We start from the raw sequence: 144,179 nt of genomic DNA, 5'->3' as shown, positions 1-144,179 counted from the left end.
CCGTATTAGAAATTTTAACCTGGGCTGGCGACTTCTATACAGTATATATATTCAAAAATATTGCTCAACAACTAAATCAATTGCAGTTCCCCCCCCAAAAAATATACCCTTGCGACGCCCATGGACCAGGTGTGTGTGTGGGTCTCATCTAAGCGCACCTGCGAGGCCTCACGGCGTCGAACCGGGGGCGGAGCGTGTTCCCCGGGGGCCGGCGTCCCGCGCAGCCCAGGCACCGCCCCCAGCGGCAGCCGCGCGGCGTCGGGGGCGGTCTCCGGGGGAGGCGGCGTCTGCGCGGGGGCAGAGGCGTCGCATCCACCGCCGACCGCTGCATGGCCTCCTCAGAGAGCTCTTGGACACAGTCTCTTCGGCGAGCCCCGCAGAGTCCCTGGGACACCCGGCGGTCTAACGGCAACCCTGGGGTCGACCGTCGACCCGCGCAGAACTCGGCACTCGAGCACGCAGTGTTGAACTTGCGACCTTGACGATTGCTGCCCTCTTCAAACGGTATTCCCCAGCCGAACAGGTTGTTAACATTGTTTTTATTCCCCTTCAAGAAATAAATTTTATTGGAAATCACATTGCTTATCTGAAATTGATAATTTTTTTAACACTCCATCATGTCACATGTTTATTTTCTTTATGATTCTACCTTTGTTTCGTAGTTAAGATTGAAACTTCCTTATAAACATTAAAAATATTTATTCTTTAAATTAAAAATTTATTAATACCCTTAAAATATAAAGTGAAATGATTTTACAAGTTTTTTTTCCTATCAAAATGGCGTCGTTTTCCTAACGCAAAGCACGCGAGGAGTACACAAGTTCATTTACGTGCATACTTCACTTTCAGTTCTGACAGCCCTTGTGATGGCACTTCCAGGGACAAGCGGGCACAAGTCCATATTTCAGGCGTATTCGGACATGGCGTTAGTTGGGTTACGAAGACAGTAATGAAGCTCCACAAGTTAAAATTATAATTTTTTTTTAACGCCATAGCTGCTATATATATTTTTTTTGTATGGTTTAGATCTTTACAAAATGGCTCCGGGATTTAGCGTAATGGACCTTAAAAATATAAAATGGCGCACCCGACGGGGAGTTGAGATGATCGACGAATTGATGCGTTCAGAAGAAGAGATTCCGCAGAATCTACCTCGCTCCGAGTCCAAACTAGTTCTCTCATCCAGTTTCTTCTGGCCGACGAATCAGCACACTTCACTAAGAATCGATTCCTGATATCGAATGATTTAAACGAATCAGAAGTTACACACGTAGTTTAGATATCACAAAAAGATGACATAATGAATATGCAAGACCATCTGGGTAGCAAAAAAAAATCGTTTTAACGACGAGAAACAACGAAGACAAAAACAAATCGCATGAAAACAATCAAAGAGGTATTACAGCATAAAGCTCATTATCCACGTTAAATAAAAGTGAGATTCGCAATAGACTGTACACTTCACACATGATAGAATACCGGTCGAAGTACGCACGCCAAAACACTTGGAATTTCCCCCCCTCACCCACCAGTGAGCTACGAAAGTCCGTAAAAGATTTTGGAAATCACTTTGAATCACACTCAGTAGAGCTAACATTAAACACTACACTTTCCCTCTCGTCAAACTTCCATCCACTGTCGCGAAGTCCTCTCCACTCACAACACAGTCGTCACTACAGCAAAGCGACACAGACGCTACAGGTGTGGGCTTTGGACCGCGCATCTCCGCCGCTGATAACACAGCCTCCGCCGAAAGAAATGGGCGCACGGAGGAGATAACGGCTCCCCGTGGAACAAATACCCGTCGAAGTCGCCCACATCCAGATCAAACAACGGAGAGAGAAAAAAACCGCGTCGAGTTGTGAAGTCCGAACCGACACAAGAAAATTCTCGTCAAGGTAGACCTCGCGGGGTATGATCAAAGGCCGTTGTGCTTCTTTTGAATTACTCTCTTCCCCTATGGGCGTGATCGTTCACCTTCGCGGATTCTTCTGGCGCTTGTGTCGACATCTCCCTACTCTCGAGGCATCATCGATTGACCAATTATTGTTTCCGAGGTGAGGCAACAGTCGGGAAACATTCGGACGTTAAGCGACTTGCAGGACAGAGTTCCTTTTTGGAACGAGAAATGACGTGTCTATCCACTGGATGTTATCTTAGTCTCGACTTGTCCGCCACCACGCAGATTGTCACCGGGCTCGGGAATGAGGTCCACGCTTGCTTCAGGGGGGGGGGGGGGGGGGGGGGGGAGTGTCCGGTGATGTTTCAAGCCAGTCGGGAAGAGTGGAAGCTTCTGGAATTGTTCCCGCCTCCCGGGGTGGCCGAAAACAGGGTCTCGGACGGGAAGGCGCGCGCGATGGAAGGACACTGACTGACGCGACGACGGACGCACGACCTGCGCCTCTGAGTGGCGCATCCGGGACTGCGCTCTCGGCGTCTTCCTCGACGAAGCCATGTGTCGGCCCCCCCGCGCGCGAGGGACCTGCCGGGTGCAAGAGCGGCCCATGTCGAGCAACTACCGAGGATCCGCCTAGTCAGAGGGGCGTATCTGTGCTGGCGAGGCGGGATGATAAGCGCGACGCTCGCTGGTGCTTCTAGCGCGGTTGTCTCCTCTGGACTGGCGCGCAGTCTTCTCGTCGTGCATCGAGCGGCGACCGTGACATCACACGGCGGAGAAATGAAGATAAAGGTGTAACGCAAGTCCCTTGAGTGCTTTCAAGTGTTTGTACCGGTTGTTTTACGCCTAAAAATTACTCTGAAAACATGTGTTTTAGCCCATTTTAACTCTTTTAAAAACAGTTTATAAACTTAATCCGAAATCAAAAGTACCTTTCGACCCTCAGCGAATTCTTAAATGCCTTTCGTAAACAGATTCCGCTCGGAATCTTGTGTCCCGGGCATCACATCTAGAGGGTGCTAAACTGGCAGAGTAATTTTTACTATATATATTTACTTGAATATCGAAGTGTTAGAACACAAAAAAAAATCGTTGGAGGGCAGATGAACTGAATTATTTGTATTGGAAGATATGTTTAGTGTTGTCCCAGTACGTCCAATAGTTAAAACTTATTCGTAAACCGTTTCCTGAATTGCTTTCCAGTATTAACAGCGCACATTAATAAGTATTATAAAACAACTATTTGAACATTCCATTTATCTTTTCCGTGATTTGAACAAATTCGCTTAAGTAGAACATCAATTCAAAAAAATTAAATTTTGCACCAATTTTCGTAATCTATAAATTTTCGCAATCTACAAAAAACGTATTTCGTACTCGCAAAAATAACCATAGCCACGTCGTTGTACAAAGTTACAATATATTTCTTGTGGCATTACAAACTATTTCTTGGCAACTGGTTTCCAAAAGAATCTTTTGTTTAAGTAGAGGAGATTTTTCTCTGTGGAGCCTACGTATGAGAGGCGATCATGTATTTTTTTTTTCAGCGAAAAAAAAACTTCCGCACAATGACTTCGGTTTTGCACGGCTAGAAAGTTAGACTAAAATGGGTTGAGGGGGGGGGGGGGGGAAGAGAGAGAGATAGCGTCCTTGGTTCGAATCAGGGAATGAATGAGTCACAGACGTGTAAGCTGCGCCGACCTCATAGCCTAAGGGCACAGAGAGCCAGTGTGGCGGAGGGAAGGGTGGGGGGGGGGATAAGTTAATAACCAGGCAACTAAATTCAAAATTTCTCCGCTTCGCTGGTCTCGCAGGGGCAATTTTCCGCGCTAGACAACGACCAGAGGGTGAGCTATGTGGCCATCCCCCCCTTCCCCCCCTAAAGGAGGGGGGGGGGGTCATCACCCCTTCTACATCGGTCAATCGGTTGCGACTCGTCAACTATAGGATGTCTCACTCTTTTAGTTTGCCGCACAGAGTTGCCAGACTGATAACTGCACAGCTTGATCACAAGGATTATTATTTTGTATACTACTTTTGATATTTACAATAAGTTTAAGTATTTTTTGACGTGACAACGTCTAATAAATCGATGAACGCCGGCTGCACACACGAAAAAGTGTCCCATAACGCACATTGTCCCGTTACTCTGTGTCCCTTCACGCTCATCGTACGCGCCGCATCTATCTCTCTTCCACTCGATTGGAACAACCATCTATTTGACTTTTTCGAGGCACATTAAACTTGAAACACATCCCTTCGTTTCCTACTTTTCCTATCATCGTGCTATCCTTAACAGAATAACACAGATTGGAAGAAGTTAAATAGCTAACATGTATAAAAGTTATAGTTAAAATAATCTCTTCGTTAAAGTAATAAACATATTTGAATTAATGAGTGCAAATAAAAGTAAATTTATCAATTAAATTGTACATTTAAATTCACTCCTTTGTATCCATACAAAATAGTGATAATTCATTAAAAATTATTCAATTTTATTCATAAAAGTTTGCAATCATTTCATCAATGTTTTGTTATGACGTCACGCTAAACTATAGTCCGAAAACCAATTTTTTTTATTTTACTATTTGCTGATCTTTCCAAGACCACAAAACAAAAAGTATATTTTTGACTGTATGAATTCTGAAGGTTAAAAAAATATATAAATTATAAACGACAAAAATTATTTCACAATTAATAACAAGCCGTTCCATTAATTATGTCCCATTTTCAAAACGAGAAAAAAAATGTTAATATTGTACTACTACCAACTCAATAACTCACTCATCGCATATTCTCAAAATCTGCAAGACCTATAGACTTGGAATTTGTCACGTATATTTATTTTGCTACGCAGACATCCGCTGAGAAAATATTTTACGCAAATCAGTTCTCAATAAGTGTTGCGAGGGTTTTAAAGATTTAAAAAAAAATCTCTTTTATTTTTAAGTATAGTATGTCCTAAGGACGTGAAATTCAGCAATGATTACCTACAAAGCCATCCAATGAGAACGACGTTTTCCAAAAATCAGCTCCCAGGGGTGATTTAGCTCGGGCAACTATGAATTGTTTTACTGCACACCACACAGTTTGAAAAATTGAACTAATGTGATAGTTTGATCAAACTTTCAAACAATACCTACGTTATGGATAGAGACTGGAAGAATTCGCGGGTTCAATGACCTCCAGGATAGACTCCAATATCCTCTACACACTCGGGCAAATGCCAACTGTTCATTGGCTGCTGACTTGTGAGTCGTCTCGACTGTGTGGCCTGTGATTCGACACTTCTATGAGTGAGGGTCGGTAATTGGCCCTCAGGCCTCCAGATTAACAGTGAACTAATGACAGAAGCAGCACAAAGGTAAAATTTTTGAATTTTAGCATAACACGAAATGAACCCGCGAATTTTTTAGGTCTCTAAGTTATGGTTGTGGTTAGGTTGACTGAAATAAAAATCAAATTAATTTTCTCGTTAAAATTATATCAAGCTAACGTGAAATAAACGAAAAAACGAATGTTGCTAGTGAAGATTAAAAAAAAAACTATTATATGTGGCAAAGAAAGCGATTGTAAGGATGATTACGACAAAATTCGAATAACGGTCTAAAGTGCATCCTAAGGCTGGTATACGTCTTCGAAGGTTTTTTATTGTAAATAAATAGACCACGTCGCGAATTTCGTCGTTGTAGCAAAATTATTTCACTGAAATAACTTGTAGTTAAAACATTTATTGTTCACATTTATTCCGATTAATCATGTCATTTTAAAAGTCAATACTCGTGCTAAGAAGAGGCTAAATTATTTTATTTATTTATTTATTGTGAACAGAGTAGTTAGACATTATTTACATTATTTACTTATTTATCTATTTATCTATTTATGTGTTGGTCATAGTTTACCGGAAATAAACCTGAAACGATGTGGGATGAATAAAACTTTTTTTTTTCAGTCAACACCCTACACCCCCTGTCCAAAGGAGATTAGACATCCTTGTACCAGTTATACTGCTAACCACCCCCCCCCCCCCTTTTCCAATGTTTTTGAAATCTTAAGATGTTATTTTATTATTTTTATTTTGAGTGACATTTGGCAGATCTTGACGGAGACCGAGGGCCTCCGTCACAAATGGTGGTTCTTGTAGAACTACACTCAATCAAACATACTCGACACTCTGTGTTCTAAGTATTTGCTCGGTGATTACAATAAACACTTGAAAGCCTCGGGAAGAGTAGTGTAGAGGTTTACAACTTATTTTGCCACAATTAACATGCAGTCGAAATATTTAGGTCAAATCCAAACTCACCCTATAGAGTGTAGTGTCTCATGAGTTGTGTCAGGCTTTTGGACATACGCCAATGCTAAGCACATGTATGTCTGTAGAAGAAAACTACAAAAAACCAAAAGACAAAAAACACAAATTAAGCAAAAATTGCTGTTGTCAACAGGATATATACACCACATAATATTCCATAACAGGAATGTGTTTTTTGTTTTGGCTTTTGGTTTTTTGTAGTTTTCTTCTACAGACATGCATGTGCTTAGCAATGGCGTATGTCCAAACGCTTACAAGTCATGCACTCCCATTGTACAAATCTTTTAAAGATAACAGACTCACCCTGTTAGAGTGTAGTGTCTCCTGAGTCTTGTAGGTCGAATACAGACTCACCCTTGTAGAGTTTAGTGTCTCCTGATTCTTGTAGGTCGAATACAGACTTACCCTTGTAGAGTGTAGTGTCTCCTGAGTCTTGTAGGTCGAATACAGACTCACCCTGTTAGAGACCGGAAAAAATTCGCGATTTCAATGACCTGTAGGATATACTGCATGATCCTCTATGCACGCGGGAAAATTACATCTGCTCATTGGCTACTGACTCGTGACACCTGTTAACTGGAACGCTAGTGATTCGATACTTCTTTTGTTAAAGGTTTTTTTTTTTTTTTCATTGGCCGAGTATCATTCAGATAAACAGTGGCCCAATCACGGATGCAGAAAAAGGGCAAACGTTTTTTTTTGGATTCTAGACTATCACGAAATGAATCCGCCAAATTTTTCCGGTCTCCACTGTTAGAGAGTGTAGTGTCTGTCGGCAGAGTTTTTCCGGGTCGGTTGGCAAGTTGTGTGTGTGGCGAGTTGGGATGTTGTTGCGCCGAGGCTGTAGGGATATTAAGAAGCCACCCCCTCCCCCCTCCAGACAAGCACACGCACTACTACTGCTACTACTACCACTACTCCCGCGCTCCCGTGTGAGTGCGAGTGTGTATGGCGAACTGCAGCGCGGTTCCCACGGTGCGACAGCAGCGCGCCATGTGGTCGTCGCGCGCAACACACCTGCTACGGCAAGCCTCGTCCCTGTATTCCAGCGCCCGCTTGAATGGCTCCGTGATTACATTTTTTTTTTGACGTGACAACATCTAATAAATAGATGAACGCCGGCTGCACGCACGAAAGTGTCCCGTTACGCACATTGTACGCTTGCGCCGCATCTATCTCTCTTCCACTCGATTGGAACAACCATCGATTTGACTTTTTCCGAGGCACATTGAACTTGAAACACTCCCATTCGTTTCCTACTTTTCCCATCATCGTCCTATCCTTAACAGAATAACACAGATTGGAAGAAGTTAAATAGCAAACATGTATAAAAGTTGTAGTTAAAATAATATCTTCGTTAAAGTAATAAACATATTTGAATTAATGAGTGCAAATAAAAGTAAATTTATCAATTAAATTGTAGATTTCATTTCACTCCTTTGTATCCATACAAAATAATGATAATTCAATAAAAATGATTCAATTTTATTCATAAAAGTATGAAATCATTTCATCAATGTTTTGTTATGACGTTGTCACGTTAAACTATCGTCCGTAAACCGACTTTACAAGACAACCGATTTTTTTTGTAAATGGAACGTAAACATTTATGTAAAATTACAGACATATTTGTACATTTTTTAAAATTTTCGTCGGAAACAACTGTATCACTACAAAATAATGTTCGCAGTAACACTTTGTGTTGTCCCAGTATCTCCAATAGTTAAAAGTTATTCGTAAACCATTCCCTGAATGGCTATACAGAATTAACTGCATACATAATAAGCTTAATAAAAACAAAACAATTTCCCAATTATTGAATAAATGATTAAACTTTCCATGGTTTAAAAAAAATTAATGAAACATCCATTAAAAAATAAATTTAAGGGCCAGTTTTCGTAAGACAGGGTAGAGTTATCCTGATGACGGCGAATGCAATGTCGACCGAAACGATTGGCGAACTTTTTCACTTTTGACGAAGCAAAAAAAATTTTTTTTAAATCAAGAAACCTCTTTTGGCATAAAAGTTTTCGCAAAAATACAGGTGGTCTCTTGGGAGAAAAAAAATATAGTACAGTAAGAAATGGTGGAGGTATCTCCTTAATATCACCACAGCCTCGGTGCGACAACCGTCTAACTCGCCTAATACATACTGAAAAAAAATCTCGTAAATATACAAAACTACGACAATTTTAATTTTTTTTTTTTCAGAACTGTAATTTACTGGCTTATCAACTGTTCTCGGCTCGGCGCTGAGTTATGGGTAGAGACCGGAAAAATTCGCGGATTATTTTCTCGACAGCCTAAAATTCAAATAGTTACACCTCAGTGCTGCCTCTGCTATTGGCTCACAACTCGCCTGGATGACTCTGAGCCAATGAGAAACAACCAACCAAAGCTGTATCGAATCACAGGCTGCTACGTTGGGACACCTCCGCAAGACAGCAGCCAATGAGAGGGTGACATTTGACCGAGTGTACGTAGAACTATAAAGTTCATCCTGGAGGTCATTGAACCCGCGAATTTTTCCGGCCCCTAGTTATGGGACATCCTGTGCCCACCCGTCCCGCAATGCGCGCTCGAGAGAGAGAGAGAGAGAGAGAGAGAGAGAGAGAGAGAGAGAGAGAGAGAGAGAGAGAGAGAGATCTGCGCCGCGCATGCGCGTGTCCCAGCTGACAGCTGACACAGCGCGGGCCGTGCTGACGTCACAGTCAGCTGTGTGATTCGGAGTGTGAGGAGGGGGAACCACACACAACTTAGAAACACACAGCTTTGAACAGTCATAACTTAGAAACCTCGAAAAATCCACGTAACTTAGAACGGTCGGAAGTTCGAACGAACATAACTTAGAAACACACAACGCAGAATCACACAACTTAGAAAAGTAGTAACTTAGAAAGTTATAACTTAGAACTATCACAACTTAGAAACACGTAACGCAGAACAACACAACTTAGAAACGTCGTAACGTAGAAAGTCATAACTTATAACTAGAGACCTGCAAAATTCGCGGATTCATTCGGTGATAGGCTAGAATTCAAACACATATACCTCTTAGATAATTTTGCTATTGGCTTACTGTTCATCGGGACGAATCTCAACCAGTTATAAACCCTCAACCAAAGAAGGATCGAATCACAGACAAACCAGCTGAGACGACTTACAAGTCGGCAGCCAATGAACTTGCGTTATTTGCCCGAGTGCACAGGGGTATGTGCAGTCTAGCCTGAAGGCCATCGTAACCGCGAATTTTTCAGGTCTCTGCTTATAACTCTCATAATTTAGAAGATTATATATTGTGTGTTTCTAAGGTGTGACAGCACCCCTGTGAGGAGAGCGGAGGGGGGCAGTCGCACTGGCCAGTGGAACAAGCCTGTTTCAAACGCGCGCAACGGGTCGACAAGAACGGACTGCGCCAATCAGCGGCAGTCCAAGACACTGCGTGGTCCTGGGGTCATTCGCTTTTGGACAAGGGCTTGGATGATTTTGGCCAAGCCTCCCAGCCTAATGTGCATGGAACAACAAACCCCCCCCCTCCCTCCCCAACACCAACCCCTTCCCAACGGTAAAATGAGAGTTCTAGGCTCTGAAACAAAAACTTAAATTTTGACAGTGAATTTCTTAACTCATTCTAATAAGAAATTTTAATATCCAAATTCAAATTTGAATAAATTACAATCACGTATTGTAATGATTGCTAGTACATAATTTAACGACAAATATGCCATAATTATTTCTAAGGGTGTGGTTTTCTGGATTATTTTTCTTTTGATACTTAGTGCCTTTGCACATGATTTTAAATAAATTCTTAAGCTAAGCCATATTTCATTGTTTATAAACGGCTTCATCTACTAAACAAGTCCTTTCGTATTTTTTTTTTTTTTTACGAACTTGATTTCATAGTTTTTATGTTAGTCCTAGCCTGTACTGAGAGCTTAAAATAATGTGGTATACAGTTTTCAATTTACCGTTCGTAAGCAGCTTTCGTCTTCAAACACTTTATTTTTATTATAACTCATTAAATCACAAAAAAAATTGTCCCCCTCCCAAAAAAACTCTGAAAAACTAAGGGTTCTAATATTTTAGGAAAAACTAATTTTTTATTGATTTCATGAATGATATAATAAAAAAATACATACAAACGTTTAATTCAAAACTGTATACCACACGATTTTCTGCATTATGTTAGTGCTAGGCTTTGCATATAAAATTGGCATTTAAGTTTTTCTAAACAATTAAATAAACAATTATTAGATTGATACAATTATCTACATACAACTACCCATATTTATATATATTTTCTATTTATTTTAAATAATGAGGAAAAAACAGAATTATACCATTTATACAATTATAACGACTTAGGATATCGCCACATAAATTCTACTTAGGATATCGCCACATAAATTCTTGGTCACTTTAACCGCGTTGGTGATTTTATTTCAATGGAATTATTTTGTTTTAACGTGGTGCAAACCCTGCTACAACTATTTGGACAGCCCTAGGAAGTAAGGCTGGGTTTAAAAACCACGCAAGAACGCATGAAATTGAATAAATGGTATTTTCACACATCCGTTTATAAAGTACGCAAGACGCAAAACTCAACGCAAGCTTCGGCCAACTCACAATTTCTTGCGTTTGGGATTGCGTTTTCGCCCTCCATGTTTGACGTGAAGTGTTACGAAAACGTTTCAAGAAACATTCGATTTTATTTTTACCGAACGCATCACTTTTTTTTTTTTTGCTAATTTGAATGTTGCACGGAAAACGCACATTACGCTTTTAAATCAAACTATTAATTCTAAGGTTTATTAAAAGATAGTATTTATGTAAACATGCCTGATGGAAAAAAAAATTTTCTACAGTTGAAAATTTCAAGTTGCAGGTTTGACGATGTCTTGCGATTTGCGTGCTGCGTCCTTGCGCCCTTGCGTTGTTTACAAACCAATCCTTAAGAGACTATGCGAGGAACACAACCAATTCAATAGACTTGAACGTTTACAAAACACGCAAGTTGCAACACGTCACCAACGCTACAACTTGTAACTGTAAACCAGCAGAATGCGATTTTTTTCCCAGCGCTTCTCCTGATAAATACATGTTTATCATGAAAACAAAAGAAACTGTCAATAAACTGATTTAAAAGTGTTATTTTATTTCACCGAGTCAAGTTAAAGTGGTAACATGATATATATAATAACAAGAAAACATCGTAGGTTTATATGCACATACAAAACGTCTTGTCTTTAAAATTATTCGGAACATTTTTTTCTTAAAATACGTCAGAAACGCAAGCCAAAACGCAAAGAAGATGAAAGTTGGACAATACTTGGCGTTGCGTTATTGCTAGAGACTGGACAAAATCGCGGTTTCAAAAACATCTTAGGATAGACTCCACGATCCTATATGTACTCGGGAAAATAACACCTGCTCATTGGCTATTCACTCGTGAGACCTATAAATTGGGATGCTCGTGATTCGATACTTCTTTCGTTAAGGGTTATTCACAGAGACCTGCAAAATTCGCGGATTCATTTCGTGATATGCTACAATTCAAATAATTATACCTTACCGCTGCTTCTACCACTGGTTCACTGTTAATCTGGATTAATGAGGGCCAATTAGAGACCCACGCTCAAAGAAGTGTCGAATCACAGACACTCAGTCGAGACGACTCACAAGTCAGCAGCCAATGAACAGTTGGCATTTGCCCGAGCGTGTAGAGTGTAGTAGAGTCTGTCCTGGAGGTCATTGAACCCGCGAATTTTGCAGGTCTCTAGTTATTCATTGGCTCCAGAGTCATTCAGGTAAACTACGGTCCAATACGGAAGCAGCAAAAAGTTAAAACGCATTTGGATTCTAGCCTGTAGCGTAATTCAACCCCGAATTTTTCCTGTCTCTAGTTATTGCGCCTCTTGCGTTGTTTACAAAAACCTGTTTTTCATAACGTGGTTGCAGAACATTTTGCGTCTTGCGTTCTTACGTGGTTTATAAAACCCGGCCTTAAGGGCGACATCGGCACTCGAATCACTAAATCACTAGTCCAGTCGTATTTACGCGAGATATGTGCCACTAGGAGACTTCAAGGTACAATGCAGTAATATGATATGACCATGGACGTACACAAAAAAAAGGGGGGGGGGGGGGTGTTTAGATGGACGGTATAAATCCTCCCCCAAAATCTTAAGAAAGCCTGAGTAATCTATCATTCCCACCATCAAAAGTAATGACTTTGAAAACAACCAGCAAGCACGAATGTTTTATCTCGAATCCCCCCCCCCCTTTTTTTTCCCACAAAATTAAATTCTGCGTAAGCTCCAGTACATGGCATTCCTCAACGGTATAGCTAGAGGCAGGAATACCTTACTCCTATAGTACGTCTCATGCTTAGATTGAAACACAGAGTAAATGCGTTCGCTGTTGCCAGACTGATACTACCGGGCATGTTAACATTACAAATATTATTTGTAGAGACCTGAAAAATTCGCGGGTTCATTTCGTGTTATGCTAAAATTCAAATAATTATACCTTAGTGCTGCTTCTGTCATTGGTTCACTGTTAATCTGGAGGACTGAGGGCCAATTAGAGACCCTCACTCATAGAAGTGTCGAATCACGGGCCACCCAGTCGAGACGACTCACAAGTCAGCAGCCAACGAACAGTTGGCATTTGCCCGAGTGTGTAGAGGATATTGGAGTCTATCCTGGAGGTCATTGTACCCGCGAATTTTTCCGGTATCTAATTATTTGTTATGCCCTCGTTTTTTTTTTTTTTTTTTTTTTTTAGGTTTTACTATTTCTTGATGACACGAATTTTCATTTTCACAGTAAAAACCATTAGTAGGGACACCTGTATTTCGCGAATACATTTCGTGTCTAGGTACATCGCAAAACACCGTAGTTTTTTTCTTGTAGTTATTGGCTGTGGTCGGCGAGAGGTGTTTACCCGCACTTGACGGGGCCAATGGGAATGTGGATACCGTACTGCTGCACGCACACGATTCGCCATCACTCTAAGAAAAAGCTACAGTGTTTTGTGACATACTTTGACACGAAATGTATTCGCGAAATACAGGTGTCCCTAACCATTAGTTGAAGTCGGTCACTATTATAATAAGTAGAGCCACGGAATTTTCGCGCATTCATTTAGTCGCAAGCTAGAATGCAAACCTCCACACTATCGCACTGTGTTCATGATTGGACCGCAGTTATCTGGACACGTCCCTCTACGACCGTGAGCCAACGATGCCCAGCTAGGAGAGAAGTAAGCGAATCAGGTAGTGCCAAATAACAAGGATAAAAATGTTCTCGCTAAGAAATCAACCAATGGGAAAGTAAACATGGGTCGAGCACACCTATAACTTTGAATTCTATCCTGAAGTCAGAGGAATCCACGAAATTTCCGGGACTCTAATAATAAGGCATTCCATTGAATTAAGTGAAATTCTCAAACGGTAAAAATTTATAATATTAACATTTATAAAAAAATTGTTGACAAAAATGTTTAAAATCAAGATGGTTTTTTTTTTCAGTAACGTCTCATTTATAATTAAAAATTTTAATGATTTCCGATTATGGTCTTGAGTAAATACAGCAACACTATCTATTTCAAAATTTTTTATTCCAATTTTTCTTTACAAAATACATACATATCTATTTTTTAATTAATTCCCGTATAAAGTTGTGTCTGAGACGTTACAGAGCACACCTAAACATGGATTGTTTAATTTTTAATTTTCCTTGTTTGTCTAATTTTCTGCGAAAAATGTGGACGTCAATTGGGGAAAGGGGGGAGGAAATATCAAACTGTTACTAGTATATAACTTAAAATTATGATCAATAACTATGGATTTCAATTGCGTTTTCATGATTTCGTATTTTAAAATCTTTCACAGATTTCATTTCCTCATATATAGGGGCCTGCAGATTTCGCGAAAAGATTTAGAGACTAGATGAAAGTTAAAACACTATAGCATCGTCTGTATTTCGTGATTGGGTGAGTTTCTCCCAGGTACATATCGATTGTAACAACACCAATCACAGTGATTCAGTGCGGTAGCAAACGCGTCCTTTGTGGCTCGGTCAAATAAGGCAACGACTTCTCTCGCAGACGGCCGCCAATCACAAGGAAGAAACCACAGGTGCGGGTATATCTTGTTGCAGTCTAATTAATGTTCAGATCTTTCCGCGAATAATGCCTGCCCCTACTCATATACTTAATGACGCGATTTTATGGGAATTCGTTCGTTGGCATTTATGAAACTAACCCAAGTAATAATAATCAGGAAGGAAAAATCAGAACTTATTTAAGAAAAAAAGAGCAAACCATAATCTATATGTAAGTTTATGGCCTCCTCCCTACACCGATAGGTTAAGACCCCACTTTAAAAAAAATTACGGCCCCTGAAAAGTAAATGGTACAGGACCCTGCCAAGTCTTTACCGCCACTGTTGTAGAGCCCTAGTCATGGAATAAACTCAGTTAAGTTTGTACGCCACCCCCAGAGTTCCACTTCCAGACATAAAATTTTAAGACACAAAATCTTCAAAATAAAACATTTATAATGATTTTGTTTTCGCGAAGAATAACAAAGGTAAAAAAAAATACCTATGTGCTACATAAGTAGGGACCGGAAAAATTCGCGAATTCAATGACCTACAGGATAGACTCCAAATTCCTCTATGCAATCCGACAAATTACATCCGCTCATTGGCTACTGACTCGTGACAACTATTTACTAGAATGGCCTTTTGATTCGATACTTCTTTCGTTGAGGATTATTCATTGGCTCTGATTCCTTCAGACAACCTGTGGTCCAATCACTGAAGCAGCAAAAGGTTAAACACATTTGGATTATAACATATCGCGAAATGAAACCACGATTTCTTACGGTCTCTATACATAAGACGTACATTCACTTTCCTGCTGTTCTATAACCTGAATTTCCTTACCTAAAAACCGAGATACAACTCGTTGAGAGCTTCCGCGAAAGGCTCAAAAGTTAAAACACGGACGGCTCTGGGCCAATGAGGAGCGCTGAACCACGTTTAAGCGCCGAATCACGAGTCAACCCAGTTGAGAACAGCCCGTGAACATGCGACGTTCGCCCCAGTTACGGAAGAGGATCGTAGTCTCTTTATCCTGCAGGTCATTGAACCGGCGGATGGTACCTAAAGCGCGCACGTCATTTCACACAGATAGGGCAGAAACATTTACTGTATTGCATGTACGCTTCAGATAAGTTGGCACCGCTGTTAAGGGGGCCCGCCTCGTCAGGGGCGTATCTGTGTCAGCGAGGCGGGATGATAAGCGCTTGGCTCGCTGGTGCTTCTAGCGCGGTGTCTCCTCTGGACTGGCGCGCAGTCTTCTCGTCGTCACACGATAACTGTGAAATTTTTAAGCGGTGACCGTAAAATGATATTGCGGAGAAATTAAGATAACAGGTGTAATGCAAGTCCCTTTAAGTGCTTTCAAGAGAATCTATACCAGTTGTTTTAAGCCTTAAAATTACTCTGAAAACATGCGTTTTAGCCATTTTAACTCTCTTACAAATACAGTTTAAAAACTTAATCCGAAATCAAAAGTACTTTTCGGCCCTCAGCGAACTCTTAAATGCCTTTTGTAAGCAGACCCCCCCCCCCCCCTCGGAAATCTTTAGTTGTTTTGAAATTGCGTTGTTTTTCCTGAAGCTCTGCACACCGTATGTGTGCCTGGGTAGGCGGAGGCCTTAACCCCTTGTTCAATTTCCTGTGTTACAGTTTCTAAAGATCTCGTTGGCGACGAAAATAATATTTTTTTTTCCCCTCACCCTGAAATGAGTTCTAAACACGCCACTGGCAATGCTAGCATAGGCATTCGCCAGAAAGTAGTGTTACGAACGTGAGCAAGGCCGCGACACGTGCAGGTGCAGAGCTGGCTGGTGGTTGCCGCAACATGATATGCGCCCCGCGCGCCTGGAAGACTACAAGCATTGTCGCTTTACCCCCTCCTTCCCCCCCACTCCCCGCGCGGCGCCCTGCCTTTGACACGTAACTGACACCTGACAGCTGCGGAGTTACGCGAGCCGCCGACACGTGTTTCGAGAGATTTCTGCAGTCGGGACGGCGCGGAATGACGCGACTGGCTTCAGCCGCGCTCGGGAGTTCTGGAAGGTGTCTGGGCCTATATATATATATATATATGTGTGCCCGGGACACCGGCCTGGGGGCAGTGGGGAGTTCAGCGGAGAGCTGAGTAGGAGTTCTGGCGGGAGCTTTCCCGCGGCGGAGTTTCCGGGGCGAAAGTGCCGCGGGTGCAGTAGAGTGGCGAAGTCCTTGGACGAAGGTTCCAGGGCAGGGAGTGAGTGAGTTCAGTGAAGTCGGGAGTTTTCCCGCGGCGGAGCCTCCGGGCGATAGGGCGGCGAAGTCCCTGGACGAAGGTTCCAGGGCGAAGAGTTCAGTTCCGGGCGATAGCGTCGCGGGAGCGGTGAAGTTCCGAGCGAAGTTCCGAGCGAAGTTCCGAGCGAGGCGTCGAGTGGGATCTCGGCGAAGGGGAAGTGCGACGACGGCGGCGGCGGAGTGCGGCGACGGAGACCCACGAGGGGTGCTGCGGCGAGAGTTGCGCCAGAGGTGCGGCCCAGTGAGGCGTGTGGATTGTGAGAAACGAGTGACTGGGGAAGCAACATTTTTAAAAGTATAATTGATTAATTGGCATTTTTAGATTATTTGCTAGTAATGTAAATAGTGGCAATAAATAAAACTGTGTGTGATAAAAACCTATAAAAAGGACTATCCTTTACGAACCACGGTAAATCGCAACAGTATATAAACATGCCGCTGTCATTAAAAAAAAAAGTCTTAATTCGCGCCACGGCGGTTCGCTAACCATTTAGTAAAATGTACCTCTCTTTCAGCGGCACAAGCAAGGGTTGAATGGGCCGTTGTGTCATCTGTGACAGGCGATCTGGCAATATTTCAGTTCGAACCAATACGCCCGTGCTCACAATATTAAACATCCGAATACGATGGTATGGATACAGACATCCGATATTTTAAATTCATGCGTGATTTCGTACATCCGAAGTGCCGATATTTGGGATGGGCATAAAGGCGATATTACCGAGTGGCTAGCGGATAGTATAAACTAATAAATCGATCTAAAATTATCAACAATGTGTCATAAACAAAAATCTATAACAATATATCATTCATTACTAACGTAAATACTCCACCACCTTTTATTCTTAATGCAAATAAATATATATCAAAATGACAATCCCAGTAATTTCGCGTTCAAATACTGCACGTAAATTTTGATCAAACACTAATTTATTTAGTCAATTATCGAATTATAACACTTTATTAATTTACTAGTACACGTCCTTAAAAAACATGCATACATTAAAAGGGTGTGTTTGGTTTTACGATAATAGTACATAACGTATCGTTCATTCCTGATAGTCATTCTAGTATTTTCATTAAAAAAAATAAAGAAAAAAATAAAATCAACATCCAGTGACTACAATATTACGTAAAAGAGAAAGCCTCCACGTGTCAAAGGAAACACGAAGAAACCAGTAAACGGTGAAAACTAATGCTAAGGCATCTGAATGTAAGAAAATCTAAAATTACCTGTCAGGTGGTGTGACGGCGGACTTATTCGGAACTTGTTCCTCCACAGTTTGTTTACCAAACAAAAACTTCACGTTGTGGACTCAACTTAGACGCACAAAAGAAAAAAATAACTGGTCACTGCTTTACAACCGCAAAGAAAAAAAAACAATTCACGGTACGTTACAAAACAATCGCGAGACAAGAAAGGGGGAAACAAGAAACAGTTACGCGCGCGAAGTGGTTGAGAACTGTTTTTTATCGCGTAAACAACTGGCGGTCACGTGAGCGTGTATGTGTGTGTGTTGTGTTGCGAAACCCCAACCGCGCGCACACAACGCTCTGCCGCCCAACAACTTGGCGTAACTAACTCTCTCCGCAGGTCGCCGCTGGCAGGTGCGTGGGTTGGCCAACCTGCTTGCGCGCGCAGGTAGCTGGCAGCAGCCAGCGCATTCTACACCGGTCGGCTGGAACTAGATGTGTCTTCGCTGTCAGCCCCGGTGGAGCGCGCAAGCTACGCTTCAGTAAAATAAAGCGTGTTAAAAAATCGGGTTCAATATAATTAAAAAAAAAAAAAATAACGCGTGTATGGGTGTGTGTGGAGTTCACGCGTGGCAAAAGTGAATCTTTTGTTTATTAGGTGTGTGAATATATTATAAATTATTAGTATTAGGTAGATTTCAAATAAATACTACCTACGTACCAGTACGTATTGAAGCCGTTACCGTTGATTGTTGATTGTTTGTTTGTTTGTTTGTTTGTTTGTTTATCGTCTTTATTGGTGGCGAAGTTAAGGCGTTACGCCTTCTCTTACACTTAACCACTTTTCTGCAATTACATCAAAGATTTGAATATTAAAAACTAAGCATGATATAGACTAAATATTAAGAGAACAAATTAAAATTTTAACTTAATGTTCAAATATTAACTATTACAAAATATTCAACCATAACTAATTATAAAGTAATTAAATACTAAGCATAGACATACATAAAAAGGAAAATAATTAAACATACAGCAAAAAGTATCAAAACCGAAAAAAAAAAAGAAAAAAAACATTAGGTGCTACTACATTAAAACCAGTCACTCGCACATTCACACACAGAATCAAGCAGTAGGGTAGCAGTGAAGTGGTCATGGTAAGCAGTTGTTACAAAGATGTTTTTTCAGCCTGTACTTAAAGGATGCTAGATTTTTTGTTTGCCTTGTCGCTTGGTCTAATTTATTCCAGAGCCTGCTACTCACGGTTGCAAAAGATCCCGACAGACATTTGGATGAGTGCACTGGGATAGATAGCATTGGGTTGCGTGTGGATCGCGTGTCATGGCTATGGTAACTATGTAGGTAATTAATACCGGCTGACATATAATGAGGTGATACCTGCTGCAGCACCTTATAAGCAAGGATAAGTATGTGCATTTTGCGTCTTTGTGCGAGAGTGAGCCATTTTAACTGCTGGTAGTATTGGGTTAGATGATCACGTAATTTAAGGTTAAAAATGTATCTTACGCAGCAGTTTTGGAGCTTCTGTAGTCGCTTAGCTAGTTTATCAGTTAGATCAGGAAAGAGGACATCGCAGTAATCAAAGTGGGGCATAATTAATGTTTGAACAAGCATGGTTTTAATACTAAGTGGAAGCAAATTTTTTAACCGTCGTAAGCAGTGAAGGGAAAAATGTACCTTCTTACAAAATTTGCATTATCTGCTCCCTCCAGGTTAAGGTTGTGTTTATCAGGACTCCCAGATTTCTTACGACGTTAGAGAACTGAATATCAACTCCTTGGAGCGTTAAGTTACAGTATTTGTTAGGAATTAATTCAGTGAGCTTTTGAGGAGAACCAATTAATATTGCTTGGGTTTTATTTGCATTCAGCCTGAGTTTATTAACTTTTGCCCACTTAGAGACAGAATCGAGATCATCATTGACAGAACAAATTGACTGATTGATATTGGTTGCTTTTGCGTGAATATATATTTGCACATCATCGGCATACATGTGGTATTGGCAATGTTTTAAGCATTTAGGTAGATCATTTATGAATATAGTAAATAAAAGTGGCCCAAGAATTGAACCCTGAGGGACACCTGCTACTATTGGGAGCCACGTGGATACTTCGGTATTGAGAACGACACGTTGGTAACGACCACCTAGGTAGGAATTGAACCATGTACAAACACTATGAGAAAAATTATATTGAATTGACATTTTTCGTACAATAAGATTGTGATCTACTGAATCAAATGCTTTACTAAAGTCAAGCAACGTTAGGATCGTTATTTCACGCCTATCAATAGCATGACGTATGCTATCAGTAACATTAATGAGGGCAGTAGTGGTACTGTGGCCGGGTCTAAATCCTGATTGGAAGGTATCTAAAAAATTTCTCTGTAACAGGTAAGCATAGGTTTGTTTGTGCACCAGATGTTCAAAGGCTTTGGAGACAGTTGGCAAGATGCTTATAGGGCGAAAATCTTTAGCTGTCTCAGGAGACTTAATTTTTGGTATGGGCTTTATGTGTGAATACTTCCACTCTGTCGGGTATTTACCTATTGTAAGGGATACGTTAAAAATATGTTCTAATGCAGGGACTACAAAAGGTAAAATAATTTCCAGCATTTTAATTGATATTTGGTCGTTACCAATTGCATTACTTTTGATGCGACGCAAGGCTTTCGCGACATCTAGACATGACACAGGAGAGAAGAAAAACTTATCTTCAGAATACTCAGAGTTGTTAGGTACGAATGTGTCAGACGATTTGGTTGTGGACGGGATTGACGTATCTGTATGCTGGCTAACGAAAAATGAATTTAACTGGTTTGCTGTTAAATTATGATTTTTAAGATCAGAATCTTTCTGTGATGAGTTAATACCCGCTGTTCTAAGACTAGCCCACAATTTCTTAGGCTCAGAACGAAACTCGTAGAGACCGTACAAATGTTTTCGTTTGGCTGTTCTGACAGCTTGAGTACACTGGTTCCTGAGTTTTCTGTAAATTTCAAACATTTCACCTTTAAGAGACGAGTTGTGTTTTCTTTCTGTTTTGAAAATTCGAAACGCATGGTCTCGTTTTGCCATTAATTTACGGATGACAGGTGTCATCCACGGAGAGGGGGGGCGCGTTATACGCTTACGAACGATAGGAGCATGTTGGTCAAAAATATAGGTAACTATCTCATTAAAAGTGTTAACTTTTCCGTCAATAGTACTGCATAACAGAATGTTATGCCACGGAGCGTTTGCAGCCTCATCTATAACTTTGTCAGTATTGATGTTTCTTAAGCTCCTGTAAGTTACGATCCTGGGGGAGAACTTGGGGACTTTTAAGGAATATGTTACAAAAATGAGGTCATGGTGGGAGAGACCAGGCGCTGCAAGTTGTCCATGGTTCAGAACTCTTTCCAAGTTAGATGCTATGATTAAATCAATCCACGTGCTAGTTTTTTCAGTATGATGAGTAGGCAAAAGTTGGCAGATGCTAAGGTTAGAAGAAGCGAGCATATTTCTCAGATAGCGCGTATGACTCGTTTCATTAAGAATATTAGTGTTAAAATCACCCAATATTATGACATGTTCATACATCGAGACAGCTGACATAATAGCTGTTTCAAGTTCATCACCATAGTTAATTTTAGGGGGCTTGTAAACTACTCCTAACAACACTCTCTGGCTGTTGACAATAGCCTCCAGGAACAGGTACTCGGGCCCAGGCAGACTCTCGGGTAGGGAGGTTGAGACAATTTTAGTTTTAATGTCATTACGTACAAATATGGCCACTCCTCCACCACGTTTGTAAGTTCTGTCATTTCTAATTAGCTCATATCCATGGAGAGAGACAAGGCTATCTGCAAGGGATGGGACTAGCCATGTCTCAGACACTAGAATAGCGTGGAATGACAAAGAGGAGAAAATATCTCGGAACTCGTCGATGTGTCCAAGGAGGGACTGTGCGTTAACGTGACTAACGTGTAAAGCGCGCGGGAAACGGTTCGCTTGGAGCCTGAGTTGACCATGGGTCGACTTCGGGAAAAATTTTATTTTATATAGTTATTTCGTTTCATGGTCCGTAGATCCAAAAACCATCATCAACTCATAAGTTTATATATATATATATATATATATATATATATATATATATATATATATAAATTTTGTGGACACGATAACTGTCGAAATTTTTCTCAAATAACTTCCAAACTGATATATAACATCTAGTAGTGGAAAATCTCGGGGAGTAGAAATGGCGAAGGTTTTTTTTTAAAGACAGAAAACTCGTTTTAACTCCCGTAATATGGAAACATATCACATCCGTTTGAACGTTTTATAACTCGTAGGAGATGTGCCAAAATCTTTTGTCTGATTAAGTTTTTGATACGACCAACCATAACTGGAAGGGGTTGAAAAAACAAGGGTGGGCGGACAAAAAAATTATAACTCTGTTCGTAGGCACTACATCGATTTCGCACAAATTGTGTATTAATATTATAATTACTATCTAAAACTTTTGTCTTGAACAATTTTTAATAAGATGAATAATTGCAGCGGGTTGAAAAAATAAGGGATAAAATTTTTAAAAAATCATAACTCTCTTTGTAGCTACACTATCAAATCCGGTCAAATTGTTTGTAAATCTTATAATTTTATCTAAAACTTTTGTCTAAAACAATTTAAAATAAGATGAACCATTTTTGCAGCGGGTTGAAAAAATGAAGGGGTAGAATTTAAAAAAAAAAAATTCTTAATTTACTTGCAATGTGTACTGTTAAATCCGTTCTGTTTTACTGTAAATTAAATTATCATATACAAATTTCGTCTACAATAGTTTTTTTTTACAACCAACCATTACTGCAAGGGGTGGAAATAAAGGTCGAAAAACAAAATGTCATTACTTTATAAAAATACATTTTCTTTCATTTTCATTAAAATTTATTGAAAAACGCTTAAACTGTATCTAAAATCTTTAGCTGGGACAACTTTTTAATAAACCAACTATTACCGTAAAAAGAGGGGTTAAAATAAAAAATTAAACTTTTTTAGTATCAAATTCTTTGGTATTTATTAATAACTATCTTAATATTACCTTAAACCTTTGTCCAAAAATATTTATACCACCGCCTATTAGTGCAAGGGATAAAAAATAGTGTTTTAAAATCAAAAATAATTCCATGACTAACAGACTTGGCCAATTTTGAAATTCGTTAATACATTCAATGCTGGTAGCATTAAGTTAAAAAACATTCAAAAAATTTTCGCTGAGAGAATGTATAATCTATCTTTTTTGAATATTGACGAACATACAGGATGTTATGTCAGCTACATTAAGTTCTAGAAATGTTCCAGGTGTTTATAGAAGTTTCAAAAATATTTCCAAAGAAATGGGTACTTAGAAATCTACCGCCTGTAGGCTGTGCCAAAACTGATTTTTTTTTTAAATTGAACAAGAGATAATAATTTATAATTGTAGATATGCGGATATAATCTTAAATAAAAAAAAAGGCATTTTTTTCGCGCCCTGTATTCTCGCATCAGTTCACTGGCATTTTTGGCGCCTCTTTTGGGGGTTTATTCCCACATTACCTTACATAATACCTCTTATTTGCTTCTGCATTTTTATTGTTTTAAGGCATGATGTTAAATCACTATCTCCAACTAAATAAAATAAAAAACAAACAACAAAAACACCCCAACCGAACATAAATTACACTTAAAAAAATTATCTCACAAGTCTATAAGTCCTTATGGCATTAAAAATCACAGTGTTCACATATCAAAAATAAACTACACTTAAACAGCTAAGCTTTTAAGTCCATGCGTCTTTTTTTTATTTTCAAAAAAAAAAAAACAATTCACATAAAAATTAATGCTACTTTAAATAAAATAAAATAAATAAGGTAACGTCAAACTTTAACCGTTACGAAAACTGAGGAGCAGACCAACACAAGCAGCGTTACGATAATTCCGTAGCATCACAGCTGCGTCATTTCTACCTCTCCCCTGCCGTCTCCTCTTCCGGCCGCTACAACTAGCATACAGCATGCTCCGCTACGTACCTGTCTTCCCATTCGACCGCTAGCGCATGCGTTGGAGTGGCGTCGCCGCTGACGCACTCTCCTCCTCTACCGGTTCCCCCACCACGCACCTGACTATTCCCCTCGTGCGATCGGCATTATCGTATTGCTCGAAAATTGTAGCCCCTCAGCAAAGAAGTTTCACAAAAAAAAAAAAAATAAAAAAAAAATAAAAAAAAAAAATCCACAGAGGTCGTGAAAGCAATTTTAAAAAATCAGACTTAATATTATATATACATTTTTGAAGTTATACTTCTATGCGACTTCCAACAAGGTTGCGTTAAACGTTTATAACGCTACCATTGAGAATAACGCTACCGTAGAGAATTATTTGCATGCAATTAAAAACTATTTTTTAATGATGCCAAATAAGTATAACTTCTCACCTAAGTACACGCACCCATTTTTTTTTAATTAGGAAATGTTATTTATAATTTTGGATGATAATTTAAGATTTGCAGTATTGTAGCCAGTGTGACTTCGGTGGCTTACTTTTTGACTTAGGAGGAATTTAGAATTCTTACATTTTTGGTGGTAGATGCAATTGAAATTTTCCCTCGAAAACTGAATGTACCCCATTGAAAATGATGAAAAGAAATATAATATGTTCTGTTGTTTTTAGATTTCTGTTATTACCACAGATTTTTTGGCCCGTGCGCTTGTAGTATAGCTTTACAGCAATAGCACATGAGTGTCAGGTTTATGTCTTCGCTGTAGATGGCTAGAGACCTGCAAAATTCGCGGATTCGTTCGGTTTTAGGCTAGAATTCAAACACATATCGTATACCTCTTAGATAATTTTGCTATTGGCTTACTGTTCATCTGGACGAATGTCAACCAGTTATAAACCCTCAACCAAAGAAGGATCGAATCACAGACAAACCAGCTGAGACGCTTTACAAGTCGGCAGCCAATGAACTTGCGTTATTTTCCCGAGTGTACAGGGGTATGTGCAGTCTATCCTAAAGGCCATCTAAAGCGCGAATTTTGCATGTCTCTATAGATGGCTTTTCGGAGACACTCGTCCTTCATGCTCGTTATTGCGTAAAGACTGGAAAAATTCGCGCTTTGGATGACCTCTAGGATAGACTCCACAATCCCCTACATACTCAGGCCAATGCCACCTGCTCATTGGCTATTGACTCGTGACACGTGTCAACTGGGATGCTTGCGATTCGATACTTTTTTGGTTAAAGGTTTTTCATTGGCTCAAAGTCCTTCAGATAAACTGTGAGCCAATCAGAGAAGCAACATAAAGGTACAGTAGTTTGGATTCTATCATATCGTGAAATGAATTTTTCCTGTCCCTAGTTATTGGTCATGGCTTGGTTGTAAGCCACGCCGGGTATCTGGGAAGAAGGTAACCTCACAGTCGGAGACTCTGGGCTCCTATGCTTATAACTCGGTCGTTACTTCAGGGTCGTAGCCCGGGAAGCAGGTCGCAGAGTCCAGGAATTAAAAAAAACTAACACGCGAACACACAATAAGAATATTACAGCAACTTAGCTTCATAAGGTTACAGAGAAATTATTTTAGAAGGATTATTGTAATCCATAGCAAGCTACTATAATGTATTTTCTCCCCATTATTTCTATTCAGACTGTACTTAAGGCCAGTTTGCACACGTGATACTGTGAACATAACATTCGCACAAACTTGACATGTGTAATTCATATATTTAATAACATTAATATATACACACATAAGTATGACCTGTCTTGACGAAATCAAACAATTGACTTAATTTTTAAAAAAAAATCATAAACCAAAATATAATATGTTCAGTTTTCTTTCTTTAAACAAAACCATTACTTAAATTTCTGTGTGTAAGCGTTAGAGATCTAAAAGTATACTATTCCCTGAGATTTTATTGTGTAAATATTTTAGGATTCAATTATAAAAAAATATGTATCTTTACATTATAAAATGACATTATTAAGATATTATAAAATTAAATTATCAACATATCATGGTTATACTGGACAAAATCCTAGCTATGGTCTTGCTTACTTGAGACAGCATGTCCCATAATTCTATGTCAAGCCCAGAACATTTGATAGGCTAGTAAATTACGGTTGTGAATAAAAATAAATAAAAAAAAGTGTCGTACTTTGAATTATAGGAACTTTTTTTTAAGTTTTTTAAGCCCCCACCCTGCATCATATAGGATGACTAAAAATATTTGCTACTCAATCATAAATAATCCTACTATTGATAACAATACAAAATAAAATTAACTTTTTACAATTTTAGGGTAAAACAAATTTGGAAGATTTATGCTACAAAAATAAACAACCGGGTATATTTGACTGGTCACACAGCAAAAAAAAAAAAAAAAAAAAAAGCCTTTTCTAACTTAGCAATTATTTCAATAGTTAGCTAATTAAAGCCAATAACTTGCCGAGTTAACAAAGTAATTTTTACAATGTGAATATTAAAATTTACCCTATTCAAAATTGTTGCCGCATAAGTCCCGCAAGAATATCTCACAAACCCCCCCCCCCCCCCCCCCTCAAAAAGTATAGCATGTTTGTTTCCATTTTTAATTATCATCATTAGTAGGGTTATTTATTATTGCGCCGCAAACATTATCTAATAATTTAGTGCAGGGTGGGGATTTAAAAAGTTTGAAAAATGCCAAAACTCAAAAACTGTGATACTTTTTAAATTTTTTGTTTTAAATTCAGAATAGTGATTTACTGGGCTATCAATTTTTCTCGGCTTGACATCCTGTATACTAGCATGGCCACTGAAGTATGTGTAGATTGTAGTCTTTTAGTCTATAAGGTTGTTTTGGGCTTGTCAGGTAATTACTTACAGTATGCCTCTGTGGTTCTAAGTACAATTTTGTATATGCATATTGCATACATTTGTCGTACTGCCCTAAAGCTTGGATCTGTATGCTTGTGACGTCGCAGTTTCTATTATGAAATCCGTAATTATTGCTGTATAGTGTGCCCAAAATATATTTAGTACATCGAGTGTTATAATTTAATAAATTCGTTAGATCTTTGTATAATCTATTAAGTAAGTTAGATTTACTGACAAGGATACATCTTAACTTTAACGATAAGAATGTGCTGTCTTTTCATATTGTTTATCTCGTCTGGACTTGAAATCTGGATTTTTTAAGAATTTCCTTTGGCTATTTTTATTCGTTTTAAAATATTAATAACATGTAGGCTACATTTCACGCACTCACGGAAATCACACCATGGAAATTATTCGATCTTGAATGGCTTTTGTACCGTTACCTTTCCCTTAAAAGGAGGAGGGACTCAAGAAAACTTAAGCTAAAGAGCTAGAGTGAACGCATACGTGCGATAACACACAATTTATTGTACGATTTCCAATCCAGTAAAACATGTAGGTAGTTGACGGTATTATGTTGGAGCTCTAAAGAAAATTACGTTAGGTATTAAAAAAGGTTCCTCAAATGAAAGTTTTTTAAAAAATGAAAAAGATAATCTTGCATCGCTATATGGTTACAGTCTTCTGTCGCACAGTGACTGCAGGCGAGTCGCGTTGTCCGGGCATCTACGGACGAACACCACGGCTCGCTGACTCTCGTCTGCCGCTGCCCACCTCTGCGTATCACTGCTCAGCCAGCTATGTCCCCCTGGAGAGTCCACGGGACGACTCGTCGGTGGGTCCTTGCAGCTTGTTATTCGCCGAGGGATCCCAACCCCCAGCAACCTTCTGCGGTCGTGGCGATCCTCCGAGTAGTCGAGCCGGTGTAGTTGGACCGTGTTGCCACTACTTGCCTAGCGAGTAGTCACTCGTTCAAGGTGGACACAAGCCTGGGTATCTGGTCGTCGTGTTGCTTGTCGCTTTGAGGTAATGTTTCACTCCACTCGCTTTGTAACTCAACTCGCCCAGTGAGTGGCGGGTCATGGCTGGATGGAATCGAATTTCCTTCCTCGTTCCATCCTTCTTGGAAGCAAGCACTACACAGATTTTCTACGCTCTTTCAGAGCGTTCGGTCACCTTGTCCTGCCACATTTCCGTCGCTTCTTCGCATGTTACGCACTGTTCGCGAAAACCGTACACTCTTGAAGTCTCGCGAATGGGCTGGCCACTAGTAGTGGGGATGTGGCGTTCGGCTACTTCGAGCACTTTAAGGGGTTTGCTACTGCGAACATGTTATTTCTCTCCTGCAGCACTTTGTAACACTGCGGGGACATCTTGATGGACGTCGTCCATATATTAAACTATTCGCCAGATGGAGTGAGTGGTTGTTCCATGGTGTACACAGTGAATAGCTCTGTCTGTCCAACGTGAATGCGGGTGGATCCCATTTCTACCACATAGTCTAGCTCCACCAACCACTGGTATCCTAACAATAGCTCTTTGTGCAAGTCGGTCACTACCATGATCATTAAGTTAGTAATTATATCACTCAGGCTTACCTAACATGGCCAGCATGGGTCTAGGTAGCCTGGCACAGGTGGCCGCAATTCAGAGAGTGCTCTCCAGGTACGAGGGCCGATGGCTGAGGGGATGGACAAGTTGCTCGCACCTGTATCGACCAAGGCAGTGGCTGGTTGGCCATCCACCTCCACTAGGATTATGAGCAGGTGGTCTTGAGCCTGAAACAGCTGTCCCAGGGTTGGTAGCAGGACATTTTCCACCTGCATAGGGTTATAAGCAGGTGCAAGGTGACAGGGCACCTAGCATTGCACCCCCTGCAGTCCATTTCCCAATGGTGGTGGCTGTTGTGTTGTTAAGTTGGCAACTGGTGTCCATCGGAAATCGCTGTGCCAATGATAAATGAATGGCATGTGAGCATCTTTGTCGACACAGTGATCCTGCTTGTTGCTGCTCGGGTGTGTGATCGGCAATGCACTGGTGTGGCATGTCTTCGATCGTCCGGGTTCATACTTGCTGTGGTTGCTGTTGTGTCTTCAGGACTGGCTGTTGTCGATGGGTGGGTGAGCTGTTGCTACCTTGGTCCACTGCTGTCTGGTGTCACCAGTCAAAACTTTCTGTATGTTACCTTCAGTAGCTACAGCTTGCAGCATTTAGTCCTCGACAGACATAGCACGACAGAAGCACAAGCATGGCTATAGCTCGACCCTCAGCTGCATCGTGATGGTAGGCAGCGCACTGGGGAGCTCGGCACTGGGTGAGATTCGCCTAAACAGGTGTACTTTATGGTCAACGAAGTGTTCGACTGGTTCGCCATATCGCTGCATGTTTCAACAGAACTGAGTTGTTCACTGCACCAGGGTGAGTCCTGTGTTGAAGCAGTGCGTGAACAGTTCTGTGAACCCGAGTCAGATCATACGGAACCACTTCCGGAGGATTCAACAGTTATGATCTGTGTCTTGAACTTGTTCACATGTCCACTCCACCCATTTGTCAGTCAGTATTCTAAGCCACGTCATACACATTTCACACTGCTGCCAAGTACGTGCCTTAGGTTTTCATGTGGTGTTCCATTAAACTCTGACAATGCTAGGCGACTCGACACGACTTGTGGGTGACAGCTGTTGCTAGATCGAACAACGTGGAAGCTCCCGTGTATGTGATTACTTCGTGGTGGGGATGCCCATGCAGCCTGGACACATGATCGGCTTCCTGTCGGTAATTGCACTGACTTACTCCTGTACAGTGTTCGGCACTGTGCACTTCCCTACATCAATTGAACTAGCATCGCTGAGGCTTCGATGTGGCATAACAGCCTATGCACTGGCGGTCAGAGTAAAATTCTTTAAAATTTGTTATTTTTGTTTGATTCGGTAACATTAGGTATTGTAAGAAAGGTAAAGTTCGTTTTAGTGACAGTTCTAACCTAAAAATAAAATTTTAAAGTTTATATTTCAGTGCTTAGTTGACATCATAAAATAGAATTGCTGGATCACAAAAGGCAAATTTTAAAGAATTAACTTAGCTTGAAGAACACGAATATTATGGATTAAATTAGCACTTGACACATAATTATATAAATATATTCACTAACAAAAATGTCGGAGGTTGTGCTCTAGGGCCTAAGCATCCGCAGCTGAGATATCGCTCTCAGCCATAGAACATATAGCTGTTGAAATTTGTTAACAGTGCTGCTAACTATTGTACAAAGAATATAGCGGTCTATGTAGTAAACATGGCTGCTGCTATTAGGGTTAGGTTACAGGATTATGTTCGATTATACGCAAGGACCTCTCTTTTACAAACTTTTAATTTTAAATTTAAACAGAGGGTATGCGTCCACAATTCACCGATACTCTGTGGTGAGTCAATATTGTTTTGAGCTACTTACAAACAAATATAATTAAAATAATATCGAAGAATGTTCACATGAAATTTAAAACCCTTTGGGTTGGAAATTCCTGGCCCCATTTGTAAGGTACAGACATTAAAACTATCCCTGCCTTTTTGTAATTGGCCACAGCTATGTCTTGTTTCCGAGGATTTCTGTAGAACCTCAGGAACAAGTTGTAGCTTATATCAAGCAAACCCCATTACACGGAAACATAAAAACAGATATAGACCAGCAAAATAATAACGTTTCATTATCCGCATGTCACTTACACAATAAACGGAATCTTAAATGGCAACCAAGGAGATTAAATTTTCAAGGTTATGAAAAACTGATTTAATTGAAATTTTTTTTTCAGACTTAAGAACAAAACTCTGCCTGGACTTACATAATAAAAAATAAACCCTAAAGTAATGATAGAACACTATATATATTTTACTTGAAACTATTTAACTAATTAAAAATTAAACATGACTACACCATGGCCAAATACTCAGCTTATATTTGTCGTACGGAGTAATGTAATGGGAAGAGCTCATCATTGCCAAGCTAATTGTTATGGATCCTCATCCGCTTGCGTGCCATTGTAGATACTCCGTTCTGTGTGATCTGTCTCCGTTTACGTGATACGTCTGTTTCCGTGTCTTTGTAGAATGGGCCCAAACAATAGGGCGTAACAACAGGATCAGGTATCTTGTTCGTGAAAAACTGTCTCGACTATTAAATCACAACACAAATTTACATCACTATATTTACATGTTCATTTAATATTTACAATAATTTTATACCAACCGTAAACCGATAAGCGCAAAGAATTGTTGTACACAACCTAACCATTAAAATGATCATTTCTGCTAAACCACCTAGAGTATTGCAATGCCATTTTACTTGGTGATCACATTATAATTAGTTTTCTTTGTTACTAAGTGCCCTTGTCTTTGATATTTAGTGTACCAAAGAAAGAAATATACAAAATAATATATGGAAACTAAAGAAACACACAAAAACTCTTATTATACTGAGCATGTTAAATATGTGTAAATTGTGTTCTCAATTACAGTTATTGAGGCAAAACCCACATAGTTTCTGCACCCACTGTTACAATTCGTTGCCAGACCAGTTATGTTGACCATTGAATCCCTTTTGCAGAGCGAAATGTTAAACTATATAATGCAACGGCTCCGATAAAAATGAAAAAGTCTTGAACAAATGCTGAACAGCGGCTCTGGACCTGATTTTAGACAAGGAATTTTACTTAAATACTGCCGATCTTGATAAAATTTACTAAGCAGTTAATACCATAAAGTTTTCCTTTGGTTCGTGTCAACCACCACAGATTGCAGCACTGTGGTTACACATTCCTGTTCCATGCAACTTCTGTCGCGATCACGAAAGAACGCCTATCAAATGCAGTATACAGAGAGATAAGATGTTACACTTATAAGAAAAAATCAACATGGCATTTGGGAACCTTAAAGGGTTCCTTAAAATTTCATTAATATTTGTGTAGGTATGTATAAATGTACATAGCATGATACTTGAACGCAGAAAATACTAATTTCAGGATTATAATTTTGACGTGACAACGTCTAATAAATCAATGAATGCCGGCTGGACGCACAAAAAAGTGTCCGGTTGCGCACATTGTCCTGTTAGGCTGTGTCCCGTTAGGCTGTGTCCCGTTACACTGTGTCACGTTACGCTCATCGTACGCTTGCGCCACATATATCTCTCTTCCACTCGATTGGAACCACCAACGATTTGACCTTTCCGAGTAACATTAAACTTGAAACACTCCCATTCTTTTCCTACTTTTCCTACCATCGTCCTATCCTTAACAGAATAACACAGATTGAGAAGACGATAAATAGCAAACATGTATAAAAGTTATGGTTAAAATAATCTCTTCGTTAAAGTAATAAACATATTTGAATTAATGAGTGGAAATTTCATTTCACTCCTTTGTATCCATACAAAATAGTGATAATTCAATAAAAATTATTTAATTTTATTCATAAAAGTATGAAAACATTTCATCAGTGTTTTGTTATGACGTCACGTTAAACTATCGTCCGTAAACCGTTTTTACAGACAACAAATATTTTTTTTAAATTTACATTTGAAAACGTTAAGTAACGCCGGTGTTGTGAGTGTCACGGACGCGAGACGGGCGATGGTGTCCCCCCCCCCCCCCCCCCCCCAGCCATGGGCGTCGCAACCGGGGGGGGGGGGGGGGGGGGGACACGTCCCTCCATATAATAAAAGTCTTCAATTTCGTCCCCTCCAATAATATATTTAGTTTCGTAGTTTCTCCTGATGTTTAAATTAATGATTTTGTGTGGATATAGCACCAGCAGATATGTTAACTGTGTTTTTTAAAAATGTTGTTCTCTGAAAATATTTTTAGTAAAAAATAAATTGAATATTGCAATCAAATATAATTAGAAAATTTTAGGAAAGAAAAAAATGCCCAAAAAACCACCTTTTTTGATCCTTAAAAACCCCAAATTTTTCCCGGGGGGGAGGACCCCCCGGATTCCCCGGGTTTTTTTTTTTTCTCTCCAGGGGATGGATATTCCTCAACAACTAAAACAATTGAAGTCCCCCCCAAAAAATATATCCTTGTGACGCCCATGCCCCCAGTGGCCGGCCAGGAGCTGCGAATGCCCTCCCTGTCGCCCACCATGTCGGAAGGGACCATCGTCAAGTGGCTGAAGAAGGAGGGCGACGCGGTGTCCGCCGGCGACGTGCTGTGCGACATACAGACTGACAAAGCAGTCATCGCCCTCGAGACGGATGAGGAAGGCATCCTCGCCAAGATCCTGGTACGCGGCTGGGGCCCGGTCGCGCGCGGGAGTCGCCGACTCGCGCAGGCAGGGGCGCAACAACAGGGGGGGAGAGGGGGGCAAAGGGTATTTTGCCCCCCCCCCCCCCTTCCCACCCTCTGAAACCTTCAAGTGGGAGGCAAACGAGGGGCAAAGAAAGTGCTTGTGTAATCCAATTTTTAGATGATAAAACTGCTTGAATAGCAACATTTTTCCACCTTGAAATACAAATTTTCCCGGGCGGACCCCCCCCCCCCTTCAATAGGGGGGATCGATGATTCTTTATAAAAAAGGTATATTGACCCCCCCCCCCCCTCCTTGGAAATTTAGTTGTTGCGCCCCTGTGTGCAGGGTTCCGTTCAGACCATCTCTGCATCTCGACATCTCCCTCTATCTCATTCTCTCTCTCTCCATATCTCCTCTTATATATATATATATCTCTATCCCTCTATATCTATGCATACATCTATATCCATTAATTTATTTATATACCCCTCTTAACACATATATATGTTTGTTTTTTTAACTTAAATAATACTAATGCTATTGCTTTGGTTCTTTGTAGGTTAGGAAAAGTTTGTAAAATTTTAATTCTTCCAATAACTGATGGTAATGTCTTTTGGAAGGTAATTTATAAACCTTTGCTTTATCCATCCGTCCTAAGCCTTACATAGTAGTACAGTAAAAAAAAAAAAAAAAATATATATATATATATATATATATATATATATATATATATATATATATATATATATATACACTAGAACCTCGATAATCCGAGCTGGATGGGACCGGGGCCAACTCGGATTATCAGAACCTCGGATTATTGGAAATACGAATAAAAACACGCAAAATCAATTTCTAATACATATGTCGATGTTTTAATAAAAATAAAATACAAACATATTGAAAGGCAGATTAGAAATATATACATAATTATTATTTTTTAAAATAATATATTATTGTTTTTTGTTTTTTTAATGCTCCTCGCTTCTCAGCTGCTCGTGTGCTCCACTTCTTAAAAAACATTACGTCATTTGGCGTGACGTCATCTTGCTGCTCCACGTATTCGAGTGCCTTTTCTAAACGTAGAAACCCATCTGCATGGCTAATTTTTTTGTTGGTTTCTTCTTCCCCTTGTTCGTCTTTTTCGGTGTCCTCATCCCGGTTGTTGACCATTTCAATAATTTTCTCATCTGTCAATTCTTCAATTTCATCACTGTCTAACCACTTCTTAACCTCTTCAGCACTGGATTCCATTTCGCAGCCAGGGATTGCCACCATTAAATTCAATAGAGTCATATTATCACAGTCATCTTCAACTGTTTCTTCTTCTTCACTTTGTGAAACTCTCGGTTTTATAAGTTTTGACCAGGATTTCTGTATAGTTTCCTGTTTAATTTCTGACCACGCATCAACTAACCAATAGATAACGTCTTTTATATTAACTGTTTTTAGCATATCTACTAATGAAATTTCTTCTTCTTGCAAAATATATGTCAGAAGCATGCGTCTGTACTTTTTCTTTATTGTCGCAATGACGCCTTGGTCCATAGGTTGAATGAGGCTAGTCACATTTGGGGGCAGGAAAACAGTTTTAATTTCATCACTTGAAAGCTCTTCTACGTTTGGATGGGATGGAGCGTTGTCAATAACCAACAGTGCTTTTCTCGGTAATTGTCGTTCTTTTAAAAAAGTTTCTACTGAAGGAACAATTTCCTCGAAGAACCAATTTTTAAAAATGGTCGTATTCATCCACGAGTTCTTTTGATTTTTGTATGCGACGGGTAGTGCGTTCATATTTACATTTTTAAAAGCTCTAGGTTTTTTTGATTTTCCTATCACCAAGGGACGAAGCTTATGTGTCCCAGAGGCATTGGAACATGGCATAACAGTAATTCGTTCCTTGCTCTTTTTATGCCCAGGAGCGGAAATCTCGTCTTTGGATGCTAGACTCTTGTCAGGTAGCATTTTAAAATTTAACCCAGTCTCGTCACAGTTATATAATTGATCATGTGTGTAGCCCCCTTCTTCGATCATGCTTTGAAATTTTTGAACATAGTTTTCAGCACCAGCAGCATCAGCTGAAAGCTTTTCTCCTGTGATATGCAATTGCCGCACACCGTATCTTTTTTTCCATTTATCCAGCCATCCTTTACTGGCATTAAAATTGCTTTCACCTTCTTGTAATTTATTACGAAAATACTGCGCTTTTTCTTGTAATATAGGCCCAGAAAGAGGGACACCTTTTTGCCGCTGTGCTAAAAACCATGAAAACAAAGCTTCACTTGTTTTTTCGTACTCACTTGTTTTCATACGAGATCTGGATGTTGTAGCCTGATAAAGATTTTTTTGAGTTTGCCATAACTCCAATTTCTGTCTGTTGCGCCTCCAGTCACCCACAGTAACAGCACTCACTCCTAAATCACGCGCAATTGTTTTTAGTGGCTCACCTTTATCAACCCGCGTCAGCGCTTCTAATTTATCACTTAATGATATTTCAGTATGTTTTCTTTTACTCATACTGGTTCGTAATAGAACTGGGACGTAACTACATAGATGTGCTCACGGCGAAGAACTTATGGGAACTAAAAATTGCCCTCTGGAGGGAACGCGGGGAAGTGACGAGGGGGCGGAGGATCTAGGCCGACGGAGAAAAGGGGTTTCCCCCAATGTTCTAAAAATAGATGCTTGCGACTTCTGCAGGGGTGGGCGGCTACCTGCTATGTACAGTCACTTACCCAACTCACCCCATCAGGCCTTCCTCCTCAACGTAGCCCTGGCCGTCCCTACGTGTATGTGTGTTTGCAAAATTCATATTTTTTTCTTTCTCATAACCCCCGAAACTGACTCGGATTATTGGGAACTCGGATTATCGGAGCTCGGATTATCGAGACCCTAGTGTATATATATATATATATATATATATATTAAAGCCAAATATGTAGTCATTCTAAATTTGTAGTTTACAATTCTTGGAAAAGAAATATTCAATATTGCCATATAAAATTACTTGCAAGTTTTCTTTCAGCAATTATTTTTTTTATTAGGTTGTGTTATGCATCTCTTAACAAGAAAATAATTAATTGTATTTGTGTTTTATTAATAAACTATATAAAAATTGTAATTAAATTTTGTAACAATATGGTTTAATACGAACCTCGTTATTTGCAGAGTGACAAAACCATGGTCCCTTCAGGTGTGTGTTACCTTTGAATATATATACTGTATAGAAGTCGCCAGCCCAGGTTAAAATTTCTAACACGGTTTTGAGGTAGTTGGTTAATTCACCGCCGCAATCGCCACCATCTCTAGGGCATCCACTTGTGGTGGTCCCTAGCGGACAAGAGTGTCGAACTCTTCAAACACCCCTTCCCCCTCATGTTGAACGACCTTGAGCTGCAGTGAATGATAAGGGGGGGGGGGGGGGGAATGACAGCGGGCGACAGTGCTGCGCTCTAACATGTAAATAACAAACTAAGACTATAACAGGGCGTTACGGCAGCGCACTGCAGCGGTGAAGTTCCCGAGCTGCTCATCATACGCTTCTGAAAAAGTAGAGTAAATCCTATCCACTCGCGACTTCTATACAGTATATACATTCAAAGGTGTTACTGAGGTTTGACTGTAATGCTGTGGAAATGAGAACTGTGATGGAGGATGAGGCCAGCTTGGAGCGATAGCTGGAGCGTGGAGCGTGCTGTGTGGCGGCAGGTGCCAGAGAACACCAAGGACGTGCCCGTCGGCCAGGTGATCGCGCTCCTGGTGGGGGAGGGGGAGGACTGGAGGTCGGTGGAGATGCCCTCAGGGTCGCCCGGTCCCCAGGAGCCTGCCGCGGCTGCCCCTTCCCCGGCGGGAAGCCCCACAGTCGAGAAAACAGGTGAGGAGGAGTCCAGCACTGCCTACAACCAGACAGGATTCAAATTATTTCCACTTTATTCTTCATGTAAAGTTGTGCATCTTCAAAATGTGTCTTCTGTGACTATTAGCACCGACTGTGTTCCATGGACACAAACATTGCAAAACTGCAATGGCGTCATGGATAGAGACCGGAAAAATTCGCGGATTCATTTCACGACAGCCTAAAAATTCAAATAGTTACATCCCAGTGCTGCCTCTGATATTGGCTCACAACTCACCCGGATGACTCTGGGCCAGTGAGAAACACTCAACCGAAGCACAGGCCGCTACATTGGGACACCTTCACAAGACAGCAGCCAATGAGAGGGTGACATTTGACCGAGTGTACGTGAGAACTATAGAGTTCATCCGAGAGGTCATTGAACCCGCAAATTTTTCCTGTCCCTGGTCATGGGGGTGGAAAAAATCATTAAATGCAAAATAAGAAATAAAAATGGAGACATAATCCCACATCAGCTGAGGTCAAACAGACGAACCTAAATAGGTTATTGTGGACAACACCATGATGATGACAGCAGTGTTGGGGGGGACTGAATTTTTTTTTGGGCTTTCCCATTTGGCTCGGGGGGTACGTGCGGGTGGCGGACGGAGGGGAGAAACGGACCGACGCGTCCGATCGCCGTGAGCTCAGGCTGACTGCGTGGCGTCGCGCGGGCCTGTCTAATCGGAGGTGTCTGGTTTAACGTGTGCCCCGCAGTCCCGGGACAGGAGCTGAAGATGCCCTCTCTGTCGCCGACCATGTCCGAAGGCACGATCGTGAAGTGGTTGAAGAAGGAAGGGGACGCGATCACGGCGGGCGACGCCCTCTGCGACATCCAGACGGACAAGGCCGTCATGACCCTGGAAACGGACGAGGAAGGAATCCTGGCAAAGATCTTGGTGAGTAGCGAAGAGCCATATGGATAAAAGAAACAGATGTAGATCCAATTACTGATATTTCTCATCAACAGATCTAACTACCAAAACAAAAACCGATTCAATACTTTTTGTAAATAATCAAAGTAGACCAAACTATGCGTGGAACTGTAAACAGGTAAATAGAAAATATGTGTGTCACATGAATGGATAAAATTATTATACTTTTTTTAACATTGGTATCGGTTGGAAACAGTTATGTCGGAAATCCCGAAAAATTGGGAACATCACCCGATACTGATGCTTAAACGATCACATCAGTACATCACTGCGGGTGGTTCCGAAATTTTTTGTTCAAGTGTTAAGTCACTAGAAATTTGAATGGGAAAATTATAACCACATAGTTTTCTGGAAATTTTTCCTTTTTTCCATTACCAAAATAGGTTTCCCATGGAAAGTTTGATGTATGTTATACAATAATTATTTTTTTCTAGATTGGCAAGTTCTGTTTAAACAGTCTTTTGATCCAATCAGTTGATATAGGTTAGCATGGGTCCTACTCAACTCAAAATATTAAGTGAGCCATTAGGTAGTAGAGATAGATCCAATGTATGTTTTATTTGGTTCAGTCTGTATAAAAAAAAATGGTACAAAATTTGACAGTTTATGTCTGAAAGTGTAACTCAGAGAAATTTTCCCGTAAATAACCAGAAAATTGTTCCCAATTAATTCAAGATTTGAACCAGTTTTTTTTATTACATTATTTATTTTGGCTCTCAGCATGTTATAATGCTTTACCCGCCACCTAAATAATAATTTTTACAAACAAATGACACTGATTTGCTTTCATTAGCCATCATGTTCACGAATGTCAAAGGGGATTGCTCGGGATTGCTCCCCCTTTTATTTGTTAACCCAGCCCTCTTGGCCGTTAGGCCCTGTGGCCTGGGGCCCCCACGGGCGTGGATACGGTATACGTCGTATACTCATAACAGGAGAGGGGTTAGAGATCTAGCTATGACCAGAGGCTGAGGCTACCCATCCCAGCATAGACACCATCTTCACCCTCCGTCCACACTCAGCTAACCAGACAGTTGGCTGCGTCCAGAGCCCTTAGACGTTATCAGCATTGCTGGCGCCTACCCCGTTCTCCCACATGTTCAGCCAGCATGTCCAGCGAGATCCTTTGCCCCACCCTGGGTCCTCGGGACACGGGCCAGCGAGGCCGGACGCCGGTTGAGCGAGCGTGCAGGGTTCTTGCTGCCCCAGGTGGCGGAGAACTCTCCGCCCGTGCCGGTGGGGCAGGCGATAGCGCTCCTGGTGGCGGAGGGGGAGGACTGGCGGTCCGTGGCGAGTCCCGGAGGAGAAGCGGCCGTCCCGGACCCTGCCCCGGCCCCCGACCGGCAGCGGCAGGAGCCGCCCGCCCACGCTCCCGGGACCCACGCGTGAGTGTGCCGGCCCTGATCCCGGGTCACCCGCAAGGGTCACGACGGTACCTCGTTGCCAGGGACGAGATCGTGGGGTGAATTGCGATAAAAAACCAAAATAACACCCAAAATCACGTCAATACGCCATGTAACACCGTAATTCAATTAAAGTTACGAAAATATTCAGCATTTTCAGTCGAAACTAAACACCAAGGATAAATAACTAAAATTTTTTTTAAATATTAAATTCAGTTAAAGTAAATTATTTAGCATGATGTTTTGTACCACAATTTAATATAATAAAAAAAAAAGATTGGTAAAATTTAACTAGTATTTTTAATCTTGCAACTGTTATTAATTACTCATTTTACATTGCGACCTTAGAACTTTTTTTCAAACACAGAAATACTTATCAGATTAATTTTATTTGTTGCAGCATTTAAGTATCATATTTGTTCAGTAATATGTTTTTTTTTAAATAAACAGATTTCATAAAAAATAAAAATAATAACATGAAATCTTCTGTTTTAAAATTTAAATTGGCCTGAAAATAAAACAGTTAAATTTTATCTCGGCTCATCACGTTTGCATGATATTTAGGGACAATTTATACTATGAATAAGACTAAATTAACTCTGCAAAGCATGACAGTACCATATGAAACACCAAAATGGAAGTTAATACACAATTTAGCACCAAAATGAAACTAAATAAAAGAAATCAATCAGCAAAATTTACTAGTAATTTCATTGGAAGTGATTTATTTAGCATGAATTTTGTACCAAAATGTATGAACGAAATGGATTGGAAAAATTAATGTTTGATCTTGTCATCTTTAATAAGCAACACAGGATTTTACATTAACGACAACCAAAAAAAAAAAAAAAAAAAAAAAATAGCACAGTAGCTCTACTGCAAGCGGTATCAAAATATTTGAAAAGTCAAAATGGCGAGGTGTTAGGGAAGCCTAAAACTCGTGTAGTTTCGGTTCCCTGCAAGAATTTCCGAAGATTTCCGAAGTTTTGCCTTTTTGGCATTAACGCGACTTTAGCCGCTAAATCAGAAGTTTCTGATGAAAACAAGCATGTTGTGACTGACCTAACCTGACCCAACACTTCGCGATTTTTTTTTAATTTCGAATTTTTGAGAGAATAATCCGAAGTTGCACGAACGCGGTAGGGAACCGAAACTATGTTGAGTTGTAGGCTTCCCGAGGTGTTATCCCCTCAAAGACATGTCTCTCTCACTGTGGTATTCGACAGCGGCCTGAGGGAACTCGGGTCGGCCCCTACGGGAATCGGAATGCGGGTCCAGCGTACGGAGGGGGGGGGTTTTCTTGTTATCCCCTCACAGACGTCTCTCCCACTCTGGTATTCGACAGCGGCCCGACGGGGATTGGAATGCAGGTCCAGCGCCTGGAGGGGGGGGGGGGGTTTGTTATCCCATCAGAGACGTCTCTCTCTCACTGTGGTATTCGACAGTGGCCCGAGGGAACTCGGGGGTCGGCCCGACGGGGATCGGAACGCGGGTCCAGCGTCCGGTTGGGGGGGGGGGGGGGTGTTGTTATCCCCTCAAAGACGTCTATCTCACTGTGGTATTCGACAGCGGCCCGAGGGAACTCGGGTCGGCCCGACGGGTATTGGTGTCGCTCCACAGGGGATGGTGGTGGTTGTTTCCAGGAGCTACGGTCCAGCCGTCCACCTCCTGCTGGAGCAGTACGGGCTGGAGGCGGGCCGGGTGGCCGCGACGGGCCGAAAGGGACGGCTCCTGAAGGAGGACGTCCTGAGACACGTGGCTGCGAACGCTCTGACGCCGAGGCCCGCCCGGCAAGGTGAGGGGCCAGGGGGCGTCGACCGGGGCGAGACCCCTCTATTTCATAACCGACCAAGCTAAAAACCTGTTCATGGCAACATCCCATATCACTATTCCAAATATATTTTTATTCAACTTAGATGGTTAGCGAATTAGATTTGCAGTAATTTTATTTTTAATACATCACACGTTTAAAAAAAAAAGTAAAAAAAATACAAGGTTTTTTTTTTTTTTTTTTTTTTTTTAATATTTGATGATATACCTACACAAATTTGTATGTATCTTGCAATACAAATAATTTAGCTGTTCTGCCTTTTTTTTTTTTTTGTTTTGAGTTTTAACAGTACAATATTCAAGTAAGTATCTATAGAAAAAAAATTGCTCTGCCAGTTTTTTGCGTCTCCCCCCCCCAATGGGCGCCCGGGGTGCAAGCTTCTACAAAATCATCTTTTTTTTTTTCCTCCTTTCCTCCTCCTCCTTCTTATTGCCATTAGTGAAGAGCATGGAAATTTTGATTAGGCACGTTGGGGTGTGGGTTTGAAGATTCATTTTGTTTTGCTAGAGGGCTTGCGTCTTCTATTCGTCACGTGACGAAAGAAAGTTTTATGCTTTGTAATTTTTTTTATACTTATTGAAACCTTTTTTTATAAATGTAAATTGAAGATTCTTCTTTTTTTCAAGACTTAAGAATGATACTCACCTTAAACATTTTATATACTGAAAAACACGTAACTTGGATATCACATCATAGCATTGTTTTTTTTTAATTTGTGAAATACTGTTTGAAAGGCAGCCTAAAAATAAAACAGTAAAATCGTGTCTAGTAATCATGGACGCTGCGTTTTATGTGTGCAGTACCACCTCCGACTCAAGGAGCGAAATCTGCGGACCAGCCTGGGCCTCCCAAGGCAACCCCAGCTGTCCAGCGGCCAGGGGCCAACTACGTGGACATTGAGATGTCCAGCATGAGGAAGACGATAGCCAAGAGGCTGACCGAGTCCAAGGTTAAGCCCGCGCTGTCGAGGTGGCGGCATTCAAGCAGGCCCGTGCGAAGCTTCCACCAAGCAAATCAATCGAAGCTCTTTTTTAACATTTGGTTTGACTTCCGCCAGGAAATTTGCCATTCGTTTTGTTCGGAGCTTTGGTTGTGATGCGAAGCTTCTGATGTGAAGCTTTGGTTGTGATGCAAAGCTTCTGATGTGAAGCTTCGGTTGTGATGCAAAGCTTCTGATGTGAAGCTTCGGTTGTGATGCAAAGCTTCTGATGTGAAGCTTCGGTTGTGATGCAAAGCTTCTGATGTGAAGTTTCAGTTGTGATGCAAAGCTTCTGATGTGAAGCTTCGCATTTGTTGCAAAGCTTCTGATGTGAAGCTTCGGTTGTGATGCAAAGCTTCTGATGTGAAGCTTCGGTTGTGATGCAAAGCTTCTGATGTGAAGTTTCAGTTGTGATGCAAAGCTTCTGATGTGAAGCTTCAGTTGTGATGCAAAGCTTTTGATGTGAAGCTTCGCATTTGTTGCAAAGTTAAAACATAAGCAGCTTAAGATTTGCTCACGGAAATATATAAATTTTTTGTTTTATATGTTTTGGTTGAATAAAGTCGGTTAATTAAAAAAATCAAAAGAAGGTGCTCCGTTTGCTTTTAGAATGCTCAATATTAATATTATGCAGGATTATTTTATAATTTTATTGAATGATGTTATATACAGTGTCAATTTGGTTTATCACTAATCGGTTCGAACATTGCAAACATTAACGATTTTTTTCCCTTCAATTCTATATTTTATAAAATAAGTGTACTACAATTTCGCCGAGAACAATATTCACAATTCAATTAGACTTAAAACATTTTATTTGATATTTGCTTCGCATCAAAAATCTAGTATCCTACAGGCCTACATTCAAGTATCACTGTTGTAACCGTTAAGTAGTGAAGTGGACACGGGATCAGCGCATTAATATGCATTTGCTTTTACGCCCCTTCTGCTGAGAGGTGGATTTGTGTAAAAATTGTTTGCAGTTATGTTTAGCTTAAATTTTTAGTATTTTTTGACTGGGTCAGATGTAAATAGTAAAATTGCCAAAAGTTATTTTCTAATTGTTTCAATTTCAATACACCTTCAAATATGAATGAGAGTTTCAATGGTTAGGGTTGTCACAAACCAAAAAAATTACTTCATCAAAATTCCCTTAGCTATGCCGTAAACCAATTCAAATATCCTCGTCTAGCATTTAGGGTCAGTATGGTAATGTGGATATTATGAAGCTGCACCTTTTTTGGAAAACATTGTCATCTAGCGTTTTGAGACTTAAAGTAGTGTGAATGTTATGTGGCTCTATAAGTTCTCAGAAAATATACTCATCTAACCAGTGGCGTAGCCAGGATTTGTGTATGGGGGGTGTTAAGAAGGGAAACCCCCCCCCCCCTCCCACAGTATTAAAGCGGGGGTCCGGGGATTTTAAGGTGTAAAATATTGCTATTTTAGCAGTTTTCGGTACTTAAATTTAAATATTGTAATGGTAAAATTTTTCTTAATTTTAATATGAAATTTGTTTGAGTGATGAATAAGAAATTAATAAAAGATTTGGTGCTGGGGGGGGGGGGGGGGGGGGGGTTTGAACCACTAAACCTACCCCCCCCCCCTTTCCTGGCTACACCCCTGCATCTAACATTTTAGTAAACACGGTAGTGTGAAAAATCTGTGTCTGTACCTTTAACAGAAAATATTGCTCATCTAGCTTTTGGGTGGATAGTGTCAAGCGAATGTTCTGCGGCCGTGCCTTATCCAGAGGACCATCCCTCACGCGTACGGCTACGCCGACTGCTCCGTGGACGCGGTGCTGGCCGCGAGGAAGCGGCTGAAGGAGGAGGGCGTGTCCGTGTCGGTCAACGACTTCGTGGTGAAGGCGGTGGGGATGGCACTGCGGCAGTGCCCCGCCCTCAACTCCCACGTCGCCGGCGACCAGGCGAGTTTCATCCTCAGTGTGCATTGTAACGGGCACGGGTGAAAAATTTTAGATTTTGGCGTGACAACCGTCTAATAAATAGATGAACGCCGGCTGCACGCACGAAAAAGTGTCCAGTTATGCACATTGTCCCGTTACGCTCATTGTACGCTTGCGTCACATCTATCTCTCTTCCACTCGATTGGAACAACCATCGATTTGACTTTTTCAAGGCACATTAAACTTTAAACATTCCCATTCGTTTCCTACTTTTCCTATCATCGTCCTATCCTTAACAGAATAACACAGATTGGAAGGAGTTAAGTAGCAAAACACGTATAAAAGTTATAGTTTAAATAATCTCTTCGTTGAAGTAATAAACATATTTGAATTAATGAGTGCAAATAAAAGTGAATTTATCAATTAAATTGTAGATTTCTATTTCACTCCTTCATTGTATCCATACAAAATGGTGATAATTCAATAAAAATAATTCAATTTTATTCATAAAAGTATGCAATCATTTCATCAATGTTTTGTTATGACGTCACGTTAAACTATCGTCCGTAAACCGACTTTACAGACAACCAATTTTTTTTTTGTGCCAAAATTAAGGGCGCGACCCTTACTAAGGGGCGACCCTTCTGCGGGTAAATTACGGTAACTCTTTGAATGCTTATTTATGAGTTTTTAGTGTAAAAAAAATTTTACTAAGCCTGCTGTCTGTGGTCTGCAGAAGGTATAACTAACAGGAAGAAAGTTCCAGATGAGTCTTACATCCCTGCACTATTTTTATTTGTGTTTAACCATAAAAACACTTTTTGAAGGGATTGAAATTATACACGCGTTTGTAGACCAGATGCTAAAGTATGATGTATGTAGAACCTAATCTTGCATGTTTTTTTTTTTTTTTTTTGAAGTGATACATTTTTACAGCCAGTAGTAACTTTCTTGTAAACTGTAGAAAGTTTTGTACGCGGTGGACTCCCACTATTCCGAATGAGTTTATTGATATTGATAAAAAAAAAAAAATTTGAATTTTAAATGTAATTTTTGAATTCTAACTCTTTTACCCAGTTATCAAGATGTTAAGTGATCCTGTGCTTGTGTAAATTTATAGGTTGTGTCTGTCACATGATAACTAAATGCATCTAGAGTTGCATTTACTACACGCTGATTGATTCATTATGAAAGTTATTCAACAAATCCAAAAATGTGGTAATTGGCACAGGTCTCTGTCTGGGACGTACAGAACTACTCCGTATTTGCTCAAGTTTAATTTATATTTTTAAATAATCCTTTGATTACAAAAAAAAAATACTATTAGAAAATGTTTATTTATGTATGTAACTGGAAAAGAACCTGAGGAAATATGATGCGTAGACTAGGGATGTGCGAGTACCCGATATTTTTGGGTACGGTTAGAATCCACAATTACCCGAACCCGGAATCGTTGTACGTACTTGGATTTGAACAGTATTACGAATATTCACAAAAGTTATAAATTAATTTAATACGGCTCTAAAATACTTGCAGTGGAAAATAAAATTAGGCTACTATTACTTAAGTATTTATAATATGATGTATCAAAGAAAGATATGTAAATTAAATAATTAACACAGTGACATTAAAAGAATTTCGAAATTTCGGGAGCTTAAACTATAATTACGAATTTCGTCGTATGGCAAACTATAAACAGTATAAACTAAAAACTATGACATACCTACAAGAAAAAAAAGTCTTGGCTATTTATTGGAGAAAAAATGGTTTCGTTTGCTGAAACGTTTATAATACTGAGATTTCCCTGTGGCGTGCAGTTTATTACAATTGAGTCGGAGAATCGAATATGTTTTGCTTTTCATATTTTAAAGCGTTTATTATTAATTAAGTTTGCATAATCATAAACATTTCAATCTCAGTGTAATAAATAATTGCCAGTAGTTACAGTTAGTAAAAATAGAACATACTTAATTTTTAAATTAATCAGTTATTTTTAATTATTCTGTGCTTAGTACCGTATTTACTCGCGTAAAGGCCCCCTTTTTTTTTCCAAATTTTACGACTGACTGCTTACGTCTGGCACGCCTCACGACAGTCCTACTGAGAGCGGACAAACTATAATACCAGTCTCTGTATCACTGCCGCTTACGAAATCACCTCCCGCCGCTCATAATACATGGCAATCTGTTTGATGCATGCCAAGCTGCCCTGCCCTCAGATAAACCCAGAAAAACACGTTTTTAAATTTTTTCTCAAAACTGTTTACAAAACAGCGGGCGAGGCCTTTACGCGAGCAAATACGGTATTTGGAAACAGATTCATATCTCAAATATTGCCAGGAATCCGAATCGGATTCGAACCGAACTGAGAATCAAGGATCCGCACATCCCTAGCGTGGACGCAAGTGGCACACGCGGCTAGGGGGGGTTACGCTGTCACGCGCAGGTGAAGATCCTCAGCGACGTGGACGTTTGCGTGGCGGTGGCAACGGACGCGGGGCTCATCACCCCCATCGTGAAGGACGCGGCGAGGAAGAGCCTCGCCGAGATATCGGCGGCGGTCAGGGACCTGGCGACCAGAGCGCGGGAAGGGAAGCTGCAGCTGCACGAGTTCCAGGGCGGCAGCTTCACGTGAGCGTCCACCAGTCGAGGCCTGTCCTTCCCCCTCCCCTCCCCCCTTACACCCGTCCTTGGCTCTATTGCACTAGTTCTCCTCAAGGATGCAAGTTGTATGTGCATTAAGTCAAGGCCTGTCCTTCGCTCCCCTCCCCCCTTACACCCAACTTTGGCTTTATTGCACTAGTTCTCCTCAAGGATGCTAGTTGTATGTGCATTAAGTCGAGACTTGTCCTTCTCTCTCCGCTGCCCCTTACAACCAACCTTAACTTATTGCACTAGTTCTCCTCAAGGATGCTAGTTGTATGTGCATTGCGTATAATTGTTATAATTCACAACAAATTTTGTCACGTGTGCAATATGCTAAACATTTTTTTTTTACATGTTTGATCAATTTTTTTTATATATATTTGTTCAGTTAATTGCATAATGTTAATATTTGAAAGTTTTTGTTCAACATTTCCACAGCAGCGAAGAGCATTTAACTTTAATTGTTATGCTTTACAAAAAAAAAAAATTTTTTTCGTAATACTTCACGTGGAATTTTAGTATATATTCCTTCATGATAATTTGTAGAGATGAGTCAAGTCTGCCAATTTTTTGTGTTGAGTTGAGCAGAGCGCAGACGCCACGCTAACGCGTGCGCTAGCGGTCGAATGGGAAGACAGGTACGTAGCGGAGCATGCCGTGTGCTAGTTGTAGCGGCCGGAAGGGGTGGCGGCAGGGGAGAGGTAGGAATGACGCAGCAGTGATGCTACGGAATTCTCGTAATGCTGCCAGTATTTATCTACTCTTCTTCTTCTTCTTCTTATTGTTATTATTATTTTCAGTGTGAGGTCACACCCGCATCCTTACTATTTGTCAGTTATCATCTCTTGTTCAATGAAAAAGTGTTAATGATTTATCTCTGTCCATACATAATAAGCTAGAAGTTTCGCTTTCTGACTCGCGTGGACTTCGTGCGCACGGGTTTATAATTTGTTTTGTTTTTTTGTCTCTGCCGCAGGATCTCCAACCTCGGCATGTTCGGGGTGAAGGAGTTCAGCGCCATCATCAACCCCCCTCAGACCGGCATCCTCGCCGTGGGAGGCGGGCGTGCAGTCCTAGGTGCGCTGGGGTCCGATCGCACCGTTCGTCCTCCCGTTTTAGTTCCGCCGAGCGTTTGGCGAGGGCCGCAGGAATTTTCTCTTCTCTACGCAGTTAAAGCGGCTTACCCTTTTGTCTTTTCGACTCGGTTGCACACGCAGGTTTGCCAGCACGAGGGGGGGAAAAAATAGTTTAAACCTGGAAAAGTAAGGGGATTTTGACATGACAACTTCTAATAAATCGATGAACGCCGGCTGCACGCACGAAAAAGTGTCCCACTACGGATGTCCCACTACGGATGTGTCCTGTTTGCTCATTGTACGCATGCGTGGCATCTTTCTTCCACTCGATTGAAACAACCATCGATTTGACTTTTCAATCATATTTTCGTCGTTTGAATTACAGTAGAACCCGTTTATAGTGAACCCGCCTATAATGAATTCCCGTTTATTGTGAATTTCCGTCTCGGTCCCGGCAAAATGATGTGAGGTTATGTATTAATTTATTGGATATAGCGTACAACTTTTGTCAATGTTGATACGTTTTCCCGTGTACCACGAACAAATTTTGTCGACATAATGCACATTTATCTCAAATATTTTCATTTAATTAAAAGTTTTTTTCACAAAACGTCTATTCTGGATCACATTGAAGTTTTTCTCCGCAATACGCTACTCGATTGTCCACTGTTCATATTATAAACAAGTCGTATTCGAGTGGCCTCGGTAGGCTACGTGTAGCCAAAGATGGTGATCAGTTTGGTGAAAATAAAAAAGTAGTTTTCCCTTCATAGTTGAAGAATGGGCGAACGCGTGTACATTTAATATGTTATCAAAATTAAACATAAAATACCGCCACACAAATACGTATGTACATTATAGCAGCAAATTCAATATTTTTACGTCTCATTTTTATCGTTCACGTTTTAGACATTTTGATCGAGTAAGGTTCGTAAGACTACCACTAGATAGAACTCTGTGGACTAAATTTTTCCATAGAAAGTGAGAAAATTTTGTTCCAGCTTTAGCAACTGCAATACTAAATGATACGTAATGATCTTTGATGCGCCAAACTCGTTACTTTTAGTTTATTTACTTTTGACGGTAAAAAGAATTTCGTGTTATTAAGCTGCAAATGTGCTTCAATAAGAAATATGTACATAAAAATGGGTGAAAAACGCAGTAAAAAACATAAGGCATTATCTGTGCGAGATAAACTGGACATTATTGAAAAGATAAACTCCAACCCCACTGTCCCGCACGTGTTAATAGCAAAGGAACTGGGAATTGCAACATCCACATTAAGTACAATATTAAACAAGCTGAACAATCTTCTTTCTCAAGCTGAAAAATGGAAAATACGCCGATGTCGAAGAACCATTAATAGAAAGTTTGTACATGTGTAGTGCATTAAAAATATCTGTATTTGCTCATAAAACTGTTGCTTTGAGTATTTTCATTCGTTCTTTTCTTGGCTTAGGCCAATGTGTAGTTAAGATTTTGCTTTTGAGTATGTATTGTCAATATAAAAGTTTTCCCAGTTATAAAGTTTCCCCTCTATAGTGAACATATAAACTACTCCCTTCAGATTCGTTATAATAGGGTTCTACTGTATTAATATTATGTAATTTAACGATCGTCCACCGATTTTCAGCACAATCGGTACGGTTATTTAAAAGTAATGTTGAATATTCAAATACGTTTTGACTTGTGAACCAACAACGGTGTTTTACAGTTACACATAATAATTCAAATTACACCCGGGATCTTTTGCACAATGTTTTAAAAAATATTGTAACACATTATAAATACGTTTGGTGTATTTGGGATGCATATTTGTTATAAAATCATGTTATAAAAACAAAATAATATTATTCCCCTACCGTGAAAAAAATTTTTATTAATATGTATTAAGAACTAAAAATATTACTTTCAAAAGTATGGCCTTGTGGCCGTGGGGTTAGCAAAGCTAACTTCCAATCCAAAGGTTGTCGGTTCGAATCCCAGCAGCTGTGAAATTTTTTTTTGTACTTGTAAAAATAAATACGGTGCACGCAACATTTCAAAAGTAATAAATATATTTAAATTATTGAATGCAAATAAAAGTAATTTTATTTATTAAATTGTACATTTCATTTCACTCCTTTGTATCCATACAAAATAGTGATAATTCAATAAAAATGATTCAATTTTATTCATAAAAGAATGCAGGGGTAGATTTTATCATACAAAATATAGAAAAATTTTAAAAAAATTTCTTCCTCAAAGAATATATTTTTTATGCCTAAATGGTTTGGTTGCAAAAACCTATTACGGCTCAGTCTCAGGCCGAATATGATATTTCCTTTTCTTCTGGATCAATCATTTCATCAAAGTTTTGTTATGACGTTGTCACGTTAAACTATCGTCCGTAAACCAACTTTACAGGCAACCAATTTTTTTTAGCAACAAGGGAAAGTCTAGGAATTTCCGAGGTAGTCAAGGAATTTTTTGAATTTACACTCCTTTAGGTGCATTATGAAAAAAATGAGTGAAAAGGCTACATACAAATAATTATACACATGCTTTTAAATCTTATAATTTTGTGATTGATATTGAATACTGGTCCATATAATTAATAACTCTGCATTTCATTAACATGTTTGTTCGCAGGTGCTGCCGGGAGGCCGGTTACTAGAATGACCATCACGTTGTCGTACGATAGGAGAGCAATCGCCGAACATGAAGCGGCTGAGTTTTTAGAAACCGTGGGTAACTTCTTGGAAGAACCGTCCATGCTGCTGACAGGAATTCGCGATAAGTTGAAGTCTGCCTTCGCCGTCTGAAGCAAGACACACTCTGTGTGGGCATGTTTAAATCTGCGTGTAGACATTGGTTTCGTCCTCGATGTAGTTGGTAATAATTACTTCAGAGTAGTGCCAATTTGATATTTATGTTTACCCGATTCCGATATTGCTGATAAGTACAAATACTACATTGCTGCCTCAGCAAAAAGAAATTTCATTGTATTTTGTTTTTGTTTCTTCTTAAAAATATATCCTACAGTTTGAGTGTCATGCAGATTTTTTTGTATGTCAGTTAATAATTCAGAACTACAGCATGTTTTAATCCCTATATCAAAGTATTCAGAATGGGTTAATATTTTAGTATGTATCATTTTGTTCTGAAAGTTTGTACTCGTAAATTTTGGGAATAGAAAACTAGTTGTGTTCTCAGATAAAATTGTTCCTTATTTAGTTATTTATTAGTAAATGTGTTTCATTGATGAAAAACTGTATTAAATGTAATATATTTTGGAGTTGAAGGTTGTTAAAATAAATTATCTAATTTATTACAGTTTGTGCACATAACTAGTATAAATGTAAATACATGTGTATCTAGGGTATTTTAAGTATTTCAGAAAAATACTGTTGACACTACTGTCTGTTGCTTGTTCAAATAAAAATCTATGAAAATAGTATGTTTGCATTATTTACATTTGGGTGCTATAAAGTTGTTAAAGAGTTAATTAGTATTGAAAATTCCAGAGAAATGTCATTACATCATAACTCACTTTAATCATTAAAATATCAAAACAAATTAAACATATGTAGTATGTATCGCTAAACACGTTTACTATTCATAGTGTGTAAATATTAGAACCTTGACTAGTGTTGACAGCTAAGGACCTAAGGTTTGTAAATACTCATGATAATCGGTCATTTTACCTGCTTACTCAGCAACCAATATTAACAAACGAGCTTTGCTAATTAATGTTAATAACCACTGTTCAAATGCACAGTTTTGGTTGTCCTGCCTCAAAGCAATATGTTTGACGATACTTATTTGAACCTGTGACATGTCTTTTACGGGTTATTGTTAAAAGTAAGGAAAATTTGTTTTGCAGCTTGTGTGATGGGTGCAAAAATAAATAAATATTTATTTGAATTAAAAAGCCTGTTTTTATTTAAGTGTGCCACTTGGCGATAACGCACTTCCTATTATACCTGTAAACCTGTGCTAGTACACTAGGGCAGAGCAGCATTGCCAACTTAATGTTGATAAATTCCTTGAAAAATGCACAGGTAATCATCTAATTAATGATATGAAACATTTTTACAATATATCCATTGATAAATATATCACTGTTGGTATCAATAAACAGTATTCCATTATTTTTTTGCAAGGTTAGGCTCTTACGGGGGTGGTGGTGGATTATCCCTTCCCCCCTCCCCAACCAAAATAATTCAGAATCGACCACGGCTAATACATAGTATTTAGGGATAAAACAACTGGCTGTGCTTATTATGTTAACATCTCACAACTCGTCAAAACTGGACAATTACCAGCTGTGCCACATAGTTGCATTTCATGGCAAATTAATTTTTTAAAAATTAAATAACTTTAAACTTCAAAATATTCCAATTCTAAGGGGACTAATGTATCAAATTTAAATACTTCAGGGCTCCTGGGACAACCTGTACCATAGTTTTTCCGCTAATTTATTTTTTATTTGTTAGTATATACATGTAGGAAGGTACCTATGTACCAGCTCTATCGTTACCAGTGGCAAAAGTGGCCGGGGAAAATAAAAAGTTTGTTAATACTCCATGAAAACAACTCATTGGAGGCCTTTAGGTCTCCAGGGACAACCTATACAATGGTTCGCACTTAAATATAATTTTTATTGATAGTATACACATGTATGAAAGTCGTCATGTAACTGCTCTATGGTTATGTTTGCACATTTTGTAGTAAAAAGTTAAAAACTCGGTTGGAGATTGTCGTAGTTGCGTGGAATGACAGTCTGTTGTCCCATATCTCTACTTGAACAGCCAGGTTGCAGAGGAGGGGGGGGAATAGAGTCAACTTCTGCTCAGTAATTCAATGACAGTGCTGAAAATATAAGAATTAAAATCTTAGTTTTTTTGTCTGGAGTTATCCACACCATTAAATTAATTTTTTTAAATAACCTTATGTTTATTTCAATTTGCTTTAATAACTATTTAAAAAGGTTTCCTTTGGTAAATTATTGGGTTTCCAGGCATTATACCATCGTTGCCTACGATAGTAATACTAGTAACAGCTAATTTTCAAATCGAAATAAATTCTTAATTTTGGTGAGGTAATAATAAATCCCCAATTTATTGCACAGAACTTAAAATTAAATCTTTGAATGAGAATGAACAGATATCAAACTAGCAACTGGTGTGTTATTGACATTTTAAAATCTCATATAGCTTTATTTATCACGGTTTAAATGTGGTTAGCTTGAATTATTTCAAAGCTAGTACATTTTGAAATGTCCCGAAACAAATTATTACTTGAATATTTACAAAATATTTACCAAAGTATGCATCATTCGTAAAGAACACGAATTTATCTACATAAAAAAAATAGTCTAATTTGAGTTAACATCATATAATCTCTATGGAACATCTAACTCTAACCAAACATATTGTTTTTGTTATATAATATTTTTTGTATCATATTTCGTATAACGAATATGTATGGAAGGATTTTAATAAACGTGAGTGATCATACTGTATGATAATGTACAGCTATTACACGTTGATTCTAGGGATATTTTCTGAAGCTGGTGCTTCACTGAAAAAAATATTTCCGAAAATGTTATTGATTTCTAATTGTCCATAAAAAATGCAGTTAGGTTTTTTTTATTTCGCTTACCACACCTAATCAACCACTTACAACGATTTAAAGTATCTTAAATGTACCTTAGCTAACCGACATTTATACAAATTATTTGTAGCTAACTTAACCTAATCAACCATTAGACTATTTTATAGTATTTCAAACGTATCTAAACTCACCTAACCTAACAGACTGTTGAAACCTGTATACTGCCAGTAAAATTCTTGAAATATTGCAATGCCTTTTAACATAATTATTTATCAGAAAGATAGGAAATCAAAAATAATTTCTTTAGAATTTTTTTTTTTCATTTGAACATCTACTGTAGAAAATTACCCACTTATAAATTAGCCAGGGGGGGGAGTAAGTTTGAATCTGAAAACATTTTAATATCAACACAATAGACAATAGTTCAAACAAACACACTTAAGAAAATTTTGTGCATTGAAACCAGCGAGGGGCTAAATTCAAGCGTTACATCCAATCAAGTTATGAAATCGACATTTATACTAATATACTCAGTAGTATGAATGGAACTGAAGTTCAGAAAAATTGTGCAGTAAAAACCATTAAAAATGAGACTATGTCTTTTAAAATTATTAAAATCACTGCAACAAACAAATTACAGCAAATTAAATAGCCTTCCATCAATATTAACTCATTTTTAACTAGCTAAATTGCAAGTTTTTGCATAATTGAATGACATTTTTGACTGAGTTTTAACTCTCCAGTTGGGATAGCAACAACCCAATTTGAAACATTTTTTTTTTCAAACAAATTAAAATTTTTAAGTGTAGCTGACTAAACCTTATTATAACTTTCACTTAGTTTTTAGTACCCAAGGAGTGTAAACTAACGTCTGAAGTTTAATGCATTACCTAACCTTGCAAATTTTATGCAAGTCTATCACATAACCTTAGAAATTAAACGCACAGTAAAAATCCTTCATCACCTACTCTTGAAAAATATATATACACACAAAATACAAAAACCCAAGCACCTTCATTAAAATAATCATCAGTGATCATTAATACTTTAGGAGAAATTATCATTATGCATAAATTTGTCTGTTCCACTGTTAAATCTACACAACTGAGTAACATGAAAATGTCCTTACTTTATGAATGCACAGACAATTTTGAAATGGCAGCTAAAGCTGAGGTAAAGTATTGAGGTAAGTACAGTCAAAGAATTGAATTTGAAAATTTCATATGGCAACAACACAAATCAACTAACATAAATAATAACAATAACCAACGCTATACACACACACACACACACATACACCTGTTAAAAATACAAAAAAATATTCGCACATTAAAATAATTATAATGACACCATCACAGACACCTCTATCAAAAATGGCAATATAGGAATTAAGTACAGAAAATAATTATTGATGTAGAAAAATATTGAGTATCTTGTGTTACACCGATATTTGTTGATGGAACTACTGTGTTGTACAATATTTGTCTCAACAGGCATTTTCCCCCCGACATGGACCAAGATCCTTCTACGTGGGAGTCGTCAACCGAATGATCGATATTCCGCCAGAGAAGTCCCATGAGCCACAGATACCAGCGTACAAAAGTAAAACCGGCGAATCATTGGAAATTAAACGTGCACGGTACGATACATTTAGACCCTACTTTGTTTATTAAGGAAAAAATATTCTATGTTCTGGGGGAAAATTAGATACCTGTGGTATCATTGGACGTAGGCAAATATATTTTTTTCTTTTCTGTTTTGAGACTGGTTCAACGAGGTAGAATGAGATGGTTGCTAAACAGTGTTGATCTAATTTATGTTCATTTCCTAATTATATTTCAAAATTTCATTCTGAATTCATGCATAAGCTTTTGTTAGGTAAAATATTTCTTTTTAAAGAAATTATAATTTTTATTCTTACTCTTGCTGCATAGCATACAGAATTACAAAGACGCCTCATTCAGAATTGTTTGAACCATTTTTTTTTTTTTTTACATTAGCTATCTTTATATTGTACTCTAAAGCCGGAGTCACAATGCAATGACGGGCATCTCATGCTCAGTAGCCAATGAAATACAAGGTTACAGTGATGTTCCCCCGACAAAATACGTGTCATGCTACCAGACGGAAAGCAAACCAGAAACGGAAAGGAAACTTTACAGAACTTAATTTAATAAATACTTACCTATTTGGAATATTTTTTTGCTGAAAAATGAAATCTTGTTTTACGTGTGGGCACACACTAACATTTGTAGCTTGCTTCATCTGTTTATATAAACGGATATCATTGTGTTTATTGTCAGTGTTGTTATTATAGATTGGTGAAGATTTAATTTAAGAATGGACGAGTTCGCGAATAACTTGTAATTAATAAATTTCAGGCTCATGGTATTCTGTATGGCATTCGGTTGAAGGACTGCAAAAACAGCCAAAAATGAAAAATCATGGGCTGAGATAGCATGTTTTTTTCTCTTTTACACTGTTTTTAGCACATCCTATTCTGCATTTTATGGAAGTGTTTGACTTGGAACAATTTGCTGACAGCCAAATTGGCAGTGTCTTTTAATCCAGCAAAATTTTGGAAAATTGTCAAGATACTGATTACATACATAAAAATAGAGTATTTTTAATAAATTTTTATCATGAAATCCAAATTTATAAATAAATCTTAGCTTCTTTCATGCTACTCTCTATAATTTAAAATTTTGGATCTAATAGTCCCGCCTTAAAATGTATTTAAAAATTATTTGTTTTTAAATGTCCAGTCAAATATCAAATTATTTGCGAATAATGAATATTTTTTGAATCCTCACAGACCTGCAGTCACAAATTCCTTACTGTACAGTTTGTACATGTGGTCTCTTTACATTAGCTTTGTGATTTTGTACAAGCTTTTCTTTATTCCATTATCTTCTTTGACTACACTACGTACTCCTCAAGATGTCCACATTCTGACGAATCCGGGAAAAGTCAGCGAAGTTAAAATTGGTCATGGAAAGACAGGGAATTCACTTGAAACTCTGGAAAAGTCATTGGAATTTCCCATCGATAGTAATTTGAGGGGGAAATTTCATGCTGCAGTCTGTCATCTCCCAGACTGTAAAAGTATTTTTTGATGTGTAAACATCTTAGCTTTCTGTATACCGCATTTGGTAGGGATAATTTCGTGAAAATGGAATGGAAGTCGATGGATGGAAATGTGTCGCAAAGATGGAGGACACACGTGTAGCAACATAAACCCACATAGTCACTTTCGTAAACATTATGGGACAAGTAAAACTGTGATAGTGAAACTACTCTGGAATATATTTGGTAAACTAAAATAGTCATGGTAAAAAATAATCACAAGGGTTAATAACTAAGTAAACTGCCATTACAATGATTGTAAAACATATTCTCCTTCTATATCCCCAAGGGGCATAGTTCAAATCTAGTCATTGGAGATTATTATCACTTTTTTAATAACATAAGAATGTTGATTCAGCTCAATAAAGTAAAGGTTTGTTTGTAGGAAATATTTCCTGACCAATTTCAGTTGTTTAAACAAAAACAAAGGTACAAGCACATGCTTTGTTTTATAATATATGCATTTTAAAATGTTTCAGGTTAATATTTTGGCAATGCCATTCAAGTATAACCACTAACGTGTGCGGAAATTTTATAGTATTAACAGTTTAGTGAATTTTAACAAGATGGGTAGTATTTTAATAAAAATCCTTGTCAAAAATAAAGTACGAAGCTGAAGTTTTATCCGAGCCGTTTCTAATAGTTAAAATTTCTGGTTGTTTCAGGCTGCTAATTGCTATTTGCGTTTAGTGTTGGCAAGTAATGTTTACGATTGTGGCAGTTAATTCTAGCGGCACATGCAGAAAATGTGTGTGTGTGATTATAGCATCCAGAAATTTTGGTATTTCAAAAGTAACTATATTATTTTTCACGCTTGGCATTTTTTTAAAGAATTATATGGTACATTTTGTGTCAGAGTTCTCTATAATAAGTTTATTTGCGACTTGAAAAACATGAGAACAAACGAGTGTGCTTGTTACCAGGTTAGATGTTTTACACATCACTAGCAAGTACTGAAAGATTCGCTCACTTTTTTCTCTCTCCAGATTGTGTTTCAGTTAATGTTCAAGCACGCTTAAAAAAAAATGGTGTATGCAAGGTTGGGTTTGAACCAGCCCAGCTAGGGGGCTGGTGGAAGCTGGTTTTTCTTTGTTTATTTCAGAAAATTGCAAAATAGGAAAATTATTTTTAAAATAATTTGTCTGTACATTTATGGGTAAAATTTACGCATCATGTATCCAAGTTTATGCCTTTATCCGGATGGCATAATCCTGTAGCACATGATGCTTGCAGTTTTAATTTAGTATGTCAAAAAACTATGGACCTAACAAATAGAAATAAGTACAATATAAAAGGAAAAACAAAATTTGCTTAAGATCTGACACAATTTGTTTTGTATTGTGATAGTAGATTTTTTTTTTTTTTTTCAAGGATCTATCGACAAACTTAATTAAAACAGCAAGCATCATGTACCACAGCATCAATATATCGTCGCTTAAGAAACAAACGCCGCCTGTCACATTTTTATTTCCAAAATTAGTTTTTTTTTTCTCTATGGAAACAAGCATTTAGCGTCTTCTCACCGAGTGAATTCGCCGAAAATCCAACAGAGTGCGCTGCTGTGGTATTTTTTTTTTCTAACGACGGCTATCATTCAGTTACAGCACGGCACATAAAGTTAACGAGCTCTCTTGAAATAGGCAGTATTTCTTAAGCAACGACATAATTGACCACATGCCGTCAGGATCAAGGGTACGGACTTGGATACGCGATAACGAAAATTTTACCCGTGAATCTACAGACAAATAATTTTAAAAAATAATGTTCCTTTTTTTTGCAATTTTCCTAAATGAACAAAGAAAAACCAGCTTCCACCAGGCCCGAAGCTGGGTTGGTTCCAACGGAACCTTGCATACACCATTTTTTTTTTAGTGTGCTTCGAACATTAACTGAAACTCCATCTGGAGAGAGAGAAAAAAATGTGATGTGATTTTATGTATATATATATATATATATATATATATATATATATATGCATGTATATGTATATGTATGCATGTGTGTTATGTACATGCATGTATGCGTACAAAGAAAAAATTAACACAATCCGCAGGAACGTGCCGATTTTGATGTTGGAAAGATGAAACTTTTCCCCAGAAACAACTTCCACATGATTTCAATGTGGACAGTATCCAAAAATTATGTAATGCGTAGAGACATGCAAAATTCGTGGATTCATTTGCGATAGGCTAGCATCAAAACAACTATACCTCCGTGCCCCTTCTGCGATTGGCCCACAGTTTTTATCCGGGGAACTGTGAGCCAAATGGGAAACACTGAACCAAGAAAGTGCCGAATTACGGACAAGCCTAGTCGAGACGTCTCAACGCGTCAGTAGCCAAGGAACAGGGTGTCCATTTCCGCGAGTATTCGAAGGACTGTGGAGTCCATCCTAGAGGTCAACGAATCCGCGAATTTTGCAGGTCTCTAGTAACGCGTGACTACGAACTGCTAGTGTAACCCGGTGATGACCCGGGGGACGTGTCGTGATTGCGGGCAGGCTGCTGTACCAGTCTCGCAAGCGCGGCATGCTGGAGAACGGCCTGCTGCTGAGCACGTTCGCGGCGAGGCACCTGGCGGGGATGACCGAGGCGCAGGCGGACCAGTACGACCGGCTCATCAACCTGCCGTCCAACGACTGGGACATCTACCACTGGGCGTGCGGCACCAAGCCCACGCCGCCGCAGTTCGACAACGAGGTCATGGACCGGCTCAAGAGGCACACACGCAACAGGGAGCGCGAGGTTCGCCTCAGGCAGCCGGACCTCCACTAGCTCTACTAGGGCCGTCGCCGCAGCCTCTCGTAGTTCCTTACTGATTATACAAGTATTCAATTATCGAAAAGTTTTCTAAAAATGAATCCTAGCTAGATCGATTTATCGCCCCCGAAACCCCCTGCATACTAAATTTCATGAAAATCGTTGGAGCCGTTTCCGAGATTCATATATATATATAGTGTGTATATATAGTGTATATATATATTGTATATATATATAGTGTATATATATAGAGTATATATAGTATATATATAGAGAGAAGGAGAGAGAGAGCTCATTTAAAGATATTAAAGCAGTTAGTTGCTCCAAATTAAAAAAAAAAAAATGGTATTATTACTCGCCAATAGATGTCAGGAAGAGTCATTTATGTTCAAGTTAATTATCGATAAAGTTGATTTGTACTAGTGATGGGCCAAAAAAATCCCAATTTTCTCGAATTTAAATCCCAAAGAGTTCTCTGACTGTACCCCCTCGAATCCGAATCTAGACCTCAAATGTTCCAAAATAAAATAATGCACAAGAAATGAAAAATACTTACTAGGGTTTTGAAGCATTCAACCCTTTAAATGTTATTTTTTTTTTTTTACTTAAGTTTCCAGAATCAATGCATATGTAATTTTATGTATATAATTTCATGTTAAAAGGGGTATTTATGTAATTACATGTTAACAGGGTAGATATGAAATAAAAGAAAATGACCTATTATACTTCAGAAGTTATCAGTGTTGAATTTTTGAATTTACTTTGTTTCCTCTAATATGTATTTTTAGTATCTTTTCCCTTGGATATTTAATCCTTCCAATACTAAGGATTTATTACTAGCCCATCCCCCTAATTTTTACCAGTGTAACTGTCAAACTTTATTCCAGATTGATATTGATGGCTTGAAAAATTTTTAATGTGTGTTTTCGCTCGTGACATGACAGTGATAATATTTTAATAAACAGTCCTGTCTTCACTATTTTGATTGTTGACTCACGCGAAGAATTCAAAATGGGTGAACTAATGTGGCAGTAATCGACCGAGCGAAGCGAGGTGTCTTAACAACTATAGTGATCAGCGTTTGAATGTATGTATATGGCCGACTGGCAATAAATTTTTAACTGTTGATTCGATTTTTGTAAAATTTGGTAGGTAGGCAGGTGTGGGCAATTTTATTTTTAAGTTCATGTATGAGCAAAAACCATCAAAAGATTTTTTTATATATTTAACAGCTACACATGTAGCTCTCAAAATCAAATGAATTATTTTAATTTATGGCTTGAAATCAAAACAGGATATTGTCTATAGAGATTATTATACTGCATGCCTCAAAATGAACCAAATAAAATAACAAGCAATTAATGTAATTGAATTATATCTACTACTTCTTTAAAAGTGTATTTGTTGCATTAACATTTAAAATTTTTTTATAGTATGTATGTTTTATATTACGAGTATAGGTTGTCAATTGCAATGAATATTAGTTATTAGGTTGGCACTATTTTTTTTTTTTCAAACCATATCCTTGGTTCCTTAATTAGAGCATTTTTATCTGTAAATAAATTTTTAATGATGACAAATTTATTTTTATAATGTTTTCTGTACATAAATTTTTAAGGAGGAAAAATTTATTTTTATAGTTTTTTCTGTACATAAATTTTTAAGGACGAAAAATTTATTTTTATAGTTTTTTTCCGTACATAAATTTTTAAGGATGAAAAATTGATTTTAATAGGTTTTCTCGGAACTATTTTCCAGATTTAATTTGTAAATATTTGTTAGCAGGTGGTAGTATTTTACTTCAAGCTGTTTCATTGGTTTGTTCTGGTAAGTAGGTACTAACTTTGGTCAGTACTTATGTGCACTAAAAACAGAACATCTCATAGTCCCAGTTCGGGGTGAACAACTAGTGTTACAGCAGGTGTTTAACTGTTCATTTCTCAATAGGAATTTAATTTGAGTTATGTGTAGCAGTAGGCAGTGGGCCTGCCCATAGAGAAAGAAACGTCCCAATCAGACAACACTTCTAGGGTTATATCGAAGCAACAAAGTTGACAAATGCTAAAAGCATGGTGCCCAATGGTCACACACAAAAAAAAAAAAAAAAGTATCTCTGAGAACTTATTTTGCTAACGTGCATTTTTTTTTTTTCTCCATATGCCTCACTTCAGTTTATAGTCACGCATACATAATTTTTGGAGACTGTCCACTTAAATCATGTGGAAGTTATTCCTGGAAAAGTTTTATCTTTCTAACATTAAAATGGGCACGTTCTTGCGAATTGTGTTAATTTTTGCTGTATACACGCACATACATGTACACACACACACGCATACATATACATACACACAATCATATACATACACGCATTTACATATACCTACATAGTACATATATATAAGCACATCTATGTTACTGTTTATATATACATATATAATACCCTGTGTATAGAAAAAGTTGAGAAAATTTCATTAAAAGAACTGAAAAAGTCTTTAAATTGGTTCTTGAGATATTTGTAGACAACCTTTATAGTAACATGGTCTGGTCCTACATTAAAGTACACTAAGGTACTGTAATTTTTCTAATATTGTGAGCATACAATTTGAATATATGGATTGGGGGGGGGGGGGGGGGGGTGGCTATGATTGTATAATGAAGTTAAGTAAAAAAAAATGTTGCGCCTTTGAAGCTTTCAAATTTTTATTCTGTGTGGCAAACTTTAAATCCAATAAATTCTGGACTTCCACCACTACATTCTGGAGGCCCTAATGTGCTACAATTAATAAAGTGTAGAGCTGACCCAAACACCGTCATTTACCGTAGGCTCCAACATAAACTCTGGGTAGATAATGGTACACAGGTAAACAAATGTAAACAATTTTGCTGTTCAAGTATTAACTGATGTTTAAAGTGTGCAGTAAATTCTTACACTAGTACTAAGTCATTACCTTATTTGGTTTTGCGGTCTTTCTGAAGTCCATCAGAACATTTATTAATAGAGAATAAATTATTTGCATGAATGTACACTCATAAATGGAATATTGCATTAGTATTCTAACCACAACTACAGCAAGACTAATGTAAATATATAGGGATCTTGAACTATGAACACCCGACTTACTGAGTTACTAAAAAGCTTAAATGTATATTGCAAATGAAATATGGGAAGTCTACTTGTACAGAACTGTAAATTATAATTGGCTTTTATATATCTCGAAATTACGGCAACCATATACGGTTAAGATAATTTGACATTTAAGCCTGATTCACAATACCCAGCAATGAAAATGTGATCGGAACACCAGGATCTTGAGAGTAAGATGAGAAATCTAGGATTTACAATAAAATGGGATTTTGACTGTACACGTCAGAGTTGTAAACAAAACTAAATATTTTATGAAATAAATTAAATATCTTACTGCTATTTAAACAACTGCTTCCAAACAAAGAAAAATGAAATGATCTTACATTTTCTTCAGAATTTTCAAAATTAATCTCTTGTAATTTACGGGGTAATTTATGAAGAAAAATGGGTCACCTGATTGGCTGAACAGAAAGCAGACGGAGATGGGAGGAAAGAAGTTTGATGTTATTCGTGTCCTTCCCGGGGCCTGTTGGGTTACCAAACTTCTTTTCACCTTGCTGTCATTTCAGAAGACCTGGGGTTGGAATCTCAGTCCATCCCATGAAGGTAAGAAAACAAGGAATGGGTATGTTATGCCATGTTAATAACCGATGTCTAAACGAGAATGACCTCCACACCCCTACAGCCTCGCTATGTTCGCAATGTTTGCTACGCGAGTAAAACATATCCAGCTGCATCCCACGTGTCACTGGCCACACAAATCTGTGTTCGCTATGTTGGCGACGTCACCCGGTGTTTGGTTCTCTGCTGTTTTTCTAAAACGTTTCTGACTTTGCACATGCGCAGCGGATTAACAAAAACATCTGTTTTCATGAGGAATTGTGCTGTACTTCGGCGTTTACTTTTTAATGAAGTTTAATATCTCTCAGTATTGTGCTCTAATAATCAAGCTGACTGAAAGTTCGCGAAAATAACCATGTTTATGAAATAAATCTACGGAATAATATACAAGGCAGGATAGGTATGCAGGACAATGCCTGGGATTTGATTTCAAAGGACTGCTATCAAACCGAGTTGTATTCATTCTGAAATAATCCTAAATTTGGCTTCATCCTCATGCAACTGCTTCATCAAATGATGAAAAATTCATTTATTTTTAGATTAACTTCATGTACCCTTTCTTTTTACATGTAAATACTCTGAGAGCCAGCAGAATATTATCATTGTCCGGAATCATCACTTGAATCCCACGGCATGCGTCTCACACATTGCGAACTAGACTGTCCTGTCAGGCCACCTGGTGTAGTGAACTTATGGTAGCTTTCTGTGTGGCCTCGGCTTTAAGATATATATAATATATATTTTATATATTTTATATATTTTATATATTTTATATATATTTATAAAATTGGTTGAATGGTTATTGGCTTCCTTCCACAACCAGCACTAGATGCCTATTAGTCAAAGCATTTTTATTATATCATCAATCAAATATCCGTACGTAGATGTCTTGCCTGGGACTCGAACCCAGAGCCTCTCGCACTCTCGGTGTGCATCCGACTACGCTACGGAGGTCGGCTAATAGACATTCATTCAAATACCTATTTACCGATTTTAGAAACACCCGCTAAAAACTACATACATTAGCATGCCTTAGTATTTTGTGTGGCCATAATTCAGGACGGTAAATTGGGTGGGTAACATAATTCTGTACTATGTAAAAAATATAAACATCTTTAAATACGTACTGTACTACACGGAAAATTAATATAATCCTATATAACGACTTATTTTACGGGGGGGAAAAATTAAACATTTTTAATACTACCTACCGACTTTTGCAAATATTGGGAGAAAAAAAAAAACAAATTAACTGTCTTATGTATTTAATATTTGTTAAGTTTGCCAGCTTGTTACAGCGGTTGTCGTCTGCAGACAACTTTGTTTACGTTACTTGTTTACATACTGTAGGCGTGACTCGGAATAAAATTTAGTTAATAACATCGCGTTGAATATTTAGCGGAACAACTACTTAAGCATGCTAGTGTTATCGGTGTTCGTTGGGGCAGATTGTATTTCGCGTATGCAAAAAAAGTAGCTGGAGATGGTAAAAACATGTCTTAATTCGTTGGTTACACGTGGACGAATATATATTTTAAGGTGATTTTACAGTATCTCCGGCGAAATGTGCATTTCCGTGCCGTGCAATAGGAAAAGGGAATTGAGGTTATGTACGCCGTGTAGCTTTTCGCAACGTCGACGTGGTGGTTTGTGTGCTCCGACTGCGCAATTGTTGGGGAAGGGTCTGGGAGGGAGGGCTGTTTAAAACCAACTGCTCTGGAGCGATAACCGCGTCAGTGGTCTCGTCGCGATGGAAGTGTCGCCCGCCGACTCTGCTACGCTGACGCTGGGCTTCGCGATAGAAGAGGACAAACTGTTTGAAGGTGCCGGAAAAGTTTTGGATGCTATTAGGCCTGGTTGGCCCAAAGACCGCGTGAATTACAAAGTGAGTACTTACTATCAGAAATATTCTATTTAAAAAAAAAGATGTTTCTTCTTTAAGTTATTCTTTAGGCGCGTTACGAAAGAAGAAAAAAAAAATGGCGAGAGTAAATTAAATTTTACGATACGAGCGCACCATGCAACGAAATTTTCACAGTATGAAAAAAAAAAAAAAAAGGCGGTAAAAGTTCCGTAACACGTATCCTGATGGCATGATAATGTATACATTGATCTTGTGGTACATGACCCGTGGAAAGATTCTGGCAATAACAACATTTCGTGATAAAATTAATTATTAAGTTTGTAAAACGTATAAAAAAAATAAAAAGATCCGCATATTTTTTTTTTCCATTGTGATATTCGAACTAGGATCGTTCGACGTACTAAATTAAAACAGCTTTCTGTTTTAATTAATCAATATGTATCACGGGATCAATGTTTACAGCATCATGCCATCATGATCTGAGGATGAACTCGGATACGTGATAAACTGTTTTTCAAGTGTAGTTATATAAGTGAGGTTATGCCCCCGCACATGCAGATCTGAAAAGAAAAAAAAAAATGGTGCTGTTATAGCTTGTAAATATCTAAAATAATTCTCAAACAAATACCTATTTCAGTCAAAGAAATACTACAAATGCGGTTAACCACAGTCCATGGCTTGGATTTGGTTTTCACACTGGGCTTACACCTTAAATGTTAAATTAACAACCATTTGCGCATAAGGCTTGAGTTAGCAATTAAAAAAAAAAAATCAAGCCAGCTCACAGCAGGCTACGCGCACGACCTGAGCGAAGCCTGTTCACAATTAAAATATTAGGTACTGTTAATTCAGCCTATGAAATTTCCCGGTGTAGCCGACATCTGTTGGCATTAGTAACTAACTGTATCAACTACCAAATGATTATCCCGTGACCAGCAGTTTGTTATCACAGTTTTTCAATATATAAATAAATTTGAGTTAACCATTTCAACCATGACACTTTCTTTTCTATTTACAATTTTTGCTAGTGATATAAGTAATAGTGCTAATTTTTAACACGCTTTATATTAGCTTCACCTGTATGTTTGTTTGTATGTATGTTTGTAACCGACTCCTTTGGGTGCGATTTTGACCCACTTTGAACGGCCAGATTTCATTCAAACTTTGTAGATTTATCGAGGACCGATGACAATACACTAATTTGATAAGATAATTCCATTAATCTATTTGCAAAATAAGATTTTTGTCAATTTATTGGTAAAATGAAACAAAGATATATATATGTAAAGAAAACCATTTTGCTCATGTGTGAACTCTTTTCTTTCAGTTTGTCTTTGGCGCGATATAAACAAAGCCTACTAAATATTGTGACATTTAATTAAATTTAAAAGTGAGAGTGGGTTATGATTATTGTGAACAATATACTTTCTTAAAGAGAATATTATCTATATTTGTAAAAACACCATATGAATAACCTCAATAGTTACACCTGATAAGCAGATTTTGAAATTCCACTCGAACACCAACCTGCAAATCTACAAGCAGTTTACAAATACTCCAAACTATGCCAAGGTCAGTAAATTATTAAATAAAAGACATCAAACACGGAAAATATGGATAAGTTTGACAGATGATATATCAAAAAACATATTTGGATAGAGAGCAAAACTTACAGTTTAAGAATTTCTACCTGGAAGAAATTGAAAAAAAAAAAAAAAAAAAAAAAAAAAAAAAAAAAAAAAAAACACTTTTATAAATAAACCAAACTAAAAAGTAGAAAATAAATAATAGTTTAAAAAACTAAAAAACACTCTTTATATAGAAAACCAAACTAAAAAATAGAAAATAAATTTTAATAAATTTGAATTAAGAATAGTGTAATTTTTTTTTATAAATATAAATTAATAATAATGTAAATAATAAAATAATGTATTTAATTTAAAAAAAAGCTATTAAAAAGATATTATCGAAATGATAATCCTTCTACCCATATCTGTTAATAAAATATTTATAACTATTGACACTATGCACCCCACGTTTTTTTAAAATTAAATACATTATTTTCTTATTTACATTATTATTAATTTATATTTATAAAAAAAAATATACTATTAATTCAAATTTATTTTCTATTTTTTAGTTTGGTTTTCTATATAAAGCGTGTTTTTTAGTTCTTTAAACTATTATTTATTTTGAAGTAGAAATTACAACTGATCATTGTAATATATCTACGATTTCTTGCCACAATATGATTGATAAATTTAAACAGTTCTCTAGTCCCGCCAAAATGGCTTCCTACTCTACCATCATTGGCTGTTGCACCATGCGTCCGTAACAGAAATAAAATATATTCACTTCCGTCCCATGCTCACGACCGTCCTATGCGCTATTGTGAATCTGTAGGTTGGAAAACATGGCAGTAAACTCTTACGTGCACGACCTACTGTTACTGTTGTTATTTTTTCAATTGTGAATCCAGCCTAAGACCCGCAAGTTGAAAACGAGAGGCGAAAAATGTTCATATAGCTAGCTTCCAACACCGCGCAGTTACCATTTAACTTGGAAAACAATTGATAAAAATTGAAACTGCCAAGTACCCCAAAAAATCGTGGGTACCTTAACAATGATACTGGCAGGGCACGTCTTAAACGCAAATGTGAAATATAACTGTCCTTAGTTACCACTTTACAAAAGTACACAATCAAAATAAATTGCTACTTAAAAATTATAGAACTGTAAAACATTTCCGTGCTAGCTATTTAAGATATTTATAGTCTTTTATGAAACTTTCTCTAAAACTACACTATATTAAAAATACTACTATTTGGTCTAGAATCCAGGATCTAAACGTCGTGAAAATTCTAGACTCCAGGATTTTAAACGTCGTGAAAAATTTTATGATGCGAGTGTACTTTTCGAGATATCGTCGAAGTGCAGAAAATTAAGTTTATAGCTCTGGCGATGCTAATACCACTGTTGCACACTGCTGCGGAAATCAGCATATCAAAATTAAAATACACTTCAAGTTTTTTAGTTCACGTAAAAAAAAAAAATCTACGTAAATCTGCGCAACACTTTATGCAGTTGCGTAAAGCAATAGTTGGTTCACAAAATTGAAAAAAAAAAAAAAAAAAAAAATCTGTTGAATGGGGGCCCGCACAAATACTGTACACGAGCAGGTTCCTTTTCCAGCAGAAAACATGCCGTTTTCATGCAAGTACTCGGCTGTTGAAATGAAATGGAGAAGGAAAAAAAACGTTATTACAGCTCCTGAAATGTGACGTTCAAAACTTGAATACGTCTGACGAAATTTACTGCTCACTGTCTTCACTGCAGACGATATGAAATCCAAGCAAGGAATAAGAAGAATAGGATCAAGAATGTATTTTTTACCTTCATGGTGGATGTGTAGCCTTCTCTGTGGCGTAACCACCGGGTGAAGCCAAAAGGTATCAGGTTTTCCAACACGTCGTTGCCAGAGTCCTCACTCACACACTCACTCTCTCTCCCCGCGAACTGTATGACACGCTTCCCCGTCTGACAGGACAGCGACTCGCTCCCAGCGCCTCACAGTGGCGTAAAGCATAACCAGTTTCCAAAACGCCGGTTAATAATAATAATAAAATACCTTGCACTCATAAACACCGACGTAAAATCGCCGGAGAAACGAAATTAATTCGGCCAAACAAAAAAAAAATTTTTCACAGAAATAATAATTTAAAATGTTAAAAAAAAAAAAAGCAAGTTAAAACAAACTACCAACTTTTTTAAAACCACAGAGCTGCCAACTGAGGAGAAAAGTTACTAGATCTAGTTCCTTTTCGTAAAATGCTTACCCCCCCTCCCCCGAAATGTTTTTAATGGTACAAAAAAAAGTTAAAATAAAAAAACAAAACAGGAGTAGATTGTGGCACCAGAGATTAGAGGAATATTCAGATGGAGCTTAAGTTCCTATTCTAGAAAAGAAAAGAAAAAGGGGGGGGGGGGGATTTCAGTGTAGCCTACTATACGTACCAATATGGCGGCCGTTTTGTTTACAAATGTTATCAACTGTGCCTGTATTGGAGGTTAAATTGGAGATGAATGTCAACTCGTATCATCACATTTGTATTATGAAGATTCGTTTCGGACTTATAATAAATATAAAAATATTAACCAGTAATATTTTGATCTATTTTTTCTTCCGAGCAGCTTAACTAGTCGTTAATCAAAGCAGGCTAGAACAGCTGATACAAATATAAATAATCTTCCGCCGCATTGGTATGTGAAAATTAGAAATAAAAAAAATGGGGAAAAAAATTGCTTCGCGTCTGACGGCTAATGCGCTTACATCTGTATCATTTCGTAATCTCTGGTTGGCAACCGCCACATTTCTTAAGAGCCGCTACTTTCAACATTTACCCAGCACCCGCAGTATTGGTACACATATGGGAGAAGCACTTGGATCTTCGTAAAAACTATGCCTGATCTCCTTAGGGATCGTCCATTAATCACGTGAGGCTCGAAAGGGGGGGGGGGGGGTCGGGAAAAATCACGAAATATCACAAGGGGGGAGGGGGGTGTAGAGAGATATCACGTGTATTTATTTTTTCGCACAATTTCTACTAAACCGAAAAGCGACGCGTGACCTTGACTCGCCGTAGCCAGGCAACAATATCCCCGCCCGCCGCAACATGAACCACCCGGCTCGGCTTGCCAGTCGCCAGTAAAGACTGTGATTTTGGCGCCGAATACATGCGTAAACATGCGTAAATCACATCTAAGCCTTTCCTTTATTATTTTTATGCCAGTGAGAATAAACCTGCAACCTTAATGTGTGTCTGGACATTTTTATCACTGTGCTTAATTTTCCATAATTAAATTAGATTATACCTATATTTAAAAATAATATTCTGAAATTTTTAAAAAATATTTTGTACAAAAAAAAATACACGTGATTTATGGGGCGGGGGGGGGGGGGGGTTAGTCTGAAACCTCACCACAAATCACTAGGGGGGGGGGGGGGGTAAAAATTTGCTAAAAAAACATCACGTGATTAATGGACGACCCCTACTACTTACTGAGTCATGTGCTATATTGTAAACAATGGAAACACACACGCGGTAGAAAAAAAATGTGTGTGCGCGTGGAGTTCACATGCAGTAGAAGTGAAGCTTCTTGCTTATTAGGTATGGATAGAGACGAATTATTTAAATTTTCAATCACGCTGTTTATATAAAAAAAATGAATGATATTTATAAAGTTAATTGCACGAATCAATAAATATTTTCCACACGAATAAAATTTTTTTAGATATGTACTTTAAATAAACGAAATATGGTAGCGTCAATCCTTAGGCGTTAAGAAAACTGAGGTGTAGACAAACACAAGCAGCGTTACGAGGATTCCGTAGCATCACTGCTGCGTCATTTCTACCTCTCCCCTGCCGTCTCCTCCGCTACGTACCTATCCCCCCTCCCTTTTGCCGTATTCCCATTCGACCGCTAGCGCATGCATTGGAGTGGCGTCGCCGCTGACACACACTATTCCTCTACCGATTCCCCCACCACGTAACTAACTATTCCCCTCATGCGATCGGAATTTTTCATAACGCCCGAAAAGAAGTTTCACTTAAAAAATTTTTTTTTTTTGCTTGAACTCAAAAAGTGTCTGATTGTTTTGTTACTATTGTAATATTATTAATGTTGATTCATGTTCAAAGGGGGTGAACTCAAAACCCGTAAACTTACGAAGATAACCGTAAATTAACGAACATAACTTGTAACCAGCATTCTTCGTAAATTTAAGGTGCGAAATTTGTGACAGCGTTGAAGTCCGACGTGGTGTGGGGTGCCGCGATTTTCTGGGTTTTCTCGGGGCGCTCCCCTCTCCTTCCTCGGTGCATTCCATCTCTGCCCCATCCCTCCGTGTCCTGTTCCACGTGTCTTTCTCTGACGGGGAAGGTGCCAGCAGTGCTGATAAAGTCTTAAGGCTCAGGACACAGCCAACTGTCTGGTTAGCTGAGTGAGATGGGCCGATGTGGTCATTATGCTGGGTTTCCCTAGCCCCTGGCCATAGCCGAAGCTCTAACACCTTCCTGATCAACAAATACGAGCGATCCCTAACGGGAAGCCTTCTTTTCACAGAAGAGAGAGCCAAACGCCCGATCGTGCATCTTGGTTTTTTTTTTTGTTCATTGTAACTCATGATAACTAATGGTCAATTAGGTTAGGTTAGCTACAATATAAATACTTTAAAACATTGTGGACGGTTGATTTGGTTAGGAGAGCTACATTAAAGATACGGGAAAAAAGCGTGAACTTCGGGGAACTTCGGGTTTTGGCTCTCTCGTCTGTGAAAAGAAAACTTTCCATCCCTAACAGTTGTTATTTTTTTAAAAAGCTCTGGAATGTTTATGAAAAGCGAACTGGAATGCTACTCCCACCCTACCCTATTAGGGCGCATATGTGGGAGGGGAACGTGAGAATGCCGGCCGTACGTAAGGTCGGAACAATCTGACGACCTCCGCGTCGCCATCATCTTGCTTGTCTCTGAGCTTGCGGTGGAGCGCTGCGTGCGATCTTGCCCGGCGCTGTACTTCACGAGTTGCGGCCATTCGTCAAGGGCGTATCTGTGCTATTAGCGAGGCGGGATGATAAGGCGCGACGCTCGCTGGTGCTTCTAGCGCGGTTATCTCCTCTGGACTGGCGCGCAGTCTTCTTGTCGTGCATCGAGCGGCGACCGTAACATCACACGGCGGAGAAATGAAGATAAAGGTGCAATGCAAGTCCCTTAAGTGCTTTCAAGAATCTGTACCGGTGTTTTTACGCCTAAAAATTACTCTGAAAACATGCATTATAGCCATTTTAACTTCTCTAAAAATACAATCTAAAAACTTAATCCGAAATCAAAAGTACTTTTTCGGCCCTCGGTGAACCCCACTCGGATGTCTTGAGTAGTTTTGAAATCGCGTTGTTTTTCCTGAAGCTCTGCGCACCGTGTGTGTGCCCGGGTAGGTGGGGGCCTTAAAGCCCTGCCGCACCGTCAAACTCTTGTCTCCAACTGTACTCGCCAACAGAGCTGGAGGGGTAGTATTGGACGGAAAATGGCTTCCAATTTTCGCCGTCAAATATAGCTGGACAGATGAATGACCTCAAGTATGTTTTAAATCGTGTCAAAACTATCCAGGTATTTTTTTGTCTTAGCTATCTCAAAATTTTCAATTTTAATATCTAATTTTTTAAATTAAAAACAAATAAGTATCACAGTGCTGAATGGAATTTTTTGAACTTTTTATGCTATTTATTAATGTTTAAAAATTTTTTGGAAATGTATAAATTTAACTAACAATAATATTAGTTACATAATGAAATATAATTGTTCTTTTCACACATACAATTCTTTCGCTCACGGCTTTCATATCAGCATTATTTTATGTATTTCACTTTTATAACCTCTTTAATCGCCCAATAGTTATTCGCCATTTTAAAGATTCGTTGTGACGGAGATGATGTAATTTCCGTTTTCGCTAGGCAGGGTTTTTGATTGGCCGATCGCATCCAACATCCAAGATATTTTAGAACCCGTCCTATATGCAACAGCTTTGATGGGATCTCAGGTCAACCAACTCGTCTGACAAACATGGCTGCTGTAGTGACGTTTTCGGTGATGTCATAACCCCAGACCCCCCCACATCATTCTGTGGGCCCCGTTGCTAGAAGTCATAATGCCCCCCCCCCCCCTTTTTTTCTAACAGATATAAAAAATGTTTTTTTTTTCCTTTATGTACATTGTTTTAGTTATATATTTTTAAACCTTTTCACAATTATTTTTAAAACACATTAAAACTAGTTTTAAGTCAGTGTTTCGATTGTCAACGTAAATTTATTTTGAATAATGGCAAATAAATGAGTGTAAGTGTTCTGCACTGTCAACATGGTGTCACGTCAATTGGGGGTGGTTTTGTTACTCACAGTTTTAGATTCAGACACGTTCTGTAAGCACAGCATATTCCGAATAATATTACTCTGGTGTAATATTTCATCGGTAACTAAATTTAGGCCTTACTGTTTAATTGCTTTCTATGATTTATTTAAAATTGTCTACTTTTTTGTTTTAAGTATTTTTCTTTCCTTCGCAGGCCCCCTAGACCCATGGGCCCCGTTGCCATAGCAACGGTAGCACCGGCCATGTGGGGGGCCTGCATAGCCCTCCAACTTTATTTGAAACAGCATATTGGAAGGTGTTGGAAGGGCCTTAAGACACACGCAAGGCACGTAACGCGCAATCAACGCTAGAAGGTCACGGTCGTTTGTAAGGCACTAAAGTCGCAAGACATCACCAACTTGAGATTGTAAAACAATAGGAAGCAAGTTTATTCTCACGAGGCTTCTGTTTATGATTCCGTTTATCAAGTGACAGAGTTAAAAGGGCAGTAGTCATTTTACTTTTGTGTGGAAAAAATTTGTCAAATTTACAATAGTGTTCAAGGTATTTGAAGGGGGGAAAAAAGAAGTTAATGCTATAGCAAATAAGCCTATTTTCTGCAAAAGCGAGTACTTTCTTCGTGTTATTTAATAAACATTCGATTTAAATCCAGGTTCCGTGAACTGGTTCAGAGGAAAATTAAATTTTATGATTAATAAACATTTAAAAAAATATTTTTATTTAGAAATGAAGGCTGTATAAATGTTTTCAAACACTTATTTTGGAACACTAGTGCAAATAATAATTTGAATTTTAAAAAGCAGATTACTTATAAATAATTTAAAACGATATTTTTAAAACTGTGAAATGAGTAACAGAAAATAATTACGACGTGAAAAGCTGCCATAACCAAGAAGTTGGTGTCTCTCGAGTTCTTATCTGTCCCTCTGAAACTCTGCGGCCTCTCGGCCAATGGAGAAGTCCCCTGAAGCGCGCCAAAATCAAATATGCGCTCTCAGCTATTCGCTCCTGTAACTTCGCAGGGCTGTGTTTTCGAGTGTATCTTCCTTTAACAAAAAAATATATATATACTTGTTTTGAAATTCTCTCTCTCTTCTTTCGTCCTCCTATCCCATTCGTTCACCTTTCTCTCCATCTTATGATTTTTTTTTTTTACGGTTCAAGAATGTTTCCTTTGTCAGCGTGCGGAAGTTTTTTTGTTTTCAGTTGTTTTTTTTTTTTTTTTGCTGACCGAGGAAAAAAATCTTGTGCACATAATGTCCTTTCGCTAGCACGCAGTTCTTGAGTTAGGGGGGGAAAAAAAGGGGGGGGGGTTGCTTGTTGTCTCGCGTGCCCCTAAAAGCGCTTGCGCCATTCGCGACAATCCGATTTTTTTTTCTTTCTTTCCTAAAACGTAAGGAAGTCACAGCGAATCACTAAACGCGTTCACAGCAGTTTGAAGGGAAATAACTCAGATCATAAATCTTCAAAAACACCCTGCGTCATTTGTCATTACTTTCATTAGTTAAAAGCTTGGTTGCATCAGAAAACAAAAAAATGCTGAAATAGAACTTTAAAAAATCTTCTATACTTCGTCCAAACATTCATACAAGTAAAGAATTACATGCGCTACAGACTGTAGGACTCATATTTGCGCACTTGTCGCCCGGTAGGAATGGAAAGGAAAAAAGGAGGGGGGGGGGGGGGGGAAGCAAAATTTACCGTGGCCCAGTTGTTACGATATATATATATATATATATATATATATATATATATATATATATATGTATAATACAAGTCTATTAATGAATTCAATCGACACTTTACAAGTTATGCGAAATGCGCCGATGACAATTACAGTTGTGACCGCGGTAATTGTGGGGTTTGAAATGATTTAAATTAAGTAACCTACTCGTCACGATAGTTCACTGCATTGTGTTTGAAATGCACTACTGAACATACTTATCTGTAAAAGGTTGTCTACAATTCACAGAAATCACGAAAAAGTCCCCCAAAATAAACAGTAAATATAAAAAAAAATGTATTTAAATAAATATCATAGCTAAAAAGCTAGTGTAGTGGTTTATAAGTGCCTAGCATGAATGATCGTCAAACTATTACACTTTTACAAGATAAATTTTCTTCAAAATGTAAGCCTTGTCAGTTGGCAGCATGTAAATGTTATGACGGACGTACGGATCATTGTGAATTGCTTGACTTGGAGCCGTATGTCCTCTTCCCCCCCCCCCCTGGTTACGCCCTTGGTGCCGTAGCATGATTTGTCAATTTGCTCCGGATGTAGGTAATTTGCGCGCATGAATGCCCCTATAGAATTGCAACGAACCAAATTGTGTCCGAGCGACACTGGTCACTGATTGGCCCGCTTGACCCTCTGAAGTCATGCGTGGTTTGGGCGATGGTCCGAATCTTTCTGGTACGAGTAAATTGGTCAACTCTTTTCCCAATCATTGTTCTGTGGCAGCATAGAAGAAGAACACTCGTGATGGTCGTGAAATTTGTTTTTTTCTTTTTTCGTTTCCCCGTTTCAAAAAAAAAGGTAAACAGAAAAATAACCGACGGTGTGCCAAGACGACCAAGACAAAATGTTTATAAGTGCTGTCCGTTTTGCGAACATGCGATTTTCAAAAGCCGAACACACGAATCCGTTTTTTTTGGCAAGTGTGCTTGGAATTCACATATTAGCATTTACTATTCCCTTACAGCATGACCCCCACATTCGATTACGGGCCCTCCCCCCCCCCCCCCCTTTTTTTACAGTCACGTGCTACATTATAGTTGCATGGTTATTTCTTACCTACACTCTTTTTTAGAACGTTATTTAACCTGAAAATACAGGGTATAATTATGATTACTATTTTATAAGTCCAAACTAAGCTTTATTTATAAAATTATTTTACTTTAAAAATAACCGCAGCGAGTATGTACATTTATTTCACACACTGAGATAAAAATAAACAGCGCTGGATCCCGGGCCCTGGGCCCAGGGGTCAAACCAGCCCCACCCTTGCGGGGGGCCATGCCTTACAGAATATAATATAATTATTGAACTCCTGCAACTTTCCACAAGTAAATGAATATTCAAGAAAATTAGCCGCGTACTCATATGCAATGCATCTTGGCGCTCTATAGTTACCAGCCCTGGTGACTACTTTAGAAATCAGTAGGTTCGGCACATCGGACATTGCGACACTGGTACAATAAACTATACTGGGCGCCAATAATAAACCTACCAAAATAACTAACCAATAATTATACCATTTTGCGATATTCAACTCCTGAAGGGGGTTAAAAAAGGGGGTTAATATGGTTTTAAATAATTAATTACTTCTCCGAAGCTAATGAAGCATAAGAATATATGAATATATATATATATATATATATATATATATATATATATATATATATATATATATATATTGGGTATAAAGAATAAGTAGAGACCGGAAAAATTCGCGGGTTCAATGACCTCCAGGATAGACTCCAATATCCTCTACACACTCGGGCAAATGCAAATGTTCATTGGCTGCTGACTTGTGAGTCGTCTCGACTGGGTGGCCTGTGATTCGACACTTCTATGAGTGAGGGTCTCTAATTGGCCCTCAGTCCTCCAGATTAACAGAGAACCAATGATAGAAGCAGCACGAAGGTATAATTATTTGAATTTGAGCATATCACGAAATGAACCCGCTAATTTTTCAGGTCTCTAAGAATAAGTATACTAAAGCTACAAAACACAAAAACAGGTACCACAACCGTGAAGCCGTGGCGATGGGCGCTTTGCAGGTGGAGAAGCACCCGATATCCACACCGGGGTCCCTACGCCACGCCCCCTCTCCAGAAAAGACACTTCCAGAACGCCCTCCGGATGACCCCTTCCCATAGGATCCACACATGTACAAGGAAGGACTCGGACCGCTTGTGGACGGGACCTTGACGAGCTGGGACCATGATCCCCTAGGATCCACACATGGACAAGGAAGGACTCAGACCGCTTGTGGACGGGGCCTTGACGAGCTGGGACCATGATCCCCTAGGATCCACACATGGACAAGGAAGGACTCGGACCGCTTGTGGACGGGACCTTGACGAGCTGGGATCATGATCCCCTAGGATCCACACATGTACAAGGAATGACTCGGACCGCTTGTGGACGGGGCCTTGACGAGCTGGGACCATGATCCCCTAGGATCCACACATGTACAAGGAAGGACTCGGACCGCTTGTGGACGGGACCTTGACGAGCTGGGATCATGATCCCCTAGGATCCACACATGGACAAGGAAGGACTCGGACCGCTTGTGGACGGGGCCTTGACGAGCTGGGACCATGATCCCCTAGGATCCACACATAGACAAGGAAGGACTCGGACCGCTTGTGGACGGGACCTTGACGAGCTGGGACCATGATCCCCTAGGATCCACACATGTACAAGGAAGGACTCGGACCGCTTGTGGACGGGGCCTTGACGAGCTGGGACCATGATCCCCTAGGATCCACACATGTACAAGGAAGGACTCGGACCGCTTGTGGACGGGGCCTTGACGAGCTGGGACCATGATCCCCTAGGATCCACACATGGACAAGGAAGGACTCGGACCGCTTGTGGACGGGACCTTGACGAGCTGGGACCATGATCCCCTAGGATCCACACATGTACAAGGAAGGACTCGGACCGCTTGTGGACGGGGCCTTGACGAGCTGGGACCATGATTCCCTAGGATCCACACATGTACAAGGAAGGACTCGGACCGCTTGTGGACGGGGCCTTGACGAGCTGGGACCATGATCCCCTAGGATCCACACATGTACAAGGAAGGACTCGGACCGCTTGTGGACGGGGCCTTGACGAGCTGGGACCATGATCCCCTAGGATCCACACATGGACAAGGAAGGACTCGGACCGCTTGTGGACGGGGCCTTGACGAGCTGGGACCATGATCCCCTAGGATCCACACATGGACAAGGAAGGACTCGGACCGCTTGTGGACGGACCTTGACGAGCTGGGACCATGATCCCCTAGGATCCACACATGGACAAGGAAGGACTCGGACCGCTTGTGGACGGGGCCTTGACGAGCTGGGACCATGATCCCCTAGGATTCACACATGGACAAGGAAGGACTCGGACCGCTTGTGGACGGGACCTTGACGAGCTGGGATCATGATCCCCTAGGATCCACACATGTACAAGGAAGGACTCGGACCGCTTGTGGACGGGACCTTGACGAGCTGGGACAATGATCCCCTAGGATCCACACATGGACAAGGAAGGACTCGGACCGCTTGTAGACGGGACCTTGACGAGCTGGGATCATGATCCCCTAGGATCCACACATGGACAAGGACTCGGACTCAAGACCGCTTGTGGACGGGACCTTGACGTGCTGGGATCATGATCCCCTAGGATCCACACATGGACAAGGACTCGGACTCAAGACCGCTTGTGGACGGGACCTTGACGAGCTGGGATCATGATCCCCTAGGATCCACACATGGACAAGGACTCGGACTTGGACCGCTTGTGGACGGGGCCTTGACGAGCTGGGACCATGATCCCCTAGGATCCACACATGGACAAGGAAGGACTCGGACCGCTTGTGGACGGGGCCTTGACGAGCTGGGACCATGATCCCCTAGGATCCACACATGGACAAGGAAGGACTCGGACCGCTTGTGGACGGGGCCTTGACGAGTTGGGACCATGATTCCCTAGGATCCACACATGGACAAGGACTCGGGCTCGGACCGCTTGTGGATGGACAGGCCTTGATGCCGCTGGTTGGGACAGCTGTTCACAGATGGCATCACCAACAAGCTGGTGGGCTGCTTCTGCCAGGACCACCCGGAGGACGGCGTGCTGGTGCGAGTGTACGGCGAGAAGACGGACCTCCTGATAGACCGCACCGCCGAGACCAGGAACATCAAGGTGGGTGGTCGTCGCGGTCTCGCACGCTCGGACTGTTCGGTTCCACCATGTCTCAACATTTCCTACCATGTCTCTATTGTATAACAATGTCCCACCATATCCCAACATGTTCCACGATCTCCCACCATGTCCACCTTGTCTCACAATGTTTCAGCATGTCCCGCCGAGTTCCATCACGTCCCATCATGTTCCAACATGTCACATCATGTCCCACCATTTCTTAACATGTTCCACTTATCTGACCATGTCTTTCCCATGTTTGTCCGCATCTAAACATGTCCAGCCGTTGGACTGAACTGAAAGCCTTCCCCGCACACACGATCAGTCTTGAGGTTGCCATTGCTGTTGGGTGTATGGTTTCATAGTAGAATATTGGAAGGGATTTTGGATGTTGCAGTTGCACTTTTTTTGTTGGAAAAAGGGGGGTATATATATAAAAAGCAACCAAAGCGTATAAAGTAAGATGTCTGCCACGAAACTGAGCTGATGTACTGATTGTTTGAACTGGCGAGACGCTGTCCCCACCACGGCAGTAGGTGTAACGGGGGAGTCCTAGCACAGTGGCTACTGCGGGGGGGGGGGGGGGGGGGGGTAATATCCAGCGTTTGTAAATAGAGCATAAAAGGGGGGGGGGGGGGGGGTAGGGGAGGGAAGTGTTGTTGACACGGCATGTGGATATTCAAACAAGTCGTCTGCTGGTGGCCGCCATCTTGTTGACATCCGCCATTTTGTTTCCGAAGCTTGAAGGCAGGTGGCGCCAGTGGTTTGTACAAAAAAAACCTGGTGGCGGCTGGGATTCGATCCGGGAGACGTGAGTACATCGAGGATAGAAAGAAGAGACATTAGCCATTAGCCTACGAGGTCAGTTGAAGAGTGAAGAAATAAATAAGGAATATAATATAACCAAGTATGGCTTGAAGGCTATACTACTTGCAATGTTTAAATTTCAAAAATCGAGGGCGCCATCTTTAATTCCACCTCTCGCTCCCAGAGGGTTCAGCATAATTTTAAAGAATCCTGCATTGAACTTCGTGTCACAGTTTTGTATTATAAGTTCATCTTCAACACGAGAAGATGTGAATTTCCTCGTTACCCAGTCTGGATGATACATATCACTGGCGATTACTGAAAGACTAGCTCACATTTTTTTTTTTTAGTAAGAGAAACTTTTATTAGTCATTTAATTTTAATTGCATTCACTTTTCAACATGTCGTGGATGATAGCTTGGATATACGCGTCTCTGCCCTTCAGATTTGATTATGCTTTCCGTACTTTCCTCCTGTCTTTTTTTTTGTCATCGCACTTAATAAATAATGTATGCATGTATGTATGTATGTATCCATGTATGTATCCCCCTACGCCAGAAACGACGTCCGATGCATGGCCTGGGGTCGCAGATGCTGCACCGGGCGGGTCACGCGCCGCGTCTCTGGGCCACCTTCGCCAACGGCCTGGCTTACGGGTACGTGGCCGGCGAGGTGCTGACGGCTGAGACGTGCCGCGACCCGGGGGTGTTCCCGCTCGTGGCACGGAGCCTGGCGCGCGTGCACCGCCTGGACTGCGGGCCAGCCGAGCCCCGCCGGCCCTGCCTCTGGGGCCAGGTCCGCCGCTTCCTGGACCTCGCGCCAGTGCGGTTCCCCGATCCGCGCAGGCAGGCGCGGTGAGTGGGCGGGATAGCAACTAGTCCAAGTGACAGGATCGTTTACACGAGTGGAGTAAACAGAACAGCAAGTGGGGCAAGTAACAGGATCGTTTACACAGGTGGAGTAAACAGAACAGCAAGTGGGGCAAGTAACAGGATCTTTAACATGGGTGGAGTAAACAGAACAGAAAGTGGGTCAAGTAACAGGATCGTTTACATGGGTATTACAAAAGGGACAGCAACTGGGGCAAGTAAAAGGATAGTTTACATGGGTGGAGTAATCGGGATAGCAACTGGGGCAAGTAACAAGATCGTTTACACGGGTGGAGTAAACAGGATAACAACTGGGTAAAGTAACAGGATATTTTACACGGGTGGAGTAAACAGAACAGCAAGTGGGGCAAGTAACAGGATCGTTTACATGGGTATTACAAAAGGGACAGCAACTGGGGCAAGTAAAAGGATAGTTTACATGGGTGGAGTAAACGGGATAGCAACTGGGGCAAGTAACAAGATCGTTTACACGGGTGGAGTAAACAGGATAACAACTGGGTAAAGTAACAGGATATTTTACACGGGTGGAGTAAACAGAACAGCAAGTGGGGCAAGTAACAGGATCGTTTACACGGGTGGAGTAAACAGGATAACAACTGGGTAAAGTAACAGGATCGTTTACACGGGTGGAGTAAACAGGATAACAACTGGGTAAAGTAACAGGATCGTTTACACGGGTGGAGTAAACAGAACAGCAAGTGGGGCAAGTAACAGGATCGTTTACATGGGTAGAACAAATGGGACAGCAACTGGGGCAAGTAACAGGTTCGTTTACATGGGTGGAGTAAACGAGATAGCAACTAGGACAATTAACAGGATCACTTTCATGGGTATAACAAATGAGATAGCAACTAGGGCAATTTATATGATCATTAACATAGGTAGAGTACACGGAATAGCAACTGGGATAAGAAACAGGATCGTTTACACAGGTAGAACAAATGGGATAGTAACTAGGGCAATGCACATGGCCGTTTACATTGGTAGAGTACACAGGATAGCAACTGTGCAAGTATCAGGATCGTTTACACGGGAAGAACAAATGGGATAGCAACTAGGACAATTTAAATGCCCATAAACATGAGTAGAGAAGAATTGTGATAGCAACTAGGAAAATTTACATGACCATTAACATGAGTAAACGGGATAGCAACTGGGGCAAGTAACAGGTTCGTTTACATGGATAGAGTAAACAGGATTACAACAACTAAAGGCAAGTAACAGGATATTTTACACGGTTAGAGGAAATGGGATATCAACTGGAGGAAGTAACAGGATCGATTACATGTGTATAACAATTGGGATAGCAACTAGGGCAATTTACATTACCTTTAACATGGGAAAAGTACATGGGATAGCAATTAGGACAATTAACAGGATCAATTACACTGGTAGAACAATTGTGATAGCAACTAGGGCAAATAACAGGATCGTTTTCATGGGTATAGTACCGGGATAGCAACTAGGGCAAATAACAGGATCGATTACACAGGTAGAACAATTTATTGTGATAGCAACTAAGGCAAGTCGTGTTTTGCATCACTATAGAACTGCCTCTATTTATGTTTTGCAAACAATTTTTTTTTTGTTTCCAGGCAACTAAATTGAAATGTATTGATACAATTAGGTAAGAAAGAAAACCATTGCATTTTTTTCATAGTTTCCCCCACACACACATAACTTAAGTTCTTTTGCACGAACTGAAGATTCTAGATCATTAATGCATTTGGTGTTTGCCATTTTTTTTTTCTATAGTCTAACTCTTATGGAGCTAGACATTATCAAGTCTATAAATAGAATAAAGAAACATGGTTTGGCTATCATAGCACTTTGATACAGAAAAATGCATCACAGCAGATAGTGGAAGCTAAACCATACAAACTACATGCAGTGGCGGATCCAGGATTTTGGTTTGGGAGGGGCTTGACCCAGCTGAGGCTAGGCTTTATCAAGGCAAACACTAAAACAATAGTGGACCCAGATGCTTTTGGAGGGGGCTTGAGCCCCTTAGCCCCCCCCCCTCCCTTCTGGATCCGCTACTGACTACATGTATCTGTTGCAGGTTCGAAGAAACAATTCCTTCGAGCGCCGTGCTGGAGAGAGAGTTTGCGCTGCTGCAGTCGAAGCTGTCCAGTATTGGCAGCCCTGTGGTTTTCTGTCACAACGATCTCCTCCTCGGAAACATCATCCACAACCCGAAGGAACAGAAAGTGACGTTCATAGACTACGAGTATGCGAGCTACAACTACCAGGCGTATGACATTGCCAACCATTTTGCTGAATTCGCAGGTAACTTAACACTCAACAAACACTCTTTAAGAGCCGGTGGAAAGGTTGCGAATCTACGCTATTTATTCTTTCGAGTCAATAATTAATTGACAATATTTTTATTCCAAGTCCTCAATTAGATTCTGTATTAATACACTGCCTGCTAGATTTATCTTTGTAGATACAACATTTATAATGCTTAATATTTATTTGGACTCCTCTCTAGCCAAAATTCTCAGCTATGCTTATGTACTCAAACATCATTATTTGCAGTGGAGTCCCGCTAATCCAATAATCCAGCTATTTTGAATGAGTTTAGGGTGAAAATTGGTATATTAAATAATTTTTTTATTGTAAAAAATGTTGTGTGTTGTGTTTCATACGTACGGGGCTATTTTCGTTATTAATACAGATTCACACTTGGAAGTAGTATCAAAACAGATACACACACCTATTTAAACATGGTGGTAAACTGGTAACGTTATACTGACGTCAATTCACCACTTCACTTATAAACATAAGTTTTTCGAAGTCCAGCTGGAATTTACAAATGATGTTTTTAAGATGATTAGAGGAAGGTCTATAGTGATGAAAAATAGAACTTTCTGAATTTAATTTTTTTATTTATGGAAAAGCCACGACTTTAGAAATTTACCTTGTTATTGTGTTTATGACAAAGTTTAAAACTTTATTTACAAACTGCAGACAGAATTTTTCTTCTGTGCTAGCAATTTATAGTAATAATAATAGTTCTGAGTGTCTGCAGAACTATGGATTGTGGCCTTAAAGGATACAATACTCAATTGCTTGTACTTTTGTTCTATTGGAAACCAAAAATTCCATGATATCAAGGGGGAAAAGTAAAGGATGGGAGTTGTTTGTTGTTGATCTTAAGTGACTATCCAAGATACAAAATCAGCATTCCCACTGACAGGAAAATTTTAGGAACAGGAAAAACTCAGGGAATTGAAAATTTCCTTCAGAATTTGGAAAAAAAGAAAGTAATTTGACCAAATTTAGCTATCAAACTGAATTATTTATTTTTTATTACAAGTGTTTTCCTTTGATGTCTTAAAACCAGTCTGTATTTTAATCACAAATTAATGATTGCTAGAAAACCAATTTGTTTTCATCATTCATTGAACCATGTGTTTATTTAATGATAAAATTTTGATAGTTATTCAGATGTTTACAAACAACAATATATTTTTTTATGCTTCATACTGTAAATGTTATTTGCATAGCATTTATGGAAATGCTAACAGTTCAAACTGTGTATTATTTGGAAAAAAATCTTATTGTCAGTTTGTAATTTATGTGTGGTTAAAAACTGTTTGTGTAAGTTTTTTGTAATTAAATATATTGATGTTATCTTTGAAGATAGTTGGATAATTATGAAAAAAAATGTTGGGGTTTTACAGGGAAAACAAGGGAAACTTAGGAAAATTATACCCAGTAAGTGTGAGAACCCTGCAAAATTACCTGAAAATCTTTTTCAATTTCATAACTGGCTCTCAGCTAGAGATGTTAGTTTTCCATAAAAGTATTATTTTTTTGTACAAACAGAATGAAATAAAACATAAACTTAGTATTTCTTTATCACATAATGGCTCATTTAACATTGAGGATAGGTAGGACCTATGCTACCGTGAACCACATGACAATAAAAATAAAATATTGTTTTTTACAGTACATACCAATCTGCAGAAAAGAAATTATTGTGTAACATATATAAAACTATGTCAGATTATGCAAATCAAAGCTGATAATGAAAAAAATGAAAATTATCAGGAAAAATTTGAGGTTGCATTATTCCAGACAATTTTTTGACCTGATAACGTCTTATAAATTGATGAACGCCGGCTGCACACACAAAAAACTGTCACGTTCCCGCCTGAGCCGAGCGTGCAAGAACCGGCAAACCACCGTGCGAGAAAATCTTCTATAATATCAAACAGGTTAAGGCGGGCTTTTTAACTAATTGTTCGTGATTATATTCAAACAAATTATTTAAATTATATTTGCAAAAAACTGTAGATGAAATTTGAAAATTATAAAAAGTATGCAATTTTTTCATCAGTGTTTTCTGATGACGTTATCACGTAAAATTATCGTCCGTAAACAGACTTTACAGACAACCACCCCCCCCCCCCCCCCCCTTTTTTTAATGGAATATTTTCCCACTCACATCTGTAGCTCTCACTGTTTTGAGTGACGGCCTCCCGTGCCTTAATTCATCCACTGATCGATCTTGCTGGCGACCAGGTGTGAGCGAGGTGGACTACTCGCGCTACCCGTCGCGGGAGTTCCAGGCGCGGTGGCTCCGGGTCTACCTGGAGGAGCTGGAGGGGGGCCGGCCGGTCCCGGAGGCAGCGGTCGACCGGCTCTGCTCCCAGGTCGACCAGTTCTGCCTGGCCGCGCACTTCTTCTGGGGCGCGTGGTCGCTCATCCAGGCAGAGCACTCCACCATCGACTTTGACTTCCTGGGGTGAGCTTGGTTCGGGGCGGAGTAGTGGGGGGGTGGGGGGGGGTGGGGGGGGGGTTGGTGGGGTCAGGACCCCTCCCTTCAAGGATTTAAAAAAATTAAAAAAAAAAAAAAGCAGCAGCTTACAGAATAATAAAATCATAGTAATTACAATTGATTCATTTTCGTATTATTATTTCTGCGTATTTATTAATGTCTCTAAAATATATACGTAAAATTAACTCTGTGTATCGATGGTAGCAATGCAGCAATTATACAAGAAATTTTATGGACACTTAAGTAATGCCTGCATGGTGATATTTTTTTTTTTTATATATTTCACCCAATTTTTCCAAATTTTTTGTTGTACCCGAAAAACAACGTGTGCCCTCCATGCGCGGTTGCGAAAAGTTTCACCGTGTGCCCGGAAGGATTCGGACCGAAATTCCCGCCTGCATACGAGTCGAGGAACGCGAGAGGGGTTGCAACGCCGGCACCCGCCCAGGGTCTCCACAGTTAGTACTTTCGTACTAGATCTCTTACTTTTATAACTTTTTTAGTAGTTTAGTACAGATCTAGTACATTTTTCTTTAATATAATAATATTATTGTAACTCCAATATGTTTTATTATTAAGCGTAATTATTTTTAAAAAACTATGGAATGTATGTGTGTGGTGTGATATTTAAGTTCGAGCATTGCAATGTCATAATAACTTCCTAAATTGTTAAAAACCATAACAAATTAATATTTAGTACTTCTTTTTATAATCTAGTACTTTTTTCTCGCCTAAGTTGGTACGAAATATTTTTTCCTTGTGGACACCCTGCACCCGCCACACAGCTGCGACCTTGCACCTTGTGACTTTCCACCTCTCCCATAAAATAAAAAGAGCACCTGAAGGCTTAAGGGACATCGCTTTCATTCTGACGATGAGGCGAAAGCTGCCATCGAGCCTGGTGTCTACAACAACCGCTGGAATTCTTCTCTGACTGGTTCGCCCGACTAGCCGTACAGTAACGCAAGTGTTTAGAAAGGGATGGAGACTATGTCGAAAAGTGAAACATGAAAATAAGGAAACAAAAACAAAAAAGTAATGACAATGGGGGGCATTAATTTTCAGGTAAACATTTTATTAATGCCATAGAAGTATAACTTCTAACTTGTGCCCAGGCGGTTTGCCCAATGGAAAGGGAAGGATTTTACTGTGAAGAGGTTTTATTTTCAAAAAAACTTATAATGTTTTCAAAATATTATGTCTATTTTGTTTCTTTGAATTACCAATAAAATTTCAGAGATAAGTATGGTAGATTGTAGAAGGTGTTTTTGTGCAATTGTAATTCCTGAGGTAGAGTTTCGGTAAATTTAATCAACAAAGTAACATGGTTCCTATTACATTTTTATTCTTATTTTAGGATGTCTATAATTAATTGTATTAGAAAGTTTGACTATCCCATATTTTACTGTGTTAATTTTTTTTTGTGTTATTTCTATTTCGAATTATTTATACTAGGCCTAATTGTTACCACAACAAGGCACAAATAATTTACGTCAAGGCATTTTTATGAGCCTATAGTTTGGTATTTAATATCAGGTACCTTTAAAAGTAACCATCAACATTAAATAACTCAAATAACCAACTATTTTACTCATATGACTGCAGGCAGCAAAGTCACAGCCATTGTCTGGCCCAGGTAATTCAGAATGTGATTATGAGACAAAAGTAGTTTTATTTAGTGTTGGGTTCGGTTCTGAAAATATGCATATTCGGATTCCCAATTCGATTCTCCTATTTGCAATAAAATTCTTCAATTTAGTTTCCAGTTTAATCAGATTCCATAAGCTTCAAGATAACGCTTATCAAACTAATCTACTTGTATGTACTTGGATATAATAAACTTCAAATTATTTCACAAATGCAAATACATTTGGTGTTATTATTTACAACTAAAAATAATAATAAAACATAAAGATATGGAAAGATTAGTTCTAAAACAATTATATTCTGAATCATCATATTCAATTACAATGAATTGAATTGTTGAATTCAAGAATCTAAATTGCCCCTGCAGTAGTTTCATTCTTATTTGCAGTTTTTATTTTGAAGTGTAACTGCTTTATACAATATTACAACATAATATATATTCATTTGCAATTAAAAAACTGTTAATTAATTTTTATGTTTATTTTTACAGTAAATATGTAGCAATCAGCCAGTATTTTACACATTTTTGTAAAGAAGAATATAAAAAAGCAAAATTGTTGCACAAATAATATACTGCTTCCTGCCATGTAAGGTTGATTTATTTAATTTTGTTGGAAGTTTATTGTGTTTGAGTGCACACAATTATTAGTGGTAATTTTATGTGTGTTATTTTTTTCAGGTATGCTGCAATACGCTTCAAGGAGTATTTTGCACGGAAGGATAAATTGAATGATTCAGAAACGTGATGACGTTTTCGCAAACATTCCAGTTAGTCTTTATGTGTTCATAAGAATCTTTAAAATAAACCTAACAGTTTGTATAGAATAATTTTGTTGGCTGAAGTGGTAAAACTTTTTCTGCTAGCTGTATAATTATACTTTAATAAGGATACCAAAAATTTAAAAATGTTATAACAGTACACAAACATTTTAATTAGTTTATGAATACTGGCAATAACAAATCTAGTTATTTACAAATGTAAATAGGCGTTATCTTATATCTTACTTAGTGATGTTGGGTTGCTTCCCATAGGGTTGAAAGGTTTACAATACAGAACAGTTTTAATGCTGTTATCACCAAGATGTTGATACGCGTAAATTATTTTCCTGCTTAAGGTTAATTAGTTAGAATTTTAATTAAGTATTAGTTAAAAGAATTTAAAGTGAGGCTCTGGTCTGTAAAGTTTATTTTAATTTTTACAGACAGTCTTAGTAGATGTGTCTGCCTAATGAGTTGTAAAATTGTCTTGCTGCACATTTTGAGCGTGTCAAGCATCAGGGAAAACAGGTAAAGCCTGGAATAGAAAGGAAACTTTGAATGAAATGTTGTATTTGGATTTAGTCTTTGTGTTTTTTCGCAATGGTGTGTCTAGTGTATTTGAGAAGAGCTGTACTTTTTGATAATTAAGACTGGTGGAGCCCCGGAGTGCAATGTAAGAAAAAATATATATGCATGTATGTGTATATATATATATATATATATACACACATATAATATATATATATACATATATTGCATTCTTTCCAGGCTTCTTTATTCCTGTCTAAACAGATTTTTCGTTAAGTTAAAGAATCCTCGAGTACGTTAACAACTACGGCAGTGACTGGAAGTTGCGTAAAAATCGAGATTTATATGTTTTTGTAGAAATATTATATATGTTTTGGCCAGCAAAAGTTGTAAAACATCTGGAGAAGTCACGGACGTTCCAGGGAAATTGGGTTTTCGGGTTTTGCTGGACATCCTGTTGACGTCAGGTTAGCTACGAGATTGTCACACGGGGGCGTCGTATTTCACGAGCCGGAACCTCCTTTCAGCCATGCTGACCCTGCCCGAGACACGTACTACATGTCGAAAAACATGTAAAAATAAATAAAGTAAAAAAAAAACACAATTTTAAATTGATGGGCTTATGACTACAGATTTCTCTAGGATAAAGAGTCCTCCTGCCTTGATGGGCTAGAACCATTCTCGATCCGAGAATCATAACTTCATGAACGTTGCCTGCAGCGGGGAACTGTAAAAAATATCCCAGGTCATTGCTTTCAGCATGTATGTATGTAATTTTTTTAACTGGTTGATGAGTACGTATAGGCCCTTACAAGAATGTAAGTTGAGAAGAAATTTTTAAACTTTACAATATTATTAGTTGACATTTATTTTATATAAAGTTAAGGAAACGAGAAATGTAATGTAATAGGTAACTATTATCCATTTTAAATTTGCTTGATGTGGTCATGGTGAAAAAAGCAGTTCAATGTTAGCATACTTAAAATAATTATTTGTTATTTAAAAAATAATAGTTGTATAGAAAGTTATTGATACTGGAAAAAAAACATTAAGAGGCTTTTCTACTTTTAAGAGAAATTTAGACATCTATTAAAAAATATATTGCGCATTTAATGTGAACAATTTGTTAAAGCTTAGTCAGGACTTGATTTTACATAACCTTTAAGTTTTCCAAAATTTTATTATATGTCTGAGTTTTCTGTATTAAATGCAGATATTATTGTTCCTGAATATTTTTCCTTACAAATGATTGGTGCTCTGAAATCAAGTTTTGACTGTAGTCATTTTATTTTGGTGTATATTTCATGCAAGTCAGAGAAATAGTGGTGAAACACTATTTTGCTCCATTGTTTTATAAAAATAATTATGTATAAAAATGGCTGTGAATTCTATTATTTTATTGTGAGTAAAATAAGACTTACGATTTTTGAGAAAGGAATTAAAAATAATTTTTATCAAATATAGCTTTCTTTCAGGTTTTTATATCAATTTTACATATGCAAGTTACAGTTGAAGCATAATAAATTATTTGTAGCTTCTTGCCTACTTTGAGATTGTGGTGTGTTCTTAAAAATATCCTTACATTCTTCCATAAAATTATTTGTTTTATTTAATGCATATATAGTATGTGCAGGTGTCTCTTGAAAAGTGTTGTTTCAAGAAATGTAAGAGTGTAGTAAGCCTTTTAAGTGTTAATGCATACATCTGTTTAATTTTTAGTTTATATTAAGTACTTGAGTTTATAAACTCTTCTTTAAGTGTATTCCAGGGTATATTTTACCTTAGTAAAATCACCCTAACCTCTTTTTAATTTTGAGGTAGCAAGGTTCAAATATTGTAAAACACTCATCAATTTTATTTTATTTAAGGTTATATCATCTTATACACATACTTGCATTTATTTTGGTTAAAGTTATGCTCAGAATAATTAAAATTGTTTACCTTAATACAGATTCCTACAATTTTTTTTTTTTAATTTTAAACAGTCGCCATAACATTTTTTAAACATTATTAAACATTCTGGAAGATTCTGCTACATTCTGAAACATTGTACAATCATTCCTGAAAAATTGTATTACATTCTGGAACATTATAGGTACAACATTCCTGAACATTCTCGAACATTCAGGAACATTCTTGCCAGTCTCTGTGCCACTTCGGCATTCAATTCCCAGCTGCTTCACCGACTTCCCATAAGCAAGGGCTGCGCCAGGGGGGGGGGGAGGGGGGGGGGTAGGGGGGGGTAAGCTGCCCCCCCCCCCCCTAGAGCCCTAGAGATTCAAAAAAATGTAGCCAAATGCAAAAAAAATAAATAAATACTTTTCCCGCAACTTCCCCCCCCCCCCTCCCCGGGCCATCAGCTGGCGACGCCCTTGCCCATGAGTCCATTAGTGCGATGCCTTCTTTGGACACCCACATTTTCGAACCCAAACCTCTGCAGTTCCAAACACGAAACCTTCTTCCTGGATGGGGAATGGAGGACTAACGTACCATACAACCTGCTGCGGGGGTGGGTTGCACAGATATGGTGGTAGGCAGGTAGGTTTTTGGAAAACTATCGTGATTATTTAGTCTTTTCGTTTTTGATGTGTTTTTGTCTCGTTTCAACTGTTGTGCTGAATTTTTTTTTTTTGGGTTAAATATTTTTGTGCTGTAATCATTTGTGGGAATTATTTCGTTCTGTTAGTCCATTTTTCTTTGTTTTTCTTTGTTTGTTGACCATATTCCTGCTATGTAATATTATGTGGTGTTTATATCCTGTTGACAACAGCAATTTTTTGCTTAATTTGTGTTTTTGTCTTTTGTGTTTTTTTGTAGTTTTCTTCTGCAGACATACATGTGCTTAGCAATGGCGTATGTCCAAAAGCTTACATCAAGTCATGCACTCCCATTGCACAAATATTTCAAAGATAATAGGCAGGGATTAACCAAGCTTAAACTTATTATATATAATGGTGTATTACTTTTCACCATATTCTAGGCATCAGATATGTAAAGTATTAATTTAAGTGACATTGGAAGTCAAAAATTTTGGTGGAATAATTTATCTGCCCAAACTTAAATGGTTGGTTATTGACAAAACTATCTTTATATATTGGTGAATAATATAAAGAGAAAAAAATTGTTTTATTCACTGTAAAGAAGTCTGCAGTTTTATTTATTCAGAATTGATACTTTTGTTAATATTATGTAGTTGTTACCATTAAACCTCATTTTGAGGAGCAAAGATAATGATGAGACTGTTGTTTTACCCTTGTAATTATTGTACATGTACTGTTTTGTTGAATATGCCAAATATATTATTTTAATTTACTTCCCTAGTGTTGGTAAAATTTTATTTATAGTAACATATATTACCTTGTTATAATGTGTACTACAATTTTGCAATAGGATACATTTTAAGGAGTTAAAAATAATGCATACAGTTCTTAATGAGCGCAGGAAATTAAACGTTGAAATTATATTGTTTGAAATTAGCCCCATTCCAGAAATGTACACTATGGAACAGGCTGGCATGAAAGTGTCTGTAAATTTAATTAACATTTACCATTGGACCAATAGGTATTTGGAAAAACCATAAGCCGACTGCAAACTTACAAGAAATGTAATGACTGAAATCATGTCCAACCCAGATGGAAAATATAATGTGGCAGTAGTCAATGAACAACTGACATAAGACTTTTATTATTCACGAGTCTGTTGAGCATAACTTGGCAGCGTAGAGTAACAAGACATTTGCGAGTCTCATATACTTTTTAACTAAAAGTATCAGTCGAAGAACTTTCTCAAATGAGTAGGTATGTTATAAAATTAAAACATCTCATTATAATTTTTTTACATTTTTTTTTGTGTTGTAAATGGAAAACTGAACCACTTCACTGTATGTTTTATCACAAGGCTGCCTTGCAGTGGTGAATACACAAATTAAAAAAAAAAATTAATTCTGAACACACATTAAAAAAAAAACTAACATTACTATTGACACCAAATCACTGACATATGGGCCTACGGTAGTCGCTGTACGTAACATGGCTTCTCACACAGTAACATACTGTCTTCACTGATAGTTGACAAAAAATTTTGACGTGACAACATCTAATAAATCGATGAACGCCGGCTGCACGCACGAAATAGTGTCCCGTTACGCACATTGTCCCGTTACGCTCATTGTACGCTTGCGCCGCATCTATCTCTTCCACTCGATTGGAACAACCATCGATTTTACTTTTTCGACGCACATTAAACTTGAAACACTCCCATTCGTTTCCTACTTTTCCTATCATCGTCCTATCCTTAACAGAATAACTCAGATTGGAAGAAGTTAAATAGCTAACATGTATAAAAGTTATAGTTAAAATAATCTCTTTTGTTAAAGTAATAAACATATTTGAATTAATGAGTGCAAATAAAAGTAAATTTATCAATTAAATTGTAGATTTCATTTCACTCCTTCTTTGTAACCATTCAAAATAGTGATAATTCAATAAAAATGATTCAATTTTATTCATAAAAGTATGCAATAAATTCAAGAATGTTTTGTTGTGACGCCACGTTAAACTATCCTCCGTAAACCGACTTTACAGACAATTTTTTTTTCATAGCTTGGTGAAAGGGGGGTGAATCACATCTCTTCCTATTCTCCCCTTGTGTCTGCCGCTGCTTCCTTGCAAACGTCTCTGCTTTCCTTTGTCTCGTGTGACTGGAGCACTGGACAATAAGTGACGCAGGGCAGGGGACCTCGGGCCACCGATAATCACTCAGCTGTGCTGTGCCAGTCTTGCGAATCCCCCTCACTGCTCAGCGAAAGACAGAAGGCGGCCTCTTAACACAAGCGGTAGCCAATGAACCGTTACTGTTCCTCGAGTGAGGGTAAGGGTACTGGTCTCTCGAACTACTTCAGGTAAACAAGTTCAATTTTTGCATGTAGTTAATTAAGGGTAGATCCAGGATTTACTTCTGCCCGGGGGGGGGGGGGGGGAGGGTACGGGGACATCGGTAGTTTGGACCTACTTTATTACCTGTTTATTACTTCACAAGTCATATTATCCAGTGTATATTGTATCCTTCTTGGTGGGGGGGGGGGAGGGGCGTATGCCCTCATATCCCCTCGCCCTCTCAAAATCCACACCTATGTGGTTAACACACACAGTCTGAACACGTTTCGTTCGAGGCCAATTCTCATTCAACCTAAACAGGTTTGCAACAAAATAGTTCAGAACGGACATCTCTTCTATGCAATACACTGATTGGCTGTTGAGTGTTGTAAAGTCCTTTGAGAAAAACTGCAAGATGGGGGAATGCTCCTGGCACAAGTTCATGTAATATTTTACCGACTGGAGAAAAAAAAGAGTAAATATTTTATCGTTTCAGAATTAATGCTGATGAGGTACACTTGCTAAAAAAAAAAAAAAAATAGAATCCACACCACTTTTATTTGATGACAGTAGATAATCGGTTTTGGAGTTGAACACACTTTATACCAACCGCCGTGTGACCGTACTTACACTTTCGCCTTTGTAAACATGTTTACTTAAACCTTGTTCACGCACCCTAAGACTGCTGCATGTATTCAGTGGGGGTCTTAGACTTGGCAAGGAGCCTTGATGGCTAAAAAATTCACAATATATGGAACATCACTACAGAGTTTCAAGTCTGTAGGGCATACCCTTGAAAAATGGGGAATTTTGATTTTAAAGTCCCATTAATTGCACAATCTCGATGCTACATACGCATCAGGAAAACCGTCAATCTTCAACTTCATTTTTTTTTTTGGGAAGGCAGGTAACCCCTAGGCAAGACGTGACGGACGCACCAAACGATAGCACGTTACAAATTCAAGGCAACGCCATCTATTGATAAAGTTCTAAACTAAACGGTTATTAGCGCCGCTAGTTCGCTAGCAGCCGCGAGCTTCACCAAGCGGATGGGTTTCGTCAAGGTAAAAGAAAGGAAGTTGCCAGACCTTACTATATGACCGTGTGGTGGGCATAGAGAAATTACAAAAACACCCTGTTTGTGTGTCTATTACATACCTTCTATGATTTTATAATATAAAATGGGATTACATAATTATTATATGTAGTATTACGTCACTCACCGGTCCATAAACTATTTTTATGCAAAACAAAATCATGTCGATCCGTTGCTCCGTTGTTGCGTGAAAAAAAAAAAGACAAACACACTTTCGCATTTATAATTTTAGAAGGGATAATAATATTATTATAATATTATTTTCTGTCATCAAGTTCTGAGCTATGTTCACAGGCTCATCGGGAAGTTAGGTTAAAATAAATTCCGAATTTTTTTTTCCCCGAATAGACAAAACAAACAGGCCGACAAGAAAGCGAGTTAATAAAAAAACGTGGTAAAAAAAACACATCCCTGCGACAAAGCAAGTACGACCAGCGCCTGTGGGTTATGTAGGCCAGCGAGGCGCCTCTGCTGCGCGGGTTGCGTACCACAAATGTCGACGGCGCACACCGAGTGGTGCCTCTGCTCTTGACATCCACGTGTGTGGACGGGGTCGCCGAGAGAAACCAAGGGGGGGGGGGGGGGGGGGGGGCCTCCCCCTCCATAATTTTTAATGTAAGTAGTCGAAAGTGGGGGGCAGGGTGGTACCATGTTTCCCCCATCCTTCTCTAGAACCACGATGTTTCTCAATAATAACGCAACTCATTGAGTCAAGTATGGCACAGTTTTTGGTAATTGAATTATAAATTATAAATTTGCGCGTGTGATTAAACACGCATTATGACTTAAAGACCGTAAGCAGTGGCACACAGATCTACCTTTCGTAAGTGGAAAATTTTTATCTAAGTATTTCAGGTTTCGAAGAAGCACTGAAGGTTCATCAGATATAAAACAAAATATATATGTTTTCAAGCATTAACAAAAATAGTTGAAACCAAGATGGTTCCATTCAATTACGTCACCTTAGAAATTAAAAATTAATATCATAAGATGATGCTCGTGATGAAATGCCACAGGAAAATGTGTTCACACAGTTATCATTCCGAATTTTACTCTACAAAATACAATTTTTTCAGATATATATTTTAAAATATTCATTACACTAAAAAAATCTGTCTGAAACATTTATTGCTCTATGGAGTATTTGGCAACAGAGCATCCCGAAATAACGATTGAAAATTGATAATTATGAACTAAGAAACAGTCGTCTTAATATATGACTCTATGTATACTAGTGAAATGGTTTATTATTTTCGTGTAGGAATATTGTCGGGTCATGCGAACCAAATGATGAATTAAGTCTAATAAGAGATGGTTATAATTTATCTTTTTCCTTGAGAAATAAGGGAATACCAATCAGATCACAGTAGAATGTGCTGTTGGAGCGAAATAATGTTTCGTTGGGAAAGCAGGTTACGATGAAGTAAAAAAGAAACTTAGAAAAAAATTGCACAAAAATTAAAAAAAAAATGTATTTGGAAAATATAATTTAAGATTTTGGAAATTGATTATTAGGATGTGTTTCTGGTTAATTTTTGCTATTGTACGAGTATATTAATAGGTATTTACATAATTATTATGAATATATATTCTTACTGTAAAGCCATTTTATGGTGGTTTGGAATGGATAATATAAGCATTACACGAACTAGTACTTATATATTAAACCTCGATTCTGAATTGTATGGATTCTAGGTTACGAGCTGATTTGTTGCGATTTTTTTTTTTTTTTTAGATTTAATCGCAGCATTTTGTCTGGTTTTTCAAGTAGGTACATAACAAATTCACCACGGATAAAAAATGTTACATTAAACAAATTATGAATTGACAAATATTACGAACACAAAAATCCATTTCAAAATGCAGACGATACTCGCGAAAGAAAAGAATTAAAAATTTTTAAAAAAAGAAGTCAGTCATGGGGATTGTCGACAGAAGTGAAAACTTAAAATTTTGTTTTTAAATGTGTAATATGAAATCATTTATATGTCAAATGTACGCAAGAAAATGATTTTGGTATTACATCACTAGTATGTCAGTGACGCGAACCCATATGTTTTGCCCCTACCAACAATAATTTTAAAACTAGAAGAAATGAAGTATTTTCATTGTAAGAATAAATAATTATTAACTTAAATCTACAAATAATCAACATTATCTCTAATAAATCAATAACCTTGAAGAAATTCACATCGTAAATAAATAAACAAAAGAAAAAGCATAACATCAACTTAACTACCTACTTTAAAAATATTCAATACTCGCAATATGTACCACACAATAACGTTAAAATTTCCTTGGAAAATAAAAATGAAATTAAAAACATGTAACTTTAAAAAAATATAGAGGAAATCAAGTTTTATCCTTGAAATATATAAAAAAATTAACACGTTACGTGACCATGTCGATGACGACTTAAATGAATTTACTCCCTGTCCAAACCCTTCCTATAGAAGTTTTCACTTCAAAAATAAATATGGCTGCTTTCACTCCCGTTTTTTTATTGGCTGGGATGAAAGACCACTGATTCGATCATAAACTGGATGTTACTTAACCACGTGCTCGTCAGCGTGCAGGTAAGGTTTATACGCCATTGCTAAGCATTATCTTTTTGCTTCTCTTTGCACTGTAGAGACTTCTTTTGGACAAGATTCGTGATGGACTGATAAATGCAATTGAAATCTTTAGTAATAAGTATGGACTGAATTTCAAGCTGTAGTGCCGAAATTTCATTGTTCAAATGTGATTTTTGACAGTGATATGCGGCAATTCTTTCACTCAGTAGCTTTTGGCTGGCTTTACCGGGGTTATTTGTTGAGCCTGTTTGCTGTTGACCGGGTATTTGACTGTGAGTGCCATAGGAATGACTCCTTTACTGCGACATTTACAGAGAAAAGTCAAGTTATTGGAACATGCTCAACAAATAACCCGGAAAGCCAGCCAAAAGCTACTGAGTGAAAGAATTGCTGCACATCACTGTCAAAAATCACATTTGAACAATGAAATTTCGGCACTACAGCTTGAAATTCAGTCCATACTTAATACTAAAGATTTCAATTGCATTTATCAGTCCATCACGAATATTGTCCAAAAGAAGTCTCTACAGTGCAAAGAGAAGTAAAAAGATAATGCTTAGCAATGGCGTATGTCCAAAAGCTTACATCAAGTCATGCACTCCCATTGCACAAATCTTTCAAAGATGATAGGTTTTCAATCGTGCACACTGCAGTTTAAGGATGAGGATTGCCTCAGAGGTCCGCCCACCCCCTTAACTCTGGCCCGAGGCTTCAGAGGCGTTCCTATGAGGGACGGACGTGGTTTTCAGACGATATTGGCCCCAACACACCCGCGGGCTTGAAAACAGCTTCCACAATGGCGGGTTCAGATTCCAATAACTTTCTGGTCGAAAAGCACCCGGGATATTCGCAGCGCCTCTATACATCTTCCTCTCAGATTCATAAATATTATTCGATCTTTTTTTTTATCATGCTTCTTTTTTTTAGCACGGAAAAAGGATTCCAAAGTCAACAAGTCGAAGTCTTTAAAAAAAAATAACGGTTGTCGATTTTTTCGAAGGCTGATTTAAAGACATTACCAAAATCAATAAATAACATTTTTTGTGGACAATGCGCTATTGCTTGTACGTCAGCGAGAAACCTTAAGAATGGACAACAGAGAAAAATACACAAACAAACAAATTGGTTGTCTTGTAAAGTCGGTTTACGGACGATAGTTTAACGTGACAACGTCATAACAAAACATTGATGAACTGATTGCATACTTTTATGAATAAAATTGAATCATTTTTATTTTGATAATAAAAGAATAAATACTTGAAATTATACTAGTAATCAGATTTTTAAAATGCAAGAATAATTAACCTTTATTGGCGAAATTGTTGTTTGTAATAAGCAATGAAAACCACATTAACTTTTCACTTCACTTTATGAACAGTAGACGAAACAGTTCACGAGTAGATGACTTGTAATTAATTTTAAAAACTGGCGTTTAGCTATAAAGTTTAAATATAATTATGAACAAGTTTTCATATAAATAACTGTAATAATATATCTATCATCAATTATATGAAACACCATAATGTTTTAGTCAATTATAACATAACCTATTATTACTGCACTCGCCGACAGCGTAACGGAACACAGCGAAACGGAACAATGAGAGTAACGGGACACAGCGTAACGGAACAATGAGCGTAACGGGACACAGCGTAACGGAACAATGTGCTTAACGGGACACTTTTTCGTGCATGCAGCCGGCGTTCATCGATTTATTAGACGTTGTCACGTCAAAAAAAAAAAGCCAAAATCATCTGAAGTCAAATATAACATACCTAGTCAGCGCAAGAAATTCTTTCGATGGAATAATTTAGTAAAAATGTCACAGCACAGACGAACATGGACTGACAGCGACGAGACAGAACAACAGCGGTAAATACAAGCAAACAACAGCCTCGGACAACTCGGCGACAAACAGAGGATTATATACTTAACAGATAATCTGAACAACACAACGAAGACAGCACAGATTGCCTGAGACTTCCTGGTTTCCTGGGACGAAAACAAATGCGACGTTTCGGGAACTGACACATGCTCCCGTCTTCAGGCACAAACAAGATCGAGGTTTCTCTATGACATAACAGTGTAAACCATTCAAAGCAGTTTTTTGAACATACGCCATTGCAGTTTCACACTGTTTGTCATGGAATAAAATTTCTAAAATAAAAATATATAAAAAATATGACAATAAAATTCACAGAAAACCAGACTGAATCGGCTGATGTCGGACAAACGGAACAAACGGTGAAACTAAACAAGTATTATGGGCAACACAACGACAACAGCACGGACAATCATTGTCATATTTTTATTTATTTTTATTTTATGAATTTTTCAATGACAAACAGTGCAAAACTGCAATGGCACATGTTCAAAAAACTGCATTAAATCAAAATTACCATTGCACGAATCATTTAAAGAACTGTAAACCAGCAATAGCGTAATCAAACAAGATTTTTTTTTAATCAATATTACTCTTTGTAAGGATCATTCGAAGAACAAAATAAAATAGGTTAAATATTTTTTTGTTTATGTTTGTTGTTCTCAACTTGTGATTCCAAAACCCACGGTAAAACATCGACGTCAAAGTCATTACACTCGGCGAGGGAGGATGAGATGAAAAGTTGAGCATCGACAGGAGGAGAATTACGGGTGAGGGGAAACGGCAAATGACTGAAATCGGTCTGTAAGTAGGCTGCTTCCTTATCTACCTTAATATTACGAGCTGATTAAATATTATTATTGTATAATAACATTATATTTTATAATGTTAGTAAAAAAAGTAAAACAAATTTTTCCCGTCAGGAGATTTGAATCACGTGATTTGAGGTTAACAAACGCGCGCTCTAGCGCTGTGGTGGTACGCCTGTCGGGAACATAGAACCAGAATATGTATTGTTATAATTGTAATGCAGGTTTTCTTACATATTTTTAAACTTGAAAATTTCATTTTACTGTGACTATTTTAATTTACTTAAAATATTCCGTGGTAGTTTCACTATCATAGGTAAAGTTTCATTTGGAACACCAATACTTTTATGTCCCCTAATGTTTACGAAAGTGACTATATACGGGCGGTTACGTTGCTACAAATGGGTCCGCCATCTTGGTTACACATTTCCGTTTATCGACTTCCGTTCCATTTTTTTCACGGAGAAACTAAGAAAAAATTGCATAAGAATTAAAAAAAACTGTATTTGGAATATATAATTTGTTTTAAGATTTCGGAAATGGATTATAAGATGTTTACAAATTAAAAACTTGATTTTGACTCACCCAATCCGATGTTCGGCTGCCCACTATCATGTAGTTTCGCGAATCTTGACAGATGGTGTTACATACCTGCAAAGACAATAAAAAATTAAATAATAATTAGCAAAAAACGATAATTAAGAAAATATTGTCAAATTTAATCCTTCTATTCCCAAATGCAGCGTGAGAATATAGTTAACAACTAATTTAATGCAGTTTTTTTGGAAATATGCCATTGCAGTTTTGCACTGTTTGTCATAGAAAACTTCCGAAAAAAAAAACAATATGAAGATTTAAAAAAAAAAACACAGAAAACAAGACTGAATCAGCTGACGTCGGACAAACGGAATCAACGATGAAACCAAACAAGTATTATGAACAACACAACGATGACAGCACGAACGAAAAATGTTCGAGCCTCTAAATATCAGACAGCACATGAGTTCCGTTGAATGAACTTGGTCATGAAAAATAAAACAACAACACAGACGAACAAATTGGGCTAACAACGACGAGAAAGATTAAATGCAGGCAGACAACAAATATGGACAACTCAGCATACATACAACCACAGCGATGAAGATACACAAGTACTACTATAGTTAACAACTAATGTTTTGAAGGGTAGGTACTTACATATCGCGGACGCGATGTTAGGTAAATTATCGTGAGAATTTGGTTTTCGAATGTTGGATAAATTGTTGAATCGACAATGCAATTGTTATCCGCGTGTATTTGAGGTTTTATTTACTAAATTGGTTTTGGGAAATCTATTGAATACGTTCACGGACATCCGGAAAAACAAATATTAATTTGGCTCAAACTTTTTTATTATTTTAAAAACAGGCCAGTTCGAACAAACTGGTTAGCTGTGATATCTGTCATATAATGGTTGCGTATGTAATGGCATGAAACATTTTTACTCATTTTAAAAATCTAGTAGTTTAGTTTGTTCCTGTTCGTCGCGCTGTTAAAAATTGGCATGTACGCAATAATTATATATTTACTACGTTCGCGTCCTTTGAATAATTCCTCCAGAGAGGAGTATTTATTAAAAAAATTTTTTTGGACCTTTTCACACCGTGTGTCATAGACACAAACAAAATTTTAAGACCACAGGCTTATTTAATACAAAATTACCCTAGATAATTATTTTTTATCATCATTTAATGAATATTTAGTCAATAGTTTAGATCATTAGACATATATCTATCCAAAAAAACATTGTGATACATAATTTTTCAAGATACAATATTTTTTTAAATTTTAAATACTTATTATAAAAACCTACATTTTTAAGAATCAAAAATGTTGTAAATACTAAACCATTTACATTTTAAAAAATATAGGTAAACCACAATGAAGAGTATTTGCTGGTTTAAATGTAAATATAAATATAAATTTTGTTGATAGAGCTAGCAAGACCGTATGGGCACCAACGACGCAGGGTGTCTCAAATCCAAAAATATTTTTCATATATGCGAAAATAACTTAGTAATGTGTTGCACAAATATACAGCATTTTTCTTGTGGTAACATAAGTATTTCTTGGCAACTTATTTCCAAAGGCGTAAACGTACAAAAAAAAGTGAGCTAGTTTTTCAGTACCTACTCACCAGAAACGTGTAACATCTAACCTAAAATTAATGTGTACGTATGTTGCAAACATATTACGAAACACGGACACGAAAATTTAAAGTATAATTCTTAAAAAAAATAATGCCGGGCTTGATAAATACACGCAAATAGTGTTTTCAACCACATTTCTCGACCCGAATCACACGTAGTTTCCAGAACCCGCCGCTAGAATTCGCTGCTGGAGCAGCTACGTCGACTATATATAATCAATAGATTTGCAGAGCGAGATGTTAAACATATAATGAAACGTCTCCGATAAAAGAAAAATATATTTTTTTAAAGACCCTAAACCCTGGCTTTGGACCTGATTTTTGACACGGAATTGAAAATGCTGTCCATCTTGTTGAAATTCACTAAAACAGTTAATACTATAAAGTTTTCCTTTGGCTTTGTGAACTCTGGCTCGCACAGTCCGCCACAGACGGCAGCACGACCAATTTTTGTAGATGATTTTTAAAATCTAAAATTTTTGTATCTGGGCTATATTTTTGATAAAACTTACCTTTTTTTTTTTTGAGAAAAATAATTTTAAAAAACCGAAAATTTGACCTTTGACCATGAATAATTTTTTTTTTTTTTTTTTTTTTTTTTTTTTTTTTTTTTTTTTTTTTTTAAAAGCACACATGGGATCTATGGAGGACTTTTTGGCAGTTTATTTATACTGGTGTACCGAAAGGTCTCTGCCAAAAATTCAGCTCTGTCGGCATTTTTTGTTGTTGTTTGATCACTGTTTTTTTATGTATATTTTGACCGGACTATACACGGGAGCCTGGACGGTGACCCGCGAGGACGTGTGTGTGTGTGTGTGTGTGTGTGTGTGTCAGCGACACAAGAGTCTAGCGGCAGCAACGCTACTTCCTGCAACTGGCTGCAAATGCCGCACCTCTCACGCTCGTTCCGGGGCCGGCGGCGCGATCCCGCAACGGGAAGCCTTCTTTTCACTGACGAGAGAACAAAACGTCCGATCGCGCATCTTCGGTTTCTTTTTTTGTTCATTGTAAATAAATATGTGGGTGTTGTTAAAAGGAAAGACCATAAACAAAGCAACGGCATTTATCTGTAATTATTTTTAGAGGAAAATACCTAATTGAAGAAACGTACTTCGTGGATTTGTATATTTTTTATACCGTATAAAATCTACGAAGTCTTTGTCTTTCACAAATATTCTCGGGACGCCCCATATTCCCTTGCAATTTTACGCAACTTGTAATTTTCAGGTAAGGACATGATAACTAATGGCCAATTAGGTTAGGTTAGCTACATTATAAATACTTTAAAACATTGTTGGACGGTTGATTTGGTTAGGAATAGCTACATTAAAGATACCGTGAAATCACGTGAACGGTTTCCTAGCCCTGAGATAGCTACATATTAAAAAAGTTATTTGCCAAGCAACCATAAAAATGATTTTACAGCATTTTCAATGTAGCTATACTTTACCTAATATAACCAACCATCCAACTGAACAGTCTGTGTGATATTTTTTTTTATATACCGGAGAGAAAAAAAAGAACGCGCGCGTAAAAATAATAAAAAAATAAAAAAAACATCCAGGGGGGGATAGGCGCTCCCGATCGGCCAACTTCGGAAAGGCTCGGCATTTTGCAGCCAGTTGCAGGGAAGTAAAAAAAAAAATTAAAAAAAATAATATTTATAGTTATTATTTTAGTTTTATCTTAAGCACTGCACGTCCATCCCTGAGTTGCGAGTTTGCATATTTCGTAACGAAATGCCTAGTTTGTAAGTCATTTATCTCTTTTCTGTCTTAGTTTCTTAGTTTTTTAGGTGCTGACTGGCGGCAGAGTGAGTGGTCAGTGCAACCACTCACCACCAGGGGCGCTTGCGTCCCTGGTCACTAAATCCAGTACTGAACAACTAGCAAAGCGGACCACGAGTCCAAGTGCCCAACCCCCGCATGGTAGACTCTTTCTACTCAGACCAACTCTTCATCCAGACCATCCTCTGTCTCCTGTAAATTCCTACACTTAATGCATGCCAATTTGCATCCCGCATGAATGTGCCCAGGGTTTTCCCTGTGTCTATGCAGGTTTTACCCGGGCCCAACCTATCTCTAGTTATAGTCTAGATTTAAGAGTGAGGGGAGTTGTTAGTCATGGCGCCAATCGCTGCCATGGCTGGCCAATCCCCTCCTAGCACATGATGCATGCGACCCTCTCCCTGCATGGCTAATCCCAGCATGACTAGGCGTATAGGCTTCGGCCTGAGACGCACCTAGGTCCCTCCCTAACCCGGACCCCTCCAAAATACACTTAGTTTTAGTTAGGTTAGGAAAAAAAAATCAGGGAAGTAGCGGTGCTGCCGCTAGACTCTTGTGTCAGCAACCTGCAGCCGTCACCAGCGCGCGGACATTGTCCTCGACTGCTCGACGTGTGTCGTCCGCCGAGACGAACCTTCCTCCGGGGTCCTGAGCACACCAACCCTCCCCCGACGTCTATCCCCGCCCCACCTGACCTCCCCGACGCCCTTTCCCTCCCCCCCTCCCCCTGGTCAAGGGACTCTTCCGTTCCGACGGAGCGGGGTCAACACCCAGCCCGACACAGATTATACCTCCTTATCAGAGTAAGACAACAGAGAGAGAGAGCGTTCGTCCGTCCGCCTTTCGTTCCCCGCAGCGCCGCCGAGACGGCGAAGCCGCGTTTACAAAAAAAAAACAACGCAAGGACGCAAAAAAAAAAGTTCAGCAATCGCATAATTTTTTTTTCTAGTAACAGGCGACGCGAAAAAAAACGCGACGCAAGTTATTATTCAACTTCCAGATTTCAAGCGTCTTGGCTTGCGTTCCCGACGACCATTTAAAAAAAAATATAAGTTTTTTTCCCCCGAATTTTTTTTTTGAAGTGCAGACGTCATAAGTAGGAACACAGAAAGTCCTCTATGTTCCTTTCATTATTTTCGTACAATTTTTTTATTTTTGACGTGATAACATCTTATAAATCGACTAGCTAAACCCGGCCACGCTTTGCTGTGGCACAGTTTAATATTAATTCATTGTTTAATTTAATATTTTACTGTGCATGGCTGTGGAATGTAATAGAAGAAATAAAAATGTGTTTAGCTTAAATATTTTTATTGTAAAGCTAATGGAAGGACTACATTCCTTGTTTTCCCATTTTTTGCATAAACATATAGATCAGATGGTTTACCGACTCTGGAGCACCCGACATATAACTGTCCATGAGAGAAGCATTCATTTTCTAAATTCAAACCGCACACTTGCAAAGATTGTCCTTGTGCTTTATTGATGGTCATAGCGAACGCAAGGCGTATTGGAAATTGAAGTCGTTTGAACTCGAACGCCATATCTGTCGGAATAAGTGGCATTCGTGGAAGTAATACGTCTTCACCTTTATGAAGTCCAATCAAAATTGTTGCTTCAATAAGATTATCCATTAATTTTTTAACTACTAATCGTGTACCATTACATAATTTAGGCTGACAGATATTTCGAAGCAATATAATTGGCACACCAATTTTCAAATTCAAAATATGTGGTGGTAATCCTGGAACATCGAGTGAATTGAGAAATTCCGTTGGAAAGTTCACTGCTTCATTTTGGTGCACTACTGAATCAATAGATTTGTATGTCATTGTTTCACCTTCGATTCTGTTTATAATACTATTGTTCATATCGTGTACGTCAACATTTTTAGCCGCTAGAATGGCTCTTTTGCTCAACCATGCATGATTTTTGAATTTTGTTTCGATGTTTTGGAATACCTTGTCTACTAATTCCTCTTTTGAATCTACGATGTTGCATAAATCAGATGATAAGCTGATTTTTCCTGTTTCTGGATTTGTAGGTACAGTGCCGTTACCAACTTCAATTAATTGTCTTGAAAATATGACTGCTGTTGGATCGTTCTGAAGTTTAACTCGCATATTCGTGGTTAAATGCATTTTTTTTACTGTGCTCCAAAAATTTGAATATTTTTTAATTTAAACGTATTTTTATCAATAGAGTCGAAAGAATATACTTTCAAATTAAATAAAGTTTTTTATTCTTTCTTGAAATATATATATATACATATTTGTGTAAATTATAGTCGTCAAGGCACAATGGTCGAGTAGCCTGATGTGCTTGAACTTCGACAATATGGTACAGCATCGTCGAGCGTGGTCACAACTAAGTTGGGTGACCATGATATTTATTTATAGAAACTTTTTTTTCCGACTTTTCCGGTGGATTTTCCCAAACTTTTATTTCATATAAACACTCTTCTGTTAAGATGCAATGTTCTGTAAAAATTTCAATCCAAACCATCGTATACTTTCCGAGTTTTGCGGCCAAATACATACGGAAGCTAAATTTTTATATATATAGATGAACGCCGGACTGCACGCACGGAAAAAAGCATGACTCATTCATTGTCACGTTTCCGCCTGAGAGCCGAGAGTGCAAGAACCGGCCAACCACCGTGCGAGGAAAATCTTCTATAATATCAAACAGGTTAAGGCGGGCTTTTAAAAACTAATTTTTTCGTGATTATATTTAAACAAATTATTTAAATTAAATTTGAAAAAAACTGTAACAAAATATTTGAAAATTAAAAAAGTGTGCATTTTTTTTCATCAATGTTTTCTCATGACGTTATCACGTAAACTTGTCGTCCGTAAACCGACTTCACAGACAACACCGCCTTTTTTGTTGATCAAATCTGATCCAACGATGATCTACCGAATGGGGGTCTAACTTCGCCCGCATGTTGCAGAGTGCGCTGTTATGTAATTACAGTAGATTTACGGTCTTTTTGAAGAATAATCCACCTCAAATAACTTGATTTTCGTAAAAACAATGCCGTATTTCGACTTCCACAATTCTGTTTACGGGACTAGAACACAATGAAAATAAAATAAGAGTGTTTTTGTAGAAGTCTTCAACAAGATTTTTGAAAGTTCTGCTATCATACCAAGAATATTCTTGTGGATTCATGTTCAAAGTAAGTAAGATTGCACCCGTAATTTAACAAAGATGCTCGCACATTAACGAAAATCCCTGGATAATTTGTAACCCGCGTTTTCAGAAAATTTAAGAAAAAAATAGTGCGTGGAGTCCCTCCGCGCGGAAGAAGTGAAACCACCGATCTATGGATCTACCGACTCACTCTCTTTCTCTCTCCTACTTTCTACCTTTGTGTATCTTTCTTTCTCTCTCTCCCTCTTGCGTTGGAATATTGGACGCTACTCGTTGCTAACGCTCGCGCATGCGTTCGAGTGCCACGCATTCACTCTCGCTCTGTCTCTTTCTATTCCCCCTCCCCAGGAGCGTTGAATGTTTACCGCAACCTTGTTGGAAGTCGCATTAGAATTTTCACTTCAAAAAAACGCATTTTAACGGTGTGGGGACTTGTGGGGGCTCGCTCCAAGCATAGAGCGACCAGCTGGCCAGCACGCATCCTTGCAGACGGCCTGGACTACAAGAGGACACCTCAGCGGGGGAACTCCCGGTATCGATTAGTCGTCCCACACTGCTGCCTAGACTTTCCATGGCACTGGTGGGGTTTACGGCCTGTTAGTCCTTCTGCTAACAGGGTGATAGTCCCGGGCTGTTAGCCCGTGATCTAATAGGGTGTCTGTCCTGGCCTGTTAGCCCGTGAGCTAACATAGCGACTGGCCCTGCCTGTTAGGATACAAAGAAGGAGTGAAATGAAATCTACAATTTAATTGATAAATTTACATTTATTTGCACTCATTAACTCAAATATGTTTATTACTTTAACGAAGAGATTATTTTAACTATAACTTTTATACATGTTTGCTATTTAACTTCTTCCTATCTGTGTTATTCTGTTAAGGATAGGACGATGATAGGAAAAGTAGGAAACGAATGGGAGCGTTTCAAGTTTAATGTGCCTCGAAAAAGTCAAATCGATGGTTGTTCCAATCGAGTGGAAGAGAGATCGATGCGGCGCAAGCGTACAATGAGCGTAACGGGACACAGCGTAACGGGACAGTGTGCGTAATGGAACACTTTTTCGTGCGTGCAGCATGCGTTCATCGATTTATTAGACGTTGTCACGTCAAAAATAATCGTGCACGCTTAAACACCTTACAACAGAGGGTCACCGTAGAAACTGCAAATGCAAATGTGGATACGATCCAGAAGACGTGGCAGGATTTTGAATACCGTCTAGTCATCACCAGAGCTTAAATGGTATACATTTTAAAGTATACCATGTTCACCCTAAAACTATAAACTTTTCAGAGCATTTCAAGACACCGCACATTTATATCCATTAAATAATTATTTTATAATAACCAGAGATGGGCCAATCATAAACTCAAATCCTCAAATACTTACAAATTCAACACTTATAACCTTGGTCAATTTTTTCCTTCATACCTATACTGTTACAATTCCCTAAGTTACTGTACTTTTACCATGTAATTTTATAAATAACATTTCAATATGTATTGTTCCTGGAAACGTAGTTCGTGAATAAAACATTTCAGGGTTTAAATATGTTTCAACACGATAGTTAAAATTTTTAATTTCTTCTACAATAATTTATTTTGGATGCTTCAGACCCAGATTCGGATTCGTGGGGTGTATGCGAAGTACTTTTTTGAATTCGAATTCGAGATTCTGATTCGAGGAAATTGTGATTCGACCCATCCCTAGTAATAACAGTTTTGGAACCCAGTTTGATCATTCTTGATGATGCCTGATCATTTCGTCGCTGCGTGACTTCTGGCTGCCAAGGTCTCCGTAGGGAAGAAGGAATATTAATAAGCCCCTGCACTACTCGTTTCTTCCCCCATTAAATTAATCTGTCAACTTTTTTTTCTTTTTATTTCTGTTCACTTCCCCCTCCTTCCCCCCCCCCCAAAAAAAAATGTCCCTTGCGTCACCGCGACGACGAGAAAACGAGTTCCATTAAAACACAGACACGCCGAAATTACGCCCACCAAGGACTTTTTTTTTCCTTCCTCTTAACTCCCTTAACTGGTATGCCTTAACTCCCCCCCCCCCCCCCCCCCTCCATCACTCCCTGAATCGCCCGAAATAGAGCGCCGGTTTCTTAAGACCGCACCCGTTTCGTAATCACGACAGCAATTAAAGGGCCGTCCTTGAAGGAGGATGATAGGCAAAGGGAGAGAGGATGTTTTAAGGGAAAAGGAAGAGGGGGACACTTCGACAGAAAAGGGTGGTGGGTGGTGTTCGGTTCAAGTAAAAGGGAAAAGAAAAAATTCGCAGCGTATTGATTTTTTATATTTCTCTCGTGGAAAAAAAAGGATTGAGTAGGGAGGGGGGGGGGGGGGGTGGGTTGTAAAATGAGATCGGATACAAGACTAACAGAGGGTGGTTGAAGAGGGTAAAATGGGGGAGGGAGAAAAAAAATCATTCTGGGGGTATTTAAATATAGTTTTTTTTTCTCTCCCCCGTAGCCCGCGCAGAATCCGTCATGCCCAGTCGCGGGCGGGAGTCGAGACGAGACAGGGCTGAGGTGGATCTCAGGAGACACGAGCAGGTGAGTGATGGCTTCCTCCAATCCTGCTGAGGCGTCTTAAAGGGCCCGCCTCGTCAGGGGTGTTATCTGTGCTAGCGAGGCGGGATGATAAGCGCGACGCTCGCTGGTGCTTCTAGCGCGGTGTCTCCTCTGGACTGGCGCGCAGTCTTCTCGTCGTGCATCGAGCGGCGACCGTGACATCACACGGGCGGAGAAGTGAAGATAAAGGTGTAATGCAAGTCCCTTGAGTGCTTTCAAGAATCTGTACCGGTTGTTTTACGCCTGAAAATTATTCCGAAAACATGTTATTTAGTCATTTTCTTTTAATCTTCTAATTTTACGCTTTAAAAACTGAAATACGTAAAGAGAGATACTGATCCGGACTTGGCGTATTCTTAAAAGCTTTTCGTGATCAGACACCCCTTGGATATCTTGATAGGTTTTCAATTAGCGTTGTTCCCTCCGAAGCTCTGCGCACCGTGTGTGTGCCCGGGTAGGCAGGGGCCTTAAGAGGCCACTCCAGTGTTTCAGGGGCACTACGCAACCCGCGTTAACCTCATAAGATTCAATGCTATTTTCATTTTGCTTGTAACTAATTAACTAATATAGATTTCGAAATGATGCTTGCTTGATATGTAAGACAACTATGCTCTTATCAAAGCCCCTTTCTTCAAAAACGTGCATAAATTATGGTTTTATACTAATCTTTACTAATATGCATAAGTGTATTGTCTAGGTTTCAACAATAATTTATGCACGTTTTTGAAGAAAGGGGCTTTGATAAGAGCATCATTGTCTTACATATCAAGCAAGCATCATTTCTAAATCTATATTAGTTGATTAGTTATAAGCAAAATGAAAATAGCCTTGAATCTTATGATGTTAACGCGGGTTGCGTAGTGTCCCTGAAACACTGGAGTGGCCTCTTAAGGCCCCCGCCCACCCGGACACAGACACGGTGCGCAGAGCTTCAGGAAAAACAATGTGATTTCAAAACTATTCGAGATATCCGAGTGGGTGTCTGTTTACGGAAAGCGTTTAAGAGTTCGCTGAGGGCCGAAAAGTAGGTACTTTTGATTTCGGATTAAGTTTTTGAACCATATTTTTAGAAGAGTTAAAATGGCTAAAACGCATGTTTTCAGAGTAATTTTTAAGCGTAAAACAACCAGTACAGATTCTTGAAAGCACTCAAGGGACTTGCATTACACCTTTATCTTCATTTCTCCGCCGTGTGATGTCACGGTCGCCGCTCGATGCACGACGAGAAGACTGCGCGCCAGTCCAGAGGAGACACCGCGCTAGAAGCACCAGCGAGCGTCGCGCTTATCATCCCTCCTCGCCAGCACAGATAAGCCCCTGACCAGACGGCGCCCTAGGGGTGCGGTGGGAACACCACGTGACATCGCGCCAGGGAGGAACACTACAAAAGACCGACCTGTGAGCTCACACCATGTACGTCTTCACTCCGGTGAATGAGGTGTTGACCAGCAGCTATTGGCGTGCCTTTTTTTTTTAACGAGTGTGTTACTACGGAAAATAAAGTAGTGACTAATACCGAACAGCGGAAATAATTTTTGTGGCATGTCTTTGTTGTCACTTCAGTCCAATAAATGACAGTCGGCAAAGCCCAGTATGAATAATGTATCTGTTTAACACACATTGTACCAACACAATAACAACGAAAAAATTTTTTTAGCTTCCATAAAAATACAGGTTTATAGAGGGGAGGAAAAACCTCCAGTTATTTATTTTGCAAAAAAAAGTAGTTAACTATGTTTGACACCAGATAATATAATAAATAATTTAAACATTTATGTATAAAATATTTCTCTAGTCACACCTCTTGCCGCTAGGTGATTTTTCCACTCTCTCGCCTGGGTGAGCTAGTATGAAGCTGTCCGATAATTATTACTCTCTAGTGTATTTGACGACAGTGTTTTAAGAGAGCATTTTTTTTTATTGCAACAGAGTAAAAAAAAAGGGTCTTGTAGTTACAGTTTTCGTAGTTGATGCTCAAGTTAGGTTACGTGGCTTACTGAAAAAGTTGACAGTCCTACTTTTTTGCATTGATAAAATTGTTCAGTAATCAATTTAGAAAATAATTACACATCTAAGTTGAAAACTTACATTATTTTTTCCGAGCGCATCTTTCCCCTTTCACCTAACGCCTCATTAGCTTTAATACACTGTAAAACCTCTATGGTCAAGTTCCTGAACATTTAAGGAAATGTATCAACCTACGTATACCATCAATGTAAAAATTTCCATAAAAATACATTTGACTTCATCCTAAACAAAATTAGAAGATATACAACTGCTCCATAGGAATATCACTATACAATGGAATATGTTAGTAACTTACATGTTTAGGTACGTTACAGATTTTTTTTTAAAGTGTAGCCATAGTTATAAGTCGGGCTCTAAGTACCTAGAAGATGTCATGCCAAGGGCGTAACAACATTACGTCAGTCCGATGGCTAGCGTTGTCTCTGGGGCGCCCTTCTTGAACTCAAATAGCTTATCTTCCATTGACCAAACAGTGTAGATAGTAGCACTGTCTTTGTGACAACAGTACCAACATGTTTTATCTTTGAAGTAAAAATTTCTTTACAGCCGGTATGGTCAGTAACGAGGCGATGACTCTTTCAGAGCGCAACGAAGAGTGAAACACCCAGAATTGGGGCGCTCGATGTAGGAGAGATATCGAGAGTCACACTTCTCACTCTCGGGCAAGCGACACTTACAGGGCTGCATTTTCCGTTACGCTGGGAACGACTAAAGTTTTCTCATTTAAAAAATCAAACTAAATAACATTAGAATTGTGGAAATTTGAATAGACCTTACCAATAGTGTTAGTGTGTTTTTTTTAGCAGGCCTTTGTTATTTTTTAACTAATTTTTAATTTTATCGTTCTTAGGAAATTATTGAAAATTTGTTTTATAGTTCAACTGGATTATTGAATTATGAAGTTTCACTTCTTAGGTACCCGTGATTTTTCTTTCTTTTAGAATTGCAACTATTGTAAAGGCCAGAAAAAGCGTGGACTAGGTTTTATGCTAAGTTTATAAGTCCACCATTGTTTAAAAAAAATTGTTTATGCATATTTATGAAACAAAAAAAGTATTAAAAATAAAAACTGATGTAACCAAAATGAATTTTTGTTCGAATGAAAACGTTAGTGCATAAAATAATGTGTCCCTAGAGACGTTTACTCACAACCTACCGCGTACTAAATTTTCATCAGTGAACTAGCTAGATGACATCTGTCCATAACTAATGGTGTGACGTAAAACCTTCCCTTTGTTTCTAAGCTAACCAGAAATAAAAGTTTTGAAAAAGTTAAACTTTCTCGCACGGGAGAAAAAATACTTAGCTCAACTAATAAACCTTGCAAATCCGGACTAACTGGCACAAAAGGCAATTCGGGCAAACAATAATCCGAATAATCCGGATGATATGGGCGATAAGAAAAACAAAATCCTTAAATGAGCAGAATCGCCGTTTATTACGATTAAAAAAAACTAAGTTCTATTATAAAAAGACGTATATTATACATGCCCTATGTTGGATACAAGACTATATATATATATATATATATATATATATAAATTTTCACATAATTTCTTGACAAAACATTTGTTTCCACTTTCTTCTGTTTCAAATAAGTGTGTAGTTTGAATGAAGCACGACGCAAACGCTCTTATCGCTCTTATCACAAACTGGATGTTTGTCTTGATGTTTATCAGCTGGCGCGCTTTGTTAAACTCAGCAAGAACCATTTTACTACCATAATTATACCAACTAGGCAGAAACTATACATTGAATCAAACTAAAAAAAAAAAAAAAAGAATATTTTTGGCGTACTTATAGTAACATTCTCGCAAACGTAGTTATATATATATTTTTTTTTAAAGAACATTAAATAAAATGTTTAAAAATCTGATCCGGATCATCCGTAGATGCGGATCAACTGTAGTTTGTTTTCCAATTGGCTGTGTTCAAGCTAACGTATTTTTGTTGGTTCTGGCAATTCTTTCAATCAGCACGCCCGAATAAAAAATAAAAATGTAAGATGTAGACGGCCGTTGAAAAAAAAAAAGAAAAAAAAGAGGTGGGGGTGGAATAAGATGTTCGGGGAAAGGGGAGTAACAGACTATTTTCAATTGCTAATTCGGCGAGAAATTTGCAAACGTCAGCTAAACTTTCACATCAAATTACATTTGCGGCGCGAGCGAGCAAGGGGGGGAAGGAGTTATGATGAAGAGCAGGATGGAGCAGCAAAGGGGAAGGAGTTTGTAAGGGATGGAAAAAGATGGGTCAGGTCAGATTGGGGGGGGGGAGAGTTAAAGGGGGTGTGGCTGTGTCATAAACACGGCCGTGTGTTTTACATGAATACATGTACGTAACACGTAATACTTTCTATAAAAAAATATAAAATACACTATTTTATGTATGTTACAATCATGTTTTTTTTTAAATTTTATTATATCGTGGGCTTAGTGGAAAAAGTTGGTAAGTCCACTTTTTTGTGAAAATGAGTTAACTTCACAGATGAAGTTGTAAGGGCAATATCTTCGCCAAGAAAACGTTGGAAGTCCAAATAATGAATGATTGTGGACGCTTTCTTTTAGCTTTATTTCGGCAAGTCCATTATAACGCTATTCTAGGCAAGCAAAACTTGGTAAGTGAACTAACAGTCTTTTTCCAGAAATTGGACTTACCGACTTTTTCCACTAAGCCCACGATATATTAACTATAACTATTTTACACTAATGTTTTATGTATGAAATCTATAGGCTATATTTTGACGAGAGGCTGACGATTGAAACCCAAACGAACGTCGTAGCTTCTCCGAGTCAAAAGATACGCTACATGTAAATATCGAAAACGCAGAAAAATGACCTCAAAGTGACGGCGCTTCCCTCTCCACCACGCGCGACGCGTCACAGTCCTCACTTGGCGTAACGAATTCTTTTGATCCTTTAGCTATCCAGGAGTGTAATTAAATTTTTTGGATGGGAGATGATAGATGTATAGCTGCAACACCAAACTGTATCCACCCGATTTTCGTTATCATTCTTTTTTTTTTTTTTTAATGGAAGCAATTATTTTAAAGACATATTCACGTCAAAATCTATTTTTTTTCCTCCTTTTCGTAGCTTCGAAGCGCCATTAGATCGGACCACGAGGCTGCCTTTTGTAAGTTCGGGCGCCTGTAACCGGAGCCGCTTGTTTGTGTGTGTTTGTTTGGGGGTAGAGGGGTGGTGAAGAAGGGCTTATATCTGCCGAGAGCATGGTTCTGGTCACTGACCACCACAAGATACTCCCCCTCCCCCTTACCACACCACCTGGGGTAACCTCCCCAGATAATCCCTTGTGCCCTTACACCTGAAGGGGCGCGCACAATGGCTAAAGGGTTGTTGCTGCGGTTCGCCCTCAAGAGCCGCACGCCGCGGGGGTTTGTCAAAACACGGGGGCTCTCTTGTGGCAGAGCGCAGTGCGGGAGTCCTGTTGTTTGGCTTGCCTATCACAACCACGGGCTTTAATGCCATGTTCCCCCCCCCCCCTCTCCCCATACCACCACGGGGTCAGCCGGACACCACGTGTTCCGCAGAGACAGTGATTAACTGTCGCGGAAGTCCGCGTCTCTCTCTCTCTCTCTCTCTCTCTCTCTCTCTCTCTCTCTCTCGCGGCCTGCTCGCGTGGACACAAGAGAAGGGCCTTAATGGTTGAGGCGCATGAAGTCTTCGGTCGTCATTGTGCACGCACAGACTCCCACTACCACCCTCACCACGTCTTGCGGCAGTTCTTCAAACTGCAATCAAGAGAGCTACTTCAACAGCAAGTCCGCCTCGGTGGCTGGATAACAACACAAAAGCCTACTGTATCTCCCCACGTGTCGAGCGTCTGTGTATTCGCGCAGAGCTTCAGATGGAGAAAAACAAGTTATCCATAAACTATACTCGGGTGTCTGTACCACGAAAAGCATTTCAGAACATACGGGAGTCGCGGAATTGTTGTCTCTGCTGTTCTTGTATTTTTTTTTTGACGTGATGACGTCTTATGAATCGATGAACGCCGGCTGCACGCACGAAACAGCACGACTCATTGTCACGTTCCGTCTTAAGCCGAGCGTGCAAGAACCGGCCAAACACCGTGCGAGAAATTCTTCTATAATATCAAACAGGTTAAGGCGGGCTTTTCAACTAATTTTTCGTGATTATATTTAAACTAATTATTTAAATTAAATTTGCAAAAACTGTAAATAATATTTGAAAATTAAAAAGTATGCAATTTTTCATCAATGTTTTTCTTATGACGTTATCACGTAAAATTATCGTCCGTAAACCGACTTTACAGACCAAACCCCCTTTTTTTAGAAGTTTTTTTTAGAGTGAAAAATAGCTAAAAGCGGATGTTTTCAAAATTTTATTTAGACATAAAACCCCAGCAGAGATTCTTGAAAGCACTCAAAAGACTGGCAAATAAACATAATCCCGCCTCACTGGCACATATACACCCCTGACGAGGCGGGGCCCCTTAAAGGGAAGAGACAGGAACCAAAGTACGCCATATTGAAATAAAGAAATGATAATTTTTTATTTTACTTTCAAACCTTGCTATTTCCACCCCTTGCAGTAAAGGTTGGTTGGATAAAAAATTATTTTAAAATGGTTTGCATTATCCAAAATTGTTTCAGACAAAAGTATAAGATAAAAATTATAAGATTTACAAACAATGTTAACATATTTGATAGTGTGCTTACTAAGATAGTTATGAAATTTATGTTATTCAACCCCTGTTTATTCCACCCTTTGCTGTCATGGTAGGTCGTATATTAATGTCAGACAAAAGTTTTCGATAATAATTCACGGTTTTACAATAAATCATAACCAATTTGATAGTGTACATGGTACGGCAATTATGACTTTTTAAATTTTACCCTTGTTTTTTTTTCAATGCCCTACAGCTATGGCTCATCTTATAAAAAAATATTTCAGACAAAATTTTTAGATTAAGAATTTAAGATTTACAAACAATTTGAACTTATTCGATTGTGTCCTTACTAAATGAGTTATGATATGTTTCGTCTTCCAACCCTTGTTTTTTCCACCTCTTGCAGTTATGGTTGTTCGTATAAAAAAATTTTCAGGCAAAAGTTTTAAATAATATTTATATGATTTACAAACAATTCTAATGGATTTAATAGCGTACATATTAAGAGAGTTATGAATTTTTTCTATCAACCCTTGTTATTTTCCAACCCTTGCAGTTATGGTTAGTCGTATCAAAAAAAATTTTAGACAGAAGTTTTTTTGTATTACTCCTACGAGTCATAATACTTTCAAACGAATGTCATATTCATCATATTAGGGGAGCTATAGCAATTTTTCGGTTTTTAAGAAACCTAACCCATTTCTACCCCTTTGGTCGGATAGCTGTTGCCCATTCATAAACTTGACCGATATTTTCCATGTTTACATTTTATGTATCAGTTTGGATGTGATTTGTGAAAAAAAAAAATTATCATGTTCCTAAATAATGTAATATAATATATAAACTTTTGAGTTGAAAATGTTTTTGTGGTTTATGGTCCATGAACCGAAATACTGTATAAAAATTTTCGGGAAGGCAACGGCTACAAAAAGTAAAATTTCTTCGGAATCTCCCTAAAATACTGACACTCAAATACAGTAAAACTTCGTTTATTCGGCCCTAGTTTATCCGGGTATCTGGATTATCCGGATAGGATTTTTAGACATTTTATTTAATGTTATCATAAATATTTTTTTTTACTTCTTTAGCAAGAACGTTACTAAAAGTAGGTACGGCAAATATTCGCTTTTAAGTTTGATTCAATGTGCAGTTCCAGCACAGATGGTGTAGTTATGGTAATTAAATGTTCTTGTTGAGTTTAAGAAAGCTAACAGCTGACAAACATTGCATACCGCTCTAGCTGAACAGACAAAAGCTTTCGCGTTACCGTGCTACATTCAAACACCACACTTGTTTTGAAAAAGAAGAAAATGGACAGATATTTTGTCAATATATGATGCGAAACGATATTTTAATGTCTTCTAACCAACAAATGGCACGCATAACACGTATTTTCGTAACAAAACTTAGCCTGTTTATTTTTTTTTACCAAAAAAATCGCAATAAACGGCAAGTCAGTGTATTTAACGATTTTGATATTCTAATTACCCACATCATCCGGATTACCGAATATGTCCCCGTTAAGCCAGGATGATGGGTGAGGATTAACCGTATAACATGTTCAGGTATTATTCTACTTTTAGAACTGCCAATAATTTTTTTTTTTCAAAGTTTATCAAATTAACAAGCTATCTTTTCACAAGAGAGCGAGCGAGAAATAGAGAGAGGGAGTGAGAAAATATTTTCCTAAGATGTTTGTCCTGAATATCGAAACGACGCAGTCACTTTCTGACTCGTTGTGGAGGGAGAAGGGGGGGGGGGGGGCAGAACGACTCTTTCACGCGGAGCGCGACCAAAGCAAGGGCGAGGCGTGACTTACAGTCCAAGGCCAGGAATGACAATAATTCCGCGATACACTTTCCCTTTTTCCCTTGCCGGATCGCGGGGGAAGACGGGACGGAAGACGTTTTTAATTTATGGCCGGCGGGCGCGCCTGGAGATCGAAGGGTGCTTACCCCCCTCCCCCCCATCCAAAAACCCAAAAACCCCAACACACAACCCGCCCCGTCACTTTTGAATATTCCTACAACTCGCCCCTTTGCCCATCCTCTTTTGTGCGAAAAACGTTTTTACAACTCCGTAACAAACGGACTGCCTCCCAACTCCCCCCCCCCCCCTCCCCGCCCAAACCACCGCGGACGGCCCGAGACAAACACAATCGCACAAACTGTTTTCCCTTTTCGGGCCGGACCCTGCGAGAGCGAAAGGAATTTTGTAGGAGCCTTGTCGGGGAAGGGGGGAGGAAGAGAGAAAAATGGCGCAAAAGCTTCTCTTCTCTCAAGGTTGTTTTGCGCTGCCCTTGATCACAGCCGTCAGGCCCGTCCGTCCCCTTTTGTGTCGCGGACACTCGTCCTGCTCGACGGAACAGCCAACCAGACGCCTGGGAGCTCGGACTTGTTGCCTGATCGGGCAAGCACCGCCGCAGGGTAGAGCTGAAGACTGCACCGTCATCGCAGCCATTGCCCGGCACTCGGGATCACAGAACAAGGAATGAAATAAAGAGGGACGCACCACAACGCCGAAATACCACAACACCGTAAGCTAGAAAACTGCCGTGTACCACAACGCCGAATTACCACAACGCCGAAATACACTAACGCCGAAAAAATGTCATTGCATGACTGCCACAAAGGTTAGGTTAGGTTAGACTAGGTTAGGTTAGACTAGGTTAGGTTATGCTAGGCTAGGATAGGCTAGGTTAAGTTAGATTAGGTTATATTACGCTAGGTTAGGTTATATTACGCTAGGTTAGGTTAGGTAAGGTTAGGTTTGATTGTGGTATTTCGGCGTTAAGGTACATTTAAGAAACACACACAAATTTATTCAGTTGTTATTTCGGCGTTGTGATACACAGCAGTTTTCTAACTGCCCGCGTTGTGGTCAATTTTGACATTCGGCGTTATGGTATTTCGTCGTTGTGGTAACCGAAATAAAGAAGTGCGACTCTTGCAGTGGAAACTGAAACCATGTTTCACGCGACATGTGTCGCTATCTGTTGGGCGGGCCCATAACTACCAGCAAATAAAAAATCGGAATAGAGGTTCTCATACAAAGTTTTTTTTAGTTAATACGTTTTTTTTGTTATATTAAGTTATCTCCTTGGCGGCGCAAAACTAATTTAATCGATGCGAAAATATTGCTGTTTTGTAATAAACCGTCATGTAATAAAGTAGGAGGTGCAACAACTCATTGTATTACACACCACAAAATTAGTGGCTACCTAAATAGAGTGGATTTTAACTGGTTTGTTTGCCTGATAATAGCTTATACATTACTTCTCCTAATAAATTAATGTAGTTATGTCAGCAATATATTATGAAAACTACTATCTAGCGGACTGGCCCATAACTAGGGACAGGAAAAATTCGCGTATTCGAATACCTCCAGGATAGACTCCACGATCCTGTGCACACTCGGGCAAACAACGTCGCCTGTTCATTGGCTGCTGACTCGTGAGGCGTCTCAACTTGGGAGACTCGTGATCCGATACTGCTTTGACTGAGGGTCTATAATTGGCCCGCACTCCTCCGGGTTAACAATGAACCAATGGCAGAAGTTGCATAAAAATATAATTATTTGCGATTTAGCATGTCTTGAAATGAATCTGCGAATTTTTCCGGTATCTGCCCGTAACTACTTAAAAAAAAACTAGGTCTCAGTCTCAGTAATTAGAGCTTCTCCCCGGGGTCCGACTGCCGGATCCGGGCTTCGAAGCGCCTCCCGCCGCCTCTATTATGTATATTTAGATACCAACCATACAATTATAACAATTTCAATACGAAACATATTTTAAAAAAATCCTCGGGTATGTCGTATATCTAGAACCATACTGTCACCACTAGTTGCCTGTACACATAATGAAGTAATAATAAAACATCCAGTGGTTACAAACAGAAATATTACAAAAAATATGCACTTAACAATGACTTAGGTTATCCAGAAGCATATAGTTATAAATATACAATTAAAAAGCAAACGAAATTACCAATAATATGGAATCACTTCAAAAAAAGTAAACAAAGTTCAGACATTACAAACACAGAAAGGTGAAAAAACGCAAATAGATCAGTAAGATGAAGCTTCAAAGACCAATAATTCCCTTGCGGATAAAGGATGATAATCATTGCAGTAGCACACATTGTCCCACATATATATCGAAACACAGGGTTAGATCGTAACACACACACACACACACACACACACACACACGACTTCCAGGTTTCAATGATGGCATGAATAACGGATGTTTGGTGACCCTGAGGCGTGTACGTGTTGGTTGGTTTGTCCGCGGCGTTAGGCACTCAACGGGCCTTACACAGTGGTTTAAAACGTCTTTTTTTTTGACGTGACGTCTAATAAATCGATGAACGCCGGCTGCACACACGAAAAAGGATGACTCACTGTCCCGTTGCGCACATTGTCCCGTTACGCACATTGTCCCGTTACGCTCATTGTACGCTTGCGCCGCATCTATCTCTCTTCCGCTCGATTGGAACAACCCATCGATTTGACTTTTTTCGAGGCACATTAAACTTGAAACACTCCCATTCGTTTCCTACTTTTCCTATCATCGTCCTATATCCTTAACAGAATAACACAGATTGGAAGAAGTTAAATAGCAAACACGTATAAAAGTTATAGTTAAAATAATCTGTTCGTTAAAGTAATAAACATATTTGAATCAATGAGTGAAAAAAAATTAAATTTTAATAATTAAATTGTAGATTTCATTTCACTCCTTCTTTGTATCCATACAAGAGAGTGATAATTCAATAAAAAAGATTCAATTTTATTCATAAAAGTATGCAATGATTTCATCATTGTTTTGTTATGACGTTGTCACGTTAAACTATCGTCCGTAAACCGACTTTACAGACAACCAATTTTTTTTTTGTAAATGGAACGGACATATTAATGCACTTTCACATTAGAACAACTGTAATACCACTGTGTTGTCTCCCAGTACTTCCGATACTTAAAAGTTATTTGTAAACCGTTCCCTGAATAGCTTTCCAGTATCAACTGCGCACATTAATAAGTACAATAAAAAAATAAAGACCAATTATTGACTATTCGATTATCTTTTCCATGGTTTTGAAAAAATGCTTATGAAACATCAATTCAAGTATGAAATTTTGCGCAAGTTTCGTAAGAAATGCTCAGTATTATCTCAAAAAAGTAGTTCATTTATGAAAAAAAAACTCAGCCATTTTTTACAAACTATTTCTTGGCTGGTTTCCGATGTAATATATTGTAAAAGTACAGAAAAATATGTTCTGTGTAGAGATATACGTCATGGAACTCACAGAGAGTTATAAACACTAACATAAGCTATATGAAATAGTGAAAACTACTACAAAACTCTGTTTGAAATTGAAAATTTGTTTTCTTTGGCGTGTCACACGGTTTTTGGGTAACCAATTTTTTCTCCTAGTTTTTATAACTGACTTTACCGGCGTTAAAGGCTTATCCGTAGTCCAATAGTAAACGTGAAACAGACGTAGGCCGCATGTGATTCACGTAGTATCGTTACTGTCCGTTTTTATTTTACATCATTTAAATAATAACATTGAGTTCTTCGCGAAATTTATCACTCACAAAAACAAGCATGTGTTTGAGCGCTACTGGTCTCTTTATGCTACGTGAGGTATTTGAACTAAATAAAACGTATTATGAAAAATAAAAATTACAAAAACTAAATTAACATAAAAAATTACTTTAACTTTTTTAAATACTAATTTTTTTTTTACTATTACGTGGATTTAACGATATATAACCCGTGATGCAATCGCTGCCCTAACGCGTGACTTATTGGAAGACATTAGAGATGCCCGCGCTTCTAACACACACGTCATGAGTAGAGACCTGTAAAATTCGCGGATTCATTTCGCGATAGGCTAGAATCCAAATGTGTTTAACTTTTTGCTGCTTCAGTGATTGGATTACAGGTTGTCTGAAGGAATCACAGCCAATGAATAATCCTCAACTAGAGGAGTATCGAATAAAAAGCATCCTAGTTAACAGTTGTCACGAGTCAGTGGCCAATGAGCGGATGTAATTTGTCCGAGTGCATAGAGGATCTTGGAGTTTATCCTGTGGGTCACTGAATTCGCGAATTTTTGAGTCGCTGCGGTCGTAACTGCTGTGTCACTTGGCGTCTTCCATCGGCGCTGCCGCCGGCACCCTTACGCCCTTCTCTCTCGTCCAACCCACCCCCGTCGCAGACGTCGCGATTGGAGCCAGAGCCGAGAAGGGGCAGCGCTCAATAAAGCCCTTTCACCCGGCCGCGGCGGCAAACACGTCTTGAGATACAACCCCCCCTCCCTCTTTACGCGCCTGAGGTACCCTTCTTCCGCACCCGTAGTCTTCGTTCTCCTGGACTCGCGCGGGTCGATGACCCCCCCCCCCCCCCACCAACCCCACCAGCACCACCACGCGCCGAGAGCTTAGCGCAACCCTCGCGAAAACACAGGAGATGCGCAAACAGGTTTGTCCTGCCCTCGGGCAACTGTTGGGTGGAAACGGCGTTTCTTGAATCTCTTCCCCAATAAGAAAGGTTTTTTTTTTTTAATTTTCTTTTCATGCATTATATGTTTCTTCAAATAAATTTAATATACATATATAAATTAGTTTAGGCAAAAGAGCACCGAGTCACTGAGTGCTGGAATGTCTCATTGTAAGTACCAAACCTGTAAAGTGTAAAATATGTGTTAATAAAAACTTTTGAATTTGAATTTGATTTGAATCTCTTCCCGAAGAAACTTACCCCCCCCCCCTTCCCCACGATTCCGTGAGATTCACGGTAATAACCAATGGAAGGGGGGGGGGGGGGGCTTTTAGTTTGTCCCATTCTGTGCTTCGGCACATCCTATAATCCGGCACCGATCGGGCCGCTCGGATTTCGGGGGTTTGTCGACCTCGGCCGCCCAAGTCTCGTACCTGAACTGCCGGAGTTTATATAGTCAGCTCGTAGTTCATCGTTTGCTGTCGGGGTTTTCAACTTCAGCGAGTTATACCTATTTCAAATACGTATCACAGTTCTCACGCTTGGCATTTCCGTTATAACTATGGGCACTGACCTTCGATTATTTGTCAAAAAAATCATTAATCCAGCACGAAAGTGACGGATTGAAGATCTTTCACTGTATTTTCAAACATATTTATGTAGGTATGAGCCGCGAATGCTAAACTAAAATAAAAATAAAACCGTGTGCGAGTCTTTCAATGCTCGCCAGATATTAGTACAGGGCCGGATTTAGGGGAGGGCAACAGGGGCGAAAGCTCCGGGGCCTCCACAAACGGAGGGCCCCCACAAATCCTTTGATATTATTTTTTCGCTGTTTTACCTTTACCTACAGTACTTTGTACATACATGATTATATTGTTGTTAAATATTAACAGAAATATTCATTAACACTAAAATTTAATTTCACATAATTCTTGTCTCCGATTATATTTATGTATGCTTTTTTTTAAATACTAAGAGAATCTACTTGATTTCACAATAAATTATTTATTGGAAAACTCGACTGAAAAAAATTGTTCATTTTATTTGTAAAATAATTTGGGGCCAGGGGGCCTCCGCTCCTCTGTTGCCCCGAGGCCTCCGGACCTCTGAATCCGGCCCTGTATTAATAACATCATATCTCTCGGTATACGGAATTTTTTTTGGGAGTTATTTCGTGAAAGGAACGGAAGCCGCATGGAACGGAAATGCGAAACAAACACGGCGCTGCCATCTGTGGCGGATGGCACGAACCAAAGTTCACAAAGCAGAAAGGAAACCGTTTAGTGAATTTTAATAAGATGGGCAGTATTTTAATAAAATTCCTTGTCGAAAATCATGTCCAAAGCCTAGGTTTAGTACTTTAAAAGTATTTTTTTTCGCTTTTATAGGAGCCGCTTCTTTATACAGTTTAAATTTTAGGTCTGCTAATTAAATGATTCAATAGAAGAAGTAACTGCTCCGGTGCGGATTCTAGCGGCGGGTGCAGAAACTACGTGTGTTTCGCGTCCAGAAACGTAGGTGAAAACACAATTTGTCAATATATTTATCATGCTTGGCATAGTTTAAAAGAATTCTATGTTAAATTTCGTGTCCGAGTTTCGTGTTATAAGAGTGTTTGCAACATGAAAACACACGATTTGCTTGTTACCGAGGTTAGATGTTACACATCTCTGACGAGTACTGAAAGACCCTCTCACTTGTTTATTTTTTTATTTTTTTTTTTAATTTCAGAATGAGGGGTCTTACCCAAGCGAAGAGATTCCCGACATATCCTTTGTTAATGACTATTAAAAATAACATTAAGTATCTCTTAATCGTCAAAGCTACTCATGACACCACCTAGCAGTTTTTTTCGAGTATTTATATAGATTAAGTGATAGACATTATTTCTTGTGTGAGATATTGAAAAGTTAAAAAAAAAAAAAATCATATATATTTATTTATTGCGGTTACAGATGTGCAACAATAATTAACGATTGTTAATATGATGAATTAATACAATATATATATAATTTACGATATTATTGTTCTGATACAGCTAATTTTTAAATACTCATTTCTAAAACTAAATTATGAAGATTTGTATGTAAATTCAATATAGATGTTTTGCTAAATTTTTATCGTTTTAAGTTATATGTTTCAAACGAATAAAGGTCTTAATTATGTGTTTATAAGCTATGACTATTCTAATATTCATGTTTCCATGTTACGTTTTTTTCTAAGTTACGTATATCTAAGTTAAGATTTTTCTAAGTTGTGGTTTTTAAAGTTATTGTTTTTTATTGTTCTAACATGTGCGCTATGTCATGATCGTTATAACTTATGGCAGTATTAAATTATGTGGATTGTATTCTAGAATTCTAAGTGACGACTGTTCTAAGTTGTGATTTACTAAGTTATGTATGGATCCCCACACCGCACCAAGTTACGCGACTCCAAAGCGCCCGGACATTAGGCCACATGTTTAACTCCCGAGTCTACAGTTGCGTAACACTCAGGCCTTTGAAGTTTGCAGCTGCTGACGAGTAAGTTGCGAATCGCGATAAAATCATTTCGCCTTTCATTCGATACCTAGGCGTCTATGAACTTGTATAATTAGATCAGCAAAAAAAAAAATAGACTATTTTATTCCCACAAAACCATTAAACATAGTTGCAATTTCGTTCTCCATTATTAAAAAATAAATAATTGTTGTGAAAGAGCTTTCTAACTTCTTGTACACTGTCAAGCTAAGTGAGTTAATTGTTTTTAAATATTTATTTTATTTAACGACTTTATTGGTGGCGAAGTTAAGATGATGCATTTTTACACCTAACCACATTAAACATGATCATTTCTCTACATTAACATCGCAAATTAAAAAGAAAATGATAAAGCATAACAAAATAATACTTGACATAAAATTAAAGTGAATGTAAACTAAATATGCAAAGATAGAAGATAAACACAAAACCAAATTGTATTTAACTCGAAATTGACATACACACCTGCTGAAATGTAAAAAAAGGTTTGAGTCATTAGTTGCCAGTATTACATTAACACCATTCTTCCACACATTCACACACACACATTATCACTCATGCTGAGTAGGTGTTCCTGAGATGTTTCTCCAGCCTGTGTTTGAAGGCTGCTAGGTTTTTAGACTGGCTTGTCGCCTGGTTCAGTTCGTTCCAGAGTCTGCTGCTTGTGGCAGCTTGTGGCAGCTTGTGGCAGCTTGTGGCTGCTCGTAGCTGCTGCTTGTGGCTGATTGCTTGTGGCTACTTGTGGCTGCTTGCTTGTGGCTGCTAGTGGCTACTTGTGGCTGCTTTCTTGTGGTTTACTTGTGGCTGCTTGTAGCTGTTTGCTTGTGGCTTCTTACTTGTGTCTGCTTGTAGCTGCCTGCTTGTGGATACTTGTGGCTGCTTGCTTGTGGTTGTTTACTTGTGGCTGCTTGTGGCTGCTTGTAGCTGCTTGCTTGTGGCTTCTTGCTTGTATCTGCTTGCTTGTGGCTGCAAATATCCTGATAAGCTTTTGTATGAATGAAGTGCATTTTCCAGCATAGAGTAGTTTGTACATCGTCTCTCATAGTTATGGTAGCTGTGTAGAATATTTAAATTGGCCGACAGATAGCGTGGGGATCCCGGCTGCGGTGCATTATAATTAAGAACCAGCGTGTGCATTATTCGTCTTTGAGTGAGTTTTGAACCATTTCAACTGATCATATTACTGAGTTAGATGCTTTCGTGATTTAAGGTTGAAAATAAAACTTGCACAGCAGTTTTGGAGCTTCTCAAGCAGCTTTGCCACTTTATCTGCCATACGAGGACACAAAACATCGCAGTAATGATTGTGTGGCATAATTAAGGTCTGAAAAAGGATGGTTTTAATACGGGAAGAAATATTAAAAAAATTAGCGTCGTAAGCAATGCATGTATAAATGGACTATCTTAATAATTTGCAGTACCTTCTCAATCCAAATTAAGGTTGAGTTCATCATAACTGCCAGAAATCTCACCACGTTCGAGAACTGAATATCAAACCCTCCGAGCGATATGACATATTACAAATGATGTTTCAAAAACAACAACAGGGGGTTGTCTGTAAAGTCGGTTTACGGACGATAATTTTACGTGATTACGTCATAAGAAAACATCGCTGAAAAAATTGCATACTTTTTTTTTAATTTTCAAATATTATTTACAGCTTTTTTGCAAATTTAATTTAAATAATTTGTTTAAATATAATCACGAACAATTATTTTTTTTAAAAAAAATACCCGCCTTAACCTGTTTGATATTATAGAAGATTTTTCTCGCACGGTGGTTTGGCTGGTTATTTCACGCTCGGCTCAGGCGGAACGTGACAATGAGTCACGCTTTTTCCGTGCGTGTTCAGCCGGCGTTCATCGATTCACAAGACGTTATCACGTCAAAAAAATTCCCCGTCCGACTAAAACGAAGCGTCCTCGCCAAGCGTAAAGCCCTGGTCAAGTCCCGAGTACTGCAGGTAGAGTTGACGTGACAAACGAACGAGCGCTCTGGGAATGTCTCAGCACAGTCACGGGTTCGAGTCCTTACTGCAACCCCCCGCCAAACCCACCCAACTCACACACACCCCAGGGCCCACCAAACATCCGTTATCTACATCACCATTGAAAACCTAATATCTATTTTCACAACTAGAAGGTAGTTGGGCGGGCAATCCGCGGCCTGGAAACTCTATACGCTGGCCCGTGGTTCGATGCCCGGATCTGGCACTCGGATCTCGAGGCCCGCAAGTACCTGTGATGACAGTACAGTTGCAGGTCACCCTGCGGCGGTATTGCCCGATTAACAGAGGCCGGAAAAAATTCGCGGATTCATTTCACGACAGCCTAAAAATCAAATAGTTACACCTCAGTGCTGCCTCTGCTATTGGCTCACAACTCACCTGGACGACTCTGGGCCAGTGAGAAACATTCAACCGAATCACAGACCCGCTACATTGGGACACCTTCGCAAGACAGCAGCCAATGAGAGGGGCGACATTATTTGACCGAGTGTACGTAGAACTATAAAGTTCATCCTAGAGGTCATTGAAACTCGCGAATTTTTCCGGTCCCTACTGATCGAGCAACAAGTCTGAGCTTCTGGGAAAGTTGTGAGGTTGTTAAGGGGCCCGCCTACCTGGGCACACACACGGTGTGCAGAGCTTCAGGAAAAACAACGCGATTTCAAAACTACTCAAGATATCCTAGTGGGGCCTATTTACGAATAGCATTTAAGAGTTCGCTGAGGACCGAAAAGTACTTTTAATTTCGGATTAAGTTTTTGAACTGTATTTTTAGAAGCGTTAAAATGCCTAAAACGCGTGTTTTCAGAGTAATTTTTAGGCATAAAACAATCAGTACAGATTCTTGAAAGCACTTAAGGGGCTTGCATAACACCTTTATCTTCATTTCTCCGCCGTGTGATGTCACGGTCGCCGCTCGATGCACGACGAGAAGACTGCGCGCCAGTCCAGAGGAGACACCGCGCTAGAAGCACCAGCGAGCGTCACGCTTATCATCCCGCCTCGCCAGCACAGATACAGCCCCTCACTAGGCGGGCCCCTTAAAATCGCGCTGGCGACAGTGCTGCACTGCCAGGACTCCCAGTGGCCAGGATCTGCCGGGAGCGACAAGGACGAAGGACCCCGTGTCCTGCCGGCGAAGGAGGAACTCGTGATGACCCCAGCGGGGTGTCCGGCTACCCTAGCCGAAGAAGTTCGAGCAGGAGGAAGAGAGAGAGAGAGAAAAAAAAATAAACCCCTTTTGTCGGCCTCGCGTTTCGACCGGCAGCTCCCAGTGAAACATCGACAGCGATAAATCTCGCAACCCCCACCCCCTCCTCCTCTTTCCCTCTTCTTTCGAAACCGACGCGACGGCTACCCGCTCCCTCCAAACCCGCGGGGCAACTCTTTCTCCGTGAAACAGGAAGACGGCAGTAGGGCAGATGTTGGCTAGGTCGCCGGCGGGTGGAAGAGAAGGTAAGGAAGAGGGGTAGTGGGGGTAGTCGCACATCCTGCTGGGCCGCCACATGCCGAAACACGTGCCTGCCTGAAGGCGGATCGTAGGGCGCGGTGGTGTCATCCCTTCCTGTTTTCCTCGGAGGGAGGAATGGTGCGGGGGAGGGAAAAGAACCCGTTGCGAACATGTGACATTGACGCGTCTTGGCTGAATGTACACACGTTGGAACGCATACGTATAATTTTTTTTTTTTTTTTTTTTAATGTGCAAGAGTCTCAGCTCTCGGTATACGAGTAGGGACCTGAAAAATTCGCGGTTTCGATGACCTCCAGGATAGTCTACACAACAGTCCTCTGTACACTCGGGGCAAATAACGCCAGTTCGTGGGCTGCTGACTTGTGAGTCGTCTCAAACTGGTGTTTGCCCGAGGTTCGTTACTTCTTTGGTTGAGGGTTTCTCTTTGGCCCAGAGTCGCCCAGACGAACAGTAAGCCAATAGCAAGAGCACCTTAAAGGTATATGTAGGTATATGAATTTCAGACTATCGCGAAATGAATCTGCGAATTTTTCCGGTCTCTAGGTATACGGTATTTGGTAGGATGAATTTCGTGAACGGAACGGAAATGTGTATAACCACGTTGCTGCCATCTGTGGCGGAATGGCGCGAACCAAAGTTCACAAAGCCAAAGGGAATCTTTATATTATTAGCTGCTTAATTACTTTTTTAATAAGATAGACAGTATTTTGATAAAATTCCTTGTGGAAAATCAGGTCGAAAGCAGGTGCCGTTTCGTTTCAGGTCTGCTGAACGAATGATTCGTTCGATAGTCGACGCAGCTGCTCTGGCAGCGAATTCTAGCGGCGGATGCGGGAACTACGTGTTATTCGCGTCCAGAAATGCAGTTGAAAACACGACTTGCGCATATTCGTCACGCTCGGCATTGTTTCGTGTCTGAGTTTCGTATTGTAAGTGTATTTGCAACATTAGAATATGTATTTGTTTGTAACCGACTATAATACAGTTTCATTTGCCAAACGTGGGACCGCCATCTTGACTACTTCGGCACGTGACTATAGTATAAACGCATAGGCGCACTGGACTTTCCTCCTGTTATCAATTTTCGTTGTGGGATGCGCGCGCATTTCATTACATGTCTATTGCATAGATGCTAAAATTTCAATCTCAAAGAATCCAAAGAAGTACTTAAATCTTTTGTAAATACTAAACAGTTTGTTTCATTTCAGTATATATTTTTTTCACGGTGTTAAAGTATTTAAAGAATAAATATAAACATTAAAAAAATTGTTCACATAAGAAATTATTTTTTTTTACATTTCGAAAAATATAGGGGGAAAACAATGATGTAAATTTGCATTTTTGAATATAAATACAAATTTTGTCGATTCAGCTTGCAAGACCGTACAAGCTAGTGAATGGTCCCATACGTTCTCGGTAGCTCAGTCGACAACGGTTCTATTTATATTTAAACATGAAAATACACTTAATTCTTTTTCACTATATTTTTCAAAATGGACAAAAACATATTTTTTTAAGTACCATGAACTTATTTAATATAAAATTAACCTAGTTTTTTAAATTTTTATTTATCATTTCATGAATATTTTGTGAACAGACATCGATAGATTGAGACATATTATGTACCCAAAAAGCATTGCGATACGGCATTTAGTTTTCAAGATATAAGTTTTTTTTTTAACTTACGGTAATTTTTAAATAAAAAACTACAATTTAAAGTATAAAAATTTTTGCAAATGCTAAACCATTTGGTTCATTAGGATTTTTATTTTTAAAAAGTTATTTTACACAACTTACACTACTGGTAAAAATGGTATAATGAACCTAACCAAATGGGTTAGTATTTACAAAAAAAAAAATATAATTAAAAATGTAGGTTTTAATAAAAAAAATCTCTTGAAAAAGCTAAATGTCGTATCGCAATGCTTTTCGGGTAGATATATGTCTCACGGTCTGAACTGTCCGCAAAGTAGTCATGAAATGATAACTAAAAAAAAAAATCACAAAACTAGGGTAATTTTATATTAAATAAGCTCGTGGTCTTGAAATGTTGTCGGGCGCTGTACAGAGGCGATCACCAGCCAGCAGGGGTGCGCGAGAGAGAAGCCAGAATCCATACACACACACACACACTACGAGTCGTTACCACAACGCCGAAATACCACAACGCCGAACGTACAATAACGCCGAATACCATAACGCCGAATGCCAAATTGACCGCAACGCCGACAGCTAGAAAACTGCTGTGTACCACAACGCCGAAATACAGTAACGCCGAAAAATGTTTCTGCGGGGAGGGGGCGCCACAGGAGCAAAATGAAAAACAACTGAATGAATTTGTGTGCTAACCTAACCTAACCTAACCTTTGTGGCAGTCCTGCAATGACATTTTTCGGCGTTTATGTATTTCGGCGTTGTGGTACACAGCAGTTTTCTAGCTGTCGGCGTTGTAGTCAATTTTGCATTCGGCGTTATGGTTTTAGGCGTTATTGTACGTTCGGCGTTGTGGTAATTAGGCGTTGTAGTACACAGCAGTTTTCTAGCTGTCGGCGTTGTGGTCAATTTGGCATTCGGCGTTATGGTTTTCGGCGTTGTGGTATTTCGGCGTTGTGGTGCGTCCCCCACCACTATAACCTCACACGACCAGCGCTCTCTAGGGCGCGCGGGCCTAACTCCGAAGGACAGGAAACCAGCAGAAGTCAAGCCTTCCAATCAGTCGGCGTGTGAAGTGGCGGCAGCCAATGGGCAATAGGCACCATCTTAGTTGTGTGCAAGGTCACGTAATTCATCCCGTTAAAAAAAAATACCGCTAATTATGAAAGCACGAAGACGTAATACGAACTAATGGTTCTTACTTACATAAATTAGAAACCTGAAATTTTCGTGGATTCATCTGGCCTCAGGGTAGAATTCGGAGTCATAATTGGACCCGAACCATGTTTTGTTGAATTCTTAGCGAGAACATATCTTTATACTTGTTAATCGGCACTACCTGATTCGCTCACTTCTCTCCTAGCTGTGCATCTCGTTGGCTCACGGTCGTATGAGGGGCGTGTCCTAATAACTGCGGTCCAATCACGAACACAGTGCGAGAGCGTGGAGGTTTTGCGTCATAACTTGCGACAAAATGGATGCGCGAAATTTCCGTACCTCCACTTACAATGTTCTGCAGACGGGATCAACTCCCTATCTTGTCACCTGATCGTACCTACACGGCTACCGCGGCCACGAGACACGATCCACAAACATCTCCATGCTAGAAAAAAAAAGTGGTTGTCTGTAAAGTTGGTCTACGGACGATAGTTTAACGTGACAACGTCATAACAAAACATTGATGAAATGATTGCATACTTTCATGAATAAAACTGAATCATTTTTAGTTTAACAATAAAAGAATAAATACTTGAAATTATACTAGTAATCAGATTTTATAAATGCAAGAATAATTAACATTTATTGCCGAAATTAATGTTGTAATAAGCAATGAAAACCACATTAACTTTTCACTTCACTTTAGAAACAGTCGACGAAACAGTTCACGTGTAGATGACTTGTAATTAATTTTAAAAACTGGCGTTTAGCTATAAAGTTTAAATATAATTATGAACAAGTTTTCATATAAATAAACTGTAATAAAATATCTATCATCAATTATATGAATCGCCATAATTTTTTAGTCAATTTATTAGCGTAACGGGACACAGCGTAACGGAACAATGTGCGTAACGGGACACTTTTTCGTGCGTGCAGCCGGCGTTCATCAATTTATTTGACGTTGTCACGTCAAAAAATATCTTCACCAGTTACGTTTTTTTTAAAACAAATCACAATATTCCTGGGAGAGGTAATTTTTTTTTACAACAAGAATACAGGTTTGTGATAGTAGAAAAACATATTTATACAAACTAAGGTATTTCAAAAACATTTTTAAAAAATCTTCAACTGTAGTAATGTTTTTCTATACCCCTATATTTTGTTTTGTTTAACAAATAATTACTAAAATTAGATAGTTATGTAATATGATATTGAGAATTTTAGAGTTTATTAACATTAATAAGTGATTTGTACCAGAAGTCTACAGTCTAATGATGATCGTCTTAAATGTAGAAGTGATGATCCTAAACTTTTGGTGGGACCTGTACACGCCGTGACGGTGGCGGATGTTTTCACCCGGGACAGTACGCGCCGGGGCCGGGCCAGAGGGAATGCGTTTAGTCGTGAATTTACGGCGGCGGAAGGGTCTTGCAATCCTTGCCCGAACAATAGGACTGTTGGTCTAGTAGTGGGAAAGGGGGGGGAGGGGGGAGGGGCTAGGCAGGGGCATAATGGGGTGGTCAGTGTTACGTGGCCTCTAGCTTCCTCCCCATCTTCCCCCCCCCCCCCCCCGTACATCCCCAACAGTTTGAAAGACCCTTTGCGAGAATCTGAGACCCCCATCTGCACTGCCGGGGACCGCTCGCAAGGTATACAGGTCCGGAGACATTACCTGGACCCAAGGCGTCCCAAAACACCGAAAGAAATTTTTGTATATTTTACAAGGAAAATCCTTGGCAACCCTGTTGCCCAAGGATATTACTTGTAAAACTACAAGGCAGAGCTTTGTACCATGTGCGATTTTGCAAGGCTCTGCCTTGTAGTTTTGCAAGAAATATCCCTTGTAAAAGTACAAATGTTTTTTTTAGAGTGAAGGAACACTCTAATGATGCTTGCTTGATATGTAAGACAACGATGCTCTTATCAAAGCCCCTTTCTTCAAAAACGTGCATAATTATTGGTTTATACTAATCTTTACTAATATGCATAAGTGTATTGTCTAGGTTTGAACCATAATTTATGCACGTTTTTGAAGAAAGGGGCTTTTATAAGAGCATTGTTGTCTTACATTATCAAGCAAGCATCATTTAGAAATATATATTAGTTAATAAGTTATAAGCTAGAATGAAAGTAGCACTGAATCTTATGAGGTTAACGCGGGTTGCGTAGTGCCCCTGAAACACTGGAGTGGCCTCTTAATCAGGCAACACCGCCGCAGGGTAAGCTGCAACTGTACTGTCATCACAGCCATTTGCGGGGCTCGAGGTCCCAGTGCCAGATCCGGGCATCGAACCACAGGCCCCCGGGTAGACTTCCAGGCCACGGAACACAGGCGAAACTGTCCCGAAGCAAACGGAATGAACCATGCAAAAACAACAGACATGCAAATAATGTTCGCAGGCTTTTCACGGCCATTGTCCGAAAAGTAACTTGGAATCTTGGGTTAGGTAACTGCTCCCTTGATGATGGCGACTGCAATGTCGACCGAAACGTCGGTTAATCATTCGCCAAGGACACGGCTACAACCCAGAAGCGAAGCTACAACAGACATGCAATAATGTTCGCAGGCTTTTCACGGCCATTGTCTGAAAAGTAGCTTGGCTTCTGGGGTTAGGTAACTGCTCCCTTGATGATGGCGACTGCAATGCCGACCGAAACGTCGGTGAATTATTCACCGAAGTCACGACTGCAACCCAGAAGCCAAGCTACAACAGACATGCAAAATTCGGGGGTTTTACCAGGCGACAGTCTGAGACAGAAAATGTCTGTACACACAGAATGACTCTTTGCCATTGGAACACAGCCTTACACTGTAATTAATATTTTTTTTTTGTAAATGGAACAGAAATATTAATGTAAAATTACAGATATTCGTAAATTTGTACATTTACATTAAAACAACTGTAGCACTTCAAATTAGTGTTCGGATTCTTACCCGGGCATTTATGCTTTGCGTGTTGTCACAGTACCTCCAACAAAGTTATTGGTAAACCGTTCCCTTAATAGCTTTCCAGTATTAACTGCGCACATTAAAGGCATGATAAAAAATAAATGCCAATTGTTGAATATTCAACTATCTTTCTAATGGTTTAAATAAAATGAGATTGTATTAAACATCAATTCTAATTTAATCGTTTTCGTACGTGCGACTATATACATACAGTGTTGTTTCCAACAAAAAAGTATTTCAAAAAATGCAACCATAATCATACAAACGTGCTGTGAAAATTTACAGTAGTTTTCTTTTGGTATTACAAACTACTTCTCGGCAACTGGTTTCTAAAATTAATCTTTTGTAAAATAACAGTTAAATTTTTTCTGTTAATCGGCTGCTTTATGCGTGTTTTTATATTCATCTTTCTTTGTCCATTCTTCAGGATTTCTCTATAAGATACAGTGCAAATCAGTAAAGACGTATATCCTAAATAATGTTTTTTGGACGTGACGTCTAATAAATCGATGAACGCCGGTTGCACGCACGAAAAAGTGTCCCGTTACGCACATTGTCCCGTTACGCTGTGTCCCGTTACGCTCATTGTACGCTTGCGCCGCATCTATCTCTCTTCCACTCGATTGGAACAACCATCGATTTGACCTTTTCGAGGCACATTAAACTTGAAACACTCCCATTCGTTTCCTACTTGTCCTATCATCGTCCTATCCGTAACAGAATAACACAGATTGGAAGAAGTTAAATAGCAAACATGTATAAAAGTTATAGTTAAAATAATCTCTTCGTTAAAGTAATAAACATATTTGAATTAATGAGTGCAAATAAAAGTAAATTTATCAAATAATTGTAGATTTCATTTCACTCCTTTTTTGTATCCATACAAAATAGTGATAATTCAATAAAAACGATTCAATTTTATTCATAAAGTATGCAATCATTTCATCAATGTTTTTTTATGACGTTGTCACGTTAAACTATCGTCCGTAAACCGACTTTACAGACAACCCATTTTTTTGTAAAGCTGAAATCACAATATCGCGACGGCGCGATGTATAGGAAGCAAATAATTTTCTAACCAATCACGTTCGACACATCCGCGAAATCAGCGCGTCACAAATGGCGAACGTCACACGTGACACACATCCAGATAAGAAATATTTCCTATTTCCATCACGGCGCGGACGGGATCTCATCAAACTGAAAGTCTGAAATGTTGTTTTCAAAAGATGTTTAAACTGGTTCATTGGCATTACTATTAATATAAGTGCATTATTAAAGGTTTTGTCTACTAAATTTATTTGTGAAATCTAAGAAACGTGTTCACGTAAGGTGATTTTGCCAAATAAATATATTTTTTTTAATTAAAACATTTTTTCCCTCAGAGATATCGTCTAAAAAGAAGAAAAAACCTGCAAGTTTTAATGGTTGTCATATGTTTGTTGCGTTTGAGATTTAAAAAAAATTACATTAGTTTAGTTTTGCTTGTCGTATGTGTTAGAATCGTTGATCACGTTAACCCACTATTTTGATTTAATCATTCTTTTTTTTTCTTTGCACTCCGATAACGTGCATTACCAAACCTACTGTAGGTAAAGAAAATTCACTTCAACAACAAATAAGTAGGGACATGTGTATTTTTTTTCAAAAAGATCTAAACGTTCATAAGTAGAGACCGGAAAAATTCGGGGATTAATTACGTGGCTTTTTTTTTTAAATTCAAACAATCATACCTTTTCCTACCTATTGGTTGACTGTTATACTGGAGGGCTCTGTGAACCAATGAGAGATTTTCAATCTAAGAAGTATCGAATCACGAGTCGCCCAGTTGAGACGCCTCACGAATCAGCAGCCAGTGAATAAGTGACGTTTTCCCGGGAGTGTAGAGGATCGTGGAGTCTATCCTGGAGGTCATTGAACCCCCATAATTTCATCCAGTCCCTACGTTATCGCGAAAAACGCACGGCCCTATGCAAATAAGTAGTCAAGGTTTGTATTTTGTACTTAATGGCTAAAAGTAAATGTTAATTAAAATGCGACACCTTGCCCATGTTGAAGAATAATCTTCGGTCTTTCACCAAGGGTCTCAGACTGCTCCAAAGCGGAGTTGCGACGTTTGTCCTAAAATCGCATGTCTTGAAGTAAATTTGTCCCAAAAATCATTTGTCCTCAATTAGATGTTGTTCTGATGTCGTTTGTCATGAATTTATTTGTTCTAAAGACGTTTATCCTAAGGTAGTTTGTCCTAAAGTAGTTTGTCATGAAGTGTTTTGATGTCGGTGTCCTAAAAAATCATATGTCTTGAAATAGTTTATCCTAAAATAATTTGTCCATAAGTCGCTTGTTCTTAATGTCGTTTGTCCTAAAAGCGCATGTCTTGAAGTAAATTTGTCCCTAAATCATTTGTCCTTAATTCGTTTGTCATGAAGTTGTTTGTTGTAAAGACGTTTGTTCTAACGTAGATTGTCCTAAAAATCATGTCTTACAGTAGTTTATCCTAAAATAATTTGTCCTTAAGTCGCTTGTTCTTAATGTATTTTGTCCTAATAGCATATGTTTTGAAGTAAATCTGTCCTTAATTCCTTTGTCCTGATGTCGTTTGTCATGAAGTTATTTGTCCCAAAGTATTTTGTCCTGAAGTCGACTGGCAGATATCGTTAGGGACCGAAAAAATTCGCGGGTTCAACGACCTCTAGGATGAACTTTATAGTTCTACGTACACTCGGTCAAATGTCACCCTCTCATTGGCTGCTGTCTTGTGAAGGTGTCCCAATGTAGCGGCCTGTGATTCCGACACAGCTTCGGTCGAGTGTTTCTCACTGGCCCGGAGTCGTCCAGGTGAGTTGTGAGCCAATAGCAGAGGCAGCACTGAGGTGTAACTATTTGAATTTTAGGCTGTCGTGTGAAATGAATCCGCGAATTTTTCCGGTCTCTAGACATCGTATGTTCTAAAGCTAGATACCTGAAAAATTCGCGGGTTCATTTCGCGATAGGCTAGAATCCAAATACGTTTGCCTTTTATGCTGCTTCAGCGATTGGGACTCAATTTATCTGAAGGACTCTAGACCAATGAAAAACGTCCAACAAAAGAAGTACCGAATCACAAGCTTCCCAGTTAACACGTGTCACGAGTCAGTAGCCAATCAGCATGTGTAATCTGTAGAGATCCGTGAATTTCGCGGATTCAATGACCTCCAGGATAGACTCCAATATCCTCTACACACTCGGGCAAATGCCAACTGTTCATTGGCTGCTGACTTGTGAGTCGTCTCTACTGGGTGGCCTGTGATTCGACACTTCTATGAGTGAGGGTCTCTAATTGGCCCTCAGTCCTCCAGATTAACAGTGAACCAATGACAGAAGCAGCACTAAGGTATAATTATTTGAATTTTAGCATAACACGAAATTAATCCGCGAAATTCACGGGGGTCTCTAGTAATCTGCACAAGTACATAGAGGATTATGGAGTCTATCCTAGAGGTGACTTGATGTCAGTTTTTGGACATACGCCATTGCTAAGAACTTTTTCTGTTGAAGAAGAACTAAAAAATAAAATAAATAAATAAATAAAAATACCCCAAAAAAAAGACAAAAAAAACAACACAAAATTAAGCAAACAAGCAAGGATATGAACACCACAAAACACAGAACACCGGAAAATTTTGTGGTGTTCATATCCTTGTTGACAACAGCAATTGTTTGCTTAATTTTGTGTGTTTTTTGTCTTTTTTTTGGGGGTATTTTTATTTCTTTATTTGTTTATTTTATTTTTTAGTTCTTCTTCAACAGAAAAAGTTCTTAGCAATGGCGTATGTCCAAAAACTGACATCAAGTCATGCACTCCCATTGCACAAATCTTTTAAAGATAATATCCTAGAGGTCGTTGAAAACGCGAATTTTTCCCGGTCCCTACCTGAAGCTGTCCGAACTGCGCCGGGTGCGGGGGACGCGACTGTACCCGGGGGACACCTGGCGGGGGTTGCAGCAGCCGAGGAAGGGATTGCGTCGCCCCCGGACCCCGCCGTTGTGCCCTTTGTGCGGCCGGGCAGCGCCACGCAGCACCACGCAGCGACTCAGGGAAGTGTTTGACTCGTGAGTGGCCGACGGGGCGTGAGGCGTCTTCCCTCCTCACCCCTCCTCTCCACAATCCTCTACGGCGGGCGCGACCGAGGAGAAGGCTTAAGGCCCGGCTCCGCGGGAAAACGGCCGTAAAATTTTCACCCCTTTTGTGTTCGGGGCTAGGGGAAATAGGTTCCATCGCAACCCCCCATTTTTAAATGCGGTTTTTTTTTTGGATCATCACCTGCGACACACACACAACGTATGGAAAGAATTCAGCTAGGCCGAGATAAAAAAAAAAATTCCGAAGGATGAATTTCTTATAGCTAGGGACAGGAAAAATTCGCGAATTCAATGACCTACAGGATAGACTCCAAGATCCTCTATGCAATCGGACAAATTACATCTGCTCATTGGCTACTGACTCGTGACAACTATTAACCAGAATACTTTTAATTCGATACTTCTCTCGTTGAGGATTATTCATTGGTTCCTGAGTCCTTCAGACAACACTTGGTCAAATCACTGAAGCGGAAAAAAGTAAAAAAAAAAAAAACATTTGGATTCTAGCCTATCGCGAAATATGAAACCGCGAATTTTTCCGGTCTCTACCCCTTGGTTATTATTAGAGACAAGAAAAATTCGCGGATTCATTTCACGACGGCCTAAAATTCATATAGTTACACCTCAGTGCTGCCTCTGATATTGGCTCACAACTAACCTGGATGACTCCGGGCCAGTGAGAAACACTCGACCGAAGCACAGGCCGCTACATTGGGACACCTTCACAAGACAGCAGCCACTGAGAAAGTGACATTTGACCGAGTGTACGCAGAACTATAAAGTTCATCCTGGAGGTCATTTAACCCGCGAATTTTTCAGGTCCCTAGTTATTAGTAGAGACCTGCAAAATTCGCGGATTCATTTCGTTATATGCTACAATTCAAATAATTATACCTTAGCGCTGCTTCTGCAATTGGTTCACTGTTAATCTGGAGGACTGAGGGCCAATTAGAGACCCTCACTCATAGAAGTGTCGAATCACAGGCCACCCAGTCGAGACGACTCACAAGTCAGCAGCCAATGAACAGTTGGCATTTGCCCGAGTGTGTAGAGTGTAGTAGAGTCTATCCTGGAGGTAATTGAATCCGCGAATTTTGCAGGTCCCTTGTTATTCGTAGAGACCTGTAAAATTCGCAGATTCATTTCGCGATAGGATAGAGTCCAAATACTTTTGACATTTTTTTGCTTCAGTGATTGGGCCACAGTTTATCTGAAGGACTCTCTGGGCCAAATGAAAAATCTTTAACAGAAGAATTAGCGAATCACGATAATTCCAGTCAACAGGTGTTAACGAGTCGGTAACCAATCAGCAGAGATGTGATTTGCACGAGTGCGTAGAGGATCATGGAGTCTATCCTTTAGGGATTTAAAATCGCGAATTATACAGGTCTCCAGTTATTATTCCATGTTCGCGGCGGACTGCCGACCTCCTTGTGACCAAGGCCAGAGTGTCCCTACTAACCAGCCCGTGGCTCAGGAGGCATACACACCCTGGACCATGCTCACAGTCCTTTCCAACACGCAGGTCATCCTCACCCTCTTTTCAAAAAAAAAAAAATCTTTTTTCCACAACTGGCACCAGAATTCTTTTAACCACCACGTCAAACCCACCCCCCTCCTCCTCCTCCCTTCAAAAACCCCTAGTCGTTCTTCCTTGGAGTCTTCCATGACCAGCCCCCAAAAACGCTAGCTCTTGCGCCATACGCCACCGCTTCCCCAAAAAGCGGGGGGGGGGGGGGGGGGGGAGGGGGGAAGAGAGAAAAGGTTTTTCGGACGTATGGACAAGGGAGGATGGAGCGAAAAGGATGTTTTTTTTTTCCCTTCCTTTTCAGGGGTTAGGTAAGAGAGACACAGATAGGGAGAGAGAGAGAGAGTTAGAGAGAGAGAGGAAGGGAAAAGTCTTGTGCTTTGTGGGCTGGGTCGCCAACTGTTCCCCCTTCCCCTTCAACCACGCCAAACCGGGCGGAGGTCCAACCAACCCCATGTGCCGCGTGGTTGAAAAACAGGAAGAAGTAATTGGCCGCATTGTTTCATTAGGGCGAGAATACCAGGGGGTTTTTACCCTTGAGCCGCCGTGGAAAAAAAAAAAAAGGAAAAACACATTTATTACGGGGGGGGGGGGGGGGGGGGGGGGGTGAGCTGGTTCCCAAAAACACGCTTCCTCCTCCGCTCTGTAATCATCGTGTTTAGCACCGGAGAGTCGCGGTGTATTTCCGCGCGAAACACGCCTTTATTGACACCGAAAATGCCATGTGTAATCGTCGCGGTCTTTCCAACGACCTAACCCAAAAAAAAAAAAAAAATACATCCCACACGCCAGCGCGTAAAATGACCCTGTGTCACTTCAGCAGGAAACTTTACTGGAAGTGAATTGAGGTTGTGGAGTCCGTAGTTTGAAAAAAAAAAACTAATTTAGAAAAAAAAAACATACATAATTCACGCACGCAAAGGTTTTTACCTTGATTAAATAATAAAAAAAACCGGTTTTCTTAAACACAATATTGCCTTGACTATTGTGACGATAGTACAGATGTATCGAAAGGAAATTCAAGCTACCTCTCATCACATACAATGTATAGTGTTTTACTACGTAACAGGTGGTTCGAAATGTCTTTCTACGCGCAAGTAAACAAATATTAGAGCAACCGGGACAGAAGGTCAAATGTGGCCGCAGCCGATAAATGAGTGATGATGTTGGATTGATTATGTACGATTTTTTTTTGGGGGGGGGGAGGGGGGTGTAACCTAGCACAAGGAAACAAATCGAATCTTGCAGGTCACTTAATTATCAGATTTGATGATTTTTTTTTACAAAAATTGTTTTGCGTCGAGATAGTCTGCAAAACATTGTACGTACTGTAACGCATAGTGACTGGAAAAATTCGCGTATCCATTGACCTCTAGGCTAGACTCCACGATCCTGCGCACACTCGGGCAAACGTCGCCTGTTCATTGGTTGCTGACTTGTGAGGCGCCTCAATTGGGAGACTCGTGATTCGATACTGCTTTGACTGAGGGTCTATAATTGGCCCACGGTCCTCCAGGTTAACAGCGAACCAATGGCGGAAGTTGCATAAAAATACAATTATTTTCATTTTAGTATATCGAGAAATGAATCCGCGAATTTTTCCGGTCTCTATTAACCTGGCGTTATGCTGTCTTGGGGTGAATCACAGGGTAGCCTGTGATTTAATGCTTCTCTGGTTGGTGGTCTCTAGTTGATCGAGAGTCATCCACGTAACATGAGAACTAATAGAAGACGCAGCACAAAGGTATATGATAATTAAATTAAACCGTCGGGACATGCAGCATCATTTATGTTTATTTCGGGTCTTTTCCGTGACTTTCAACACAAGACTTTTTCATATTCGTTACTTTTTTTTATGACTTTTGTTATTTTTTCGAGACTTTAAAGAGCAATCTTTCGTATTCGTGACTTTCGTTACATTTTAGGGACTTCTATGACCAGTCTATCTTATTCATTACTTTTTCGTGACTTTCGTGATATTTGTTACTATTTCGTGATTTTTAAGACCAGTCTTTCATATTCGCTAATTTTTCGTATTTTTTTTTAGTAACTTTCACGTGACTATTTATAATCAGTCTTTCATATTCGTTTACTTTTTCGTGACTTGTAAGACCAGTCTTTCATTTTCTTTACTTTTTCGTGGCTATTTTTTTTAGGTACTATCACGTTAATTTTTATCATCAGTCTTTCATATCCCGTTACTTTTTCGTGACTTTCGTGACTTTTATTACTTTTCCGCGACTCTAATAACTAGAGACCGGAAAAATTCGCGGATTCCTTTCGAGACAGGCTGGAATCCAAACTCGTTTAGCTTAATGCTGCGTCAGTGATTGGACCGCAACTTACCTGAAGGACTCTGAGCCAATGGCAAAACACTCAACAAAAGAAGTATCGAATCATAAGAATCGCCGTAAACAGGTGTCCCGAGTCGGTAGCCAATGACCAGGTGATAGTTTCCCGAGTACATGGAGAATCGTGGAGTCTATCCTAGTGGTCATTGAAACCGCGAATTTTTCCAGTCCCTACAAATAACCAGTCTTTTTACATTAGTGACTTCGTGACTTTTATGACCAGTCTTTAATATTCGTAACTTTATAGTGACTTGTAGGTCCGCAAACGTTCCCCCGGCCCTAAAACTCGCTCGGAACGGACTGCGGCAAAGCAAGCGACTGGTAGGTCAGGGGGCAGGTGGCGGCTTGGGGCAGGTCAGGGCCAGCTGCCGACACAGCTAATTGCACGCAGGTGCCGCGTCGCTCATTACGCACTAGTTAAGACTCATGGATGTAGAAGAGAGGAATGAGGGGGGGAGGGTGGAAGTGGCACACCCCTTTAACCGCGCCGCCTCACTCCTCCGCGCGGGGCAACAACGGCTCAAGTCCGTCAGCAGTTTGATGTCGATACCTAGAGACCACCAGTTAACCTGGACTTGGACTCACAATCATCCGTCACGTCCGTCAAATACTTTTTTGACGTGACAACGTCTAATGAATCGATGAACGCCGGCTGCACGCTCGAAAAAGTGTCCCGTTACGCACATTGTCCCGTTACGCCGTGTCCCGTTACGCTCATTGCACGCTTGCGCCGCATCTATCTCTCTTCCACTCGATTGGAACGACCATCGATTCGACTTTTTCGAGGCACATTAAACTTGAAACACTCCCATTCGTTTCCTACTTTTCCTATCATCGTCCTATCCTTAACAGAATAACACAGATTGGATGAAGTTAAATAGCAAACATGTATAAAAGTTATAGTTAAAATAATATCTTCGTTAAAGTAATAAACATATTATTTGAATTAACGACTGCAAATAAAATTAAATTTATCAATTAAATTGTAAATTTCATTTCACTCCTTCTTTCTATCCATACAAAATAGCGATAATTCAATAAAAATGATTCAATTTTATTCATAAAAGTATGCAATAATTTTATCAATGTTTTGTTATGACGGTGTCACGTTAAACTATCGTCCGTAAACCGACTTTACAGACAACTAATTTTTTTCTCTCTTCATTTTAATGCTGCTAACAGACAAAAAATCTTAAGTACTGGTGAAAATGTATCTTCTATAGACAGGGACCGGAAAAATTCGCGGGTTCGATGGCCTTCAGGATAGACTGCACATTCCCCTGTAGGCTACACTCGGGCAAACAACGCAAGTTCATTGGCTGCCGACTTGCAAGTCGTGTCTCAGCGGTTTGTCTGTGATTCGATCCTTCTTTTGGTTGAGGGTTTATAACTGGTTGAGATTCGCCCAGATGAACAGTAAGCCGATAGCAAAATCATAATGTATATGTATTTTATATACACACACACGCCTGGAGCCTGTTGTCGGATTTATATACTTAATAAATAATGCCTATTATTTTAAAAACATTTATGTGATTTAAAAGTAATTCTTTAAAATGTCTTGAAAGGTAATTTAGTTTAAAAGTCAATGATCAAATTACATTTTATCTTACAGGTGATATACGATAATGACCTAATACAAATTAGATGTAGACTGTATGTAGCTACTTACGTGTGTTTAAGAATAATGATTTTAAAAAGTTTCGTCAAACGAACTTCAGTTATTCTTACATATATTACTAGCATCTCACGTTACAGACAGACAAAAAAAAAACCCACAACCTTTAATTTAAAATATATACGACATTTAGGATTTGTTTGACTATGATTAAATAAACTACATGTACACAAATTTTTTAATTAGTTACTTCCAGTTTGTATTTCGTTATATTTAGGCTACAGGTCAGGTACAGTCCGTTTCAGGCTTAAACGAACACTTCTTAAGTAACTTTTGAAAATAAATGTATGGCCTATAATACAACATGAATTACAGGTTCACACATAGACAACAAATTAAAGAAAGCTGTTTCAATACTTAACGTTTTACTTAATATGCTAAATTATAGATGGCTGAATTGCCAATGAAATATTTTATTTTCGTTTGTGAACATGAGAATGAGATTTGTTGTATAATTAACATGTTTACATTTGTGACAATATGCCAGATAAACGTTACAACTAATTTGGTTTGTAACAATATTGAATTAGCCGTATGGACAAAGTTGAATATGCTGCCGCATAGACAATGTTGGATTTGCCATATACAGTGTTGGATATGCTGTACGGATAATGTTGTACATGCCGTATAGGTGGGAAATAGAAAGGGGA

The 144,179-nt window shown here is 39.0% G+C and overlaps 3 protein-coding genes across 4 annotated transcripts; all 3 read left to right on the top strand.

Moving 5' to 3' along the window:
* The first annotated feature begins 29,966 nt into the window (after positions 1-29,966).
* On the top strand, positions 29,967-51,544 carry LOC134540534 (pyruvate dehydrogenase protein X component-like). Of its 2 annotated transcripts, XM_063383339.1 has the most exons (11): positions 29,967-30,098; positions 32,771-32,952; positions 36,667-36,832; positions 37,571-37,752; positions 38,998-39,173; positions 40,835-40,986; positions 41,823-41,971; positions 43,755-43,931; positions 46,356-46,540; positions 47,532-47,632; positions 50,263-51,544. In XM_063383339.1, exons 1-11 carry the CDS (start codon positions 29,972-29,974, stop codon positions 50,433-50,435), a joined length of 1,770 nt encoding a protein of 589 aa, XP_063239409.1. In that variant the 5' UTR covers positions 29,967-29,971; the 3' UTR covers positions 50,436-51,544. The 2 variants fall into 2 exon arrangements, with proteins under 2 accessions (XP_063239409.1, XP_063239410.1); XM_063383340.1 differs by lacking the exon at positions 32,771-32,952 and having other exon boundaries at positions 50,263-51,538.
* Positions 51,545-53,010: 1,466 nt separating this feature from the next.
* On the top strand, positions 53,011-59,850 carry LOC134540535 (succinate dehydrogenase assembly factor 2, mitochondrial-like). Its single transcript, XM_063383341.1, has 3 exons — positions 53,011-53,119; positions 54,723-54,868; positions 58,856-59,850. Exons 1-3 carry the CDS (start codon positions 53,096-53,098, stop codon positions 59,127-59,129), a joined length of 444 nt encoding a protein of 147 aa, XP_063239411.1. The 5' UTR covers positions 53,011-53,095; the 3' UTR covers positions 59,130-59,850.
* A 4,278-nt stretch (positions 59,851-64,128) lies between these two features.
* Positions 64,129-91,268, top strand: LOC134540908 (ethanolamine kinase 1). Its single transcript, XM_063383977.1, has 6 exons — positions 64,129-64,705; positions 78,399-78,536; positions 79,935-80,197; positions 82,296-82,522; positions 84,767-84,989; positions 87,349-91,268. The coding sequence occupies exons 1-6, from the start codon at positions 64,571-64,573 to the stop codon at positions 87,413-87,415; spliced, it is 1,053 nt and encodes a 350-aa protein (XP_063240047.1). The 5' UTR covers positions 64,129-64,570; the 3' UTR covers positions 87,416-91,268.
* The last annotated feature ends 52,911 nt before the right edge of the window (positions 91,269-144,179 follow it).

The sequence above is a fragment of the Bacillus rossius genome, chromosome 17 (genome assembly GCF_032445375.1).
Source record: "Bacillus rossius redtenbacheri isolate Brsri chromosome 17, Brsri_v3, whole genome shotgun sequence".
Lineage (NCBI taxonomy): Eukaryota > Metazoa > Arthropoda > Insecta > Phasmatodea > Bacillidae > Bacillus > Bacillus rossius.
Note: the sequence above shows the minus strand (reverse complement) of the source record. Positions and strands in the feature narration are given on the sequence as shown.

What these genes read in the sequence shown, in the direction of transcription:
- LOC134540534 (XM_063383339.1), top strand. Translation starts at nt 29,972, where the DNA reads ATGGCTGCTGCTATTAGGGTTAGGTTACAGGATTATGTTCGATTATAC. An exon ending in CAATTCACCGATACTCTGTG is followed by an intron (nt 30,099 to 32,770) that starts GTGAGTCAATAT and finishes CCATGCCCCCAG; the next exon opens with TGGCCGGCCAGGAGCTGCGA. An exon ending in GAATCCTGGCAAAGATCTTG is followed by an intron (nt 37,753 to 38,997) that starts GTGAGTAGCGAA and finishes TTGCTGCCCCAG; the next exon opens with GTGGCGGAGAACTCTCCGCC.
- LOC134540535 (XM_063383341.1), top strand. Translation starts at nt 53,096, where the DNA reads ATGTATGGAAGGATTTTAATAAAC. An exon ending in ATGGAAGGATTTTAATAAAC is followed by an intron (nt 53,120 to 54,722) that starts GTGAGTGATCAT and finishes TTGTCTCAACAG; the next exon opens with GCATTTTCCCCCCGACATGG. An exon ending in TTGGAAATTAAACGTGCACG is followed by an intron (nt 54,869 to 58,855) that starts GTACGATACATT and finishes GATTGCGGGCAG; the next exon opens with GCTGCTGTACCAGTCTCGCA.
- LOC134540908 (XM_063383977.1), top strand. Translation starts at nt 64,571, where the DNA reads ATGGAAGTGTCGCCCGCCGACTCTGCTACGCTGACGCTGGGCTTCGCG. An exon ending in CCGAGACCAGGAACATCAAG is followed by an intron (nt 78,537 to 79,934) that starts GTGGGTGGTCGT and finishes CTGGGGTCGCAG; the next exon opens with ATGCTGCACCGGGCGGGTCA. An exon ending in ATCGACTTTGACTTCCTGGG is followed by an intron (nt 84,990 to 87,348) that starts GTGAGCTTGGTT and finishes TATTTTTTTCAG; the next exon opens with GTATGCTGCAATACGCTTCA.